Source organism: Mobula hypostoma, chromosome 8, assembly GCF_963921235.1.
Source record: "Mobula hypostoma chromosome 8, sMobHyp1.1, whole genome shotgun sequence".
Classification (NCBI taxonomy): domain Eukaryota; kingdom Metazoa; phylum Chordata; class Chondrichthyes; order Myliobatiformes; family Myliobatidae; genus Mobula; species Mobula hypostoma.
The window spans coordinates 144968275-145112453 of record NC_086104.1 but is presented as its reverse complement, the minus strand read 5'-3'; the positions used below and the strand labels follow the sequence as shown (position 1 = coordinate 145112453).

The 144179-nt window shown below is 43.8% G+C and overlaps 1 protein-coding gene and 1 pseudogene across 3 annotated transcripts; one reads left to right on the top strand and one right to left on the bottom strand.

The window, feature by feature from the left end:
• Positions 1 to 46972: 46972 nt before the first annotated feature.
• Positions 46973 to 113391, top strand: LOC134350282 (receptor expression-enhancing protein 1-like). Of its 3 annotated transcripts, none has more exons than XM_063055317.1 (9): positions 46973 to 47095; positions 71722 to 71794; positions 85631 to 85707; positions 86685 to 86805; positions 91070 to 91183; positions 92567 to 92720; positions 100699 to 100874; positions 101222 to 101267; positions 111300 to 113391. In XM_063055317.1, the coding sequence occupies exons 3-9, from the start codon at positions 85640 to 85642 to the stop codon at positions 111356 to 111358; spliced, it is 738 nt and encodes a 245-aa protein (XP_062911387.1). In that variant the 5' UTR covers positions 46973 to 47095; positions 71722 to 71794; positions 85631 to 85639; the 3' UTR covers positions 111359 to 113391. The 3 variants fall into 3 exon arrangements, with proteins under 3 accessions (XP_062911387.1, XP_062911385.1, XP_062911386.1); XM_063055315.1 differs by having other exon boundaries at positions 46975 to 47748; XM_063055316.1 differs by lacking the exon at positions 101222 to 101267 and having other exon boundaries at positions 46975 to 47748.
• On the bottom strand, positions 77416 to 77547 carry LOC134351234 (U2 spliceosomal RNA; annotated as a pseudogene).
• Positions 113392 to 144179: the final 30788 nt, after the last annotated feature.

The window sequence follows — 144179 nt, the reverse complement described above, 5'->3', positions numbered from 1 at the left end:
AATCAGAGTATCCACCTCCCACCAAAGCTCTATAACCTGGCTCCCAACCTCATCCCCAATACCTGGAGCCCATGAGCCCAGTAGCAGGGAGAAAAGGATGACAAAATGTGACCCTGTCTGTCTCTAGAGGCTCAGATCAGGATAAATGTCCTTTGATACTTCCAACAACCCCAACAATGCCGGGAAAAATCCATTGCATACAAAAGATGTGAAAGAACCTTGGGCATTCTTTTAACACTTGCTTTGATTTATTTTCTCAGAGGTGTGGGGTTTGCATCAAAGAGGCAAACTTATGGTGGGGAACTTTGGGAGGAGCCTAAAATAGATTATTTACTCTGGAAATTTTGCACGTTGTAGCCTTGTCCTCTCGGCTCGGATTCTGCCATCACTAGGTTTGTCCTGGAAACCCCTTCTTCGCTGTAGCTATTTAATTGTCCACTACTGATCAGAACAGTAGAGCCTAGATCTCCATTGGATGTGGGAATATTCCATGGGGCTTTCTACTGTCCAGCATGTGCTGTATTTTCTAATCCTACTTGTATAAGTGAAGCCTCATAAGCAGGCCTCACTAATTTATCAGAATTATAGAATAATGCATCATGGAAGCAGTCCCTGCAAACCTATCTTATCCATGTATCTGTTCAACTATGCTAGAGAATTGCAGGAGTCTTTGGTGACAAACCAAATCTCCTCAAACTCCTAATGAAGTATAGCCTCCAATGTAAACACAATAGATTCTGCAGATGCTGGAAATCCAGAAACCAATGGGAGGACTACAGACTCTCCGACAGATGAGGCAGAAAGAGATTGGCTCAGCTGATAAGCCATCTGTGAGGCAGTGCCATCTTCCTCAGAATCAGAACCAGGTTTGAGTTGAATTGAGGGCCTCTGTCTGTCAGAGTTGACTATGGATATTGTGTCCTAGCTGTCCAGGTACACAAACCTGGGCAGTATGATATGGAGAGCAAGCTGTTGCTCATGTAGCAAGCTCCCCCTCTCCACGCATCTGATGAACCCAAAGGAACGGCAGAGACCGATACAGTTTGGTACCAGCAGCATCCACAGGAGTTGCCAGTCAATATTGAACTCAGTGTAGAACTCTTAGGGACTCCAGCTCCAGATTTTTCCCTCAGGGTTCACTCCCAAAGCTTTCCTTATGAGTGGGTATAGCCGCAAGGCAGCGGAAGTTAGAGATCAGAGTTTTCTTCTCCTAGGTGAGCTGACGACCACAATTTAATATCATTGACGTATACCGTGAAATTTGTTGTTTTGCAGCAGCAGTGCAGGGCAACACACAAAACATTAAATTATAATAAATATATAAAAAGTTCAAATTTATTGGGTAGTGCAAAGAAAGCAAAATTAGTGAGAGACAGTAACGTTCATGGGTTGTTTGACTGTCCACTCAGAAATCTAATGGGGGAAGAAGGTGCCCTAAAACATTAAGAACGTGTCTTCAGGCTCCCGTGCCTCCTCTTTTACATTAGTAATAAGAGCATGTCCTGGGTAACGGGAGTCCTCAATGATAGATACTACGTTTTTGAGCCATTGCCTTTTGAAGAAGTCCTCAATGCTGTGGAGGCTGGTACCCATGATGAAGCAGGCTCAGTCTGAAACTTTCGGCAGCTTTTTCCAATCCTGTGCAATGGCCCCTCCATACTAGATAGTGTTCCACATCTATCTAGTGTTCTACTAGATAGATAGATAATTCTACATCTATAGAAATTTATTGGAATCTTTGGTGACATATCCAATCTCCTCAAGCTCTGAATGAAATATAGCCAGTGCCATGCTTTCTTCATAATTGCATCAATATGTTGTGTCCAGCATATATCTTCAGAGTTGTTGGTGTCTTGGAACTTGAAGCTGCTCAACCTTTCTGCTGCTAACCCCTCATAAAGACTGTGTGGGTTCCCTTGACTTACTCTTCCTGAAGTCCATAATCAATTGTTTGGTCTTACTGGCGTTGAGTGCAAGGTTGTTGTGTCAACACTCAACCAGTTGATCTATCTCACTCCTGAGGAGAGTTCCTGTGTGAATGTAGATTTGGTGTGTGGTTTACACTGAATCAAAATCAGGTTTCATTGTCACTAACTTATTGTATGTCATGAAATTTGTTGCTTTTTGGCAGCAGTGCCATGTAATATATTTTAAAAAACCATAGTGAGCTAGTGTTCATTGACTCTTGAGAAGTCTGATGGTGAAGGGGAAGAAGCTGTTCCTAAAATGTTGAGTGTGTTTCTTCAGGCTTGTGTACCTCCTTTCTGATGGTAGTAATGAGAAGAGGGTATGACCTGGATTGTGAGTGTCCTTAATAATGGTGCTTCCTTCTTGAGGTATTGTTTGGATGATGTTCTCCAGTGGAAAGGCTGGTGCTCATGATGACATTGCCCAAGATTGCAACTCTATGGCTTTTTCCAATCCTGTGCTTTGGCATCTCCACACCAGTCAGTGATGGAGCCAGTCAGAATGCTCTACACAATAGGGTCTTTTGTAACGTACGTACCAAATCTCCTCAAACTCCCGATGAAATATAGCTAATGGCATGCTTTCTTCGTAATTGCATCAATATGTTGTGCTCAGGATAGACCCTCAGGGATGGTGATATCCAGGAACTTGAAGCTGCTTTGATTTCCCGCTGCTGACCCCTCAATAAGGACTGTCATGTGTTCTCCTGACTTACCCTTCCTGAAGGTAACAATCAATTCCTTGGTCTTACTGACAATGAATGAAAGGTGATGTACCAAATCTTCCCAAACAGCTAATGAAGTATAGCCGCAGGCATGCTTTCTTCATTACTGCCTCAATAACTTGGCCCAGGATAGTTCCTCTGAGATGTTGATACCCAAAAACTTGAAGTTGCTCACCCTTTCCACTGCTGGCCCCTCAGTGAGGGCTGGTGTGTGTTTTCCCCACTTCCCCTTCCTGAAGTCCACAATCAATTCTTTGGTCTTGCCAACAACAGTGGTCTTATCATAACCAAATCAACTGTTTCCTCTGCCACATATGCACCACCTTTTCATGAAGGAGTTATTCATCAGGTAACAACATATTACACTGATTCAGTTATAATAACACCACTGTTGTTGGCAGAATCTCAGCTGGTGACAAGGAGGCATAAAGAGATGATATAGATTGGCTGGTTGAGTCATATTGATACAACAATATTGCCCTCAACATCAGCAAGAATGTATTGGTAACTGCTACCACTGTGCCATTTCAACTCATCCTATCACAGTCATTCCCTTGGTTCTACACATGCCATTCTTCCCAGCCCTGCACACAACTCCTCTACTGATATATTGCTCATTCTGATGAAGGACTGTAGATTCAGTATGATTTCTGTCACTATTTTCACTGACCTGCTGAGGTTTTTATCAGTTTTTATTTCAAGTTTCCAACATCTGCGGGTTTTTGTTCATTTACTATGCATGTAGCTTCACTAGGTCAGAACGTCTTTTGAATAATGCTTGGTGCTGCTCCTGACATGAATTTCCGAGACTCCTCACCTTTTACCCAAATTCATGTGTCTTTCTCGATCACATACAGCTGCTGACACACTATTTAGTGCCCACTTGAGCAAGAGGTAATAAAAGCCAGAAATTAATTTACAAAACTTTGGAAGAGTATTTAAATATTAAAATGACTCCAGTGTTTCAATGTATTACTTTGTGTAAATCATGGCTGAGCTATCAAATATTTAAAAGCAAAGCATAAAATATTCTGCTTGTTATTATACTTAAAGGCAAACCAATTTCATGGATGTTTGTCAAGTCCTTTTCAATTCTGTCCAATTTTTTGAAGATGACATTGCAAAGCGTATGCTATGTTGGAATGTATCACAGTATCAAGCTGTTACAGCAAGTTGAAAAAAGATTCCTAATTGTACATCAGATGCAGCTATGGAGAAGTTGGTGTTTAAGAGGCTTTTAGGTAGGCACATGAATGGAGGGACATGGATCATGTGGATGCTGAGGAGATTTTGCCACAGTGTGCACTGGTAAAGATGGCGAGCATTTGATCGCTCTGGGCCTGCATTCACTGGAATTCAGAAGAATAAGGGGTGACCTAATTAAAACCTATCGAATGGCGAAAGGACTTGATAGAGTGGATGTGGACAGGATGTTACCTGTGGTGGGAGAGTCTAGGAGCAGAGGATACAGCCTCAGAATAGAGGGGTGTCCTTTTAGAACGGAGATGAGGAGGAATTTCTTTAGCCAGAGACGGATGAGTCTGTGGAAGTCAGTGCCACAGGCAGCTGTGGAGGGCAAATCTTTATCTATATTTAAGGCAGGGGCTCATAGAGTCTTTTTTGGTCATGGCACGAAGGAGTATGGGGTGAAGGCAGGAGACTGGGGCTGAGAGATAAAATGGATCAGCCATGATGCAATGGCAGAGCAGAGTTGATGGGCCAAATGGCCTAATTCTGCTCTTCTATCTTATGGTCTTATGGAACCCAAGTGTGGAGGAAGGACAGATTCCCATGTAGGGATGACAAACAGAGTTTACATATCGGATTTCCAACAGAACGTTAGAGGCATGACAAGCGACACTGCAGGACGAAACATTCTCAAAACGAGGACCCCCGATAGTGCTAATACAGCATACACTAAAATAGTGCAAGCAACATGGTAACTCCAAGCCTATCGAAATAAACTTAACAAGGAAATATAAAAATGATTGAATTTCGTTAAACAACGAATAACCATTTCAGGTACTCTAAAAACATCGGAGCCCAATGCTGTCAGGCTCCCCGCACAGGCCAGAAGAGCTCATTACAGAATTAGCATCGTGTTCAGCACAGACATGATGTGATGAAGGGCCTGTTCTTGTGCTGTACTGTTCTATGTTTTATTTTCTATATTTTATGTTCAATATTCCATATCCTAATTGCAAATTTGACCAATATCCAGTAGTTGGCTTACACAGAGGTAAGACCGCAAGATTTCAGAGGGGACCTCACCCGACTTTGCAGGTTCCTCAACACTTCGTGGCTCAGCAAACAGCAAAAGATTTCTGCCCTTATTAGCATTAACTGCATGCCATCCGGACAGCAGTGAAAGGAATGTGGCTGCCACAGAGGGTGCAGAAGAGAGGGAACACTCCTGAGAGGTGCTAATCCTGGTTAATTGAGATACATACCAGTGGGAAGCAGCAGGGCATCTACCTCAAGCATCATCTTAAGGCCACAGTTTAAGAATAAGGGGTAGGCCATTTAGAACAAAGTTGAGGAAAAACTTTTTCACCCAGAGGGTTGTGGATCTGTGGAATGTTCTGCTTCAGAAGGCAGTGGAGGCCATTTCCCTGGATGCTTTCAAGAAAGCTTTAGATAGAGGTCTTAAAGCTGGCAGAGTCAAGGGATATGGGGAGAAGGCAGGAACGGGGTACTGATTGTGGATGATCAGCCATGATCACAGTGAATGGCGGTGCTGGCTCGAAGGGCCAAATGGCCTACTGCTGCACCTATTGTCTATTGTCTATTTGAAGAATCTGGCAGGAGACAACAGTTACCTCCAGGTTACGGGTAATCTCCACAAATGGAGTAATGCTGGAAGACGTTTCATGTCCGAATGACATGAGTCATCATGATCTGAGCACTGCAGATTACAGTTGCTGTGGGGAGGTCCTCTGAGGAAGTCACTCGTGAAGAAATATAGAGATGGTGTAACCAAGCTATTAAAATAGTGTAACCAGAGGTTCATTCATTCATTCATATTACATCTGGTGCAGGTAGATGTTCACGGCACGAATGTGTGAGCTTTTATGTCAACTAACCTCTCCCAGCTGATTACTGGTGTTAACAACTATCATGTGGAGGTCAACACGGAGGAATGTTATCTTTTTAAATCTCATCATGTGCTGTGTTCACAATGCCTGCTCCTCCACTGGAACAGGAGACTGTGGCTACTGACCCCTTCATCGGCAGTCCATGAACCCATGAAATCTTCATTTGCCCGTTACACACCTGGCATTTAGGGCAGCAATGAAGGTCCTCCATGTCTGGCAGTGTTCGCAGCTTCTGTCATCGTGTCAGTCATGCAAGTCCCAGGTGGAGACTCAGGAACACCGTCACACACAGATGTAGAAGGATCCTTTACTGCTGTTTCTGCAACAATTTTGTTTTACCAGTCAGGGCTGTTAGCCTGAACTGAACCCCCAAACCTGGAGGACCGTGGACCGTTCTTAGTCTGGCCTCGACCCTTTGACCTGTTTGGCATGGGTGATCCTACCAAGAACCAAAGCATGAAGCCCTGACTCCAGCCAACATAGCTGTCCAGTTACTGAGGCACACAAGCCTCCAAACCCTACAACAAGGCTGTGGTCCTCTTGGAGGGAACCCATGAACACTTCCTCAATATTTGCCATTTGCACAATTTATTTCTGTTTGTAACTTATATTTTTTTATGTCTTGCACTATTCTGCTGCACAAAACGATAGATTTCACAGCACATGTCAAAGTCAAATTTATTATCGAAGTATATATATGTTACCATATACAGTATGAACTGAGGAGGGTGTATCTGGGATGCCAGGTAGCACCGTTGAGTCCTCTGGAGACGTCGTGGGCTTATCAACGAAACGTCAAAGAGGGAGGGTGCCCACCTGATGACCCCGATGATGTACCTACCCTCCCTCCTCGTCACCACTCCAAACCCACTGCCAACATCGAGAGTGCCGACTTACCATAGGGACTGAAACATCAAGTCCTAGTAGCTCTACTACCTTGAGATTTATTTTCTTGCAGGCATTTACAGGAAAATCAAGAAGCACAAAGAATTTGCCAAAAAAAACTATACATAAAGTCTGACAAACAATGATTGTGCAAAAGAAGACAATTTAAAAACATACTGAGAGCATGAATAGTAAGCAGTTCTTGAGAATGAGTCCGTGTGTTTTAGAAACAGTTCAGAGTGAAGTTATCCATGCCAGTTCACGAGCTTGTTGTTTGTAGGATAATAACTGTTCCTGATCCTGGCAGTGCAGGAGCTGAGGCTTCTGTACCTCCTTCCCGATGGTGGTAGCAGTGTTAATAAATCTGCTCCCCTTCCTGCTGTCACTCTCCACCCTCTGTTCCATGGCCCTCAGGCACAGGGACTTCGTCCCTCTTCCTCTGGTACTAGCTGCCATTTTCACTTTGCAAAGCTAGGCGGGTGATGACAGTCTCCATTGAGTCATAGGGAAACGCGGCACAGAAACAGGCCTTTTGGCCCAACTCATCCGCGCCAACCATCTTCGCTATTTCATCCCCATTTCGTCCAAAGGCGAGAATGCCTACCGACGCTGGAAATCCAAGCAACACGTGCAAAATGCAGGAGGAACTCAGCGTACCAGCATAAACGGTCATCGTTTCAGGCCGAGACCCTTCATCAGGACAGTTTACTCTTTTCTGTGGATGTTGCCTGGCCTGCTGAGTTCCTCCAGCATTCCATGTGTGTTGCTGCATTTGGCCCCTGTCCCTCTAAGCTTTTCCTATCAATGAACCTGTCCAAATGTGTTTTCATATATCCATATAACCATATAACAATTACAGCACGGAAACAGGCCATCTCGGCCCTTCTAGTCCGTGCCGAACTCTTACTCTCACCTAGTCCCACCGACCTGCACTCAGCCCATAACCCTCCATTCCTTTCCTGTCCATATAGCTGTCCAGTTTAACTTTAAACGACAACGTCGAACCTCATAGGATAGAAATATTATTATTGCACCTGCTTCAACCACTTCCTCTGGCAGCTCGTTCCATTCCTGGGTTTCCTCTGGGAGCTACGATTTCCTTCCCCCATTCTAAAGGTGTAGGGGTTAGGGTCAGTAATTTGCAGGCATGCTATGCTGGAGCCAGAAGCATGGCGTCACTCGTGGAGTGCCCAGCACAATCCTCGCTGATTTGATCTGATACCAGTCATGTACTTCACTGTACACTTTGATGTACATGACAAATAAAGCTAGACTTTATCTTTATAATTTTCTTTATTCTCACCCTCTATGTGTGGAAGCTACCACTCAATATCTTTTAAATCTTTCCCCTCTCACCTTAAACCTAAACTCTCCACTTTTTAATGCCCTGGGAAAAGGAGAGTGTGCATTCACCCTTTTGATATCATACACCTCTCCAATGCTTCAAGGAATAAAGTCGTAGCCCAGCATCTCTCTATAATTCAGTCCATAAATCTTTTTTGCACACCTTCCAGCATAATGGTGGCTTTCCTACAGTAAAATGACCAAAACTGTGCACAATATTTAAGGACGCAAACACAAGGAATTCTGCAGATGCTGGAAATTCAGTCCTGACGAAGGGTCTCAACCCGAAACGTCGACTGTACCTCTTCCTAGAGATGCTGCCTGGCCTGCTGCGTTCACCAGCAACTTTTATGTGTGTTGCTACAATATTTAAGGTCTCACCAACATCTTGTAAAGCTGAAAAATAACATCCCGACTCCCAAACTTAGTGCCCTAGCTGATGAAGGCCAGTGAGCCAAATGCCTCCTTTTCTGCTCATCTACTTGTGACGCCACTTTCCCAAAACTAGGTGCTTGGACACCCAGGTCCCCAGGGAGTTTGAATTTCCTACCTTGCTTTGACTTCCAGTCTGTCTCTGCAGTGTCTTTGATGTGTACAGCAGGTGAGACAAACAAATAAAAGCAAAGAAGACAAAGTTCAAAGTTCAAAGTAAATTTATTATCAAAGTGCATATGTGTCACCATATACAACTCTGAGATTCACTTTCTTGCAACCACACTCAATAAATCTATAACAGAATTATAACCATAATGGAATCAATGAAATATGGCACCAACTTGCACATTCAACCAGTGTACAAAATACAAAAAGAAAGAAATAATAATAGTAAATAAAAAAGCAATAAATATCGAGAATATGAGATGAAGAGTCCTTGCAAGTGACTCTGTGGATTGTGGAAATATTTCAGTGATGGGGCAAGTGAAGTTGAGTGAAGTTATCTGCTTTGATTCAAGAGCCTGATGGCTGAGGGGTGATAACTGTTCCTGAACCTGGTGCTGTGAATTCTGAGACTCCTGTACCTTCTTCCTGATGGCAGCTGCAAGAAGAGGGTATAGTTTAGGTGGTAGGAGTCCCTAATGATGAAGAAGACAATTACCACTGCAATTCTGATACACAGCTGGATCTCCTGCAACTGCACTCAGCTGCTGTGGTTGGAGGATGAACTGATGAGAGAAGCCACAAAACCTGAAGGTAACCCTAGTATCCCATGATGCATCCTTCCGAGCAACATTGGTTGACAAGTGTCCAGCAGTGTAAACTGAGCTCATCCAAGTTATGCAATCAAGAAGTGAATTTCAGAGAACTGATTTATATTATTATTGAGTCATAGAACACCCCAGCACAGAAGCAGGCCTTTTGGCCCATCTAGTCCATACCTAACTGTTATTCTGACTAGACCCATCAACCAGCACCTGGACTATAGCCCCCCCCCCCATTCTTGTACCTACAACAAACTTCTCTGAAATGTTGAAATCAAACCCGCACTTATGCTAGCAGCTCATTCCACACTTGTTCCATCCTCTGAGTGAAGACGTTTCCCCTCAGGTTCCTCTTAAGTATTTCACCTTTCACCCTTAATCTATGACCTCCAGTTCTAGTCTCTCCCAACCTCAGTGGGAAAAAAAAAATCCTGCTTGCATTTTACCCTATCTATACCTCTCTAATTCTGTATACCTCTGTCAATCTGTCCTCATTGTCCTGTCCTCTAGGGAATAAAATCCTAGCCTAGGCAACCTTTCCCCGTTACTCAGGTCCACGAGTCCCAGCAACATCTTGATAAATTTTCACTGTACTTGTTCAGTTTATTGGCTTTAAAATGTAAAAAGCCACTACATCCCTTTTCTTCTCCACACTGCTACTGTAGCATCCTCAATCATCCCTGAGATGCTGTGAAAGGGAGATCCAAGTGTGACTATAAACCAAGGAGCTGAAAGCCCCCCCTTCCCCTGCTATATTTATATTTGCAGTCAGTTTGCCTCATTATGGGTGATCCATTAACCAACAGAGGCACTGGGGATGCCCTTCTGAGTGCTTTACAGAGAATTATGAAGATTTATTACACTGTATTTGAAAGGCTATTAAGCTGAAACACATCTCATTGTGCTTCTCAGCGGAGTATTCATTTCAAGCAAATAGTTATTGGATAGCATTGTGTTTAATATTTCAGTAATATTTGAGTAATATTGTAAATATATTGTTTAATTAAGCACTCTTTGTTTAAATAATTTATTACAGGTTACATGTCGAAGTACATGAATGGCATATTTCATTACACCACCATATCAAAAGGGTGCACCTCGCTACAGTAAAAATGAAACTAAACATACACAAGTTATCTCCCGGCTCCATGTTTTTCTTTCAATTAGTTTTTATGTTTTGAAGTTATAAAACACACAGAGGTGATGAGGATGTTTTAAATGAATCCAAGACAATTACCTACTATACCTGTTGATGTGCAGTGAGAAATGGTCGAGTTAAAAAACAGAGCAGTGGGTGCTTCTTCAGGAAGCGGGGGGGGGGTGTGGAGAGAGAGAGAGAGAGAGCGAGAGTGCGCGAGAAAGCTGGTCGGCTTTAAAAAAAGGCAAAAAATGAATGAATTTATATGTTTATAAACAGTGAGTATGAGATGATAATAATCACAAATTTTTAAAAAAGCAATATTGGCTGGCTACATCAGAAAGATAGACATATTCGATTTCACAAGGGATAACTGGATATTGTATATTGAGTGAATTGAATAGTATTTTGAAACAAATGAAATAGCTAATGCAAAATGAGTGCCAGTGTTACTGAGTATAGTAGGTGGGAAAGCATACAGTTTCCTTAGAGGTTTGACTGTTGCAACCAAACCAGCCAAAATGAGCTTTGATGATATTGTGAAACAAATGCAGGAACATTTAGAACCAAAACCATTGTTGATTGCAGAATGCTTTAGGTTTCATAAGTGGAAACAAAATGAAGGGGAGTCCATTTCAGCATATATGGCTGAATAGAAGAGATTGTTGGAGCATTGGTAATTCAGTGATAGGCTTAATGATGCAGAGAGATTGTTTAGTTTGTGGAATTTCACAAGGAAGTATTCAAAAATAGCTTCTAACTGAAGCACACACACATTTAAAAGAACAGTTGAAATTGCTGTATCAATGGAAGCAGTAGACAGAGATGCAATTGAGTTGCAGTCAGGAATGAAAGAGAGCGTGAACAAAATTGCAGCATTTTGATGGAGGCCTGTCTGGCAAAACAAATTATGTTACATTTGTGGTAACGACAATACAGATTTAAAGGTGAAATTTGCAGAAAACGCCACAAAGTAGGACGCATATGAAGAGCTTGTAAGGCAGGCAAAAATAACGGCTCACAGTGATAAGTAAAAGATAAAAAGTCAAGCTGCAGTTTCAAAAAGAGCACTAATTTACATGCTGTTGATGCAAAATATGATAATGATGAGAATGAGACAGAACTGAGTAGCCTTGAATTCAAAATGTGAACACCAACAATAGACAAGCAACATGGCATACACTCAAAGTAAACAGCAAATTAATTGAAATGGAATTGGTCACTGGCTCAACTGTTTCAGTCAACCCACAAAATGAGTTTGAATGGCATTTCAAAGATACTGAACTAAAGCCTGCAGATATGCAACCAAGAATTAATACTGGAGAAATATAACTCCTGTAGGAATAACATTTGTAACAGTGAAATACAACACCAACAAGCTACACAGGGCTTATGTGTGGTAAGAACAAGAGGTCCATCATTGTCGGGTCATGATTGAATGAAACAACTACAACTTGATTGGAGATACATCCACCATCTGCATGCAATGTCCCATGCAATAGAGTCAACTGAAAGTGAACTAAGAAAGGTACTGGATGATGCCATAGCAGTGTTCAGGGATGGTTTTGGAAAACTTAAACATATCAAGAGTAAAATAGTGTTAAACGAAAATGCCACACCTAAGTTTTACAAAGCCCATTTGATTCCCTATACCATTGTTGATAAAGTAGCCAGCGAGCTAGATTGCATGAAGGCTGAAGGAATTATTTACAAGGTCAAATGGAGCACATGGGCAATGTCACTGGTCCCAGTAGCCACGAAGAATGGGTCTGTCAAGAATCTGTGGTGACTTTAAGATCACCACCAACCCAGTACTGGAAGAAGATCAATGCTCTCTGCTGCCACATGCTGGAAGTGAACACCCTGCAGACTTTGCATCACCTTTCTTTAACGCTGCAAAGAAGAATTATGCACAGATTGACAGAGAGGCCTTGAGTCTAGTTTGGGGTATAAAATGGTTTACCCTGAATTTGTGTGGGAGAGCGTTTACCCTCGTTACTGATCATCAACCACTGGTGTCCATTTTCAATCCACAGAAGGGTGTTCCACTAACAGCAGCAGCATGAATACAGAGATGGGCTCTGCTTCTTGAAGGACACAATTACAAGATTGAATTCAAGAGGATGACTAATCATGGAAGTACTGATGGACTGTCCTATTTACCCTTCGAAAAGGAAATACCTGAAAAATTTACAAAAGAGGGTACTGTCTCAGGTTTGCATGGGCACACAAAATGGCTGGAATGTACATCAGGAACTCAAGTTCCCCATTTTTACCAGCACTAGGATGAACTTGCCTTGACAAGGGTTGCCTTATGTGGGTATTGAGAGTTGTTGTACCATCCATGCTGAGAGCTAAAGTATTGGAGGAGGTATATGCTGGTTATCTGGACGTGGTCAAAATTAAATTGTTGGCTCAAAGCTTTGTCTGGTGGCCTGGGATAGATCAGCAGATCAAACAGCTTGCTGTGCACTGTTCCGGATGCCAACGTGCCCAGAAGAAAGGTATCCAGAGATGTCAGAACCACACCCTGCTATCCCACAGTCAACTCCAATATCCACCACAGAAAAGGCCCCCAAACCTGAGATTATTTCACAGCCACAATTTTCACCTGCCAAGCAGAGTGACTTCCCTTGTCAGAAAAGGCATTATCCCACATGAGTAAGAAATCGACCACAGGAATTAAATTTTTAGGCCTGATTGGGACAATTAAAAATTTAGTATGCCATGGATGTCTATAAGGTAGTTATAGTATATTGATATTTTATATATTGAGATGTATTCTACATTGTGTTGGAGTCTATAACTAACTATAACTAAATGTTATGTATTTAACATTTCAGTAATACTCGAGTTATATTGTAAATATATTGCATTTTGTTTGTTTAAGTAATTCATTACAGGTAATATGTAAAAGTTCGTGAATGGCATACGTCGTTACGCCACATCATACTAAAGTGTCTCACTAAAGCAAAACCAAAACTAAATGTACACCAATTTACATGTTTTTCTTTCAGTAAGCTTCATATTTTGGAGTTACAAAATGTAACGGGTAGAAAAGAAATATAAATACTATGGTCGACTTGGAGTTCAGTGCTTAATGCGCCTACCCCTCCTGGGCCTATTTATGACTTGCTGTGGGGACTCTCCAGTTTGCAAAGATTATTATTACAGCACTCTACAGATCAGACGCACTTCCCTTGAGAGTCAATGTTTGCCGAAAGCTAGCATCCAATTTCATCTGCAAATCTGTTGCTGTATCCTCGGTTGCACTGGATCTTAATCACTTGTTACCTCAGCGCTAGCTGACCCACCCTGGCCCTTGGATAACTAACAAGACCATCTTAAAATAGGTTTCAAAGGTAAGATTTAATGTCAGAGAAATGTATACAATATACATCCTGAAATACTCACTTTTTTTCATAAACGTCCAAACTCATTTCTAGTCTCTACTGACCCCAAAACCAGAGTCATCAGCACATTTCTTTACCATCTCTGAACGTAACTAATTGGCAGCTGTTACTTTGAAGCCTTCATTTCTGGAATTCCTTCCACAGCTTTCACGACTTTGCTCTCCTCCTCCAAGGCACTCATAAGGTAAGATTGGCTTTATTTGTCCTACACCAAAAGATACAGTGGAATGTGTCGTTGGCATCAAATCAAATCAGTGAGGATTGTGCATGGCAAGTGGTGCCATGCCTCCGGCACTAACACAGCATGCCCACAACTCTCGAACTCTAATCCTAATGATACATCTTTGGAATGTGGGAGGAAACTAGAGCACCCGGAGGAAAGCCATATTGTCACGGGGAGAACATACAAATTCCTTAGAGGCAGTAATGGGACTTGAGTGAACCTCCTCTCCCATCAGATTGTTTCTTCTTCGGCCCTTTACATTTCTCACCTAGCATCTCCCAACTTCTCACTTCATCCCCCCCCTTTCCCCCTCAGCTTCTAACTTGCACTCTTTCCTCTCCTTTCCCACCTTCTTATTTTAGCTTTTTCCAACTTCCTTTCCAGTCCTGATAAAGGGCCTCAGACTGAAACGTTAATTCTTTATTCCTTTCCACAGATGCTGCCCGACCTGCTGAGTTCCTTCAGCATTTTGCGTGTGTTACACTGTAAATTGCCCATAGGTGGAGTTCCATCTGTAGGGATGGGGAGTTGGGTGTTTGTAAGAGATGGATTATTGGTGTGCCTAGAAGCTTGAAGATTGAGAAATCACTGGACTGAAGAGCTTATTGCCTTGCTCTAGGACAGCATAGTTGTATATTAGGTGCTACTTAATGACTGTTTACTGAGATATAGAGTGTGGAAGAGGCCCTTCTAGCCCAGTGAACTGCACCACCTTGCAAATCCATCAATTTAACCCCTGCCTATTCACAGGATGATTTACAATGACCAATTAACATACTAAACGGTTAGTCTTCACGATGTAAGAGGAAACTGGAGCAACTGGAGAAAACCCGCATACTCACAGGAAAAACGTGCAGACTTTCTTATAGGGGATGCGGAATTGAACCCCCGAACTCCAACACTTGGAAGGAAAGCACACAAAATGCTGGAGCAACTCAGCAGGTCAGACTGGATCTATGGAAGTGAATAAATAGTTGACATTTCAGGCCAAGACCCTTCTTCAGAACTGAAAAGGAAGGGGGAAGACATTCTGATCTGCATAGCATCATGCTAGCTGCTACACTTCTGAGGCACCTATTGTCGCTGCCTCAGTCCTGATCTTTCATGCTCTCTTTGTGGAGTTTGCAAGTTCTCCCCATGATTTGTCAAGTCCTCTAAGAATTATATACTTTTAGAAAGGTTACCTTTTATTCTTCAAAATTCTAGAAAATACAGGCTTCAGTCTCTCTTTCTGCAATCCCAAAAATCAGTCTGGTGAATCTACACTGCATTCCCTCCCTGGATAAATATTCTTTTATAGGTAAAGAGAACAAAATTATGACGAGTATTCCAGGAGCACTCTCATGGAGAACCTATATAATTGCCATCATTATGAAGTCTTTTTATGTTGATATACTGTATAATGAGTTCAGGCGTTCCAAACGCACCACTGGAACTAAAATATATATTGTGAAGTAATAAGAAAAAGTGCCTTTCCTTTTAATAATTCACTTGAACCTCTTGCTCACTTCGCGTGCCTGTAAAATAATTTAATGCGGCTCGAGAAGTTCTTATAGTTGGTGATTAGTAGAGAGGGGATGATGGTGTTGAATGCTCAGCTGTAACTAATAAACAGCAGCCTGATGTATGTATGGCTGTCGTCTAGATGCTCCAAAGCCAAGTGGAGAGCCAGTAAGATTGCAACCACTGTAGATCTGTTGTGGCGGTAGGCAAACTGTTATGGACCCAGATCCTTTCTCAGGCAGAGGTTAGCTCTAGCCATGAGCAATCTCTCGAAGCATTTCATCACAGTAGATGTGAGTGCTACCAGGTGACAGTAATGGGGACAGGTCACCCTGCTCTTCTTGGGCACTTGGATGATTGAGGTCTATTTGAGGCAGATGGGAACCTGAGACTGCAGCAGTGCAAGGTTGAGGGTATCCTTTGACAGTCCAGCCAGTTGGTCAGCACAGGTTTTCAGTATCCTGCCGGGTACACCATTGGGGCCTGACATCTTGCAAGGGTTCACCCTGTTGAAGGATATCCTGACGAAGGGTTCCAGCCTGAAACGTTGACTCATCATTTCCATGGATGCTGCCCGACCTGCTGAGTTCCTCCAGAGTGTTGTGAGTGTTGTTCTGATGTCAGCATCTGAGGCAGGATCACAGGATCACAGACTATATAAGACCATAAGACAAAGGAGCAGAAGTCAGCCATTCGGCCCATCGAGTCTGCTCCGCCATTTTATCATGAGCTGATCCATTCTCCCATTTAGTCCCACTCCCCTGCCTTCTCACCATAACCTTTGATGCCCTGGCTGCTCAGATACCTATCAATCCTCTGCCTTAAATACACCCAATGACTTGGCCTCCACTGCTGCCCATCGCAACAAATTCCATAGATTCACCACCCTCTGACTAAAAAAATTTCTTTGCATTTCTGTTCTGAATGGGCGCCCTTCAATTCCTTAAGTCATGCCCTCTCGTACTAGACTCCCCCATCATGGGAAACAACTTTGCCACATCCACTCTGACCACGCCTTTCAACATTCAAAATGTTTCTATGAGGTCTCCCCTCATATCAACGAAGAGCAGTCATGAAAAAATACTATAAGGAATTAGAGTGAAACTGCTTCATCAAGAGAGTGAGTAAAATTTAGAACTTACTATCTTTTGGACCAAGCAAGCCAACTTGCATACATTTATTTGAGAGCAGTAGGGGAAGTACAGCAGGGAGAAAGGATGAGGAGGATGTTCTGGTGGGTTAGATGAGAAAGGGTGGAAGTTTCTGTTGAGCTTAAAACTCACCATGTCTCCATCAGGCCTAATGGCCATTTTCCATCATTATAAATCTGCAATGGTTTTCAAATTATAATACATCTCCACAGTACAATCCCCAGTCATGACACTGGCCCCATATCATGTTGAGAAAATGAATCTGTTTATCAAACCTGCCTTTAGGGCTCATTACAAGAGGTCCATGGGTCTTATTTCTGATAAATATCTTCAGATGCTCCATGGTAGTGTTGTGGTTAGCGCGACACTATTACAGCCTGGGGCATCGGAGTTTGGAGCTCAATCCCGGCAAGACTCCTCTGTAAGGAGTCTCTGTACTCTGTATGTCCTCCCCGCGGAATGCATGGCTTTTCCCCCGGTGCTCCGGTTTCATCCCATGGTGCAAAGACGTAGTGGGCGGGTCAACTGGACATTGCAAACTGTCCCGTGATTAGGTTAGGGTTAAGTCGGAGTTGTCGGGGGTGGCTCGAAGGGCCCGAAGGGCCTATTCCGTGTTGTATCTGTAAGTAAAACTCTGGCAGCAAAAGAGACTCCAGGATGGTGTGTTGCCTCCCGGGTGCTAGGGTCCATGATGTGTCGGAGTGCCTCCTCTCAAGGGGGAGGGGGAACAGCCAGAGGTCGTGGTGCATATTGGCACCAGTCATATGGGCAGAAAAGGGGAAGAGGTCCTACGCAGTGAGTATACGGAGTTAGGGAAGAGGGTGAACAGAAGGACCTGCAAGGTGGTGATCTCCCGATTACTCCCTGTGTCACAGGCTAGTGCAGAACGGGGTGACAGCACAGATGAACAACTCAGAGGGCCATGGATGCCTGGAATGCACTGCCTGGCATGGTGCTGGAAGCAAATACATTGGAAGTTTTTAAGAAAAGTTTGGATAGGCACATGGACATAAAGAAGGTGGAGGGATATGGACATTGTTTAGGTAGCAGGGATTAGTGTTTGGGTGTTTTGGATTTGCTTTTTAGTTGGTTCAGCACAACATTGTTGGCTGAATGGCCTGTTCTGTGCTGCACTGTTCCTTGTTCTACGTTCTAAATAAATGTTCAGAGTGGGAGAGGTACTCAGTGTAGATGGATAAGGTTAAGCTCAAGTTTAAGTCTAGCTTTAATTTTCCGCCGTCAACAACCTGCTGGAAGAACTCAATGGGACAAGTAGCATCTGTGGGAGGAGAAGATCGATGAATGGCTCGGATTGAAACCCTGCATCAGGACGGTGTGGCTTCCTGACAGCTGTGGTTGGTGGAGCCAACCCTCACATCTCCTCTGTTTCTCATCCCTTCTCACTCCATAAAAAACAGGGTTTCAAACTGAGATGTCAGCAATTCCTTCCCTCCCACAGGTGCTGGACAACACCCTGAGGCCCTCCAAGCAGATTGTTTGTTGCTCCAGATTCCAGTCTCTTAAGACTCCTCCATTCTTGCCAGCCCTGGGCTTCTGCTGTTTCAAATAAAATGGAACCCAGACAAACAGATTCAGATCATCTGTGCTAACCAAATGGCTGGAGTGTTCAAGGACATCTTTGGCCTCTCATTGCTACGGTCTGAGGTTCCCATCTGCTTCAAAGGGACAGCAATCATTCCGGTGCCCAAGAAGAGCAGTTGAACAAGGACAGCAGAACAGGCTTGAAGGGCTGAATGTCCTTTTCCATTTTTCTCTTTCCTGTTTCCTCACCCCCTCATTCCCAGTTTATAAGCTTCTGTTGAATCTTCCTGATGCTCTGTCTGACTGCTACACTTTTGTTCAAGTCCTTAACATCCTTTTGAACAACTGGGCAAACACGGCTGTCTGTCATATTTGCAGTCAGGGAAATATGGAGGGAGGTAGAGAGAGAGAGTAAGAAAGAAATAAAGGATAGAGGAAAGAGAGGGGGGTGAGAGAGAGAGGGGGGGCAAGAGAGAGAGAGAGAGAGAGGCAGGCAAGAGTGGGGTAAGAGAGAGGGGGCAAAAGAGAGAAAGAGAGAAAGGGGACATGTGAGAGAAAGAGGGACATGTGAGAGAAAAAGGGGGGCGAGAGAGAGGGAGGGAGGGAGAGAGGGAGGGAGAGAGGGGGGAGAGGGAGGGGGAGAGGGAGGGAGAGATGGAGGGAGAGAGGGGGAGAGAGAGGGAGAGAGAGAGAGGGAGGGGGAAAGAGAGGGAGAGAGGGAGGTAGAGAGAGGGAGAGAGAGAGGGAGAGAGAGGGAGAGAGAGGGAGGGAGAGAGAGGGGAAGAGAGAGAAAGAGAGAGAAGGAGAGAGAGAGTGGGGGTGAGAGAGGGGGGTGAGGGGTGAAAAAGAGAGCGAGACAGAGAGAGGGAGAGAGAGGGAGGGAGAGAGGGAGGGGTGAGAGACAGAGGTGGGCAAGGACGAGAGAGAGGGAGCGGGTCAAGAGAGAGGGGAGAGCAAGAGAGAGGAGGGAGAGAGGGAGGGAGGGAGAGGGGAGTGAGAAAGAGAGAGAGAGAGGTGGGCAAGGACGAGAGAGAGAAAGAGCGAGAGTGTAAGATGAGAGAGGGGGGTAGGGTGCGAGAGAGGGAGGGGGAGCAAGAGGGGAGAGGGGGAGGAGGATGGGGAGGGTGAATCACATTTGCTGAAAAAGTATCATTCAGAATGATCAGTTCTATTTCCCTGAGCAACCACAAACCTGCCCAGCGTTTCCAACATTTTCTGATTCCCAGTAGAACTAGAAGATTTGGAGAACAAATCTGCAGATGCTGTATCCCTAAACTTAGACACGGAATGCTAGGAAAAGAAAAACTGCGGCTCAGGAAGCATCTACGGAGAGAGAAACAGAATGAATGGCCTTTTATCAGAACTGTTTTGATGACTTCTCTTTTCTCTGAGCTTTGATGGTTACTTTCTCCTGAGTTAGTGAAACATCTATCTATGACCCATTGAAGAATTGACTCCATTGCAATGGGGAAGCTACAAGGCAGCCTCTACTTTCTTTGTCATTTGGGACAGAAAGAGTGAAGTCCATGTTGGAAGGAGTAACTAACACCCCGTCTACATTCTGTGGTTTCTTACCCATACTATTACAAAGTCCATGTAGATATCTGGCGTGCGAAACTGTTTGACAATGGGAGCAGGACAAATGTATTGCTTGCCCAGAACCTCACACTTAAAGTGTCAACATAACATCTATAAAGTGATGTCTGCAATAAAGCATCTGGACTACAACAATTAGAAAGTAATATTTATTTATTTGATATATTTAATGAGACAGTGCAGAGTTGGCCCTTTTGGCCCTTCAAGCCACGCCCACACCCCCCCCCCCCAGCAAACCCTGATAACTCTGATTAACCCTAACCTGATCATGGGACAATTTACAATCACCAGTTGACCTACCTAGTACGCCTTTGGACTGTGGGAGGAAATCGGGATACCCAGGGGAAACTCACACATTCCACAGCGACTCCCTACAAAGGACACCGGAACTGAACTCTGAACTGCAGCACCCCGAGCCGTAATAGCATCGTGCTAACGGCTACACTACCCTGGTGCCCAATACCGGATCTTCATCAACTGGAATCCCGGTCTAGCTCAGTTCCTTTTGAACTGAGTGGCTTCTCATATCACTTCAAACAGGTTTAAGTGCCATCCACATTGGTGAGTCTGGACTCTCATATAGGAACTGGTGAGTGGAGCACATTCTTGAATCACATCAGTGAAGCTCATAGGTTTTATAACAATTCCAGTAGTCTATTGCAAATAATATACACTCAGTGACCATTTCATTAGGAGAGGTACGTAATAAAGTGACCACTGAGTGTACGTTCATGGTCTTCTGCTGCTGTAGCCCATCCACTTCAAGGTTCGATGTGCTTCACATTCAGAGATCCTCTTCTGCCCACCACTGTTGTAATGTGTGGTTGTTTGAGTTACTGTTGCCTTCCTGTCAGCTTGAACCAGTCTGGCCATTCTCCTCTGACATCTTTCATTAACAAGAGGCTTTCGCCCACAGAACTGACAAGAAGATGGAGGAGGAGAAGATGGCGGCGCGACGACAGCGCATGCAGCCACTTCGGTGGTGATGTCTGTTATCTGTCAAGTAGGGGACCGTGCACAATCCTGATTTGATGGAGACGGACGTGAGAGTATGGAGGAAGATCTGGAAAACTTCTGAAATGCCCGCTTCGCTGCCACTGCTACTGTGTGGTAACCGGAATCTCCGGAGCAGAAGACCCTGAAATCCTCGGCTTTGCGTGTTTCAGCGGCCGGGGCGAGGTCGAAGGCGCTCGGCAGAGGATGGCGCTCGGGAGGCTGTATCGGAGAGGCTGGTCGGAGGCTCGAGGTTTTCGGATGGGCGGAGTCAGTGTCGGCTGTGGTCGGCTGCTTCCAAGGCATCGGCAAGTTGACGGCGCCTGGAGGTTTATGGCAGGGAGTTTCTCCCTTTTGCCGTCTGCTATCGGGGACTCGGGAGTCGATCGACTCAGGGACTTTTGAGACTTTGTTTACCGTGCCCATGGTTTGTTCTTCGTCAAGTTATGGTATTGCTTTGCACTGCTGTAACTATATGTTATAATTATGTGGTTCTGTCAGTGTTAGTCTTTGGTTTGTCCTGTTTTCTGTGATATCACTCCGGAGAAACATTGTATCATTTCTTAATGCATGTATGCATTTCTAAACGACAATAAAAGAGGACTGAGTGTTCTCATAATCTAATCTAACTACCACTCACTGGAATGCTTTCAGCACCATTCCCTGTATACTCTAGAGACTGTTATGCATGAAAATTCCTGGAGATCAGCAGTTGCTGAGATACTCAAACCACCACGTCTACCTCCAACAATCATTCCACTGTCAATGTCACTTAGATCACATTGGTTCCCCATTCTGACCTTTGGGCTGAACAACAACTGAACCTCTTGACCACGCCTGCATGCTTTTATGCATTGAGTTACTGCCACATGATTGGCTGATTAGATATTTCATTACGTCACCAGGACTGAGTCCTTCAGCCCACCATGGCTGTACCAAGCATGATAAAAAGCAAAACTAAATCTCTTCTGCCTGTAATTACATCTCCGGTTAATCCAATAATTTAACTTCTGTATATTTACTGCAACCAGTGGTATATACAGGTTGACCCTTGGAGTATGGGGCCTGGAGAAAGATATCTGCACTGCCATCTTTCTGGAAATTAACATGAAATGTGATGGTTAGAGAGCTGCGTCTGGAGATTGTCTGGAGAGTGGTGTCTGGAGATGTATATCTAGGAGGCTGACTTCTGGGGATTGAAATCTGGAGATGGACATCTGGATAGTAGATTCTGGAGAATGACTTCTGGAGAGTGGACTGGAGACTGGACAGTATGTCTGGAGATTGATGTTTGGAGATGGACATCAGGAGAACAGAGCTTGGAGAATGACTTCTGGAGAGTGGATCTGGAGATGGATGTCCAGAGATTGAAGTCTGGAGATGGACGTCTGGAGAGTGGTGCCTGGAGAGTGATGTATGGATAATAGTGTCTGGAAAGTGAAGTATGGACAACGGTATCTGGATAATGCTTCTAGGGGGTGGTGTCTGGATAATGGAACAGGAGAGTGGTGTCAGGAGACTGGTGCCTGGAAGTAATATCTGGAGGTGAACATCCGTCAGTTGGCCTCTGAAGCATAGAGCCTGGACCTAGCATCTGGAGAATGACAGGTGGAAGATGAAATCTGAGACTGATCCCTGCAGCATAGATCTGGAACGTGAGAGCTGGAGTGCATTGCCTAAAGTGTGACATTAAGTGTGATGGAAACATTAGCTGTAAGACATTTAAACAGATGGATGGATATATATTGTGCTGTCAATAGCTAACTAATGTGTGTCTCACAGAAGTGGTTCTGAAGCGATGAGTGTAGTACTTAAAGAGCGACTATCTGAGTGTGAGGCAAACCAACCAAAACAACTTACTTGTGTTTTCCAGGCCAATTAAAAAAAAATTACTCGCAGTCTTTCTTGTTCTCTTTCAGCCAACAGTGAGGCATCGCTGCACTCCTTGTGTCCCTTTCACTGGCTCTTGGTAAAATTTCCTTACTCCTTTAAGTCACAGACCACTCCCTTCAAGTTTATAAAAGTATGAATTATAAAATTATAAAAAGGGTAGATGGAAAATACTTCCCACCCCGCCCCCATGGAAACATCACATTTTAGAAGGCATAGTTTTAAGGTGAAAGGGAAAAGTTTAAAAGAGAAATGCAGGGCAATTTTTTTTTTTACGGAGAGCGGTAGGCAGCTGGAATAGGCCTCCAGGGTCGGAATCAGAATAAGGTTTAATATCACCGGCATATGTCGTGAAACTTGTAATGTGGCAGCAGTAAAATGCAATATATAATAATAAAAGCAACACACATCAAAGTTGCTGGTGAACGCAGCAGGCCAGGCATAATAATAAAAACTGAATTACAGTAAGTATATTAAATATACATAAAAGTTAAATTAAATAAGTAGTGCAAAAACAGGGGCAGAAAAGTAGTGAGGGTCAATCTCCATTCAGAAATCTGAATGTGGAATGCAAACACCACGGCAAAGTTTAAGAAGTATTTAGACTGCCACATGAACAGATATGGACCAAATGCGGTCAGCTAAGAAGTTTAAATTGGGTCAGCGCAGAGACGAGGGGTTGAAGGGCCTGTTCCTGTGCTGCGTTATTTCATTTTATTTAGAGATACAGAAAGGTTCCAGGCCCTTCCGGCCCAACGAGCCTTGGCTGTCCATTTACCCCACCAGACCAATTAACCTACCAGCCCGTGCGTCTTTAAGGTGTGGGAGGAAACCGGAGCACTGCCATGCAATCATAGGGAGAACATACACACTCCTTACAGGCAAGACAGGACAGCAAAGCCGGGTCGCTGGTAATGGATAGCATTAAGCAAACCATTATGCTACGTACATGGTGAGGCTATCTGATGATTCTGGCTAGCAGCCTTTCTAAAGAGACAACCAACGTCACCCAAGTATTTTTGTTTATTTTTAACTTGCATTTTAACTTACTATCTAAATTACCTCAATATTAAGAAAACCATTCAGAGTCCCCTAGAGTTTGCAGTGCCCTTTCCTCAGATTCATGCACTCTGGACCGGCAAACACTGATGCAGAGCATAAGCAACGTCACTTGGTTCAGGGCTGTTGTCTGCAGTCAGGCCAGTGGAACATTCCCTGTGCTACCAGCAGGCGGGACTCGGGAATCACTGCAATATTCAATAAAATCTGCGTTTGACTGCAGCCAGGTGGATGCTTTGCACTGCAGCGCCATCTGCAGGTCGTGCGCTGTGCTGCACGTTTGGATGAGGAGGAGTGAAGAAAGAATGCTTGAAACCGGGGGCTCTGTGCGCTCACAGACTCAAAACTCCCACTGTAGTTTATTGTCTGGTTTACTGGCCTGGATGACACACCAGCATGAAGGCATGCCAGTGGTTCTACTTCATTAGGAGTCTGAGGAAATTTGAAATATCGCCAAAGACTCCTGCAAACTTCTATAGATGTACAGTGGAGAGCATTTAGTCATAGTCGTACTTTATTGATCCCGGGGGAAATTGGTTTTTGTTACAGTTGCACCATAAATAATTAAATAGTAATAAAACTATAAATAGTTAAATAGTAATATGTAAATTATGCCAGGAAATAAGTCCATGACCAGTCTATTGGCTCAGGGTGTCTGACCCTCCAAGGGAGGAGTTGTAAAGTTTGATGGCCACAGACAGGAATGACTTCCTATGACGCTCTGTGCTGCATCTCGGTGGAATGAGTCTCTGGCTGAATGTACTCCTGTGTCCACCCAGTACATTATGTAGTGGATGGAAGACATTGTCCAAGATGGCATGCAACTTGGACAGCATCCTCTTTTCAGACACCACCGTCAGAGAGTCCAGTTCCATCCCCACAACATCACTGGCCTTACGAATGAGTTTGTTGATTCTGTTGGTGTCTGCCACCCTCAGCCTGCTGCCCCAGCACACAACAGCAAACATGATAGCACTGGCCACCACAGACTCGTAGAACATCCTGAGCATCGTCCGGCAGATGTTAAAGGACCTCAGTCTCCTCAGGAAATAGAGACAGCTCTGACCCTTCTTGTAGACAGCCTCAGTGTTCTTTGACCAGTCCAGTTTATTGTCAATTCGTATCCCCAGGTATTTGTAATCGTCCACCATGTCCACACTGACCCCCTGGATGGAAACAGGGGTCGCCGGTACCTTAGCTCTCGTCAGGTCTACCACCAGCTCCTTAGTCTTTTTCACATTAAGCTGCAGATAATTCTGCTCACACCATGTGACAAAGTTTCCTACTGTAGCCCTGTACTCAGCCTCATCTCCCTTGCTGATGCATCCAACTATGGCAGAATCATCCGAAAACTTCTGAAGATGACAAGACTCTGTGCAGTAGTTAAAGTCCGAGGTGTAAATGGTGAAGAGAAAGGGAGACAAGACAGTCCCCTGTGGAGCCCCAGTGCTGCTGATCACTCTGTCGGACACAGTGTTGCAAGCACAGCCTAGTATGGAGGCTCCACTGCATAGGGTCACAAGAGGCTGTGCAGGGGTGTAAAATCAGCCAGGAACAACCGTCTTCATCGTCAAGAACATCTTCAAAAAGCGGTGTTCTCAAGAACACCCATTGTCACCATCCAGGAAATGCCCTTCTCTCATTATTTCTATCAGAGAGGAGGTACAGAAGTTTGAAGACTCACACTCATCAAGTCAAGAAGGGCTTCTTCCCCTCTGTAATCAGATTTCTCAATTGTTCATGCACCAATGAACCCCACCTAGTAATTGTTTTCTGTTTTGCGCTGTTTATTTTGTCATTTATAGAACAGTAATTTATGCTTTTGCCCTGTCCTTTTGCTGAAGATTTGCACTTGTGCAAGACATAAAATTACTATGTTACAAAATTTAAATATATAGTGAAAAAGAGGACTGGTGAATTCATGGGTTCATGGATTGTTAAGGAATCTGATGGTGGAGAGGAAGAAGCTGTTTCCAAAACATTGAGTGTGGGTCTTCAGTGTCCCGTACCTTCTCCCTGATGGTAGTAATGAGAAGGGGGCATGTTCTGGATGATCTGTTCATTAGTAATGGATGGTGCCTTAACTACCCTGTCCAACCTTTCCACGGAATGCAATTTGCCCCTTCCAGATCCCAGTCCCTGAATCGCTTAAATAAGGAAACCAATACTGAATACAATATTCTGGATATGATCTCATCAATACCCTCTATGAACTGAGGTTTTGGCGAGCTTTCTTGGCTGTGACATCAACGTGATTGTACATCTAGGAATGCGATGCTCTCACACTCAACACTGTTGATGTAGACAGGACCATGTGTACTCTGCCCCCACCCTTCTGACATCAAAGACCAGCTCTTTTGCCTTGTTGACATTGACGGAAAGGTTGTTACCATGACACCATGTCACTAAACACCCTACCTGTACTCCATCTCATTGTTGTATGAGATGCAGCCCACGAATGTGGTTATCATCTGCAGACCTGGAGATGGATTAGATAGTATTTATAGTTTATAATTATTGTTACATATTAAGAAGGATGGAGACAGATCATTAAGCCTAACTAATCGACTGTGACATTTAAACTCCCCACAATTTCCTGCCTTTCACATCTAACCCAATTTGTACATCCACATCTTCCTTTCTCTCTGATGTACTTACCTAGCTGCCCTGAAATAAATAGAGCATCACAGCACTTTCATGTCACAAGTCCTAGTTATGCGACCACTGACGCCAGGCAGACAACCTCTGAAGAGATTTGACAATGGCTAGGGTCACCCGTCTTGTGAAGACACTGCCCAGAAAAAGGCAAAGGAAAACCACTTCTGTAGAAATATTTCCTAAGAACAATCACGGTCATGGAAAGACGAAGATCACCCTCATCATACAACACGGCACATAACGATCAAATGAACAGCACAGAAACAGGCCCATCGGCCCATCTAGTAATGGATACACATTGGCTCATATATAGCACTAGGTAGTAAATTCCAAATTTTAATCAGTCTCTGAATGAAGTACAGGTCGGCCTTCACTAATTCAGCATCATTGGGACCTGAGGAGTGCCAGAGTAGTGAAAATGCCAAATTACAGAATTAAGCATAATAAGTGCCAGATTATCGAAGGAACCGGACTACAGGTAGTCGGATTAGTGAAGGTCGACTGTAGCATCACTCTAATTCAGTATTAGATTTTAATGACGATTCTATATAGATGTCATATCTCATAAGTATGGAGACACTGAAGACTCAGCACATGTGAAATCTGAAGCAACAAACAATCTGAGGAGCCAATCCTGATGCAGAGTTTCGACCTGAGATGGTAGCAATTCCTTCCCCCGCCCACACAGATGCTGCTTGAATGGCTGAGCACCTCCCACAAATTCTCTGTTGTTCCACTTGATTGGACCTGACTGCAACGAAACATCTTCTCATCTGTCCTGTCAAATACCTCATAGTACTATAGGCCTCTGCCTACCCAATCTTCCCTTTATTTTGCAAAATACATTCCCACCATTGTAACTACAACCTGCCACTCCAAGTATAAGCAATTCCTGAGTGACATTGAATTATTTTATAGGCGCACAGAGCCAGCAAGAGGCTCAAGGAAATTATTATAAGGAAAAACAATCTGGACAAAAATAAAAGCCTTGAACATTCCAGGGCGTTCTTCCAAGACAACAATCCACCCCAATCATATTCAGACTCAATACCTCCCAAGTACATTCCTGATTCCTTTCCCAACATTGCAATGCAGTCTCTTGACCACAGTACCACCCAGACACAAAAATATGATCCTTTCTCTGGTGGGTTGGAGGGCTCAGCAAACCTCAGCAGCTGTAAAGGGAAAGACGTCAAGATGATCTGTGGAAAAATAAATTCTTGACGCATTTTTGATGTCGCACCCAGCCATCTGGAAGCTGATGGTGATCTCATCGGTTGGTGTGTAAATACCAGGTGGTGTAGAGGGAGTGTTACAGACGATATGCATTTACAACCTCTATATAAATCGCACAATGAACTTTATCTGCAATTTATTGGAAATAGAGGCAGGAGATCCTGGGCTCCAATTTACATCCCTGTAGTAATAATATTACACTAGCCAGCTAGGTACTTTATTTTTTAATCATTTGTCTTTGGGAACTAAATGTTATTGATGAAGCAGTCCAAACCTAGTTGATCTGAGGGCAAACAGAATTAAAGCAATCATGTGGTGTTGGCAGATTCTCTAAGGGTCTTTCAAAGAACCTTGGGATGTTTCCGTTGCTACACAAATGCAGGTTGTTGCCGTTAGCAAGTTGGCTGGGTCTTCACGCCATGTAGCAACACGCAAAACTCAGTGTGTCAGGAGGCACTTAAGGAGGGACGTAGACAGTCAACGTTTTGGGTCAAGAGCCTTCATCCGGACTGACAGATAGAAGGGATTTGGCCAATACAAAGAGGAGGGAAGGGTTGGAGCAAGATTCGGCAGGTGATAGGTGGATCCAAGCAGGAAGGTGAAAGGCAGATGATGGGAGGGTAGAGTTGGTATGGTATCAGAAGCTGGGAGGTGATGGGCAGAAATAACAAAGGGCTGAAGATTATGGAATCTGACAAGAAAGAATAATGGAGAGAGGGAGCTGGGGAGAGCAAAAGGGAGTAGTGGGCACTTGCATTTGGGAATAGGAGAGCAAGGGTAGACATCCAGTTATCCTAGTTCATCTGCCGCTGAAAGCTTCATTTTAAAGTTGCAGTGGGAGAATTAACATTGTTCTCTGTGCGTCAGATTTGTGAAACTATGTTCTGATAGGGTAGAAAGGACAGACTGAGACCAAGCAGAGTGGAGATTAAATGTGGAGTTCAAAACTATGAAGTGGCTTCGTAGAGTAAAAACAAACATGGAGTAATTTGCCTTTGGTCAGAAGTCCTGATACTGAAGTCAATAAAGCTGACTGTGCAGATATAGTGAGGAGTGGCAGCCAATACTTATGGATCTATTTAATACTGGAAACAAGAACTGAATTTCTTCTCAATGGATGAAAAGCTAAAATTCTTCCCAAAGGATGAAAGTAAATGGAAACCATCAATATAAAAGTGAGAATGGAAATAAAATAGCTTCAAAAAAAGAGGCATAGACACTGTTTCAGATTGATGACCGTGCCCCAAACTCAGAGCCTGTTTACTACACAGGAGGAGGTCTACAGAGAGAATGGAAGATGTCTATTCAACCTCTGCCATTCATTAAGATCATAACCAATCCAATTTTGGCTTCGGTGACACTTTCTCACTCATTCCCTGCAATATTTTGGCTTAGTCTTGATACAAGGTTTTCATCCAAAACATTGACAATTCCTTTATCCCCTACAGAGACTGCTCAACCCATTGACTTCCTCCAGTAAATTGTTCGCTGATTCAGATTCCAGACCCTTGCGTCTGCATTTAACTCTTGTAGTTTATATGTCTGTCAGTCTCAACCTTGAAGTTCATAGTTTAAAGTAAATTTATTATCAAAGTACGTGTATGTCACCATATACAACCAAGATTTGCTTTCTTGTGGGCATACTCAATATATCCAGTAACCATAACTACTGATGGCAGTAGTGAGACGAGAACATGACCTGTGTGGTGGGGGTCCCTGAAGACGGATGCTGCTTTCCTGCAACAACGCTCCATATAGATGTGCTCAATGGTGGCGAGGGCTTTATTTGTGATGGACCAGGCCATATACTCTACCTTTTGTAGGATTTTCCATTCAAAGGTATTGGTGTTTCCATATCAGGCTGTGATGCAGCCAGTCAAAATACTCTCCACAGACATCTATAGAAATTTGTCAAAATTTTAGATGACATGCCAAATCTTTGCAAACTTCTAAGGAAGTAGAGGCACTACCGTGCTTTCTTCGTAATTGCACTTACTGCTGGGCCTAGGACAGGTCCTCTGAAATGATAACACTGAGGTACTTAGAGTTCCTGATCCTCTCTACTTCTGACCCCTTAATGAGGATTGACTCATGGACCTCTGGCGTCCTCCTCCTGAAGTCAATAATCAGCTCCATGTTCTTGCTGACATTGAGTGAGATGTTGTTGTGGCACCACGTAGCCAAATTTTCAATTTCCTTCCTACACACCGATTCATCACCACAACTGATTCAGCCTACAACAATGGTGTTGTCAGGAAACTTGCAGTAAGTATGGCAATAGAGCTATGCATAGCCACGCAGTCATGAGTGTAAAGCAAGTAGAGCAGGGGGCCAAGCACACAGCCTTGCAGTGCACCTCTGCTGATGGAGATCGTGGCCGAGATATTGCTGCCAGTCCAAACTGAGAGGAAGTGAGGATATCCAGGATCCAATTGCGCAAGGAGACATTGAGGCCAAGGACTTGAAGCTTTGATTAACTTTGGGGGGATTATAGTTTAAAATGCCAAGCTGCCATCAACAAAGAGCATCCTGACGCATGCATCTTTGCTGTCCAGATGTTTCAGGGTTGAGTAAAGAGCCATGAAATGATACCTGTTGTGCCAGTAGGCAAACTGGAATGGATCCAAGTCACTTCGCAGGCAAGAGATGATATGTTTCACCACCACCCTCCCAGAACACTTAATCACTGTGGATGCAAGTGCTACTGGATGACAGCCATTGAGGCTGGTTACGCATTCTTCCTGGGCACCAGTATAATTGAACCCTGCTTGAAGCAGGTGCATACCTCAGACGCCTAAACAAGAGGATAAACATCTCAGTGAACACTCCAGCCAGTTGATCAGGTCTTTAATGCTCGGCCAGGTACACCAGAACGGAACACAATATTCCAAGAGTGGTCTAACCAGAGTTTATAGAGCTGCAACATCATCTTAATGCTCTTGAACTCAATTCCCTAACAAATGAAGGCCAACATACCACACACCCTCTTAACTTGTGTTGCAACTTTGATAAATCTATGGACATGAACCTCAAGATTCTTTGGTTCTTCAACACTGTTAAGAATCCTGCCATTAACTAAGTGTTCTGCCTTGCATTGAATCTTTTTATACTGCAAGTGTTTAGGAACTGGTGGGAGGGAGATTATGGGGCTAATGGATGGAAATTCAGTTGTTTTGGTCTAAAGATAAGTGTATAAGACCCTGAAAGAATTTTTTAAAAAGTGCTGGATTATGAAGGGGCAATAGAGCAGGATTTGCTGTTTTTCTAAGAAAAAAGGAAACTTCTGTGGAAGGCTGAGACCAGATCAAATGGGTTAAGAGAACATTTTCCCATTTGACCGGGTATTATCTTATCATCGATAATCCCTTTGTTTTATCAATCCCTCCTGCCACCTTCTTTACAATTTAAAATTACGATTTTTCATTCTCGCTGCCTAAGCAAAGCAGCCAGCCACCCTGGACACCTCAGCCACCTCTTCTTCCATCAAGCAGAAGATACAAGAGCCTGCTAAAACCCATCACCCCAGGCTCAAGGACACCTGCCATCCCACTGCTATCAAACTCTTGAACAGGCCTATTGTACAATAAATTGGACTCTTGTCCTCACAATTTTCCTCGTTACGATCATGCACCTTAATTGTTTACCTGCACTGTACTTTCTCTGTAGCTGCATAAACATGAGATTCTAGAAATCCAGGGCAAAACACACACAAAATACTGGAGGATCTCATCAAGCCAGGCAGCATCTACGGAGATGAATAAACCATCGACGATTCAGGCAGAGACCTTTCATCAGGACTGGAAAAAAAGATGAGGGCCACAGAAATCACAGAGGGGGAGCAGTGAGAGAGGGTTTCACTGAACTCCTGCCAAAGAGAAGATTTAAACTTCTTTCGGGTAGGCATCCCTTGAAGTGACTTCGTAGTGTAGTGCGAGAATCACGAACATGAGAAAATCTGCCAGAGCTGAAAATCCGGGCAACACAAACAAAAACTGAAGGAACTCTGCAGATCAGGTAGCATCAGTGGAAAGGTATAAACAATTGACATTTTGGGCCAAGACCTTTCAGCAGGACTGGAAAAAAAGACAAGTCGTCAGAAGTCATCTCTTTTTTTCCAGTCCTGATGAAGGGACTCAGCCTGAAGCATTGATTGTTTACTCTCTTCTATAGATGCTGCCTGACCTGCTGAGTATTTCCAACATTTTATTTTTATTTCTCATTGCCAGCATCCTTAAGCATTTTTAACATATAATCATTAGTTACAGTGCCTATAAAAAGTATTCACCCCCCCCCCACCCCTTGGAAGTTTTCATGTTTTATTGTTTTACAACATTGAATCATATTGGATTTGATTTGGCTTTTTTTTGACACTGATCAACAGAAAAACACTCTTTCATGTCAAAGTAAAAACCAATTTCTACGAATTGCTCTAAATTAATTACAATTATTAAATACAAAATAATTGATTGCATAATTACTCACCCTCCTTCAAGTCAGTATTTAGTAGATGCACTTCTTGCAGCAATTGAAGCCTGTATGGAAAGATTTCTACCAGCTTTCCACATCTGGACACTGCAGTTTTTCCCCATTCTTCTTTACAAACTCAGACACTCCAGGACATTAACTTTGTTGTTTTTAATCCATTCAAGTGTAGCTTTGGCCTTATGCTTGGGGTCATTGTCTTGCTGGAAAACAGATCTTCTCCAAGTCACGGTTTCTTGCAGACCGCATCAGGATTTCCCTGTATTTTCCTGCAATCATTTTACCCTCTACCATCACAAGCCTTCCAGGGCCTGCTGCAGTGAAGCAGCCCCACAGCATGATGCAGCCACCATCTTGCTTCACGGTAGGAATGGTGTGTTTTTGATAACGTGCAGTGTTTGGCTTATGCCAAACATAGCGTTTAGTCTGACGGCCAAAAAGCTCAATTGTGGTTTCATCAGACAATAGAACATTCTTCCAACTGACCTCAGACTCTCCCACATGCCTTATGGCAAACTCTAACTGAGATTTCATGTGCATTTTTTTTTCAACAGTGGCTTTCTCCTTGCCACTTTCCCATAAAGCTGTGACTGGTGAAGCACCCGGGCAACGGTTGTTCTATGCGCAGAGTTGTCATACTGAGATGGCCTCCCGCCCTTCTTGCATGGTCATTCAATTTTTGAGGATGGCCTGCTCTAGGCAGATTTACAGCTGTGCCATATTCTTTCCATTTCTTGATGATTGACTTAACTGTACTCCAAGGGATATTGTGTCTTGGAATTTTTCTTATATCCATCTCCTGACTTGTGCCTTTCAATAACCTTTTTTCAGAATTGCTTGGTCTGTTCTTTTGCATTTATGGTGTAGTTTTTCCCAGGATACTGACTCACCAGCAGTTGGACTTTCCAGATACAGTTGTATTTTTACTACAATCAATTGAAACACCTTGACTGCACACAGTGATCTCTATTTAACTAATGTTACGTACCCCGTAACTGGGTTGCCAAACCAGCAGAAATGGATCACTCAGTTGGAGTCTGGATTACTAGAACTAAGAAAGTTTTATTAAAGAAACAAGCAACACAGTACTCTAATCAAAAGGATAATGAATGCAACAGTTCAGCAATGATAAACATACATGTACACAGAATTCAGATAACAGGATCAATCAAGCTCTTTCGTTGTCTAGGGGTAAATGACCAGTTTCAAAGTGACACAAAGTTCAGTTCAATTTAGTTCAGTTCAGTTCACAGTAATCGCTGCCGTGGGAGATGGACAGTGTAGGGGAAGGAGAGAGAGAGCAAAACGAATGAATATTCAAAAACGGCTTCCACACAGACCTTCGCAGTCAGCTTTCGGGCGAGTCCTTTGTGATGTCATCTGAGGTCACTGACCGTGACCCCTCCGTTTCCAAATACGATCGTTTCTCTGCGGTGAACCCATCACCCAGGCAAGGGTGGACACACACCAGGTTCCCGCCGATCGTGCCTTTCCACCCTGTGCGTCTATGGCCCGGTACTTCCCACCGACTTGTGAGAGACGCACCGCTTCCAGGGTCTTGTTACCTCGGGTGTAGTGTGTGTCCTGCCTTAGCGAGCCTGTCCCTTTTTATCCCCCTGCTGGGGTATCACCTGTCCATCACTTCAAACAGTTCAGGGTTCAAAGGGGGAGCCGATCTTGACAGCTCTCCTTCCTTCATTAACATCTCCAAATGCTGCTCCATTGTTTTCCTTATCTCTCTCCCTCCTGAAGACAGGTGGCAGACCAACTGCTGATTCCACTGGTGCCAGCACAGGACAGCTACATCGTAATCTATGTGTATTCTCGTCACACTTCCCCCCTTTAAGGATTTTTACCAGGGGGTAAAAATTACAAACATGAATACATTATTTGATACACACACAAATATACATCTTTATCAGCTATTTGGCTAATACAGCGAGTTTGAAGTTGTCAACACCTGACAGACAGTCAGCCATCACATTTTCTGTTCCTTTTATATGTGTTATTAATAATCCCTTAGACCCAGCTCCAACTTAGCAAACTTCATAGTGGCCAAAAACACTGATGAATTGCGATCAATGTAACCTCTCATTGGGTTTCGTCCCGGACCACAATAACAAGGGTCGTCCCGTTCCGACTTAGTTTTCTCTCGCAAGGGCTTAGTAGGAGGGGGAGGGATAGTAACCGCAGAGTTATTGCAAAACTTCCTACAGTACCCCACCATCTCCAAGAGCCTTCTGAGGGTCTTCGTGTCTGTCAGGGTTGGGATGTCAGAGATAGCCCGCATTTTAGCTTGCATCGCTGCCAGCTGCCCCTGTGTCACCACAATTCCCAGGTAAGTGACCTTCGTGTGGCCGAACTCATTTTTTTCAAGGTTCACTATCAAGCTGGCTTCAGTCAGCCGTATTACATCGCCAATACACACCTCTGTGTTCGTCAGCCCTTTAGTCACTGAATTACTCATTCTATATGCTGCTCGCTAGGCTGACCTAGTGTAACAAGCACCACCCAACATCCCAGTTCTTTGCATCGCCTTGGGACAATCAAACACACGTGTGCCGAGTCGTTTAATTGCTTCTCCTAAAGAGTCTTTTTGTTCGGGGATTAAGGGAGAGACCTTATCAGCAGAGCTGACCAAAACAATAGCCTTCTCCCATCTGGTTGATACCATACTAATCTTTTCAAAATGGTTCTTTTCTCTTATCAGGGGGACCCTACCTTCATTGATTTCTGCGCTAACACCGACTAGGTTTGTTAGCATATCAAAAGCCTGTGACCGTCTCAGTTCGCGTCGGCCATAATCAATAACATCCTGTCTCCTGGGCAGCCAGTAAACCTCTTTCATGATTCCACCAACTGTTTCCTCCAGCACCGCAAAATGTCCACCGGGGGGTACCTTGTGGGCCAGGTTAAAAATCTCATCCCCATAACTCTTTTGCACCACCCCCCATTCCTCATCTGCGGGTACTGTACTTGATTTCCCTTTCTTCCTTAGCACTTCCTCCTCCACACAATAGCCTACTAGTTCCCTTGTTAATTCTGTGTCAGACAGAGACGTCTCTGCCGAAACCATCAGCCCCTCGTCTCGCTCCTACGCCTGCACAAATTCTTTCCTGGCTAATGCTACGTCTGTCCCAGCTCCCTCACTACCTCTTGTTTCACTACACTCCTTCTTTTCACTTTCTACCCCCTTCTCGTACAAGGCTGGCAGAAACGTCTCAGCTAAATTTACTACCGCAGTCCCGTGATGAACCTGTGAGTCCATGGGCGGGGCCTCAATGCTGGCAGGCTGACCTGTCAATCACACTGCTTCGAACATGATTCCCCCGGCGACGTCATTACCGAGCAAGACTTCCACGCCTTTCATCAGTAATTCAGACCTCACCCCGATCGTGACTAGTCCAGAGACCAGGTTGCTTTGTAAGTGTATCTGGTGCAAAGGCCTCTGTCCCTTCCCCAATACCTTTGACCTTGACCTCCCCAGTCTGGGTCTCTGAGCTAAAACTCTAATACACTCTTCAGTATTAGTGACTGACACGCTCCCGTGTCTCTCCAGATCCGCACTGGAACTGGTTTTAACCCCTCCTTCACTGACACCAATCCGGCCGAGATAAACCTCTCGCGCCCTTCCTGAACTTTGGCAGACCTGTCCTCTCCTAGCGGTTCGTTTACCAGCTCGATACAGCCAGTCAAAATCGCCGTTTTTCCTTTTCCCGTCTCCTTCTTTGGGGCAAAGCACCTGGACGCAAAGTGTCCGACTTTCCCGCAATTATAACAGACGACCCCAGGAGACTTCTTACCAGACTGCTCCCGGTCTACCTTATCCTTCTCACTAGTCCCCGGCTTACTTTCTGACTTTTCTGGCAGACCCTCCCCGCCGTCCTGACTACCCTTCTGGTAGCCTTTACTCGGGGCAAACTTCATTTTATGCATCAACGCATACTCATCCGCTAACTTAGCAGTTGCGGCTAACGTGGCTGCCTCTTTCTCATCTAGGTAGGGTCTCATACCCTCAGGGACACAATCTTTAAACTGCTCAATCAGGATCAGCTGTAGCAGTCTGTCATAATCCCCCTCTACCCCCTTTGAGGTGCACCAACGCTCACAATATGTCTGCATCTCACAGGCAAACTCTAAATACGTGCGGTCCCACTGCTTCCTCGCATTCTGGAACCTCTGCCGGTATGCCTCCGGGACCAACTCATAAATCCTGAGGATGGCCTCTTTCACCACCTCATACCTCTGGGCATCTTCCGCGGACAAAGCTGAGTAAGCTTCTTGGGCTTTCCCTTTCAGTACACTCTGAAGCAAAACAACCCACTTATCCCTCGGCCAGTCCTGACTTGTAGCAACTTTTTTGAAATGGAGAAAGTACCGATCCACGTCGGTATCGTCAAATGGGGGAACCAGCCTAACCTCCTGGGTCGCCCGGAACCCTCCACCTTGGTTCGGCACGGGCCCCTGCTCTGCCCTTATCTTTAACTTCTCCAGCTCGAATTCCCTTTCCCTCTGTTTCTCCTCTCGCTCCAGCTGTCTCTCTCTCTCTCTCCTGCCTTTCTAACTCTCTCTCCCGCCTTTCTAACTCTCTCTCTTTCTCCTGCCTTTCTAACTCTCTCTCTTTCTCCCGCCTTTCTAACTGCTTCTCTTCATGTTCTAACTGCCGTACCCGGAACTCGTGCTCGAGTCTCAGTTTTTCAAGCTGCACCTATACCGCGTCTCCGGCAGGTTTTTCAATAGACACCACCTCCAGCTCGCCTTGGGGAAACACACCTTTAGATACATAGTGCTCTACGATAGCTCTGTGTAATCTCCTCTCTCCTCATTGTCGACTTCCCCTTAGCAAGATTCAACCATTTGGCCACAGCTACCAATTCCGATTTCCTGGCATCCTCTAATGCCTCCAAGGTCAGCGCCTTTATAATTTCCTCAGCCTCCATTTCTGCTGTTTGTCTTTTCTTTCTTTCAGGAATTTTGACCCAATCAATTTACTCCGTCCCAAACTTAGCGTTCAAAATCGCGGACGAGAGCCCCACTTATATTATGTACCCCGTAACTGGGTTGCCAAACCAGCAGAAATGGATCACTCAGTTGGAGTCTGGATTACTAGAACTAAGAAAGTTTTATTAAAGAAACAAGCAACACAGTACTCTAATCAAAAGGATAATGAATGCAACAGTTCAGCAATGATAAACATACATGTACACAGAATTCAGATAACAGGATCAATCAAGCTCTATCGTTGTCTAGGGGTAAATGACCAGTTTCAAAGTGACACAAAGTTCAGTTCAGTTCGCAGTAATCGCTGCCGTGGGAGATGGACAGTGAGGGGGAAGGAGAGAGAGAGCAAAACGAATGAATATTCAAGGCTTCCACATAGACCTATGCAGTCAGCTTTCGGGTGAGTCCTTTGTGATGTCATCTGAGGTCACCGACCGTGACCCCTCCATTTCCAAATACGATCGTTTCTCTGCGGTGAACCCAGCACCCAGGCAAGGGTGGACACACACCAGGTTCCCGCCGATCGTGCCTTTCCACCCTGTGCGTCTATGGCCCGGTACTTACCACCGACTTGTGAGAGACGCACCGCTTCCAGGGTCTTGTTACCTCGGGTGTCGTGTGTGTCCTGCCTTAGTGAACCTGTGCCTTTTTATCCCCCTACTGGGGTATCGCCTGTCCATCACTTCAAACAGTTCAGGGTTCAAAGGGGGAGCCGATCTTGACAGCCCTCCTTCCTTCATTAACATCTCCAAATGCTATGCCTTTCAATAACCTTTTTTCAGAATTGCTTGGTCTGTTCTTTTGCATTTATGGTGTAGTTTTTCCCAGGATACTGACTCACCAGCAGTTGGACTTTCCAGATACAGTTGTATTTTTACTACAATCAATTGAAACACCTTGACTGCACACAGTGATCTCTATTTAACTAATTATGTGACTTCTAAAACCAATTGGCTACAGCAGTGATTATTTGGTGTGTCATATTAAAGGGGGCGATTATTTTCAATCAATTATTTTGTGTTTTACCTTTCAAATAATTTAGATAACTTTATAGAGATGTTTTCAGATTGACATGGAAGAGTCATTTTCTGTTGATCAGTGTCAAAAAAATGCCAAATTAAATCCACTGATATTCAATGTAGTAAAACAATAAAACATGAAAACTTGAAATAAAACAAGGGAGGAGAAGATGGTGGCACGACGCAGCGCACGTGGCCTTTCCAAATGATATCGATATGTGTTAACTAGGGGCCGTGCACGATCCTGATTTGATGGAGACAGCCATGAGAAGCACAGAGGAACACCTGGAGAAACTTCTGAAATGCCCGCTTCGCTGCCGCTGCTACTGTGCGATCGAGAATCTCCGGAGGGGATTCTCAATCCTCAGCTTTGCCTGTTGCCAGGGCCGGGGTCGAAGCACTCAGCAGAGATGGTGCTCGGTGCTCGCTGTCGGAGAGCTGGTCGGAGGCTCGGAGCTTTCCGACGGACTCGGAGTCGGACTGTGGTCGGATGCTTCCAGGATGCTGCATCAGCAAGTTTGCAGTGCTGGAGGTTCACCGTCTGCGTGAGATGATGGGACTTTCGAGAGACTTTGAGACTTTTACCACGCCCATGATCTGTTCTTATCAAATTACGGTATCGCTTTGCACTGTTGTAACTATATATTATAATTATGTGGTTTTTGTCAGTTTGTCATGTGTTTCTGTGATATCATTCTGGAAAAACATTGTATCATTTCTTAATGCATGCATTACTAAATGACAATAAAAGAGGATTGCGTGTCCTCATAATCTAATCGAATCTAATCTAAAACATGAATACTTTTATCCACACTGTATATTTTTCATGCAAAGACACAGTGTAGACGAAAGGCTTATTGGCCCACTTCTAAGCGGTACTTTTTCTGTGAGTTATGACTGTTGGCCTTGAACCATAAACTGATGGGGGGAGAAAATGTCGCTATTTATTCCGGTTGAGACTGCATGATAACATACACTTCTATCTAATTTTCATGGGGGAAAGAAAGAGAAAAACAGGAATAAAAACAAAACATTGGAAACATTCCACAGGTGAGGCAGCACCTGTGGATAAAGAAAGTTAGTATTTCAGGTTTAAGAGCTAGAAAATAGAGAAATTAAAAAAAAAACAAGTTTCAGGGAATGTTGGGGAGGGGTGGATAGAACAAAGGGAGTGCCTTTGCTAGGGCGAGGTCAGGGTTGTTAGGTTTACAGAAACATCCGGTTAATACATTAACAAGAGCAGCTATGGAGAGAAAAAAACAACCTGAGGGACAACTGAAGCTGCGATAGTCTGGCCCAACCAACTGCTGAAACCTAAGCCAAAAAGAGACTGCTGTAAATACCTAACAATCAGTTTCTTTGACATGAGGCAAACTCAGGTTTTTTTTTAATAGAAAATATTTTGTAGCCACAACTGGCTAGTTTCAGTACAAACAAGAAAATCTGCTAAACTGAAGTGATTGAGTCCTGTATAGAGTCCAGACAGTTACCATATACTGAGCGACACACACAAAATAAAACGGAGGAACTCAGCAGGTCGGGCAGCATCAATAAATTGTTGACATCAGGATCTGATGAGGGTCTTGGCCTGAAACATCGACTCTTTATTCCTCTCCATAGATGCTGCCTGACAGGCTGTGTTCCTCCAGTGTTTTGTCTGTGTTACTCTGGATTTCCAGCATCTGCTGAATCTCCCGTGGTTGCAATATGCTGAGATAGAGATCAAGTGCTGTTCCTCAAATTTACATTGAACTTCGGTGGAACAGTGCAGAGGGCAACAGATAGATAGGTCAGCATAGGTGTTAAGACAGAGAATTAAAGTGATGGCTGGAGGTATCTCGTGGTTACCCCTGAAGACTGAATAAAAATATGAGGACAAATGAGACTCTGCAGATGCTGGGAATCTTGAGCAAAACACACAATAGTGGAAAAGTCCAGCAGATCAGGCAGCATCGATGGAGAGGAATAAGCAGTCAGCATTTTGGGCTGAGACCCTTCGTCGGGACTGGAAAGGAAAGGGACAGAAGCCAGAGTAAGAAGGTGAAGTGAGGGGGAGGAGTACAAAATGGCAGGTGATAGGTGAGACCAACTGAGGTGGAAGGTGGGTGGGTAGGGGAGAGGGTTAATCCCTTTAAAAAATCAAAGTATTATAGATTTGTAGTGTCAAACAGCACAGAAGTAGGCACTTCAACCCAGCATGCCTCAAGACCTACTAACAGTGAACAAAGTGGGAGAGAAACTCAGCACATCAGGCAACATCTATGGAGGGAAACAGACCACCATTTTTTCTTAATAGCTCTCTTCCCTCTAACTTCCTGTCCAGTTGAAGGGTCTGGACCCTAAACATCGATGGAGGGAAATGGACCGTTGATGTTTCATGCCAAAACCCTGCATCTGGGCAGAAAGCTAAAGGGAAGATAGCAGGCATAAAACAATGAAGGTCCATTTGCCTCCATAGGAACCCACTGAGTTCCTCCAGCCATCTGGGTTTTGCTCCGTATTCCAGCGCCTACAGTTTTTTCTAACACCCATTGACATTGATTGACTCTAATCCCACTTTCCCGGAATCAGCCTGTAGCCTTGGCGATCCAAGTGCTCATATAGCTACTTAAATACAGTGTGCATCTCTGCAGGCACATTCCAGAGTCCAACCATCCTCTGGGTGAAAACATTCTCCCTCAGAACCCCTCGGAATCTTTGTTCTGGCTCTAGAGGCATTGTTTGTGTTGTATGCCGTTCATCTTGTACAAACATTACTTCCTGTATGTAAGCTTTTTTTTCACATCATTTCCTGCACGGATTAACTTGTATTCCAACTTGGAGCAATCACGGTAGAAAGACATCCATCTCTATCCACGCTTGCAACAGCAATATCTTTGAGTCTTAAGTTTTCTTAAAATTGGTAAACATTTAGTACTTGTGTTTTGAAGGAAGTATTATGTTTATCGTTTATCACTATTAAGCTATCGTCATGCCACAAGTTCACTCCAGTCCACGGCATGGCTATAGAATGTTGCATGTGTGCATTAATTTGTTTAACGCTGATCCGTGTCTAATTGTCATTCAACCAAGCATGAATACCCATGAATACAGTCAAAACAGTGTTACTTTTGAATTCCTGCCCCCTCATATTATTCAGCTGTGTGACAATTCTGTATTGAATCTAATACATGTTTTATTTAACTTCCTGCAGTTTCACTAAGTTTTCTCATTAAAAATCCTGAAGAAAGCTTCTGGCTCAGGTGATTTTTAAGAAAGTGTTTAACTCTCTGCCTAGCTTTGTACACGACCTGTGAGGGCAGTAGAAATTCCTATCCCTTCCCTAAGCTTTTGCCCTTTTATTCTATCCACATCTGCTACAGGGAAAAGTAGCTTACTATTCAACCATTTAGATAGATAGATAGACAGATATTCTTTATTGATCCCAATGGAAATTGAGTTTCGTTACAGTTGCAGCAACCAAGAATTTCATGCCCTTTATAATTTTGAACACCTCAGTCAGTCCCTTCTCAGCTACCTTCATTCCAAGGAAAATAAACCTATCCTATGCAGTCTCTCCTCCTGATTCCTGCCAGGCAACGTCTTGGTAAACCTCCACCACATTCCCTCCAGTGCAAACATAGCCTTCCTATAGTGTGGCTGCCAGAACTTGTATACATTATCCCACTTTGGCCCAACCAATGTTTTACAACATCCTTGCTCTATGGCCCCAGCAAACGAAGGCAAGTATAATTTACTTACCAGTCCAAAAACTGCTCCTGCCACCTTCAAGATCCTTGGATCCAGGGGTGTTAGGGTAGTGGTTAGCACAATCTCCAGTCGGGGTTCAATTCCCACCGCTGTCTATAGGGAGTTTGTACATTCTCCCTATGACCATGTGGGCTTCCTCTCACATTCCAAAACTGTACGGGTTAGATGTGGGCATGAAACGTTGGCACAGAAGAATGGCAACACTTGTGGACAGCCCCTAGCACAATCCTCGCTGGGTTGATTTGATTCAAGTGATGCATTTCACTGCATGTTTCGATATACTTGTGACAAATAAAGCTAATCTTTACGTTGTACACCAAGGTCTCCTGTTCCTTGATAATTTTTGGGTTCGACCAATCATGGTGTATGTTTTAACATTACTAGCCCTTCCAAAGTGCTTCCTCACAGTTTTCAGGATTACTTTCAATCTGTAATCAATGTCATCCTTTAGCCCAGGGGTTCCTAACCCATACGGGCAGCACGGTAGCATAGTCGTTAGCTCAATGCTTTAGAGTACCAGTGACCCAGGTTCAATTCCTGCAGCTGACTGTAAAGATGTACATTCTCCGCAAGACCACCAGGTGCTCCGGTTTCCTCCTGCAGTCCAAAGATGTAGCAGTTACTAGGTTAATTGGTCATTGTAAATTGACCTGTGATGAGGCTAGGGTTAAATCAAGGAATTGCTAGCCAGCACTTCTCCAAGGGCCAGAAGAGCCTATTCCATGCTGCGTCTCAATAAATAAATAAATATTTTTAATGCCATGGACCCCAGGTTTGGAACCCCTGCTCTAGCCTAAGACTGCCATACTGACTGGCAATCACATCATCAAAATGAAACATCATCTGCAGATTTACCAATCATGCCTCCTTTATTGAAGGTTTAAAGGGATACGGGCCAAACACAGGCAAATGGAACTAGCTTAAGCAGACCATTTGGTCAGTATGTTTAAGTCAGACTGAAGGGCCAGTTACTAGACTATATAACTCTATGACTGACTCTATTTAATCAATTAGACCATAAGATATAGGAGCAGAATTAGGCCATTTGGCCCATCGAGTCTGCTCTGCCATTTCATCATGGCTGATCCATTTTCACTCTCAGCCCCAATCTCCTGCCTTTTCCCCAAGTCCTGACCAATCAAGAATCTATCAACATCTATCTTAAATGCATGTAAAGACTTGGCCTCTACAGCTGCCTGTGGAGATTCTTCACTCCCTGGCTAAAGAAGCTTCTCCTCATCTCCATTCTAAATGGTCACCCCTCTATTCTGAGGCTGTGCCCTCTGATCTTAGACTCTCCCACCATAGGAAACATCCTCTCCACATCCCTTCTATCAAGACCTTTCAATATTCGACAGGTTTCAATCAGGCCACGCCTCATTCTTCTGAATTCCAGTGAATACAGGCCCAGGGAATTCAAGCACTCTTCATATGACAATCCCGGAATCATTTTTGTGGACCTCCTTTGAACCTCTCCAGTGTCAACACATCCTTTCTAAGATAAGGGGCCCGAAACTGCTCACAATACTCCAAGTGAGGTCTCATCCGTGACTTATAAAGCCTTAGCATTACATCCTTTCTTTTATATTCTAGTCCTCTTGAAATGAAAGCTAACATCACATTTGTCTTCCTCACCACTGACTCAACCTGCAAATTAACTTTTAGGGAATCTTAAAAGGTGTCTCAAGTCCCTTTTCACCTGATTTTTTATTTTTATCTCCATTTAGAAAATAGTCTACCCTTTTATTTCTTCTACAAAAGTGCCTGACCATACACTTCTTGATACTGTATTCCATCTGCCACTTCTTTGCCCATTCACTTCATCTAAGTTCTTATGTAGCCTCTCTACATCCTTAAAACTACCTGCCCCTAAAACTTTGCAACAAAGCCATTAAATTCCTCAATGTGTTTAACAAAGAGCAGGAATGCGCCAATCCCAACCTGTCTTGAGTACTATGAGCTCTACCATTTCCAGAACGACCTTCAAAACTAGAGTCAGAGTTACTGTCTCCAAAATGCCTACCTGCTGATACTCAGTTACTTGACCAGCCACATTCTGTGTGACTCCCTTTCCCTTGTACCGCAAAGTGCTCACATTTGGTTTCTCTGGCATAGCAGAGACCATACTGTGAGCACCAAATGATTTTTTTTTTCTTGAGATAGTGGTAAGAGAAGAAGAGGGTTTTTTTTAAGAGATAGTGGAGGCATTAGTAATGATCTTTTAAGAATCGCTAGTTTCTGGAATGGTTCCAGAAGTCTGGAAAATTGCAAATGTCACTCCACTCTTCAAGAAGGGAGAGATGCAGAAGAAAGGAAACTATAAGCCATTTAGTCTGACCTCAGTGGCTGGGAAGATGTTGGAGTCAATTGTTAAGGATGCGGTTCGGGGTACTTGGAAGCACATGATAAAATCAGCTGTAGTCAGCATGGTTTCCTCAAGGGAAAATCTTGTATGACAAATCACTTGGAATTCTTTCAAGAAATAACAAGCAGGATAGACAAAGGAGAATCAGTTGATGTTGTGTACTTGGATTTTGAGAAGGCCTTTGACAAGGTGCCACACAGGAAAATGCTTAACAAGGTAAGAGCCCATGGTATTATAAGAAAGACACATGGGCAAAACAGTGGCTGATGAGAAGGAGGGAACAAAGGGAGTCTTTTCAGGTTAGCTGCGATGTTCCACAGGTGTCTGTGTTGGGACCACTTCTTTTTACGTTACGTAACAATGACTTGGGATGATGGAATTAATGGCTTTGTGACCAAGTTTGTGAATGATACAAAGATAGGTGGAGGAGCAGGTAGTTTTAAGGAAGTAGAGAGGTTACAGAAGGACTTAGACCAATTAGAATGGGCAAAGAAGTGGCAGGTGGAATACAGTGCTGGGAAGTGTATGGTCATGCACTTTGGTATAAGAAATAAAAGGGTAGACTATTTTCTAAATGGGGAGAAAATTCAAAAATCTGATGTGCAAAGGGACTTGGGAGTCCTTGTGTAGGATTCCCTAAAGGTTAATTGCAGGTTGAGTCTGTGGTGAGGAAGGCAAATGCAATGTTATCATTAATTTCAAGAGGAGGAGGACTAGAATAGAAAAGCAAGGGCATAATGTGAGGCTTTATAAAGCATTGGTGAGGCCTCACTTGGAGTATTATGAGCAGTTTTGGGCCCCTTATCTTCGAAAGGATGTGCTGCAATTGGAGAGGGTTCGAAGTAGGTTCACAAAGATGATCCTGGGATTGAAAGGCTTGTCATATGGAGAGCATTTGATGACTCTGGGCCTGTGCACCCCAGAATTCAGAAGAATGAGGGGTGGACTGATTGAAACCTATCGCCTGTTGTAAGACTTCAATAGAGTGGATGTGGAGAGGATATATCCTGAGGTGGGGGAGTCTAAGACCAGATGACACAGCCTCAGAATAGAGGGGTGTCAATTTAGAAAGATGAGGAGTAGTGAATCTGAGGAATTCGTTCCACAGGCAGCTGAAGAGGTTAAGTTATTGGGTATATTTAAGGCAGAGGTTGATAGGTTCCTGATTAGTCAGGGCATGAAGGAACATGGGGATAAGGTAGGAGATTGGGGCCGAGAAGAAAAATGGATCAGCCGTGATGAAGTGGTGGAGCACACTCAATGGGCCAAATGCCAAATTCAGCGCCTCTATCTTATGATCTTATGGACCAGAGGAACCTGTCCTTGCACTAGCTAAGAGTCAAAACACAGGAAATAGATGATAGTCAAGGATATTCTGTTGACTATGGTCAGCTGGAAGGTACACTTAAGGAGCGTGGCCAGTGGCCAAACATTTTTATCCCGATTCCCTTTCCCAATCTGACCTGTGGCAAAATGAGGCCACCCTCAGAACAGAGGAGCAACATTTTATATTCCACCTTGCTAGCCTCCAACCTGATCACATGAATATTGATTTCTCTTTCCGGTAAAATATCCCACCCCACCCCCTTCTTTTATTCCCCACTCTGGCCTTTTATCTCTTCTCACTTTTCTCTCACCTCCCCCTGGTGCCCTCCTCCTTCCTTTTCTCCTATGGTCCACTCTTCTCTACTATCAGATTCCTTCTTCCACAGTTCTTGACCCTTCCCACCCACCTGGCTTCACCTATCACCTTCCACCCAGCCTCCTTCCCCTCCCCCAACCTTTTTTTATTCCGGCATTTCCCTCCTTCCTTCTCAGTCCTGAAGGAGAATCTCAGGCAGAACCGTTGACTGTTTATTTTCATAGATGCTGCCCGACCTGCCAAGTTCCTCCAGCATTTTGTCCATGATGCTTAAGGAAAGCACACCTTATCAGCAGAGTTCATGTAACACTGACGGAGGAACTGGGAGAAAAGTACAAACACAGAAAGCAGAGAGCAAGGTATGGTTGAAACAGCTGTGGACGGCTATGGGCTTGTCATTAATATTAATCACTGGCACCCCCACGGAAGGAGACACAAGAGCCTGCAGATACTGGGATCCAGAACAACAAACAATCTGCTGGAGGTCGAGGAGGCTCTGCGGGAGGAAAAGAATTACAGTATCGATGTTTCGGGCCGAAACTCTGCAGCAGGATTGGTGCAAAACCGAATCACCTCGAGTTCTTTACCCCCGCAGATACAGATCGACTTGCTTAATTCCTCCAGCAGGCTGTTTTTCTTGGGACTGAGAACATCATAAAGCACAGAATCAAAAACGGAACTTGCGAGATTGACCGCAAAAACTGCGTGTGTGCGCAGAATGCAACCCAGTGAAACAAAAGGTTGAGGGTGGAGGCCGGAGAAAACCAGAAAGTGTGACAGACAGGAGAAACAATCTAAAGATCCAAACCGAATACAAGTCGAACCAATAAGAGGTAATTTAAGAGACACCTTCAAGCTCCAATCATTTGGTCGTTGAAGATATTTTTCACTGGGGGAAAAACCATATAAAAGTAAACTTTAACAACACTTCATATTCACATGTCAGACTGCGCAAACAACGGCTCGGGCTACGTTGAAGCGCATGCGCCCTCTACATGTTTTAAACAGTCAACGGCTAGGCGGACCTGGGTGAAGCAGCTGCCGCGAAACAGAGGGCGCATGCGTACTCCTTTAGCTCCGCCCCTAGCCGTCGAAGCGGACAGGCAGGAGCAAGGAGGACTGCTAGTCCTCCAAGAGTTATACAGTTGTGTAATCCAGTAAGAAAGGAAAGCAGGTGTTTTTGAACTGGTGGCTGATCTCGTTCTGCTAACAAGCGGAGGTAAAAGATTCTGCCACTTTTTTTTTAAAAAAAAGCAATTAACGTATAGAGGAAGCTCTTCTCAATTCGGACTGGGCAGAATCAATATTTTCACCAGGATAACCCACAGAGAGCCAGCGCCTGATTCAGTAAGCGAACTGGTTGGAAGCTGCTCCTGACCCGGCAAGGCGGACCAAGTTGAGAGTCAAGCCGCTCAAAGCAAGTTCCTTGCGGGGAGAAGGCGGGACCAGTTCGAGGCGGCATTTCCTTTACCAAAACTGACTCTGAAGGGGAAACCAGTACCTCCACCACGTGTATATACACGCACACACACACTGCACGTGGTTCCTCGAGGGGCACAGTCGCCCCACGAATCCAGAAGGACCCCCCCCCCATTGGAGGATCTTCCCGAGTCTTGGTGAAGGGAAGTGTTCTAGCACCAACTGACTGACATCCACCAAGCACTATAAAAAGGGGGCTACACAGAGTGAGCTCGCCAAGTGTGGGTGGGGAAGATTAGCGGACCCAATAGAGGCAGCTCGCTCGGCCCCGCCCCCACGACAACGGCGGACCGGACCGGAGTAGCGAGAAGCCGCAGGGTTCCGCGCGCCGCCGGTTTGAATCCCAACGGTCGCTGCAGCGATGGTGTCCTGGCTCCTCTCCAGGCTGGTGGTGTGAGTATGCAAGCCCTCCTCGGTCTCCTCACACGACCTTCACTCTGCGATCCCCTCCTCCTGCCCCTGCACTCGGTGCAAGCTCTTCCCGTTCCATTCCGTTTCCAAAACAAGAAAAATAGTAACCCCAAATAAAACGCGGACCCGTTTGTTTCAGCAGAAGAAGCCGCGGGAGTTAGTTTTCAGAGACGCCGACCTCTTTATTAAACGTTAAACTGTGGTAAATGGCCCTTGTGCGGTGCAAACAGTTTGCAGTGGTCATTGGTTGTGTAATAGGGGAGGAGTGTACTCTGTGGGTCAGAGCAGTGTGGATGGGCTGAATGGCTGTTTTGGAAACGTAGGTATGAGCTGTGAAGTCAGTAAGAGCAATGTTGTGGATCACGAAAGGGAAGAAATGTTTGAATAATCTGCTAAAAGTTGTTTCTCAGTAGGTTTCCAACAAACTGGCTTAAAGGGAACAAAGAATAGTACAGCACAGTACAAGCCCTTTGGTCCACAATGTTGTGCCGACCCTCAAACCCTGCCTCCCGTATAACCCTCCCCACCTTAAATTCCTCCATATACCTGTCCAGTAGTCTCTTAAACTTCAGTAGTGTATCTGCCTCCACCACTGACTCAGGCAGTGCATTCCACTCACCAACCACTCTCTGAGTTAAAAACCTTCCTCTAATATCCCCCTTGAACTTCTCACCCCTTACCTTAAAGCCATGTCCTCTTGTATTGAGCAGTGGTGCCCTGGGGAAGAGGCACTGGCTGTCCACTCTATCTATTCCTCTTAATATCTTGTATAACCCTATCATGTCTCCTCTCATCCTTCTCTCCAAAGAGTAAAGCCGATATAACCATTTAACAATTACAGCATGGAAACAGGCCATCTCAGCCCTTCTTGCTCCCTTAATGCATACTCTCTAAACCAGGCAGCATCCTGGTAAATCTCCTCTGTACCCTTTTGAAGGAGTGGATATTGCTTATTTTGATTTTTAGTTGTATTGATAAGATCCCAGGGACTGTTGGTTAATGAGATTGGGGCACAGGGAACTGGGGTGATATACTGGCAATGGAGTTAGACATGAGAGTGTAGATACTGGAACTTAGAGCAACAAAATAGAACAAATAAAAATCTGAACAAAATCTTTTTTTTAAAAAAACAAAATCTCTATCTGTACATAGTGGGGAAGGAATTGACATTTTGTATTGAGCCCTGCATCTGAGCTAAAATGGGTTGAGAGCTGGTTCAGTGACAGCTTGAAGTCAGACTAGAAACAACTGAACTGAACTGCTAGAAAGTTTTTGCAAGTCGGGCAGCATCTATGGCGAAGGAAACTGTCTTTCCTGTCAATGCGTCTTCATTAGAGCTGGAAAAGTGAGAAAGCAAGCACATTAAATGTTTCAGGGAGGGGTGGTAAGGATGCAAAGGTAGATTGAAACTGGCTGTTCATAATTTAAATTCTATTAGAGACCAGTAAGAAAGAGTATAAATTGAAACTGAGAAATCCAGCAATATCTTTGGGGGTTGGTGTGGGAGTATTACTTGACAGTATAGCTCCTTTAGATGCCATAATAAATCCTAACAGTGCCAATGTGTTCTGATCAAAGGGAAGTTGCTGCTTGTTAAGCTTGTGTAAGGCAATGCAGAGCAAATGATGGAAATGAGAGTGGGGGTCAGATCAGTGAAGGAAGAACTACTGGAAGCTCTGGGTTATTCCTGGCAGACTGAACAGTGTACAGCAAAGCTGTCAGCATGTCTGGGTGAAGCTTTGGAATTGTACCAGAGGTCTGTGAAGACTTGGCCCCAGTTTTCAGCAAACTGAATGGCTTAACGAGTTTTAAGGTATTAGCAGTACCGCAAAGTACGAAAATGGGAAATCAACCGGATCTTGTTGCAAGGTGGAGCAGGGGCAAGGGGCCCAATTTCTCATACTAATTTTGTTTGTTATTCACCCAGATGAATGCAAAAAGTTGAATCAAATTTGAAACCTTTATGAAGCTTCTGTTAACTCTGCATTTATGGGTTTCATACCAGCTTGGTAACCAATTGCAGTGTTGCAGAAGTTGCAGTGCCTCAGGAAGGTATTACCTTCTCAGTGGCAATTGTGGATAGGTATTTAAATATTCAATCAGCCACATCACCTGAACAAATAATTAGAAAGGGACATTAAAGAGCAACACAAGCCACAGAAAATAATTTTGGGTTTCGAGATCAAAATTGTAGATGCTAGCAATCTGAAATAAAAACACTGCTGAGAGCACGGGGGGGGGGGTGGGGAGGGGGGGGTAGAAACAGGTGAAGAATCTTGGACCAGAGATGTTAACAATTCTTTCTACATTTGCTGTTTCCTGCAACTTCTGTTTTTTAAAACTTAAAGTTGGATTGTCACTGCAAAGGAATTCTGTTCAGATTTAATTATTGTGTAATTGCCCCTTTTTGCGTTCAGTATTCAGGATTTTCATCCATGTTATTTTGTCCGAAATGTATATATGACATTTGCAAGCAGATTTTATTTTGTAATGGTGATCGACTGTTATTTTGCAGCCATTTTTTTTGGTAGCATCAGAACTTAAGCCCTGCCAGCCAACCAGAGCTTAGTCACCTGCTGTATGATGACAGGTAATTAAGGATGAGTTTGAAGAAGGTGATTAGCTTTATTTGTCACATGTACATCAGAACATCATAACTTGCAGTTTATGTCAAATCAAATTCTGGACAGCCTACTACTGTCCCCACCCTTCTGGTGCCAACATAGCATGGCCACAATTTACCAACCCCAACTGTACCTATTTGGAATCTGGGAAGCACCTGGAGAAAACCTGTGCAATCAAGGGAGAATGTACAAACTTTTCATAGGCAGCGGCAGGAGATGAACCCTGATCAGTGATCCCTGGTGCTGTAATGCTGGTATGCTAACTACTACACTTCTGAGTTTCCCAAATTTGTGGGTAATAGACTCCATTTGCCTTGATGTGCATCATTTAAAATGTTCTAAAAATGACGATACGTAGCTACAGTACACGACTTCAGTACTTTGAATAAAGTAAAAATTACAGAATGTGGATCTGAAAGCAAAGTGCTGGAAGATGAAAGCTGCAAAGGCTATGAATCTTAAATTCCATCCTGCAGAGTACCAAAGGCACGCACGAGTGTATGTAAGATTAATCCAGTAGAGTTTTGGACACTTAGAGAATCAAGGAGTGTATCAGTGGGGCAAGAAAGCAGACATGAGATTGATAATTGCCTTTACAAAAAGTGTGATGCAAGATCTGTCTGATCCACTGAGAAATAACAGCAATTTGCTTTTATTCCACTTTTTGACCTGCAAAAAAACTGATTAACATTGATTATCTTATGTTTGGTACTTGGTCAAATATTATTTAAGAGTGCTTTCTTTATAATAGAATGTAAGAAACAAAACACTTGGTCCCTTGAACCTGCTTTAACAGTAAATGATGGTCTGTGCCTCCACTTTTCCACTTCCTCTTCTGAACTCTCTAACCATGACATACACCATCTCTCTGCTTTTTTAAAAAAATTAAATGCAACCTTTTTTTTTCTCTACAAAGCTGATATCAGATCAACTTTGCTGCTGTTATGTGTTCAAAAATGGGCCAGTTGATCTAGCAAGCCAGCCAGACCTCATTAAAATAAGGGCAGTTACCAGCTTCAAAGCTTTGTTTTTTGTACTGTGTGCATATTCTTTGATTTTCTGTGCGTTCAAGAATTTAATGATTCTACTCATATATGAACTCAGTTGTGTCTGGCTCTGCAGTAGAAAAAGATACAGTTCCAGCCACAGGCAAGGTCTTCGAGGACTGGCAAGTAGCTAATATTGCTTCATTATTGAAGAAGGGAGATAATCTTGTAAACAATAAACTGGTGAGCTTTGTGCCAGTGGTAGATATATTACTGGAGAGGATTCTTAGGGATAAGATTTATGAATAGTTGAAGCCATGGCTTAATTAGAAAGAGTCAACATGGCTTTAATGGGGCAAATCATGACTTGCTAACTTGACTGAGTTTATCAAGAAGGTGATGAAGGTGTTTGGAGGTAACCTATGGATTTTTACAATGTTTGACAAGATCCTCATGAGACATGAACTAGGAATTAAGATTATGGGATCCATAATGAATTGACTGTTTGGATTCAGAATGAAGACCGTAAGACATGGGAGCAGAACTCAGAATGAGTCTGCTCCACCATTCTATCATGGTTGATTTATAAGCCCTCTCAATCCCATACTCCTGCCTTCTCCCACAACCTTTGATGCCCTGATTAATCAAGAAACTATCAGCCTCCATCTTAAATATACCCAATAACATGGCTTGCAGAGCCAACTGTGGCATTGAATTCCACAGATTCACTACCCTCTATCTAAAGAAATGGATGTCTGCATTCTGAGGCTGTGCCCTCTTGTCATAGATCACACCCATAATAGGAAACATCCTCTCCACATCCACTCTATCGAGACCTTTCAATACTTGATAGTTTTCAATGAGGTGCCCACACATTCTTCTCCATAAACTCCAGCAAATACAGGACCAGAGCCATCAAACGTTTCTTATGTTAAGCTCATTCTTGGGATCAGTCTCATGAACTTCTCTAATGCCAGCATGTCTTTCCTTAGATAAGGGGCCCCAAACTTCACAATACTCCAGGTATGGTCTGATCAAAGCCTCAGCATTATATCCTTGCTTTATTTTGTAGTCCTCTTGAAATTAATGCCAAAATTGCATTTGTCTTCCTTAACACTGACTCAACCTACAAGTTAACCTTTAGAAAATTCTGCGTGAGGACTCCCAAGTCCATTTGTGCCTTTGAATTTTCTCCTCATTTAGAAAACAGTCCATACCTTTATTCCTTCTATTAAAGTGCACACCTACACTGTTTTCCATCTGTCACTTTTCTGTTCATTCTGCTAATCTAAGGCCATCTGTAGACAGCCATCAATTCCTTCATCCTGATAATTGGCATATGACGTGAAAAGAAGCAGTCCCAACACTGACCCCTGCAAAATAATTCTAGTCACTGGCAGCTGACCAGAAAAGGTCCCCTTTATTACGACTGTTTGTCTCTTGCCAGTCAGCCAGTGCTCTGTCCATGCTAGTGTGTTTACTGTAATGCCATGGACTCTTGTCTTGTTCAGCAGCCTCATGTGTGGTACCTTGTCAAAGGTCTTCTGAAAATCCAAATAAATAACATCCACTGACTCCTTTGTCTATCCTGCCTGTTATTTCCTCAAAGAATTCCAACAGATTATTCAGGCAAGATTTTGACTGTCTGAGGCCTTTGTTAGTGCTACTGGGGAGGCTTTAAACTAGATTTGCAGGGGGATGGGAACCAGAGTGCCAGAGCTGACAGTGTGGCTGGGGTGAAAATAAATGATGTTGAAGGTTTAAGCAAATCCGCTGATAGAAAGGTTGTGAGTGGTGGTAAAAATCTTCTGAGGTGTATATATTTCAATGCTAGGAGTATTGCGGGGAAGGCGGATGAGTTGAGGGCGTGGATTGACACGTGGAATTATGATGTTGTAGCAATTAGTGAAACTTGACTACAGGAGGGGCAGGACTGGCAGCGATGTTCCAGGGTTCCGATGTTTCAGATGTGATCGAGGCAGAGGAATGAAAGGTGGGGGAGTAGCATTGCTTGTTAGGGAAAATATTACAGCAGTGCTCAGGCAGGACAGATTAGAGGGCTTGTCTACTGAGTCCTTATGGGTGGAGCTGAGAAACAGGAAAGGTATGGCCACATTAGTGGGATTGTATTACAGACCACCCAATAGTCAACAAGACTTGGAAGAGCAAATCTGCAGAGAGATAGCAGGCAACTGCAGGAAACATAAAGTTGTGGTGGTAGGGGATTTTAATTTTCCATACATTGATTGGGACTCCCATACTGTTAGGGGTCTAGATAGTTTAGAGTTTGTAAAATGTGTTCAGGAAAGTTTTCTAAATCAATATATAGAGGGACCAACTAGAGGGGATGCAATATTGGATCTCCTGTTAGGTAACGAATTAGGGCAAGTGATGGAAGTCTGTGTAGGGGAGCACTTTGGTTCCAGTGATCATAACACCATTAGTTTCAATTTGATCATGGACAAGGATAGATCTGGTCCTAGGGTTGAGGTTCTGAACTGGAAGAAGGCCAAATTTGAAGAAATGAGAAAGGATCTAAAAAGCGTGGATTGGGACAGGTTGTTCTCTGGCAAAGATGTGATTGGTAGGTGGGAAGCCTTCAAAGGGGAAATTTTGAGAGTGCAGAGTTTGTATGTTCCTGTCAGGATTAAAGGCAAATTGAATAGGAATAAGGAACCTTGGTTTTCAAGGGATATTGCAACTCTGATAAAGAAGAAGAGGGAGTTGTATGAAATGTATAGGAAACAGGGTAAATCAGGTGCTTGAGGAGTATAAGAAGTGCAAGAAAATACTTAAGAAAGAAATCAGGAGGGCAAAAAGAAGACATGAGGTTGCCATGGCAGTCAAAGTGAAGGATAATCCAAAGAGCTTTTACAAGTATATTAAGAGCAAAAGGATTGTAAGGGATAAAATTGGTCCTCTTCAAGATCAGAGTGGTCGGCTTTGTGCGGAACCGAAGGAAATGGGGGAGATCTTAAATAGGTTTTTTGCGTCTGTATTTACTAAGGAAACTGGCATGAAATCTATGGAATTGAGGGAATCAAGTAGTGAGACCATGGAAACTGTACGGATTGAAAAGGAGGAGGTGCTTGCTGTCTTGAGGAAAATTAAAGTGGATAAATCCCCGGGACCTGACAGAGTGTTCCCTCGGACCTTGAAGGAGACTAGTGTTGAAATTGCGGGGGCCCTGGCGGAAATATTTTAAATGTCGCTGTCTACGGGTGAAGGGGTGAAGTGCCGGAGGATTGGAGAGTGGCTCATGTTGTTCCGTTGTTTAAAAAAGGATCGAAAAGTAATCCGGGAAATTATAGGCCGGTGAGTTTAACGTCAGTAGTAGGTAAGTTATTGGAGGGAGTACTAATAGACAGAATCTACAAGCATTTGGATAGACGGGCTTATTGGGGAGAGTTAACATGGCTTTGAGCGTGGTAGGTCATGTTTGACCAATCTGTTGGAGTTTTTCAAGGAGGTTACCAGGAAAGTGGATGAAGGGAAGGCAGTGGATATTATCGACATGGAGTTCAGTAAGGCCTTTGACAAGGTCCCGCATGGGGGGTTAGTTAGGAAAATTCAGTCGCTAGGTATACATGGAGAGCTGGTAAATTGGATTAGACATTGGCTCGATGGAAGAAGCCAGAGAGTGGTGGTAGAGAATTGCTTCTCTGAGTGGAGGCCTGTGACTAGTGGTGTGCCACAGGGATCAGTGATGGGTCCATTGTTATTTGTCATCTATATCAATGATCTGAATGATAATGTGGTAAATTGGATCAGCAAGTTTGCTGATGATACAAAGATTGGAGGTGTAGTAGACAGTGAGGAAGGTTTTCAGAGCCTGCAGGGGGACTTGGACCAGCTGGAAAAATGGGCTGAAAAATGGTAGATGGAGTTTAATACTGACAAGTGTGAGGTATTGCACGTTGGAAGGACAAACCAACATAGAACATACAAGGTTAATGGTGAGGCACTGAGGAGTGCAGTGGAACAGAGGGATCTGGGAATACAGATACAAAATTCCCTAAAAGTGTCGCCACAGGTAGATAGGGTCGTAAAGAGAGCTTTTGGTACATTGGCCTTTATTAATCGAAGTATTGAGTATAAGAGCTGGAATGTTATGATGAGGTTGTATAAGGCATTGGTGAGGCCGAATCTGGAGTATTGCGTTCAGTTTTGGTCACCAAATTACAGGAAGGATATAAATAAGGTTGAAAGAGTGCAGAGAAGGTTTACAAGGATGTTGCCAGGACTTGAGAAACTCAGTTACAGAGAAAGGTTGAATAGGTTAGGACTTTATTCCCTGGAGCATAGAAGAATGAGGGGAGATTTGATAGAGGTATATAAAATTATGATGGGTATAGATAGAGTGAACGCAAGCAGGCTTTTTCCACTGAGGCAAGGGGAGAAAAAAACCAGAGGACATGGGTTAAGGGTGAGGGGGGGAATGTTTAAAGGGAACATTAGGGGGGGCTTCTTCACACAGAGTGTGGTGGGAGTATGGAATGAGCTGCCAGATGAGGTGGTAAATGCGGGTTCTTTTGTAACATTTAAGAATAAATTGGACAGATACATGGATGGGAGGTGTATGGAGGGATATGGTCCGTGTGCAGGTCAGTGGGACTAGGCAGAAAATGGTTCGGCACAGCCAAGAAGGGCCAAAAGGCCTGTTTCTGTGCTGTAGTTTCTATTGTTCAGGGTTGACTGTGGATATTGCATCCTGTCTGTCTGGATGTGCAAGCCTTGGCTGTACAATATGGAGAGCAAGCTGTTGCTCATGTAGCAAGCTCCCCCTCTCCACGCATCTGATGAACCCAAAGGAATGGCAGAGACCGATACAGTTTGGTACCAGCAGTATCGCAGGGGTTGCCAGTCAGCATTGAACTGGATGTAGAACTGCCTTAAGGATTCCAGCTCTGGGTTTACTCCCAATACCTTCCTCATGAGTGGGTATAGCTGGAAGTTTGAGATCAGAGTTTTTCTTCTCCTAGGTGTGCTGATAACAATGGCTGACGAGCCCCATCTTTACTTTATACTTTATTGTTGCCAAACAGTTGATACTAGAACATACAATCATCACAGCGATATTTGATTCTGCACTTCCCGCTCCCTGGAGTACAAATCGATAGTAAATATTAAAAATTTAAATTATAAATCATAAATAGAGAATGGAAAGTAAGGTAGTACAAAAAAAACCAAGAGGCAGCTCCGGACATTTGGGGGGTACCACCCTGATCCGGGTCAGGATCCGTTCAGCAGTCTTATTACAGTTGGAAAGAAGCTGTTCCCAAATCCGGCCATATGAGTCTTCAAGCTCCTGAGCCTTCTCCCGGAGGGAAGAGGGACAAAAGGTGTGTTGGCTGGGTGGGTTGTGTCCTTGATTATCCTGGCAGCGCTGCTCCAACAGTGTGTGATGTAAAGTGAGTCCAAGGACGGAAGATTGGTTTGTGCCATGTGCTGCGCTGTGTTCACGATCTTCTGTAGATTCTTCTGGTGTTGGACAGGACAACTTCCATACCAGGTTGTGATGCACCCTAGGAGAATGCTTTCTATGGTGCATCTATGAAAATTAGTGAGGGTTTTAGGGGACAGGCCAAATTTCTTCAGCTTTCTCAGGAAGTAAAGGAGCTGGTGGGCCTTCTTGACAGTGGACTCTGCTTGGTTGGACCAAGTCAGGTCATTTGTGATATTGACCCCGAGGAACTTGAAGATTTTGACCTGTCCACTTCCGCACCACCGATGAAATTGGGTCGTGCAGTCCGCTACTCCTCCTGAAGTCAACAACCAATTCCTTCGTCTTGCTGACGTTGAGGGATAGGTTATTGTCTTTGCACCATGCCACCAGATTGACTGGTTTTTAAGATGCCAGTAACCCGCCTCTGCCCCTTTTGTCAGTTGAAACAGTTCTGCTGAGCTTAGTAGCTAACCCACATATAAAGGCCAGGAACTGGACTTGGTTGTCAGAGGCTATTTGAGGCACACGCCATTGGGATCATTTAATAGGTAGTCATTTAGTACCACCACCACCCACCCCCCCCCCCCCCCCCGGCTATAACAACCTCAGGCAAGATTACCCGTAAGGAAACCATGCTGACTTTGGCCTGTTTTGTCATGTGCCTCTCAAACCTCATCCTTAATAATAGATTCCAACATCTTTCCAACCACAAGTCAGGCTGAGTGGTCTATAATTTCCTTTCTTCTACGTCTGTCTCTTCTTAAGAAGTGAAGTGACATTTACAAACTTTCCAGGCCTCTGGAATCTAGTGAATCTTGGAAAGATCATTACTAATGCCTCCACAATTTCTTCAGGTATCTCTTTTAGAACTCTGGGGTATAATCCATCTGGTCTAGTAACTTACCTTCGTTCAGACTTTCCAACTTCCCAAGCACCTGCTCCATAGTAATAGATGTGAACAGCCAGATGGCAAATGGAGTATAACCTGGCCAATTGTGAAGTGTTAACCTGTTGGGAGATCAAATGTAAACAGACAGTGCACAGTTAATGGCTAGACTGTTACTGGTGTCGATGAGCAGAGGGATCTTGAGGTACAAGTTCATAACTCCCTGGAAGTGGCCATACAAGTTGATGGGGTGTTAAAGAAGGTATTTGGCATGTTTGTTAATTGAGCAGCTGAGGTCAAGAATGGGAAAATTATGTTGCATCTTTAAAACTCTGGTTGGTCTGTATTTGGAGTATTGCATTCGGATCTGGTTACCCCAGGTGTTGTCTTTGAAGAAGGTACTGAAGAGGTTTACCGGGATGCTGGCTGGATGAGAGAGCCTGTGCTATAAGAAGAGATTAGACAAACTTTGGTTGTTTTCTCTAGAGCAGTGCAGACTGAGGAAATATCCGATATAAGACTGAGAGGCATAGATAGACAGACAGTATCTTTTTTTCCAGTGGTTGAAATGTCCAATACCAGAGGGCATGCATTTGAGATCAGAGGGGAGAGGTTAGGTTCATAGGAGATATCAGGGCAAGTCATTTTTTACAGTGGTAGGTGTCTGGAGTGCACTGCCTGAAGTGGTGCTGGAGATACAGTAAATACAAATGGGTCATTTAAGGGGCCCATAGATAGATGAATGTGTTGGAAATGGAAGGACATGGACATTGTGTTGGCAGAAGTGATTAGTTTATTTGAAATTAGGTATTTAATTAGTTTGACACAACATTGAGGGCTGAAAGGCCTGGTCCTGTGCTGTACTCTACTATGTTCTTGGAGTGAAGAAATTTCTTTTCATTCTGAAGTTGAGTGCCTGTCCTATTCTAGACTCCAGTCGAAGGAACCAGTCTTTGTCCATTTTCCCTGTCAGAGTTCATTATACTTTATGCTGAGCAAGCCTGGAGTTAGCAAGGCCTGACGTTTAAATCTTTGCATAAGAATTGATTTTAATTAACTTTTCCACAGTCTTTTATCAGCCAGTGTGAAATTTGAATAAATTAATTTTAAAAACTGAAGTTTGTTAACAGTATACGCCCTGTTAGCCAACTAGGTTTTGTCTCCTATTTGTTAATTGTTAGCAACTGACCTATTAATGCCTGACACGTCGCTGTTGACTGTATTAAAATAAAGAGCTTACACTGCGTTTTGGGCCACTGCATAGTTCGGCCCTTTATTTACGATGACTTGTGACTTTTTTTGTGTGTATTCTGACATGTCTAACACCAGGTGATCTCTAGGATTATTGTACAATGCTTTCATTTCTGTGACACCCTCTCATGTGTAAATGAATACTTATTCTTCTCCATAGCAAGCTGTGTGTATCCACAATCTTGATCTGAGCTATCCCACAGCACCACTTCTGGTGTTTGTACCTCCTTATCAATGTTTGTTCGTTTTGTGCCGTGTCGTATGACGTGTGCAGTTGTGCTCTTTCCATGACCGTGATTGTTGTCAAATTTTTCTACAGAAGTGGTTTGCCATTTGCTGCCTTCTGAGCAGTGGTTTTCCAAGACAGGTGACCCAGGCCATTATCAATACTCCTCAGATTATCTGCCTGGTGTCGGTAGTTGTATAACTAGGACTTGTGATATGCACCAGCTGTTGATACAACTATTCACCACCTGATTTGACCCTGATTGGAGGAGGGGGTGCGGCTAAGCATCTTGACCAAAGGCTTGTGGAGAGAAGGAACGTCTTACACCTCCTTTGATAGAGACATAGCTTCACCCCACTGCCCACTGCCAACTATATCAGTGACGTGCCTTTAAAACCCTCACTGGACTCTATTATTACATTCTTGCTGCTTCCCACTTTAAACTCTATAAGTGTGAGCTTGTTCAAGAGTGTTTACATACTGATTAGAACTAAATTGTGTCTTGCTGCTTGTGTCTATTGACCAAATTTCCTCTTGGTCAAGCAAAGCTTTTAAAGATGATAACACACACAAAAGGCTGGAGGTACTCAGCAGACTAGGCAGCATCTATGGAAAAGAGTAAAGCTTTTAAATATACTTGGTTTTCAGTCTTTAAAAGTTCTTTATCTCTCTGCCTTGTACAGTCCTCTGCAATCTTTGAATTTTTAAGCTGCATGGTGTTTTATTTCTGTTTTCATCCTCACTAGTAGTAGCTTCACTTTCAACTGACTAGTTCTCTAAGTTATGCAATTCCCTCTGACCCCTTCCCACTTCAAAAAAAATAAACTTATCTTCATTGTGAAGTTGTGTCAAATTTTGATACTTTACAAACTCTCCATAAGTAGATCGGCATGTTTCTTTTCCCCTTCTTTTGATTTTGCATTATCCCAAAGTACTTTAACAAATGATAAGCTTTAGAGATGTAGTCACTCTTATAGGGGAATCCTTCCATTATACACTGGTGTATGTACCAGAAGAATATTGTTTCAATATTGTTTTTTTTTGAGGGCCAGTTATTGGCCAGATCTGACGATAGTATTGTCCAGAAAATTTTCAGATGTCAGGAATGAGGCAGAAACCTTTTGGCTGCAGCCATTGCAGAGTACTGGTCAAATCAGACAGGTTGAACCTGCATCAACGAGCAAGGAGGTAAAGATTAACAGTAGCAGAAGGAACCTGAGCACATACTTTCCCTTCATACCACAAACTGGTCTGGACTGTTTTAGGTAAGAAACCTGTTTCGCGGGTACTAACAGAATCACAAGCTGATAAATAATCTAGAAGGATATGGAACCAAATGCACGGCAAGTTACTAAAAGATTGCAAACGGGTAAGCAAATGTAAAGAAAGTCTAAGTTACAAAGAAAAACAATCTGGATTCTAATCCAACAACACCAAGGATAAACAAAGCGATTCTACAGGTATTGGAAATTGAAAGTAATAAATACAAATGTTGAAGAAGCTCAACAGGTCAGGCATTATCTATGGAAAGGAATAAAGAGTCAACATTTTGTACCCAGACCCTTCATTGCAATTGGAAAGGACAATAAAAGAAGCCAGAATAACAGTGGGGGAGGGGAAGTACAAGCTAGAAGGTGATGGGTGAAGTTGGGTCGTGGTGGAAGATGAATAGAATGGGGAATGAAAGAAGAGAGAATGGGAGGGGGAAATATTTTTGGAAGTTAGAGAAATCGATGTTCATGCCATAACGTTAGAGGCTGCCCATATGGAATATGAGGTTGTTCCTCCAACCCAAGAGTGGCCTCATCGTGAGAGTAAAGGAGGCCATGGACTAACTTGTCAGAATGGGAACTGGAATTAAAATGGATGGCTACTGGAAAATCCTGCTTGTTGGGGACAGAATTTATTGAATGAGATACAGCGTAGAATAGGCCCATCTGGCTGTTTGAGCTATGCTGCGCAGCAACCACCAATCAACCGTAGCCTAACCATGGGACAATTTGCAATGGCCAATTAACCTGCTAACTGATATGTCTTTGGACTGTTGGGGTAAACCAGAACACCTGGAGAAAACATACATTCCACAGGGAAGATGTACAACCACTGATGTATAGATGACTTCAGAATTAAACTCCTAACTCCCACAACCCTAGCTGTAATAGCATTGTGCTAACTGCTATGCTACCATGGCACCCAAGATGGGCCTATTTCTGGTAATTTTTCCCCTCCCCCTTCCCTCTTCTTCCATTCCTTACTCTGGCTCCTCTGCCTCTCTCTTCATCTGCCTATCACCTCCACCTGGTGCCCCTCTTGCTTCCCTTTCTCTCATGGTCCACTGTCCTCTCCTAGCAGATTCCTCCTCCTTCAACCCTTTACCTTTTCCACCTATCACCACCCAGTTCCTCACTGCCTGACCTACTGAGTTCCTCCCGCATTTTGTGTGTTAGTCTGGATTTCCAGCATCTATGTTATCTCTTGTGTGTATAATGTAGTTCAATTTCTGATGTGGGAAATTAGAAATTTAAATAGAACATAGAAGAGTACAGCACATTACAGGCCCTTCGCCCCACACTGTTGTGCCAACCCTCAAACCCTGCCTCCCATATACCCCCCCACTTTAAATTCCTCCATATACCTGTCTAGTAGTCTCTTAAACTTCACTAGTATATCTGCCTCCACCACTGACTCAGGCAGTGCATTCCATGCACCAACCACTCTCTGAGTAAAAAAACCTTCCTCTAATATCCCCCTCGAACTTCCCACCCCTTACCTTAAAGCCATGTCCTCTTGTATTGAGCAGTGGTGCCCTGGGGAAGAGGTGCTGGCTATCCACTCTATCTATTCCTCTTTATACAAACATTTGTATCTTGTACACCTCTATCATGTCTCCTCTCATCCTCCTCCTCTCCAAAGAGAAAAGCCCAGCTCCCTTAATCTCTGATCATAATGCATACTCTCTAAACCAGGCAGCATCCTGGTAAATCTCCTCTGTACCCTTTCCAATGCTTCCACATCCTTCCTATAGTGAGGCGACCAGAACTGGACACAGTACTCCAAGTGTGGCCTAACCAGAGTTTTATAGAGCTGCATCATTACATTGCAACCCTTAAACTCTATCCCTCGACTTATGAAAGCTAACACCCCATAAGCTTTCTTAACTACCCTGTCTACCTGTTAGGCAACTTTCTGGGATCTGCGGACATATACCCCCAGATCCTTCTGCTCCTCCACACTACCAAGTATCCTGCCATTTACTTTGTACTCTGCCTTGGAGTTTGTCTTTCCAAGGTGTACCGCTTCGCACTTCTCCAGGTTGAACTCCATCTGCCACTTCTCAGCCCACTTCTGCATCCTATCAATGTCTCTCTGCAATCTTCGACAATCCTCTACACTATCTACAACACCACCAACCTTTGTGTCGTCTGCAAACTTGCCAACCCACCCTTCTACCCCTACATCCAGGTCATTAATAAAAATCGCGAAAAGTAGAGGTCCCAGAACAGATCCTTGTGGGACACCACTAGTCACAACCCTCCAATCTGAATGTACTCCCTCCACCATGACCCTCTGCCTTCTGCAGGTAAGCCAATTCTGAATCCACCTGGCCAAACTTCCCTGGATCCCATGCCTTCTGACTTTCTGTATAAGCCTATGTATCCCGTGACGGGAATAAAGAACCAGCAGAGATGGAGAACACTTTGGTGTCCAGTGTTGCTAGAAACTACTAATATTTATTTGTAACTATGCAATGCAGTAACATAAATGTAGATAAATCAAATAGGTTAGCAGTGATTTTATTTTTATATGTGTGTGTGTGTATATATGTGTGTGTGTATATGTGTATGTGTGTGTGTGTGTGTGTATGTGTATATATATGTGTGTGTATGTATGTAAAACCAAGCTTTAAGTCTAGGGGTAAAAAGATACAGTCTTATGATGATGAGTAAAGTTCAGTTCAGTTCGTGGTATTTAGTTGAGTAGTGATGGAGAGAGAGGGAGAGATTTGAGTCTTCAGGTGAGCTGACACTGTTGATCTTCTCGTTGTCCTTCGAAATCCTTTAAAAGTCACTGACTGTGACTTTAGCAAAGGGGACCAGTTTTCTGTGGTGGAGCTATCCCCCAGGCAAGGGTGGACACATGAACAGCTCCCTACCAGTCAACCCCTTTCTCTTTTCACTACAAGAGCGATGGATCATCTGCCTGATCGATCCTCCAAAACCCACTTTTCCTGCGGGCACAACAGTGCTCATTCAGTGTCCAGAGCGTGTGCCTGAGGTCTATCATCTGACCTCCTATTTTATCTTATCGTGCTGAGCATCAACTGTCATTCAAATAACTCCTCCTTCCTCTCTGAAGAAATGCAAGCAGGCAAACGTCCTTGAAGTGTCAACAACCTGCTGAAGATCATAACATCAAGTGTCCATTAAATAACGCCACTTTCGGTCACCATAGCAACTTACAAGCTGCTCGGTGCCATCTCCAACTCCAACTCAGCAGAAATCCAAAAATTACTTCCAGTGCCTTAGAGTGACAGTCCAACAGTTAGTCTTCGTCTCTCTCTCTCTCTCTCTCTCTCTCTTTTTCAAAACAACATGGCGGTGTTAAATAACTCTCTCTTTTCAAAAGCACAGTTCATAGGGGTAAACGAGCACAGTTCATAGGGGTAATTCAGGACCCCGTCACACTACTGTGTGGAACCTTGTCAAATGCCTTACTAAAATCCATGTAGATCACATCCACTGCACTACCCTCATCTGTATGCCTGGTCACCACCTCAAAGAACTCTATCAGGCTTGTTAGACACGATCTGCCCTTCACAAAGCCATGCCGACTGTCCCTGATCAGACCATGATTCTCTAAATGCCCAGAATCTTTTCCAACATCTTTCCCACCACAGACGTAAGGCTCACTGGTCTATAGTTACCCGGACTATCCCTACTACCTTTTTTGAACAAGGGGACAACATTTGCCTCCCTCCAATCCTCCGGTACCATTCCTGTGGACAACAAGGACATAAAGATCCTAGCCAGAGGCTCATCAATCTCTTCCCTCGCCTCGTGGAGCAGCCTGGGGAATATTCCGTCAGGCCCTGGGGACTTATCCATCCTAACGTATTTTAACAACTCCAACACCACCTCTCCCTTGATATCAACATGCTCCAGAACATCATCCTCACTCATATTGTCTTCGCCATCATCAAGTTCCCTCTCATTGGTGAATACCGAAGAGAAGTATTCATTGAGGACCTCGCTCACTTCCACAGCCTCCAGGCACATCTTCCCACCTTTATCTCTAATCGGTCCTACCTTCAATCCTGTCATCCTTTTGTTCTTCACATAATTGAAGAATGCCTTGGGATTTCCTTTACCCTACTCGCCGAGGCCTTCTCATGCCCCCTTCTTGCTCTTCTCAGCCCCTTAAGCTCCTTTCTTGCTTCCCTATATTCCTCAATAAACCCATCTGATCCTTGCTTCCTAAACCTCATGTATGCTGCCTTCTTCCACCTGACTAGATTTTCCACCTCACTTGTCACCCATGGTTCCTTCACCCTACCATTTTTTATCTTCCTCACCGGGACAAATTTATCCCTAACATCCTACAAGAGATCTCTAAACATCAGCCACATGTCCATAGTACATTTCCCTGCAAAAACATCATCCCAATTCACACCCGCAAGTTCTAGCCTTATAGCCTCATAATTTCCCCTTCCCCAGTTAAAAATTTTCCTGTCCTGTCTGATTCTGTCCTTTTCCATGATAATGCTAAAGGCCAGGGAGCAGTGCTCACTGTCCCCCAGTTGCTCACCCACTGAGAGATCTGTGACCTGACCCGGTTCGTTACCTAGTACTAGATCTAGTATGGTATTCTCCCTAGTTGGCCTGTCAACATACTGTGATAGGAATCCGTCCTGGACACACTTAACAAACTCTGCCCCATCCAAACCCTTGGAACTAATCAGGTGCCAATCAATATTAGGGAAGTTAAAGTCACCCATGATAACAACCCTGTTATTTTTGCACCTTTCCAAAATCTGCCTCCCAATCTGCTCCTCTGTAGCTCTGCTGCTACCAGAGGGCCTATAGAATACTCCCAATAGAGTAACTGCTCCCTTCCTGTTCTTGACTTCCACCCATACTGACTCAAAAGAGGATTCTGCTACGTTACTCACCCTTTCTGTAGCTGTAATAGTATCCCTGACCAGTAATGCCACCCCTCCTCCCCTATCTCCCCCCTCTGGTTGGACCTTTACCAGAAAGAGCTCCCTTTATCTGTGTAGCATACTAGTTATTAGTACTGAGTCAGTGGGATATTGAGGACACCTCATTGAGGATGTAATGGGCATATTAAATTTATTCGGGTAATCCATTTCTTTAATTGGCCTCATTCTGAGCAAATCTTTGGTATTTCTCCATTTTAATTAAAGCTTCTAATTCTCACATTAGGTGGTAGCAATCAGCTCTGAAGTCCTGGATTGAAAATGTCTAGAATAACCCATAATTTCTTATCTTACTGCAACCAGCTAACTACAGACCTGTAACTTGCAGTTTATTGGGCCTCAATGAGACTTTACTAGTAAAGCAAGCTAACTTCCCAATATATTGATTCATTATGTACTGCGTTATATGATGTGACGATCATGCTCTTTCTTTGAACTTGATTGTTCTTGGCATCCCAATGTATTACTGCTGTTATATAAAGCTGGGTGAATGTTACTTCGAGGTGTTGTCATTTGAAGGACTGGTTCTGTCTTATAAATGTAATTATTTATTTATGACCAATGGCTTTTCAAAACAATTTCTGATTTGTAATCCTATGACAAATCACTTCTTGCGTTTCACTGCTTTAACTAGTCATTATTGATCTCTTTATTTTCTAAACATTCTTGAAAAACTTAACCCAGTGATTACCACAGTAGAAAGAAAAGCAAGGTATTAAAGTGTGTTGTTATTTGTTTGTATTTGAGTGGATGTAGGTGTTCATATACAGAAAACAAATTTGTCATGTAACTAATGACTGCATTCAGTTTTGGTGATTTTATGTAACAAAAATGCACTTATCTTGAAGGCAGTGCAGTGCATTACTACATTCCTTCTACAGATGAAGGGGCTGCCTTTTGAGGAAAAAGTTGAGTTTGGAAGAAATGGGGTGATATTATTGAAGCACTGTACTAAGGGAGGTTTGATAGGGTAGATGGGAGGCTGTTTCTCCTAATTGGGGAGCAGCTTAGAGCTAGGAAGAACACTTTAGAGTAAGATATTAACTTTAAGACTGAGGTAAAGTTGTATTTTATTTGCATAATGAAACTTAATTAAATTTGCATCTTGCATCATTATAAGTAACCAAAGATCTCTTTACAATATTCAGTAAGGAGACAAAGACCATGTGCCGTGCTAAAATGTCTGACACTCCTGCATAGATACAAGACTTCCTTGATCTTGTTCATTCCTCTTACACTAAAAGCCCAAGTTTCTTTTACCTTTTATATGCATGATAACTTTATGTATGGTAAATGGACGTAAAGATCTTTCTGAACACTAAAATATAGTCTCTTTGTAAATATATTCTGCTTTTCTCTTCTGCCTACTTGTTTCCATATGACCTGTTTGTGACAATGGTATTAGGGTTAGGGTTTGTCACCTATTTGCACTGAACTCCAGTAGCTTGTTTCAGGCAAACAACAGGAATTCTGCAGATGCTGGAAATTCAAGCAACATACATCAAAGTTGCTGGTGAACGCAGCAGGCCAAGCAGCATCTATAGGAAGAGGCGCGGTCGACGTTTCAGGCCGAGACCCTTCGTCAGGACTAACTGAAGGAAGAATGACTCACACTTCCTTCAGTTAGTCCTGACGAAGGGTCTCGGCCTGAAACATCGACCGCGCCTCTTCCTGTAGATGCTGCTTGGCCTGCTGCATTCACCAGCAACTTTGATGTATGTAGCTTGTTTCAGGGCTGTGTGTGTGTGCTGTGATTCTGCTATTCAAGTTATTATTCCAGTTGCTTGTATGCAGATAGATTTTAAAAAGTGCAGCAGCTGCAAGTTAGCATTAATTTGGTATCCGGACAGTCTTTTTCCTTGAGGGGTAGGAGAGGCACATTAAACTCATTCGGGTAGTTTTTTTTTAATTGGCCTCACCCATTTTTATTTAGTTCAATTTGTTGAAGGTTTTATTGGGGATGGGAATCTTAAAGTCTGTGTTGTCAACAATTAGGTTCTGTCAATAGTTGAAACTAGTCTGATTAAAGTTCTAGCCTCTACTTGATACAGCATTCAAAACTCTGTATGATACTGGAGAACAATCAGCTCACTGTGGCTTTTTGTAAATTAATTTAAAACACAAGATCTGGAGTGATAAATGATTTACGATTTCAACCATTAACTCTGGGTCTCTTTCCACAAATGCTTCCAGACTTACTCAGTATCTCCAGCATTTTATGCATAGGAGCTGGAATAAGTATCTCAAATAATTTTGGTTCAACACAATGAAGCCTCACTCAATTTCTAGAAAACGTCTTTTGTAGTAGTAATTGCCCATGCTGACTGAAATAGAGTGTTAGCATGCTGCAATAATTTGCTTTCTGATTTGAATATCCATTGAGAATGAAACCAAATTTGGCTGTGATGACTTGTACAGTCAGGCATGCTGTACACAATTCACTTGATTGAGATATTGGTGAACAGTTGTAGTTCAATGGTTCAGTTTAATATCAGAATGTATACATGTGTACAATCTGAAATCTTCACTTTTTGCAGACCTCCACGAAGATGAGAAACCCAAAAAATGAATGACAGAGAAATATTAGAACCCCAAAGCACCCCTCCCCTTCCCAGAAGCAAGCAGCAGCAAAGCATCAACCCTCTGCTCCCCCCCAACTTATTTCAGCAGCGAATGTCTGCACCCACCAAGCAAGCAAAAGCAAAAACCCCAAAGAGAAACCATGATTTGAAGTCCAGCAAAAGTCCAGTAAATTCAACAGGCCATGCTCTCACTAACAAGGGACAGAAAGGTGTCTCCATTTCACAGCAAGAGTGGAGACCAACAAAACAAACCAGTTCACTGATTACAGTGTTACAGTCTGCAGTATCATTTTTATTCCAAGTTTCTACAAGTCGAAAATTGGCAGCAAACTCATCCCACCATTGAGAGTAAGAGTGCAATCGCCTGAGTACACAGGCCTCCAACAGCCTCATCCACTGTTGCAATGATGTTCCGTTCTCCCACAACGCCGCAGTTGGCAACAGCGATATCGAATCGATTTGGCCCCAGGGCCTCACCCTGAAAGCTTGTGTCTTCCAGACCGCATCCTAGGGATATCAAAAGCAGCTGGTCAACGAGCTGTGGAAGCGGGAACCATCGGTGTAAAGAACCACCGCTTGAGTGCAGTTGTAGGTCACAGACTCCGACAACCCATCCAGCTTAAAGAAAGAGACATTAAAGAAGAGAAATTAAGCCGTTTCACTGATGAGCTCGAAGAAGCCGCCCTCTAGTGACATCTTAACTCTGCTTTACCATAACTGTAATAGTTATGCAGCTATTCTTTAAATTTTGAGCTCTTTCAGAAGAGAAGTTGGATTACTTCACACATTTTGGGATATTAGAGTGGGGAGAAATAATTGATGCAATGTTATTTTCTTTTGTGCATTACTGCTGTGGTGTTCTTAAACATCTTGCTAGTTTATGTTAAGCTTATCATACGCTAAGTGTATCATAATCACTTACTGTTATATTCCTTAACAGACTTAATTCAAGGCAGTCCCCTCCATAGCAAAGTTGTTTCTTTTTTGCTTCAAGCAAAAGCTAAATGCATGACATAAGAATCCACTTTTGATATTCTTTTACCAATTACAGTGATGGCTTTGATTATGTTAGCAAACAATATCCAAGTTATTTGTATGTTAAACAATTACCTGTTGTATATCTGCACAATCCCATTTCTGTGCCCACAGATAGTAATTTAAAAATCTTTTTGCATGCAGAAAACCTTAATTTGTGGATAGCATTCAGTCTGTACCCTGATGTTTGTAGGCCGTGAGCTGTTTTGTGAGCAGGTCAGGTAGCACCCTGATTTTTTTTTTAATGGGTTTGCAATATTTTTGCAAATTACTGCAAGTTTGAGTTTGATTACTGAAGGAATAGTTTGTTGAGCTGTGATCAACATTGCCACATTTCTAGATTGGTTTTGATGGAAATAGTGAACAAAACCAAAAAAGGTATAAACTGAAGCTTGTAGACCTGATGTTATGCCCCTTTAACTGAATCTTGAGCTCTCCTATCAGTAGTTTAGTTAATTTTCCTGGTTTCCTTCAGGTGGCTGTCAAAGTGAAGTGGACATGCCTATTTCAAGGCTTTGGCACATCTTGTTGGCTGTTCCATGCTTGTGGGTTTTACTATTTAAAGAAACCCGAGAGCTTCTCAGCATGAGGAATTGCAACTGTTGTTATTTTCAACAGTTGGAATTGAGCTGTTGTCATTTTTGAGTTGGTATGAAGTGGGTTTTTTTTAAGGGGCAAGTTGGATCTAACAGGATTTTCTAGGCCTTAGAGTTCCTTGCACAAGTTTTAAAGGGGGGGGGGTGGTGTCTAGCCATATGAGGAAATTATTGTCCCAAAATAGGGAATGGGAGCTCTCTGACAGCAAACCACAAGAAAGCAAACTGGTTTACATAAGCCAAGCTAAGCAGTTGTTTGACCTAGTTTGTTTTCCTAATGCTGTCAGTTTTGAGCATACTAGCATTTTTGCATCCATGCAGCACAGTGATGAACTACTTGTCACTGGGTTTGACATTTTGTTAGGAGTGCAGAATTCTGAGACTACAAATGCGCCCTTTAAGTAAACATTCACTCAAACCTGTTCAATACCAGAAACTTTAATATACCTTACACCAGACCTGTTCTTCTACAACCACTTGTTGACAAAGAGCCTTTTGAGCAGTTGATCTTCCAATATAAGAAGTTGGTTAAGGGTTAATCTGATGATATGCTTTATTATGACAAGATTCAGGTGATCTTATTTTTTTAAGTCCTGATTTACAATTGTATCTAAACTACACATTTGTGGCAGAGTTCAGTTTGTTTATACTTACTTTTCAGATAAGGGTGATTATGTTTCCATCTGATAATAGACAATCAGTGTTTTAAGCATTTGGTAGGGACTTTTCATTATGATGCTGTGTTCTTAATTTGAGGATTGGTGTCTGTTTTGCTATTCATCAAAATCATGACTGATGTTTTTTAACCTCAGTGCCATTTCCAGTACTGTCACCATATTCATTGATTACCATTATTGCTCAAAAATCTATTAATCTGTTTCAAATGAATACACTTTTTTTTTCCACAGCAGTCAAGGATGGAAAAAATCCCAAAGATTCCTCTGTCTCTCCCCACATTTAATTCTCAAATTGTGCCCCATCTTGAAAAAATCCTGTTTGTCAAGCCCCTAGAAATTTCAATTTTGAAGACATCCCTTGACTCTTAAGAATGCAGGCCCAGTGTCCTCTGCCTCTCATTTGGCAAACCTGCCATCTCTGAAATCAGCTTAGTGAATCTTCGCAGCGCTTGTTATGGCAACTGAGTTTCTTTTCTAAGGTGACTGAAATAGTGCTTTGAGTGTGATTTCACCAAGGCCCCAGTAAATATAATGTTTCCTTCTATAATCAGGTACCCTCCTGATAAACAATTCTCTATTATTTACCCTCCTAATCGCTTGCTGTATCTGCAGGTTGACCTTCGGTGACTTCTGTATGAGTACGTTTGTCTCTTGGAAATTATCCAATCTCTCACCATTTAACAAATAATCTGCTTTCCTGTCATGTGAGGTTACCCATTAATGCACATTTTCCTCCATTATTTTCCATTTATCATGTTCTCACCTACTCAATTAACATGTCCATATTGCCCACTTGTATCCTTTATACTCGTCTAATTTAATTTTGTTACCAAACTTACAACTATGTCATTTGATCTCCTTGGCCCAGTTACTATAGATGAGTGGTTCCCAACCTTTTTTTTTATATATGTGTATATATATGATCTGTGTGTGTGTCTGTGTATACACACACAACCCCCACTCCCTTACCATGGACCCCAGGTTGGGAACTCCTGCTCTATAGATCATGAATGACTGGGGCCCAAGACCAATCACTCTGTGCCCCACAAATCCATACCGCCAAACTGAGTAGAGTCCATTCATTCCTCTTTTTGCAATGCATGTCAATACATTCCCCCACTCCCCTAATTCCATGAGCTGTATATATTAACTAACCTCCTGTGGAGGGCCTAATCAAAATTATATAGAACTTCAAAAAGCATTTATATTCACTAGTTTCCACTTTATCTATTAAACAAGTTACATTCCTAGAGAACCCCAGTTAGACATTAATTTCCATTTGTAAATTCATATTGCTTCTGGAACATTAGATTCCAACCATTTCCCTACATTTCTTAGTGTAAGAGGTTGGTAATTTCCTGCTTTGTTATATTGTTCCTTACTACTTAAATAGCACTACTTAAATTTTCCTTTTTTATATTGGAAACAGGCTTGCGTTTGGTACTTTGTATCCTGCATATGCATCTTATAAAGCCATCAAGACCAAAAATGTGAAGGAATATGTAAGTAAGCTCTATTTGTCATTGCTCTCTAACCTTGCTGCTTAAACCCCTTGTGGTTACAGATGGCCAGAAGTCAGCCATAGAGACTTTGGCCCAATCTGTCCTTCCCCAGTGAGCTAATCCCATCTGCCAGCATTTGGCCCATTGCCCTCTAAACCTTTCCTATTTAGACGGTAACGTTGCTGATGTACATCAATTTTTGTGTGAAGAAGCTGCTGCTGATGTTCCTTTTGAATCTCTCACCTCTGGTCTTAAAACCTATGCCATCTTGTTTTTAGCACCTCTTCCCTGGGTCTGACTGTGCTCCCAATTTATGAGCCTTATGATCTGTATGCTTCTAACAGGTCAACCATCAATCTTTTATTTCCCAGGGAATGAAATCTTAGTCTGGGCAATCTGTACTAGTAATTTAGGCGTCAAAATTCAGTCAACAGCTTGGTAAATAGTACAATAGTGTCATCTATGAAACGTCACCTGACCATTTAAGCTCCTGCTCAATGTCCCATAAATAAAATCCTGCAACAATCTTAGCTGAATTAACATGTGTTAGTTTTTTTTATTTCAAAATATACTTTATTCAAAAATAAATATATACAATAAACCACTCAATAACTTTTCATCCTTTACATACGTTTTCATTATAGTCAGTCCCTATCCGTATTTATAGCCAACCATGTGGCACTCCAGTAGTTCAGCTTACCATATCATTGTTGAGGGGTATACTCCCCGCCCCCTGACCCCTCCCACTCCCACGGGTGGAGAAACCTATACTGTGGTCCTTCCCCACCGGGCCCTTGCGGTGGCTGCACCGAGTTTCAGTGCGTCCCTCAGCACGTACTCCTGCAGTCGAGAATGTGCCAGTCGGCAGCATTATCCCACGGACATCTCCATGTGCTGGTAGATCATCAAGTTTCGGGCCGACCAAAGAGCGTCTTTCACCAAGTTGATGATCTGCCAGCAGCACCGGATGTTGGTCTCCGTGTGCATCCCCAGGAACAGCCCGTAGATCAGAGAGTCCTCTGTTATGCAGCTGCTGGGGATAAAACGTGACACTAGCCCGTCCATCCTCCTCCACACCCTCTTTGCGAACTGGCAGTGTGCAAAGAGGTGGGTCACAGACTCCTCCTCACTGCAGTCCTCCCGTGGGCAATGGGGTGCGGAGACGACGTTCCGGGCGTACAGGAGGGCTCTGACTGGGAGGGCCCCTCTCACCGCCAGCCAGGCGAGGTCTTGGTGTCTGTTGGTGAGATCTGGCAATGAGGCATTTTGCCAGATGAACTGGACAGTCTGCTCAGGGAACCACCCCACTGTGTCCATCACGTCCTTCTCCTGCAGTGCCTGCAGGACACTACGTGCCGACCACTGCCTGGTGGCCCTGTGGTCAAAGGCGTTCTCCTGGAAGAACTTTGCTACGTAGGACAGGTATGCCGGCAACGACCAGCTGACTGGGGTGTTGCGCGGGAGTGGGGCCAGACCCATCCTTCGTAGCCAGGGCGACAGGTAGAACCTGGGCACATAGTGGTACTTGGTGCCCACATACCTGGGTTCTACACACAACCTGATGCAGCCACATATGAAGCTGGCCATCAGGGTGAGGGCGACATTGGGGACGTTCTTGCCCCTGTTGTCCAGGGACTTGTGCATGACGGTCCGTCTCACCCGCTCCATCTTGGATCCCCAGACGAATCTGAAGACAGCCCGGGTGATTTCCGAGCTGTAGGAGCGGGGGACGGGCCAGACCTGCGCCAAGTACAGCAGCCCTGAGAGCACCTCACACCTGATGACCAGGTTCTTGCCCGTTATCAACAGGGAGCGCCCTCCCCACAGTCCCAGTTTCTGTTTCACCTTAGCAGTCCGCTCCTGCCAGTTCTTGTTGCACACCTCAGCCCCTCCGAACCAGATCCCCAACACCTTCACGTGGTCAGACCTGATGGTGAAGGGGACGCTGGATTGGTCGGGCCAGTTGCCAAAGAGCATGGCTTCGCTCTTCGTGCAGTTGACCCTGGCCCCCGACGCTAGCTCGAACTGTTCGCAGGTGCCAATCAACCTGCGAACTGACCTCAGATCAGAGCAGAAGACGGTGACGTCGTCCATGTACAGGGAGGTTTTCACTTGGGTCCCTCCACTGCCTGGCAGCGTCACCCCTCTTATGCCCTCATCCCTCCTGATGGCTTCCACAAAGGGTTCTATGCAGCAGACAAACAAGACGGGAGAAGGGACAGCCCTGCCTGACTCCAGACCTGATGGGGAAGCTGTCTGTTTCCCACCCGTTGACCTGCACTGCACTACGGATGTCTGTGTAGAGCAGTCTAATCCAATTCCGGATTCCCTCCCCAAATCCCATTTTGGAGAGCACGTCCGCCATGTACGTGTGCGATATCCTGTCGAAGGCTTTCTCCTGGTCCAAGCTGACCAGGCAGGCGTCCACCCTCCTGTCCTGCACGTACACGATGGTGTCCCTCAGCAGCGCAGGGCTGTCTGAGATCTTCCTGCCCGGTACAGCACAGGTTTGGTCTGGGTGGATCACCTGTCCCAGAGCAGACTTGACCCTGTTGGCGATAGCCTTGGACAGGACCTTGTAATCCACATTCAGGAGAGAGATGGGTCTCCAATTTCTAATGTCCTCCCTTTCCCCCTTCTACTTGTAGATGAGGGTGATGATGCCCTTCCTCATGGACTCAGACATACTGCCGGCCAGAAGCATAGCGTTGTACACTTCCAGCAGGTCTGGGCCCATCCAGTTCTACCGAGCCGAGTACAACTCAGCCAGTAAGCCATCGCTTCCGGGAGTCTTACCCGACCCAAAGGAATGGATGGAGCCTGTCAGCTCGTCCAGGGTCAGTGGCTGATCCAGACTCTCCCGCTTGCCGTCGTCTAAGACCTGCGTGATAGACGACAGGAAGTTGCGGGAGGCTGGATTCTGTGGCCTTTTCGTCGTACAGACCAGCATAGAAGGACTTGCAGATCCTCAGTATGTCGGTCTGCGAGGACGCGACTGAGCCATCCTCTTCCTTAAGGTTGTGGATCACAGAGCTCCCCCTGTGCACCTTTTGGAAGAAGAAGCCTGAGCACGTCTAGTCCTGCTCCACGGTTTGGACCCTTGATCAGGAGATGATCTTGGAGGATTCGGCGGCGAGGTTATGGGCTTGCCGGCCCTTCACCTCTCGCAATTCCTCCCTGACATCCACCCCCTTCGACTGCAGAAGGAGAAGTTGCTGCAACTCTGTCTGGAGTTTACGCAGTTCCCTCTGCTCCTGCCTTGCCTTCTGGATACCCTTGTGGATGAAGAACCTCTTAATGTTCTCCTTGGTGGCTTCCCACCAGTGAACCGGGGAATCAAAGAAGGCTTTCAAGGTTCTCCAACCTGTGTACTCCCTCTCTAGTTCCTCGATGTTCTCTGGGGTCAGCAGTTTTACATTCAGCTTCCAAGTCCCCCTGCCTGCCTTCTGGTCCTCCCGTAAGCGACAGGTGGCTCTCAGAAGGCAGTGGTCGGAGAAGAACACTGGCGTGACGTCGGTGGACCTGACCATGAGGGACTCAGACAGGAAGAGGAAGTTGATCCGGGAGCGGGCTGAGCCGTCTGATCGTGTCCAGGTGGCTTGCGGCTGTGCTCCACCTGTGGGGGTGCCAAAGGTGTCGCGCAGCTTGGCTGTCTTCACCGTTTCCCTCAGGAGTCTGGAGGTACTGTCCAGCCTGCCGGGTCCTCCAGCCGCATCAATGGTGCAGTTGAAGTCTCCGGCCAGAACGACCGGCTGGGACGTCACCAGCAGCTGTGGGAGCTGCTCGAAGACGGCCAGCCGCTCGCTCCGCACGGGGAAGGCATACACGTTGATCAGCCGGAGCGGAGTGCCCCGGTATTTGACGTCTGCTACCAGGAGGCGCCCCGCAACCACCTCTTTAACTTGGGTGATTGAGAAGTTGCCTCCCCGCAGCAGAATCCCCAGGCCGGAAGTGCGACAATCGTTGCCCCCCGACCACACAGACAAACCTTTTTTCCACCACCATGACCACCTCCGATAGTTACGGAGATGTGGTAGTCCGCACTCCTGGAGGAAGGTCACGTCGGTCTTTACAGTGTCCAGGTACTGGAACGTGCTGACGCATCGCCCAGTACTCTTCAAACTTCGCACATTCAAGCACGCCAATTTAAGGTCTGCCATCATTGTAAGTCTTTTATTTTGGCTGCTCTCTGTCCTCACCCTTGCCATCCTGAGCCTTCATTCCCACCGCCTTTGTAAAGTTTTCCACCTTCTGTGGGCTCAGGTACTGCTGGTAGTACTCCGTGTGTGGCCGTTCTGGGCCCGGGGGGTTGTTGACTTCCTGGGCTGCTTCCCCTTCAGGCTGCTGGGTGCCAGCCGTGGCTCTGCTCCCAGATTCCCGGAGCTCTGTGTGTCTGCTGCTCTCCGCCTCCTGTACTTGGGGGGTGGCCAGCAGACTTTCTACCTCCTCTCTCCTCCTCTCCCCATGTTCTGCCAGCCGCTTCTTCTGCCGGGGCTGCTGGCCTCCCCCAACTCCTTCCTCCTCTGAAGAGGACAGGGTACCAGAGGCTGTGTGGTTCCCTGCCCTTTTCTTGCGTTGCTCCGCCTTCTGTCGCTTGGCCGCCACCTTTTGGGTCTTTTTGCGTTTCACGACCTTCCATTCGGTTTCCACCTCAGCTCTCCCCTCCTCCATGGACTCCTGCTCGTCGTTTGCCTGGTCCTGGAGGGTCTGCTGGGGGGTGGCAGGTCTTGGGGTGCCTGCACCTTCCTCCCTGGTTTCGTCACCCGTCCTGTCGGGTGCCTCGTCTGGAGCGCTGGCGGGTACGTCGGGAACTGCCTGGGCCCTTTCAGGGCCAGCCCCTCCCCTGGTCGCCTGTGCGTAGGTGCCCCCACGCCTCGGGCAGGCTCTGTACAGGTGGCCAGCCTGTCCACAAAGGTTGCAGGACTTGGCCTGCGTGCAGTCTTTGGTCAGGTGGCCTTCGGTTTTACAGTTCTTGCACATCACCACCCTGCACTGGGCTGCGATGTGCCCTGCCTTGCCGCAGTTTCGGTACACCCTGGGTTGCCCCGCGTACACCGTGTACCTTCGGTTCCCTCCGATGGCGAAGACGGAGGGCGGGGTGGATGACGTCGCCGTTGGAATCCAACCTCAGCTTCACCTTGACCTGCCGTTTGCTGGTCCAGATTCCCAATCCGTCCTTCACGTCCGCTGGTGTTCCTACGCTCTCCACATACCGAGCGAGGAATGTAAGGACATCCACCACTGGCACGTGCGGGTTGAACATATGTACCGTGATTGTCCGTTCCTGTTGGGTAGCCGTTGCAAAGAGGGCCTGTGCTTTCAGCAGCGACAGTGGCGTCTCTGTCCCCTTCAGCTGAAGCCGCTGGTACAGCTTCTGCCACCCTGCAGCCTGCCAGAAAGTGACATCGAAGAAACCTGCGAAGTCCTGGACACAGTAGATGTCGTCGGGCGTAAATCCGCAGCATTCCATCAAGACCTTCGGGATGAAGGTCTCTTGGGTGAAGCCGGTGCCCCCGTTCCGGTCTCGCACTGTCAGCCTGACAGTGTTCTTGATACCCAGGCCTCGAGCCGATGCACTGCTCGCTGCTGCCATCTTCTTCCTCACTGCTGTCGTCGCTGGTATGGGGTGTTAGATTGGAGGCCAATCAGCATTAGGATCCACCCCTGCGTCAGTGCGAACTCTTCTCTTCCGCCTTCTGGTCTGATGAGAACAGAAACTACACTTGATCTTAGCCAAAAGGCCGAGAAGCGACATGTGTTAGTTAAAGCATTTTAATGTCAGTGAGTTGAATGTAACCAGATTCCAGGTGGCTGTTCATATTCCATGGATCCCATGATGATTTAGCTTTTAAGTCATTACAATTAGTTATATAACAACTCAAGTATACGATGTTGTTACCAGTCTGGTTGAAATATATTACTTGAAATGGCTCAAAGCAGCCATTTTAAGCCATGGTATGGGATTACTGTTGGAGCATACTCTAAACTAATGAGTTTAGTTTTGGATAGCCTTTTGGAAAATATGTAAAAGAGGCCTTATGTTTTCAGCCTAATTAATCCTTCATTCTATCAACCACCCCCAGCCTGCCATTTTTAACCGTAATTCCAAGATCCTCCGTTCTTCTTGTGATTCCATTTACATGCTAATCTTGACTAAAGGCTGAAGCTATTCCCCGAGGTAAAAATGCATCCCTTTCCTAAAATACATCAAATGGCCATCTGATCCATTCCTTTCCCTTTCTCCTTCCTCTTCCCCTCCCCTACCTATTCACCTTATCGAATCCAAAGTGAACCAATGTAACTCTTTAATCTTGTAACTTTAGTTATGCTTAAAATAAATAAATGTGATTATTATCACTAAATTCACATGAAGAAACAGTGAAAAAAATTTCTGGCATGCTCAGTGCTTCCAGCATCTGCTCAAACTGCTGTCAATTTAATAGGCACTATTTATTTGTATTCAGAAGTTATACCGTTGAAGACCACTGCATGTGAAAGATCCATGTCTGCAGGTTTGAGCACATAATTACCCCTTAGTTGAAATACAGTGGACACCAAAAGATGGTGAATTATAATTCAACTTAAAATGGGTGTGTGTGCTGCAAACTTATTGCTCTGTCATCCAGGTTTTTTTTACTGTGTACTTCACCTGACATTTGTTGAAGTCTCATTGTCTACAGCGATAGTACAGTGAAGATAATAATTGCCAGTGACGGTTCAGTGTGCTGTTTGCCTAGTTTACAACTAGGCTTACCATAAAGTGCAGAAAGAATCCTTTGCTCCATTGTCAATAGCTGAGGAATCGTCAGCTATTATCTGAATCGCCAATCCCATTGCTAAAGCAGCTTGAAGGATATTCTGTTAAGTTACGGTCTGTGTCTTAATAATGTACTAAAGTAGTTGCAGAAATTATAAGATAAAATGAGTGGAGATTTTATAACATTCAGCATCCCCTCTCAAGAGACTTGAAAAGAATTCAAATCCACAGGAAGTTCTGGTGATTTTTGTTTGGTTGTTGGGAGTTTTTTTTTACTCTGGGTTGATCCACCAGCATCTGACTATGGGGAAACTGGTTAATGGTATATTACTCAGCCAAACAAAGTAGTTTGAATAAAAGCATTTCCTATCCAGAAAATGTATGTTGCATTCCAACTTCCAACATCATGCATTTTTTAATTACTGAATCCCTCCATCTAAGGGTTACAACTACAGTAACTTCCTAATCTAAGCATTGTTTCTCCCCCCCCCACCCCCAAGAAATAAGGTGAGTGGATAAGTTAAACACAAGCTATGTGCACTGCTTCAAAGTTCAAAAGTAAATTTATTATCAAAGTACATGCTGCCTGTGTCACCATATATTACACTGAAATTCATTTCCTTGCAGTCATTCACAAAGAAATACAATAGAATAAACAAAAACCAATGCACAAAGACCGACAAATAACCAATGTGAAAAAGCAGACAAACTATGCAAATACAAATTATAAGTAATAATAAATGATACTGAAGACATGAGTTGTGGAGTCCTTGTCAGTGAATCGGTAGGTTATGGAATCAGCTCAGTGTTGAGGTGAGTGAAGTTATCTACACTGGTTCAGGAGCCAGTTCAGTGAAGAGCCTGGTGGTGTGGGACCTAAGGCTCCTGTACCTCCTTCCTGATGACAGCAGCAAGAAGTGAGCGTGCCCTGGATGGTGGGGTCCTTGATGATGATGCTGTTGTGGAAGTGCGTTTTGTAGATGTGCTCAGTGTTGTGGGGGTGGGGGGAGGAGGGTTTTCCTGTGACGGACTGGGCTGTATCCACTACTTTTTTAAGTTTTGGTTATTGTCACATAGCAGTGAGGTCATGTGGCTTATTGCCAATGGCATTATTCAGTCATGCTCCCATGTGGACTCTGTGCTCAGCCTTGTACATTTCTTCTACACCTCTTCCATCTTGAGTGCACCAGATAACCTTTTTTGTTAACATTTATCATAATGGAGATTTCATTCAGCCAGAAGTAGCTGTGGGCAGCGTGACCTTGAACACACCCAAGTTAACTGAATTGGATATGCAAGGGAGTCATTGCATTGCTATTCTGTCTGCTTGGAAAACCTTACTAAATGGACAAAAACAAAAAGTTTGGAAAATATAATCAGGCTTGTTTTTCAGTTTGTAAGCTTAAGATTCCTTTGTGTCTCAGTCATCAGTAAACTTTCACAACCAACTTTCATTTTAAAGTCTCTGGATTTTAGTGGCTACAACATAGTGCAATTTAATTTGGATGACGAAGTTGCTTCCATTCATACTTTCCTGGCACCAAAAGTTGGAGTAGGTTTTTGGTGATTACAATTTTTGGCTTGCTGAACAGCTAAGGAGGTGTGACCAGCTCTATGCACAGGGTGAAAAAGCAAAGTAATTTACCTTGTTATACAAAATATGGGTTGCTGACCTGTAGACATTCACTTGTGTTGCCTTGGGAACTTGTGCATTAACTGCATGAATAATACTCAATAAGTTTAAGGAAGGTGCTTACCATGCTCCCTGATTAGAGTTGGTGTCAGCGGCTTCATTCAAAGCCATCTCAGGGAAAGAAAAGCCATGATAGTTAGAAGTTGCCCTGCAGTTGGCACTGAATAGCCATGTTTTCCTTTTACAGCCACCTCTAACTAAATGTTTAAGATGTTTATTAAAGTTCTGAGTCTGATAGCTCAGAAACAAGCACTTCAACCCACTGTGTTCTTGCTTGCTGTCATGTACTTGTCAATACGATCACTTTTTCTAGCACATAACACTTTTATGCCTTGGGTATTCAAGCGCCTGTCTATATATTTAAATGTTGTGAGAATCTCAGCCCCCATCATTCCTTGGGCACTTAGGCAGAGCACTGCAGATTCCAACCATCCTCATAGCAGGGGTTCCCAACCTTTTTTATGCCAATGAGCCTTATCATTATCTGAGGGGTCCATGGACCCCTGCTTTATAGGAAAAATCTCCTGCATTCTACTGGTCTGTTTCTCTCTTGTCTCAGTGAGGTTCTCCCCCTCCCCTTTATTGCCTCCTTTACTCCAAAGTAAACAAACTCATTCTCGCCTTATAACTGAAAGATTCCATTGTAGGCAACATCCTGATGAACATCCTTTGCATCTGCTACATTGCTTTCTGAAGTCTGATGAATAGAGCTATACGTAGTATTCCACTTATGGTCTAACTAGTGTTGCATAAAGTTATAGCATAACCTGGCTGCTCTTGTTTTCATTAGAATGCAGGTATATGGCTTCTTAACCAAATTATCCTGCTTTGCTGCTGCCTTTTTGGATATTTACTGTTCATCAAAGTTTCTCTTTTTCCTTATGCTCCCTAGGGCACTATTATTCATTGCATTGTATCAAATGCATCACCTCTCTGGATCCTTTCAGAAATTAGAATTGGTCAGTTAAAGGTGGTGCTGGTGAATCATGGTGACGGATTGCAGACTACTTGCAAAACTTCTAAGTATACTTCTGAATCACTCTCACTGCATTCTGCCACCTGTAATTTCCCTTTAAGCAACGTACTATTGAATTTTCATTATGAACTAGTAATTTCACGGTCTTCTGAAGGAGTTGGTGGACTTGCTTCTCAAGTGCGCAGGTACAGCACCTTTAAGCGGATGATGGTACATCACCATGGCTGAAAAAGAGAGAGGAGGGGAGGACTCAAAGCCAGGCTGAGACACTAATGATTGAACTTCCTCTACCCAGCATCTTGTTAGCAAATGTACACTGGAAAATGAGATTGAGGACCTATGGACGAGATTATTTTATTGTCAGGAAATGAGGATTTGCAATGTTCTGTGTTTCACAGAAATGTAGCTCACTCAGGATATGCTGGTAAGACTTGAAGGTTTCTCAATACACAGGATAGACTGGACTGCTGATTTGGAGAAAGCAAAAGGTGCAGGTCTGTGTTTCATGATAAACTCTTTGTGGTACTCGAATTCAGCAGTCTTACCACACTGTTGTTCCCTGACCTAGAACATCTGATGATTAAGTGATGACTATTCTACTTGACAAGAGAGTTCTTTTCCCTGGTCTTGACCACAGTTTACATACTGCTAAAAGCAGATGTTAAAGAAGCACTCAGTGTTCAGAATGCCGTGGTTAGCAAACATAAAACAGCCTACCTTGACACTTTTCAAATCATAGTCAGGGACTTCAATCAGGCTTGCTTGAAGAAATCTCTGCCCAATTATCATCAACATATCACCTGTCAGGGCAGACATCCCAACATACTTGACCACTGTTATACTATAATTTAGAATGCCTACCATCCCATGTCTCGACCACATTTCAGGAAATATCACTTTGGTGTCCTCCTCCTACCCAATACAGAGGCTAAAGACCAAGGCTGCAGAGATAAGGACAACAAAGAGGTGGGTTGCAGGAGGCTAAGAGGCTACAGGATTGTTTCGAGTCAGTAGATTGGGCCATTTAGGAACTCATCAGAGCATCTAAATGAATACACACCAGTTGTTACAGACTTCATAAAAACAGTCATTGACAAGTTTTTTCAGTCTTACCTAACCAGAAGCCCTAGATGAACCAATAAGCTTCAAATCCTAGGCCTCAATGCCTCATGTAACTGCATCCTTGATTTCCTCACTTGCAGACCTTAGTTAGTTCAGATTGGCAGCAACATCTCCACAATCTCCAACAGCACAGGAGCACTATAAGGCTGTGTGTTTAGCCCCTTCTCTACTGAGTTTATACTTATGACTGTGAGGCTAGGCAGACCCTCAAAGCCATATTTAAGTTTGCTAACAACCCCACTGTGGTTGGACAAATTAAGGGTGGTGATGAATCAACATGTAGGAGGGAGATTGAAAATCTGGCTGAGTAGTGCCACAACAACAACCTCTTACTCAATGTCAGCAAGACCAAGGAGCTTCAGGAGGAGGAAACTGAAGATCCATAAACCAGTCTTCACTGGAGGATCAGAGGTGGAGAGGGTCAGCAACTTTAAAATTCCTCGGTGTTTTATCATTTTAGAGGATCTGTCCAGAATCCAGCACGCAAGTGTCATTACAAAGAAAGCACAGTAGCGCCTCTACTTTCTTAGAGATTTGCAAAGATTTGGCATGATGTAAAAATGACGAACTTCTATGGATGTGAGTCGAAGAGTATATTGAATAGTTGCATTGTGTACTGATACGGAAACACCAGTGCCAATGGAGAATCCTGCCCAGTTCACTGGTAAAGCCCTCCTCACCATTGAGCCCATCTAGTCAGAGTGCTGTTGCAGAAAAGCAGCATTAATCATCAAGGACTCCCACCCACCATTCAGGCCATGTTCTCTTCTCATTGTTGCCATCAGAAAGAAGATATAGGAGATTCAGGAAACACACCACCAGGTTCAGGAACAGTTATCACCACTCAACCCATGATGCTCTTGAACCAGAGGGGATAACCTTACTCAACTTCACTTAGCCCATCACTGAACTGTTCCCACTGAACAGGACTCACTTTCATGGTGTGTTCCTCTCATGTTCTTGATATTTGTTGTTTATTTATTATTATTTTCTTTTGGTATTTGCACAGTGTTTTTATTTTGCACATTGGCTGCCTGTCCTGTTGGTGTAGTCTTTCATTGATTCTATTATGTTTCTTGTATTTACTGTAATTGCCTGCAAGAAATTGTATCTCAGGGTTGTATGTGGTGACACAGTGGCATGCAAAAGTTTGGGCACCCCGGTCAAAATTTCTGTTACTGTGAATAGCTTAGCGAGTAAAAGATGACCTGATTTCCAAAAGGCATAAAGTTAAAGAGGACACATTTCTTTTAATATTTTAAGCAAGATTACTTTTTTTATTTCCATCTTTTATAGTTTCAAAATATCAAAAAAGGAAAAGGGCAAAAGTTTGGGCACCCTGCATGATCAGTACTTAGTAACACCCTCTCTGGCAAGTATCACAGCTGGTAAACTCTTTCTGTAGCCAGCTAAGAGTCTTTCAATTCTTGTTTGGGAGATTTTCACCCATTCTTCCTTGCAGAAGGCTTCTAGTTCTGTGAGATTCTTGGGCCATCTTGCATGCACTTCTCTTTTGAGGTCTGTCCACGGATTTTCGATGATATTTAGGTCAGGGGACTGTGAGGACCATGGCAAAACCTTCAGCTTGCGCCTCTTGAGGTAGTCCATTGTAGATTTTGAGGTGTGTTTAGGATCATTATCCTGATGTAGAAGCCATCCTCTTTTCATCTTCAGCTTTTTTACAGACGGTGTGATGTTTGCTTCCAGAATTTGCTGGTACTTAATTGAATTCATTCTTCTCTCTACCAGTGAAATGTTCCCCGTGCCACTGGCTGCAACACAAGCCTAAAGCATGATCGATCCACCCCCGTGTTTAACAGTTGGAGAAGTGTTCTTTTCATGAAATTCTGCACCCTTTTTTCTCCAAACATACCTTTGCTCATTGTGGCCAAAAAGTTCTATTTTAACTTCATCAGTTCACAGGACTTGTTTCCAAAATGCACCAGGCTTGTTTAGATGTTCGTTTGCAACTGACACTGAATTTTGTAGCGAGGATGCAGGAAAGGTTTTCTTCTGATGACTCTTCCATAAAGGTCATATTTGTGCAGGTGTCGCTGCATAGTAGAACAGTGCACCACCACTCCAGAGTCTACTAAATCTTCCTGAAGGTCTTTTGCAGTCAGACGGGGGTTTTGATTTGCCTTTCTGGCAATCCTACGAGCAGTTCTCTCGGAAAGTTTTCTTGGTCTTCCAGACCTCAAGTTGACCTCCACCATTCCTGTTAATTGCCGTTTCTTAATTACATTACAAACTGAGAAAACGGCTACCTGAAAACGCTTTGCTATCTTCTTACAGCCTTCTCCTGCTTTGTGGGCATCAAATATTTTAATTTCCAGAGTGCTAGGCAGCTGCTTTGAGGAGCCCATGGCTGCTAATTGTTGGGACAAGGTTTGAGGAGTCAGGGTATTTATAAAGCTGTGAAATTTGCATAACCTGGCCTGTCCTAACAATGATTGTGAACAAGCCCTAGCCCTAACAAGCTAATTAAGGTCTGAGACCTTGGTAAAAGTTATCTGAGAGCTCAAATCTCTTGGGGTGCTCAAACTTTTGCATGGTGCTCCTTTCCTTTTTTTTTCACTCTAAAATTGTACAAAAGAAATATAATACACTAATCTTGCTTAAAATGTTGAAAAGAATGTTTCATCTTTAACTTTAGGACTTTTGGAGATCAGTTCATCTTCTACTCACTTAACTACTCACAGTAACAGAAATTTTGACCGGGGTGCCCAAACTTTTGCATACCACTGTATATGTACTTGGATAATTTTACTTTGAAGTTGTTTTCAGGTTTGGCACAAATCACTAACTTTCTGCTGTACCATAATATGTGCTGCTTGAAGCATAGAGAGATATTTCAAGAAAAGAAGAAAATGAAATGATTGACAGCTTTTCAAGCTCATCTCGTAAACTACTTCATCACCAATTCTACACTACCCTGTCCCAGTTACCAAAACCTGCAAGCACGATAGTTTGATGCTGTCTTAATAATTCCTCTGTAATATTTGGCCCAAACCCATTTTATTTTCTAGTATTGGCTCTTGGAGAAAAATTTCACCTGCATTTAGGTTTGGTACAATTGACTTACCCACAGCAAATTAGAATTTGTACTTCACCAGGAGTTGGACTAATATTTCCCTTCCTTTCTTCCCCCTCCACCTCAGTTGTTTTTTTTTTAATTTTCTTTTGCTTCAGGAAAGTAGCCTGTTTCAGTAAATTGGATATAGAATGTATGTTTTTCTTTCATTCTGAGTTTATAATAAATCAATAACAATTTGATTTCCCCTCTAGGTCCGTTGGATGATGTACTGGATTGTGTTTGCAATCTTCACAACAGTAGAAACTTTCGCAGACATATTTATTTCTTGGTAAGTTGTAAAGCATCTCCAACATATTGAAGGAAGTGATTTAAGAGATGCGTGTAGGTTTTGTATTGTGATTTTACTGAGGAACGAATGCTTGGAGATCACAGACAGTTATGTCTAGCAAGAAGATGACAGAGAACAGTGAGGGAAGGTAATTTGTTGTGATAATAGAGAAACTGTCCAAACCCTGCAGTTTGGAGAGGGAAAAGAAGTCCCTCCTTGGTTATATTATTTTGCACTTGAAAACGATTAAACTTCTTGTGTCTATGACAAGTCGAGGAGTTGTACTCATTCTTTCATAGATTCAAATGAACAGGTAACATGCAAATTAACTTTGCTCCATGTGAGGTTGATTACTGCCTTTTAGTGGCATGTTCTGTTGTTTCTAAAATTATCAGTGTCAGTTCTATTTCTGAAGGATGCCTTGTGCATTTCTTTGATAAACTGACATGCAGACTTTCATATATTTCTTCCCTTCTGATATGTTGGCATTTGCACATCCTAAAAACCTGTTATGGTACAATTCTTCTATTATCTGCACCCTCGGGCCTTTGGATTTCTTTCCAGACTGCTGGCTATAACTTCAGCAAACTTGAATTTACTGCTTTAAGATGGTGTGCTACACTATAACTTTTCCAATGAACTAGTTGAGGGAATGTGGGAAAAGGATCTTTGCTATGTTTAAAGGAAGCATGGGAACAGGACCTCTTGAGTTAAAAGGGAGCATTGGACAGTGGGCTGTGACTTGCCTCATCCTCTTATGTCCAAAAATCAGATAACAGATTAATGCAAGGCTGTTTTGCCGTGTGATTATCAGTAAATGGGATGAATTTGGATTTAACATTATATGTGTTAACCCAAAATTAGTTATTAGAACTTCTGGGTGAATCCTGATCAATCTTTCATTCATGCCTTTTGCGAGAAATATATTATGTACTCAGTGTTTTTGTTTGCTCACTAATATTCCTTTTTGTCTGAAGGTTTCCATTCTACTATGAAATAAAAGTTGCATTTGTGGTCTGGCTTTTATCCCCATACACAAAGGGTGCCAGTATGATTTACAGGAAGTTTGTACATCCTACCCTTTCTTCAAAAGAGACGGTAAAGAAACAGTTATTTCTTGATTTATACTTGGTGGAGGTATTCAATAAGCTGCAGTAATTCCTTAAACATTCTGAAAGCTCTTAAGGTTTAGTTTGTACAATTTATTTACTGCCCATTACACTGCTGCCATTTAGGGTAGCAATCAAGGCTCTCCATCTCTGGCAGTGGTCAGGACTTCCTTCATCATGTCAGTAACTTTCTCTTGGTTTTCACTACTGTCAGTCATGTAAGTCAGGGATACTGTGCAGTCAGATGTAGAAGGATTCTTCATTGTTGTTTTCATAAGTTTTGTTTTGCCAGTCAGGATTGTTGGCCTTTAAGCTGAACCTTCAAACCTCAGTCTAATGGACCACTCTTAGTCTGGCCTCTACCCTTTGACCTGTTTGCTATGGATAACCCTACCAAGAGCCAAAGCATAAGACCCTAACTCCAGCCAACATAGCTCTCTGCGTCACTAAGGCACGTAAGCCTCCAAACCGTGACAAGGTTGTGGTCCTCTTAGAGGAGTTTGTGCAACAATGTAGTTTAAATGCCTACTAGTTCAATTAAAACTGGACAAAACTATAAATGAGCTTTTTTTTTTAAAAAAGGTTTGTACATTTGTTTGACTCAAAGTAGGATATTTCCTTTGTGTTTTATCTGGAACTGCTTGAAGTGTGCTCTACCTTAAATGTTCTGTGGTTTCGTTCAACATAATCACATTTATATTGGGCACAACTGTAAAGTCAATTTGCGATTTCCATATTAGATTTAGTATTCTAATATTTTTAGTCCCTATTCACTTGTTATCTCTTTACCTGTCACCTGACTGCTCCCTACAGAACTGTATTCCGAACAATGACCATATGCTGGATACAATCTTGACTCCTTTCTGTTCTAATAAAGGCAGAAAATACTGGAAACACTCAACTGGTCGGGTAGCATCTCTAGAAGGTGCGGGAATAGTATTTGAGGTCAGAGACTCTTCATTAGAACTGATATGTTAACTCTTTCAGCAGATTGCTGCCTGAACTGCTGAGTGTTAGCAGCATTTTGTGTTTATTTCTGATTTCTATTTTTTTAAACTTTCACTCATTTCTAGTCATTTTGCATTTAAATAATTTATTCCCTAGATGCAATATTTGATTATTCTAAAATTCATTCAATAAAAAATTTTGAAATGGTATACTTCTAGAATTGTGCGAAAGCTTTTGCCTTTTAAAGCAATCAGTGTCTAAACCCTAATGTTTGAAACCTCATGGCAATATTGCCCTTTATGTTTAGATGCTCAAAACTACAGCAATTTGATCAGCACAATCATGTGGTTTTGATGCACAACCACCCTAAATAAATAAAACTCCCATTTTACTTTTTAATGCTCTTGAATTTGAGGAAAAATTTAATGAATTTTTTTTAAATATTGTGGTATATTTTGGCGTTGAGCTTGTCTAGCTGTGAATCTATTCTTTGCCTTGTTAAGAAAGCCAGATTATGACCAGGTGAGTACTGCTATCTGTTTACTGTAAGTAAAATATTTAAAGCTACTTGTGTGACTCCTTTATGGTCCCCCAAAACAAAGCTGGCCAATTTTGAGATTGGCCTGTTGCATTAGATGGAAACTATAACTAACAAGATGTACGGAAATACTTCCCTTTTTTTAAAAAAAAAATGTTTTTCCTCATGAAATCCAACTCATGATTAAAATGTTCAGCACACAAAATGCTGTAGGAACTCAGCAGGCCAGGCAGCATCAATGGAGAAAAGTACAGTCGACATTTCAGGCAGAGACGCCAACTGTACTTTATTCCACAGATGCTGCCTTGCCTGCTAAGTTCCTCCAGCATTTTGTGTGTGTTGCTCAGATTTCCAGCATCTGCAGATTTTCTCGTTTGTGATTAAAATGTTCCGTTTAGTTGGACATTAAGCTTGGACAATTGTTCCCCTTCTTGGTTGGACTTCATATTCTTTGTTCCTTTGGAATATTTTTCTTCATACATCTGCTCCATTTGGTTACAATCCCATCAGGGTGTCCCAAGCTCTTCAACTACAGGTTCTGCACCTAAGCACAACCTTGACTTTGCCTGCTGTTCATGCAATATGTTTACCAGCAGGTACCGAAGCACATCAACTCAGTATGATTAAAGAAAGACAGAGAGTGGAAATCAATAATACTATAATGTTCAAGTGCAAATTCTGGTGTAGATGATTTCCCCCTAAGCATCGTCTCTATAGCTGATTCTGTGATCTGGCCTTTGTGCTTTCCATTTTCAAGGTTCAGAGTAAATGTATTAAAGCACACATAAGTCGCTGTGTATAACCTTAAGATTCACTTTCTTGTAAGCATTTACAGTAAAAGACAAGAAACGTAATAGATTCAATGAAAGACTGACAACAGGATGTACAAACAACCAATGTGCAAAAGGCAACTAACTGCAGATACACAAAAGAAAAAAGCAAAAAGTAATGATTGTAATAACAAATAAGAATAAACATCGAACATGCGACGAAGAATCCTGAAAGTGAGTGTATAGGTTGTGAGAACAGTTCAGTAATGAGGCAAGGGAAGTTATACCCACTGGGCTCTTCAACCAGAGGGGGAGGGGTAATAACTGTTCCTGAACTTGGTGGTGTGGATTCTGAGGGCGTACCCTATCTCAGGGTGATGGCAGCAACAAGAAGAGAGCATGGCCCGAATGGTGGGGCCATTGATGATGGATACTGCTTTCCTGCCACAGTGCTCTGTGTAGGTATGCTCAATGGTGGGGAGTGCTTTACCTATGATGAACTGAGCTATATCCGCTACATTTCATGGGCATTTCCATTCAAGGGCTTTGCTATTTCCTTATCAGGCAATGCCGCAACCAGTCAACATACTCTCCGCCACCCGTCTATAGAGGCTTGTCAAAGTCTTAGTTGACATTTGAATCTTTGCAAACTTCTAGGAAAGTAGAGGTCGTGCCATGCTTTCTTTGCAATGGCACTTGAGTGTTAGACACAGGACACATCCTCTGAAATGATAACAACGAGGAATTTAAGGTTGCTGTCCCTCTCCACTTCTAACGCCCCAATGAGGATTGATTATAGACCTCCAGTTTCCTCCTCCTAAAGTCAATAATCATCTTGTTCTCCTGCAAATATACATATGCCAACAAGAGGCTAAATTGGGAAGTTTCATACTCCAATGTTTTAGCCTGTCTTGGAGTCCTCCCTCTCTTTCTGCAGTGGTGATGTACCCTCATCTGTTTAAAGGTGCCTGCATCCTTGAGAGTTAAGTCCACCAAGTCATTCAGAAGATTGTGAAATCACTAGTTCATTAAAACAGTTCAGAAGTATGTTACTTAAAGGGAAATTACAGGCTGCAGATTACAGTGAGAGTAGTTCAGAATGACATGGAATAAAGTAATGGGCTGCATATTATTCGCATGAAATCTCAAGGCAGTAGTTGTTATCTAGGCAACAAAACAGCAAATTGCTGCACAACAAATGCCACTATAGCAAATGAATAAACAATTTTGATACTTGATAGGGGAAGAATAGGGTATCAGAAGTGCTGCTTATTCTTTGGATGGGTTTATGTTACCCTGTGCTTACCTGAAAAAGATGGTGGGCTCTTTCACCAAAACCTGGTTTGAACTGTATCAGTAGCTTCAGCTGTCCTCCCGGATTATCATCCTGGATGGATTGGTGTTTCAAATCACTATAGGATCTTTAGTCCAATCAGTTGATAGCGTTACACATCCTGAACCTGGAAATTGCTTTGGTTGAACTGATTTGTTTGTACAGGATAAGTGTCTGAGACAACTGGGAGAACATGCTTTTAAGGAAAGCAAGGTGGCCAGTTTTCATTTGGAATGTTCATGGCATTTACAAGTTATTTGAAAACTATTTTTCTGAAGGGTGATGAAGCCTGTTCTTTTGTATTGCTGTCATCTTTTCCAAAGCATCAGACCAAGTGTCATTGCTGACGGTGACTGGTGCCCTTTTTAATTTACCAACTCATACAGTCATCTCCTGTTACAATGAACAAATTAATTTATCATCCTTTTAAGTTTTGACCTTCAGTTTTTCTGACACTGAGTAACTTAAATAGTTTCATTGCATGCAACCTTTCTAATCGTGGTGCAGGAAGAGTGTTTTATGTTAAGTGTTGTGCTGTAAATCCACAATGCTGAGATGTGCAATCTCTCTCTGCATGACAGCAGACCTATTATGTAGTTTTCAGTTGAAGGTGCATTCCCAAAAGTACATCTGTTGCTTCTCACTTTAATTTCCCTCCCTTTAGGAAATAGATTGCTACATCATACAAGCCAAAGAGCGTAGCTATGAAACCATGGTAAATTTTGGCAGAAAAGGACTGAATATGGCTGCAACTGCTGCTGTCAGTGCTGCTGCAAAGGTATGTATCAAAACAGTTCTACTATTTTAAGTTGTGTTGGGTTTGGTAGTTCATTTTGGGAAGAGAGCAAGTCAAGTTTAGTCCTGACGAAGGGGCTCGGCCTGAAACGTCGACTGCACCTCTTCCTACAGATGCTGCTTGGCCTGCTGCGTTCACCAGCAACTTTGATGTGTGTTGCTTGAATTTCCAGCATCTGCAGAATTCCTGTTGTTTGAAGTCAAGTTTAGAAATGGTTCCCTTAAATCCATTTTCTTGACACTCTGCTCTTTTTAGTTAGATTCCTCACTTTACAACTTTCCTCAGTTATCTGTTCTGTTGTTCACTATCGGATGCCACCTTCTTTATCATTCAAAGGTTCATTTATTATTAAAGTATACAACTCTGAAATTCTTCTCCTCCAGGTAGCCATGAAACCAAGAAAGAAAAGAACAGCAACATAGCCATCAACCCCCAAATCCTCCCAGCCCCTCTCAATAAAACGAACAAAAACAGAACAGGAATATTGTCCCCCAAATCGCCCTCCCCCACACAAAAAAACGAGAACGATCAGGCAAAAATCACAGAATATAAAAATCTTAAGACTGGAGGGGGGAAAAAAAGGTCCATAATCCATGTTCGTATCTATATCTAAAATGCAGAAAGCCTCCATAACATTCTCCGTACACAGTGGCTGATCAGACATGCTCCCCTCTCTGGCAGCAGTGATCCCACCAGCGACCAAAAGGCAGGTAGCCAGCGCTCACCTTCTGCATTTGCCTGGACGTTGCTTTAATCGGCAAACAATGGAACCTTCAATTGGCAAAATGAAGTCGAACATCGGTTCGCGCCCCCCCCCCCACCACAACAGCCTTCTCCATAGGCTCTATATCCTATCATTGCTCTCTGAAGAATTTTCCCATGTTTTCTATTTTTATTTCAGATAACTATCACCTGCTGTATTTTGCATTTGGATATTAATTTACCAAGGAATCATCTTTTTCCCATTTAATAGGATTTACATTTGAAAGTTAAACGACCTACAAAAACGTATGCTAAAAATTTATCTGCTGCACTATAATTAGGTCCATGTGATATTATGGCTTGGCAGCTTGAGAGCTGCTTTATGCCTAAGTTTCAAACTGCATTGCTAAACAAGGTAAGGGGGAAAAGGATGAACAGGACCATACATGCATAACAAGCCTGACAACACGTCATGCTGCTAATTTAGCATCTTACAATTTGCAGTTGCTGTTGAGTCACTTATAAGATGTGTGTTTTTGAAATGTTGCCCAAGTGTTCATTTTCATTAGCATCTGTTTTAATGTTTCTGTAATGTAAGACTCCATTTTGTCTGCATTTCACTGTAGTCTATAACGTGCCCTTCTTGCTTCCCCTGTATTTTAGAGTCAGGGAGCTCTTGCTGGACGCCTAAAGAGTTTCAGTATTCAGGATTTAACAACCATCCCAGTCGACGAGCCAACACATTACAGAGATCCTCTTTATCCTGAGCATGAGCGACTGGCAAGAGATCCCATCTTGGTAGCAAGAGGAGAGTATTGTGAGTCATTTACTTTGTGGAATTATCATTGAGTAAATAAACAATACAGCAAGATTAGTTTGAAGACGAAGTTAGTTTTATTCCCAGTCCAAAGGTTAAGCAGAAATTGAAGCTCGTGATGAAATATGCAAGAGACTATAAATGCAATGAGTGATTCTGCAGTTTGGAAAGCTGATTTTTATGTAAAGTGAAGTGTGATCCGTGCATTCTGCATGTAACATCTGGACTACAAGGTAACCATATCAATGTCCTGAGCAACACACACAAAATGCTGAAGGAACTCAGCAGGTCAGCAACATCTATGGAAAGGAGTAAAGAGTCAACGTTTTAGGCTGAGATCCTTCATCAAGGCAGGAATGAAAGGGGGAAGATGCCAGAGAAGAAGGTGGGGAGGGGAAGGAGAACAAGCTAGAAGGTGATAGGTGAACAACAGGAATTCTGCAGATGCTGGAAATTCAAGCAACATACATCAAAGTTGCTGGTGAACGCAGCAGGCCAGGCAGCATCTATAGGAAGAGGCGCAGTCGACGTTTCAGGCCGAGACCCTTCGTCAGGACTAACTGAAGGAAGAGTGAGTAAGGGATTTGAAAGTTGGAGGGGGAGGGGGAGATGCAAAATGATAGGAGAAGACAGGAGGGGGAGGGATGGAGCCGAGAGCTGGACAGGTGATTGGCAAAAGGGATACGAGAGGATCATGGGACAGGAGGTCCGGGAAGAAAGACGGGGGGGGGGTGACCCAGAGGATGGGCAAGGGGTATATTCAGAGGGACAGAGGGAGAAAAAGGAGAGTGAGAGAAAGAATGTGTGCATAAAAAAGAGTAACAGATGGGGTACGAGGGGGAGGTGGGGCCTAGCGGAAGTTAGAGAAGTCAATGTTCATGCCATCAGGTTGGAGGCTACCCATATGGAATATAAGGTGTGAAGCCAGGTGGGGAGGGGAAAGAGGGGTGAAGTTCAAAGTAAGTTTATTATTAAAGTACATGTATGTCATCATCATATACAACCCTGAGATTCATTTTCTTGTGGACATACTCAACAAATATATAAAATAGTAACTATAACAGGATCAATGAAAGACCACCCAACTGGGGTGTTCAACCAGAAAGCAGAAGACAAAAAAACTGCAATTACAAATATAAATAAATAGCAATAAATACAACAACAGAGATGAAGAGTCCTTGAAAGTGAGTCCATTGCTTGTGGGAACACTCAAATGATAGAGTTAAGTTGAGTGAAGTTATCCCCTTTTGTTCAAGAGCTTGATGGTAGAGTGTAGTAACTGATCTTCAACCTGGTGAAGTGAGTCCTGAGGCTCTTGTACCTTCTACCTGATGGCAGCAGTGAGAAAAGAACATGATCTGAGTGGTAGGTATCCCTGATGATAGATGCTGCCCTCCTAGGACAGTGCTTCACGTCGAGTGGTTGGGAGGGCTTTACCCATGATGTACTGAGCCGAATCTACTACTATTCATAGGATTTTCTGTTCAAGGATATTGGAGTTTCCATACCCTGCTGCGATGCAGCCAGTCAATATACTCTCCACTACATAAGTTTGTCAAAGTTTTGGATGTCGTGCCAAATCTCCGCAAACTCCTAAGGAAGTAGAGGCGCTGCCATGCTTTCTTTACAATTGCGCTTGTGTGCTGGGCCCAGGGCAGGTCCCCTGAAGAAGTAACACCGAGGAATTTAATGTTGCTTACCCTTTCCACCTCTGATCCTCCAATGAGGTCTGACTCCATGGACCTTTAGTTTCCTGCTCCTGAAGTCTATAATTAGTTCCTTGGTCTTGCTGACATTGAGTGAGAGGTGGTTGTTGTTATGACACCACTCAAGCAGATTTTCAATTTTCTTCCTACTGTATATGCTTCGTCACCAGCTTTGATTTGGCCTCTGACAGTGCTGTCATCAGCATACTTAATATGGCACTTGAGCTGTGCTTAGCCACACAGTCGTAAGAGTAAAGCAAGTAGAGCAGGAGGCTAAGCACAGAACCCGTGATGGAAATCATGGAGGGGATGTTGTTGCCAATCAAAACTGACTGGTGCCTTTCAGTGAGGAAATCCAGGATCTAATTGCACATGGAGGTACTGAGGCCAAGGTCTTGGAGCTTATTGATTAATTTTGAGGGGATGATGGTAATGAAAGCAAGAAGCTGGGAGGTGATGAGTGGGAAAAGGTAAAGGGCTGCAGAAGTAATTTGATAGGAGAGGAGAGTGGACTGTGGGAAAATGGGAAGTAGGAGGGGAGGGGCAGGTGAGGAGAAGAGGTAAGAGGGTGGCCAGAGTGGGGAGTTTCAATATGAGGGAAGGGGTAGTGGGGGGAAAAATACCAGAAGTTGGAGAAATCAATGTTCATGCCATCTGGTTGGAAGCTACCTGATAGAAAACAAGGTGTTGTTCCTCCAACCTGCGAGCATCCTCATCATGACAGGAGAGGGTGCCATGGACTGGCATGTCAGAATGTGGATTGGAATTAAAATGGTTTGCCACCGGGAAATCTTTTTGTGGATGGAGCGTAGGTGCTCGGAAGCAATCCCCAATCTACGTTGGGCCTCACCAGTGTAGAGGAGGCCATATTGTAGATGACCCCAACAGAATCGCAAGTGAGGATTTGCCTCAGCTGGAAGGACTGTTTGGGACCTTGAACGGAGGTGAGGGAGGAGGTGAATGGGCAGGAGTAGCACTTCACTTCTGTTTGCAGGGTTAAGTGCCAGGAGGGAGATCAGTGTATAGGGACAAATGGACAAGGAATCTCAATCCCTGCGGAAAGTAGGTGGGAGACAAAGATGTGTTTGGTGGTAGGGTCCCATTGAAGGTGGTAGAAGTTGCAGAGAGTCTTGCATTGGATGCGGAGGCTCATGGGATGGTAGGTGAGGATGAGAGGAACTCTATCCATGTTAAGGTGGTGAGAAGATGGGGTGAGCACAGATGTCCTGTAAATGGAGATGTAGATGAAGGTAGCATCAATGATAGAGGAAGGGCAACCCTATTCTTTGAAGGAGAGTGGATATCTCTGATGTCCTGGAATGGAAAGCCTCATCCTGGGAACAGGTGTGGCAGAAACAGTGGAACTGAGAAATGGGAATGCCATTTTTACAGGAAACGGGATGGGAAGAAGTATAGTCAAGATAGCCATAGGTTTATGAAAGTTATCGGTGGACAGTTTCTCTGCAGAGATGGAGACAGAGAAATTGTGAAAAGGAAGACAGGTGTAATAAATGGACCAAGTAAATTTAAGGACAGGATGGACGTTGGAAGCAAAGTTAGTGAAATTGGAAAGCTCAGCATTGGTGCTTGAAGTAGTACTAATGCAGTTGTCGCTGTAGAGCAGAAAGCTTTGGGAAGCATTACCAGAAGAGGCTTGGACCATGACTGTTCCACATAGCCAACGAAAAGGCAGACATAGCTGGGTAATGCACACAAAATGCTGGAGGAACTCAGCAGGCCAGGTAACATATATTGTAAAAGGTAGTTGACATTTCGGGCTGAGACACTTCATCAGGACTGGAAATAAGAGATGAGAGGTCAGAGTAAGAAAGTCAGGAGAGGGGAGGAATAAGGTCAAGGTAGTAGGTGTTAGGTAACTCTGGGGCCGGGGGCGGCTAAAGTAAAGAGCTGGGAGATCAATTGGTTAAAGAGATAAAGGGCTGAAGAAGAGGAAATCTGATAGGAGGGACAGAAGGACATGGAAGAAAGAGAAGAGGAGGGTGATAGGCAGGTAAGGAGATGAGGTGAGAGAGGGAAACGAGAATGGTGCGGGGGTGCAGGGGGGCACAATTACTGGAAGTTTGAGAAAGCAATGTTCATGCTATCAGGTTGCAGGCTACCCAGATGGAATACAATGTGTTGTTCCTCCAACCTGAATGTGGCCTAATCACTGTAGTAGTGGAGACCATGTACTGGCATGTCGGAATGAGAACGACAAGTAGAAATGAAATAGGTGGCCATCGGGAGATCCAGCTTTTTCTGATGGGCGGAGCATATAGGTCTCCCAATCTAAGTTAGGTCTCGCTGATGTGTAGGAGCACTGGATACAGTAGATGACCCCCACACTCACAAGTGAAGTGTCACTTCACCTAGAAAGACTGCTCTGAATGGTAGTGAGGGATGAGGTGTAGGCCCAGGTGTGGCACTTCTCCACTTGCAAGGGTAAGTACCAGGAGGCAGATCAGTGGGGAGAGACGAATGGACAAGGGAGTCACATAGGGAGCAATCCCTGCAGGAAGTGGGGCGGCAGGGTGGGGGAGATGTGATTGGTGGTGGGATCCTATTGGAGATGGCGAAAGTTACCGAGAATTAAGTGCTGGATTAGGAAGATACTTGAGTGGTACATGGGGACAAGAGGTACCCTATCCCTAGTGAGGTAGCAAGTAGATGGGGTGAGAGCAAACGTGTGAAATGGAAGAGATGGGGTAAGGGCAGCGTTGATGGTGGCGGGAGGAAAACACCTTTCTTTCTAGAAAGAAGACATCTCATTAGTTCTCGAATGAAAGGCCTCTTCCTGAGAGCAGGTGCAGCAGAGATTGAGGAATTGAGAGAATGGGATGGTGTGGTTTTTACAAGTGACGGTGTGGGAAGAGGTATAGTCCAGTTAGCTGTGTGAATCAGTAGGTTTATAAAAAATGTCAATAGAGAACAGAGATCGAGAAGAGGGAGGTGTCGGCAATGGACCAGGTAAATTTGAGGGCAGAGTGGAAGTTGGACGCAAAGTTGATGAAGCTGACAAGCTCAGCCTGGGTGGAGGAAGCAGCACTAATGCAGTCATTAATGTAGCGTAGACAAAGTTGGGGAGTGATATCACTGTAGGCTTGGAACATGGGCTGTTCCATGTAGCCAACAAAAGTCCAGCATAGCTGGGACCCATGTGAATGCCCATGGCTACACCTTTGGTTTGAAGGAAATGAGAAGAGCCAAAGGAGAAATTATTGAGAGTGAGAGCCAATTCTGCCAGACGGAGGAGAGTGGTGGTAGAGGGGAACCGGTTGGGTCTGGTGTCCAGAAAGAAGCAGAGAGCTTAAGGGCCTTCCTGAGACCTAGCTGGAGCCCATGGCTACATCTTGAGTTTAGAGAAAGTGGGAAATGTCAAAGAAGAAGTTGTTGAGGGTGAGGACCAGTTCTGTCAGAAAGAGGAGGGTGGTGGTGGAGGGAATCTGGTTGTGACTGTTATCAAGAAAGAAATGGAGAACTTAAGGCCTTCTCAGACTATAACAGCAACCCCTTTGTATGCAGCTTTGATGGTGATGTTGGGATCAGTGCAGAGGGATTAAGGTTCAAAGTGGAGAGGAGTGCTGAAGTGGAGTTGGTTGATGTCTCATCAGCAATTAGAAATGAAAAGGTCCAGAGAGAGAATAAGCCACATTGGGGTGTCCAAGAAGATGAAGAGGGTTGGAGACAGGAAAAGAGTCATTGGTGTGGAGTGGGGAGTCCTTACCAAATTTGTGGGCTTGAAGACAGAGGCAGTGGAAGAAGAGGTCGGCGTCATGGTAGGCGAAGAACTCACTGAAGTGCAGGCAAATGAGGGCAAAGGTAAGGCCCTTGCTGAGGGCAGAATGTTTCATCTCAGAGGGGAAGGTGTGAAGACACGGCAAGGATTAAAGCTAGAATCAGGATGATCAAGGACACCTCAATGTCCTTGTGTATTCTATGTAGTCATGCTGCCTTCTGGGCAATGAAAGTAAGGAAGGCTGAATTTGTTTTAGTAAAGACTGTTATGAGTCATGGTGACGATGAATGTATGGACTTTGACTATTTTGGGGTTTGATCTATCTCTGGATCCTTTCTTTGGCCAGGGGCTGGTGGATCTTTGGGGTCTTCTGCGGTGGATGACTCTGGAAGCCAAATCCATTGGGTGTGTTTAGCGTAGAGATTGGGGACATTGAGATTTTGTGCAGAGGGGTTGGAAGGGAGGATGAAGTGGCCATGGTTGCAGGTTCGATGGGCTGTGTGGCTTAGTGCTATATCTGTGTCTTATGATCTTGTTTGGTGTTGGGGGAAGGTTCGGAGGAGATGGGTGGGCACCATGGTGGGGGGGGGGAGGATCGTGGACAGAGCGAAGTTGTTCGACAAAGCGTTTTCCCCCAGAAGTGGAGGGGGATAGGATCTGCTGGTTTCAGTTCAATTTTCCATTCCCATTCTGGCATGTCTGTCCATGGCCTCCTCTGCTACCACAGTGGGGCCTGACTGTGGTTGGAGGAACAGCATCTCGTATCCTATCTGGGTAGCCTCCAGCCTGATGCCATGGGCATTGATTTCTACAACTCATGGTAATGTCTCAACTTTCCCTCTCTTTTTCTGTTCCCCAATCTGGTTCCTCTCTTTTCCCTTCTCTTCTCCTCACCAGCCCATCACACCCCCTGGCAATCTCTTTGTTCCGTGTCCTGCTGCCCTCCGACTGGGCACATGTGCAGTGCTGGGGAAACTTAATTGGTCTGGTGGCATATGTGGAGGAAGTGAACAGTTGATACTTTGGGCAGGGGCACTTCATCAGGGCTGGAAGGGAGGAGGCAGAAGACAATGCGATGAAGAGTACAATTTGGTGGCTGGGACAAAGTGAAGAGCGAGTTGAGTGGGGGCATGATATGGAGAGGTGGAGGGCTGAGGAGGGGATTTTGTCCTCCTGCTGCCATGGCGGATTTCCCCTTTTTCTTTACCTACCGCCCTATGTGCCTCCATCTCAGCACATCATTCTCTATAACTTCTGCCATCTTCATTGGGGTCCTACCACTAGGCACATCTTTCCTTGCCCCCACCCTACACCACCTCTCTCACCAACTTTCAGGGTCATAGGCATCCATTCCAGGTCAGGCGACACTTAACCTACGAGTTTGTCGGGCTCATCTACTGTGTTTAGTACTCCTGGTGTAGGCTCTGCTGCATTGGTTGCATCTGATGTGGATTGGGGATCGCTTCGTCAAGTACCTTTCAACTGAATACCGAGGCTTTAGACCTACTTCGGGCTGCTCCAGGAATTTGGATCCAAGGACTCAGTTTGGTTCAGAATGCTGTTGATGCTGGCTTATGTTGTTTACATTATTTTTGTGGGGGGTTTTCTCTTTCTCTGTGGAACTGGGGGTTGGTCTTTTTTTTAATATTTGATTTCTTTCTGGTTCCTTGCTTTGCGACTGCCTGTAAGTAAACAAATCAAGGTTGTATAACTTATGCACTCTTTGATAGTAATTGCACTTTGAAACTTTGCTTTGTCCGCCACAGGGAGCGGGATTTCCTGGTGGCCATTCATTTTAATTCTACATCCCATTCCCGTTCTAACATTTTCATAAGTGATATCTGAAGAAGGTGGCATCCATCACTAAGGTCCTTCACTACTCCAGGACATGCTCTCTGCTCAATACGTTAGGGACATTTAAGCGACTCTTAGATAAGCACATGCAGGAAAGAAAAATAGAGGGCTCTGTGGGAGCGAAGGGATACATTGATGATGGAGTAGGTTAAAAGGGTCAGCACAATATTGTGGGCCAAAGGGCCTGTACTGTGCTGTACTGTTAATCTTGTATATTGATATGTATTGTGGGTTGTTTTTATTATTATTTTAATTATCTTTTGTGGCAGTTTTTATGCTACATCAGATCTAGAATAACAATTATTTTGTTCTCTTTACACCTATGTACATGAAATGACATTAAGCAATCTTGAATATTGAAAAATCTGCATTTTTTTATTGCAAAATTATGAAAGTTACACATGCTGTATGTATTTGGAACGTTTGATACAATCTTCTGTCAATTTGCTGAACAAGGCAATGCAGTCTTTAATATTATTAGTTCATGGCGTTCACATGAAAGTTCATGTTCGTATTGAGTAGCCTAGGAGTTTGCCAAGTTGCACTACTGCTCACAGAATGGCCAGTGAGATGCTAAAATGCAGTCAGCGCATGTACCCCAGTAATGACTACTGGTACATGAGAGGACCAAAGGACTTCTGTCAGCGTTTACATTTAAAATAATGATGCTTTTTCTCTGCAGCTGAAAGATCTCTAGGCACTGCACTAAAACACCAATATGCAGAGAGTGACTCACAAGATGAATACCAATCTGATGGGGAGGCAGAAAGACAAAGGAGTTCAATACGCCGTGAACAGTTGACTTCTAAATCGCTAAGACGAGGGCAAATGACGAGAAAGAAAGGACCAGGCAAAGTGGTAAGAGACTGAGCTTAAGCATTCAAGCAACAGGGCGTTTAAGAACTTAACTTTCTGAATGGATGTGTTCTTGTGGGTCAGATGAACCTCACCACCAATGAAACGGTTAATGAATCACATCAGTTATAGAAAGAACATTTGGGGAGCATCATAGCCTATCTGCACTGCACCCTGGTGAAGAAGATGAGGCAAGATACTGTACTCTGTGCTGTTATAATATAGAATCGCTTGGTATTGAATATTTGGCTTGTAGAGGTAACTGGTTATAATTGTGTACTTGCATGGTATCTTTTTATTGTGATCTTTACTTGACATCTTTTCCCTTTTGCTTTCTGTTCCTTTGCCAGGGATATAAAGAAGTTATTTGCTCCATTATGCCTGCACTACCATTCAGTAAAATTCTAGTTCATCTTTTACCCCTTTTGATAGTAGCAGGCTTTGCCACAGGTTGAGGAAGTCAAAAGCTAGGGGCAAGGCTTAAGATGAGAGGAGAAAGATTCAAAAGGGACCTGAGGGGTAACTTTTTCACGAGAGGGTAGCAAGTATATAGAGGAAGTTGCTGAGACAGGTACAATAGTATCATTTCAGAAGCATTTGAATGGGGACATGAAGGGATGGGGCTTGATGGGTTTTGGAGAGTTATGGGCCAAAGAGGGAAATTAGAATTTACTTGTAGAGATGGATTTCTTGGTCTGAAGGGCCCTATCCATGCTGTGTTGCTCTCTGACCACTTTCCTGCACTAATACCATATCCCTTGTTCTTTTAATGTCTAAAAATCAATTGTCTTGCATCTATTCAGCAAATGAACACTGTGAAAACCCTTGGATAGGGTATTCTGAAGTTTTATTAGGTGCTAAGCGACAGAATTCCATGTCTGCCCTGAACAGCAAGTCCTTCAGTTTGAACCTTTGATCCTATGGTACCATCATAATGAATCTAAAGCCCTATAAGAATTTTGTATATCGCAATGATATCACCTCACTTATTTACTGTATTTTCCTTTTCTATTTAGAGATGGGCTCATTCTTCTAAACTCTAGAGAACAAGGCAGCAGCAGTCTTACATTTCAGTATTATTTGGTTAACAAGACAGGCAAAGATGCACAAATCTGAAGTCTGTCTACTTAATATTCTTTCCAGCAATCTGTCTGGTGAATCTCCCTTTATAGGAATTATAAGGAGAGTACAATCCTTGCATCATAAAACCAGACCTGTGAACACTGTTCCAGGAGCAATTTCATCGAGGACCCATGACCTTAAAAGTCCATAAGACGTAGGAGTAGTTAGGCCATTTAGCCCATCAATTCTGCTCTGCCATTCCATAATGGCTGATATGTTGTCCCTCTCAACTCCACTCTCCTGCCACCTTTCCAAAACCTTTGCCCTTACTAATCAAGACCCTATCAACCTCCACTTTAAATTACCCAATGATCTGTTGTAAATCTAGTCAAGAAGAAAAGAAGAGCTTACGAAATGTTCAGAAAGCTGGGTAATGATGGAGAGCTAGAAGATTATAAGGCTAGCAGGAATGAGCTTAAGAAAGAAATTAGGAGAGCTGGAAGGGGCCGTGAGAAGGCCTTGGCAGACAGGATTAAGGAAAGCCCCAAAGCATTCTACAAGTATGTTAAGAGCAAGAGGATAAGACATGAGAGAATAGGACCGATCAAGTGTGACAGTGGAAAAGTGTGTATGGAACCAGAGGAGATAGCAAAGGTACTTAATGAGTATTTTGCTTCAGTATTCACTATGGAGAAGGATCTTGGTGATTGTAGGGATGACTTGCAGAAGACTGAAAAGCTTGAGCATGTAGATATTAAGAAAGAGGATGTGCAGGAGCTTTTGGAAAGCATCAAGTTGGGACCAGACGAGATGTATCCCAGGCTACTGTGAGAGGTGAGGAAGGAGATTGCTGAGCCTCTGGCGATGATCTTTGCATCATCAATGAGGATGGGAGAGGTTCTGGAGGATTGGACAGTTGCGGATGTTGTTCCCTTATTCAAGAAAGGGAGTAGAGATAGCCCAGGAAATTATAGGCCAGTGAGTCTAACTTCAGTGGTTGGTAAGTTGATGGAGAAGATCCTGAGAGGCAGGACTTATGAACATTTGGAGAGGCATAATATGATTAGGAATAGTCAGCATGGGTTTGTCAAAGGCAGGTCGTGCCTTACAAGCCTGATTGAATGTTTTGAGGATGTGACTAAACACATTGATGAAGGTAGAGCAGTAGATGTAGTGTATATAGATTTCAGCAAGGCATTTGGCAAGGTACCCCTTGCAAGGCTTATTGAGAAAGTAAGGAGACATGGGATCCAAGGGGAAATTGCTTTGTGGATCCAGAACTGGCTTCCCCACAGAAGGCAAAGTGTGGTTGTAGTGGGGTCATATTCTGCATGGAGGTGCGTCACCTGTGTGTGCCTCAGGGATCTGTTCTGGGACTCGTTCTCTTAGTGATTTTTATAAATGACCTGGATGAAGAAGTGGAGGGATGGGTTAGTTAATTTGCTGATGACACAAAGGTTGGAGGTGTTGTGGATAATGTGGAGGGCTGTCAGGTTACAGCAGGAACATTGATAGGATGCAAAACTGTGCTGAGAACTGGCAGACGGAGCTCAACCCAGATGAGCGTGAGGTGGTTCATTTCGGTAGGTCAAGTATGACAATGTAGTGGTAAGACTCGTGGCAGTGTGGAGGATCAGAGGGATCTTGGGGTCCAAGTCCATGGGACATTCAAAGCTGCTGCACAGGTTGACTCTGTGGTTAAGAAAGCATATGGTGCATTGGCCTTCATCAATCGTGGTATTGAGTTTAGAAGCCGAGAGGTAATGTTGCAGCTATATAGGAACCTGGTCAGACCCCACTGTGTTCAGTTCTGGTCGCCTCACTATAGGAAGGATGTGGAAACCATAGAAAGGGTGCAGAGGAGATTTACAAGGATGTTGCCTGGATTGGGGAGCATGCCTTATGAGAATAGGTTGAGTGAACTTGGCCTTTTTTCCTTGGAACGACAGAGGATGAGAGATGACCTGATAGAGGTGTACAAGATGATGAAAGGCATTGATTGTGTTGATAGTCAGAGGCTTTTTCCAAGGGCTGAAATGGCTAGCATGAGAGGGCACAGTTTTAAGGTGCTTGGAAGTAGATACAGAGGAGATATCAAGGTTAAGTTTTTTACACAGAGTAGTGTGTGCATGGAATGGGCTGACAGCGACGTTGGTGGAGGTGGATACGATAGAGTCTTTTAAGGCAGGGGCCCAATAGTATGTGCTTTGTGGACCGATAGCGGTCCACGGTCTGCAGCCCGGTGGTTGGGGATCACTGTTCTAATGGACTCCTGGACAAGTATATGAAGCTCAGAAAAAACAGAGGGCTATGGGTAACCCTAGGTAATTTCTCAGGTAAGAATATGTTCGGCACGGTTTTGTAGGCTGAAGGGTCTGTATTGAGCTGTAGATTTTCTATGTTTCTATGATTTGGCCTCCATAGCTGTTATTGGCAATGAATTCCACAGATTCACCATTCTCTGGCTCAAAAAATTCCTCCTCATCTCTTTCAACATTTCTGCTCACCCCGCCCCCCCCCCCCACCATTCTTCTAAACTTCAATGGGTACAGACACAGAGCTCCTCATGCATTAACTCTTTCATTTACTCTTTCATTTCTAGGAATATTCTCATGAACCTCCTCTGGAGTCTTCACTATTTTAATCAGAACTACATGCAGTGAAGGACAAAATGTCATTTGTTTCTGTATATGCATGTTTACTTAGTACAGGGACACCTAGGTTCCCAAGAACATCAGCTATCACAGTTGGAATGGGTGAGGGAGCTTGTCTAATTATTTTTCTACCGAAGTACCTGACTGTAATTTTCCACATTCAATTCCTTTTGTAATGTCCTCCTCCATTGGTCTTTTACAGTGGTCCCCCAACCTGCAGGCCACGGACTGGTACCAGGCCGCGAAATGTGCAGTGGTAGCCGGGACGCACCCAGCACATCTTAAGAAAAAAGCCGAAATAAACCAGCTAATGAATTAGGTGCCACCTGGCACGTAAATGTCGGCCCAGATCAGAGGCGATTGCCGATTTTTCACTTGCTCTACGCAATCACCTCTGATCTGGGCCGACATTTACATGCCTGCTGACACACCTAATTAATTAGCTGGTTTATTTCCGCTTTTTTCTTAAGATGTGCTGGGTGCGTCCCGGCTACCTCTGGACCCCTGCATGCTTCACAGCCCAGAGGTTGGGGACCACTGGTCTATTATATACCTCATAGTCCACAGTGTCTCCTAGTTTCCTCTAGCTTTGCATCATCAGCAAACAAGGATATAATGTACTTGGTGACTTGGTAGATTGTAAAGAGCTGGAGCATCAGCTCCTTATGACCACCTAGTCATCACCTCCCAACCTAAAAACATGCATTTTTTTTCCTAACTTTACACATCTTCTCTAACACATGTTGTTCTCAAATGCCATCTGCTCCAATTTTGTTTAATAGCTTGTTATGTTATTCTTTAATGAAGACTTAATGCAAATTCAAATGCACCACTTCCACTGCACTCTCCCCCTTGTTACAAGATCAAATTGAACAGATTTGATTTGCATAATTTCCTTTTGAGGAGTTGATATTTCCTCTGCTCAATCCTTTCATTATTTCCACAATATACCAATTATCACTAGATTCCAGCATTTTCTCCACCACTGATGTCAGCCCTGTTTTGTTCCCCTTCCTTTAAATAGGAGGATGACATCAGCTACTTTATTATTCCCCGTATGAACCACAGCTGGATCTTCCCCCTCCAAGTTCTTATCCAGCCCAGAGGAGACGATTTGAAAGGCAGTCTTTGGGATGCTTGTACTATATCTGAGATGGCATATATTGCCTTTGCTAGACAGTCCCTATTACTACATCACTTTGACTCTTCACAACTTGATTGGCCTACTGTATTGCAATGGTCTGGTCAGTTTTCACATCCTCACTGCTTTCCCTTCTCTTAAATACACAGTTTGGACCATTCCTTACTTTACAGAATTTGAAATCTGTGAACTCCATACTCATTTGTCACTGTAGCCAAGCCTTGTATTACCAGGCATCACTAGCTCTGATTCAGTTATGTTCTCATCCAAAAACATTTCTTTTTCCTTAATAGTTTTCAAATATCAAGCTGCTGTATCCTGCTGCTTAACTTCATTGAAGTGTTAGCTTCCAAACATCCAGGAAGTTTAGACCTAATGAAATTTCAATGCTGCAGTTCCAGCAGGTTGCTTTATGATGCTTTGAGGACCTCTAGTGAGTAAAAATGGGCCTGCACGCTATTTTGATTTTTGAATTACAGTGAATCCCAATTAATTGGGACTATTACATTTTGGCCTAATTAAGCAGCTGCCCCAATTAGCTGAAACTGCATGGAGATAGTTAAAAGGTATTAAAAAAAAAGAAACTACTGTTTAATAGAGTATCAAATTATGTATTTAAATATAATACAGATCAAATTAGAACACTGCCAATGCTAGTACAGTACTATAAAACCATAGTAGTTCTTAATAGTTATCGGCAGAGGAATTCACCTGCTGTACGCTGCCATGTATGGGGTGTCCAGGGAGAAGTAGTGCCACTGGTAAAGGAGCTTATGTTCATTCTGGGACAGCTCTGGGACCTTTGGTCCTCACTGAACACAGCTCTCACCTATGGCTTCAAGTAGTTGTTTGCATGCAACAGCGAGCATACCCTAGTACGCTGCTTCAAAAGATGTGCTAAACTTGGTGAGGGTACCCGAGCAAAGGGCATGATACTGCAACCAAGGAAGACTCCAGTTTGTGACAACTACTTGTACCACTGAACCTGGATTTCCAAGGTTGAGAGTGGCTTTTTGCACACGTTTCTCTTGCACAATGTTTCACTGTCATTACCGATGCAACGGACAACCAAAAAGCTGCCATCTTTTTTTGTCTGGCCAAATGAACTGAATTAGTGCAGATAATAGACTGCCTTCATACTATTCTTTTGATTATTGCATCCTCTAAATCTTCATTTTCATTGTAACATATAAGATTGTTGATACCTTCAAATTCTTAGAAGTTTCTAACTTGAAGTGGTGAAATCGTGTCATTTTCACTCTTTGCATTTCTGGCATCTTAAAAACGCAGTTGAGCATAAAAAATTCTAAATTGTCTTGCTGCTTATTTCTCACAAACTATTAGTGGCAAACATCACTGCTTTTAGAACACGCGAATGTTGCTATTTTAAAAACTGTTCACTCTAAGCACAGTGTAGTGGCTAACGGCCACAAAGTTCCCTCAACTGACGTTAGTTGGAAACTGTTTGGCAACTGTCTCTGTTCCAGTTAACTGGCACAGTGTCCCAAATAAATGAAGTGAATCCCGGCTATTTTCTCGAATGTTTTATTCTTTAAGAATCGTCCCAAATAAGTATCTGCCCTGACCTAATTAACCGGAATCCACCGTATTGTAAAAAGGATGGAATTACTGTGAGAGGGGCAGAAGGGCATAGATTGTGAGGTTCTTGTGGGACATTCGAGAACCAAAATGCACTATTTAAAAATCATAATATTCCATCTTCTCAAGACATTCAAGATATTATTTCAAACAGTATATTGTAACTTTTTTTTTAACTCCAGCAAATGCAAACCTAACCCCTATCCAATCTTTCTTGACAAGGCAACCTGCCCATTTCTGGTATTTGTCTAGTAAACCTCTCAACTGCTTCAATGCTTTCCTTATACAAACAGACAATTTGTCCAGTTCTGCACTCGGCAGTGCCCTACATAACTAAAGCTTGTATTATTTCTGTATTCAGTCCTCCCTGTAATGGTAACATGGGTAACTTACTTACTTGCAGCACCTAAATGTTAACATTTTTTAACGTGCATTAGATGCCCAAATTCAATGCTTCTTAGTGCTGTATAATTTCACCATTTAGATGACACTCTTAATTTTTTTTATTGCCAAAATAGATTATTTCTTTTTTTTTTTCTTTTTTTTTTACACACGTTATGCATAGGTTGCCAGCATTTTGCCCATCATTTATCCAGTCTATGTCCATTTGTATTATGCACTGTTCAGGTTTGGTTTCTTATTCATATTTCATCAGCAAGTATTATCCAATTATTTTGTGTAAATTAAGTCTACGTTGTGACCTTGCACCTTACTGTCTATTTGCACTGTACTTTCCCTGTGCTGTAACTCTTAATTTTGCACTCTATTAATCGTTTTACCTTGTATTACCTCAGTACACCATTGTAATGAACTGGTCCGTATGTAACACAAGTTTTTCATTGTTCTTCAGTATATTTAGCAATAATAAAACAATTATTAAACATTATTTAAATTATAAAATTTTGAGATATTAGTGAAGATCCCTGTAGCACAACACTCATTCCACCTTTACAGCCAGAGCACTCCATTTATGAGACTTCCTATTGGTCAGCCAGTTTATCTATATCAATGTGCTAATTTCCTGAGGAGCTTTCATCTTTCACAGTAATATAGAAATATAGAAACATAGAAAATAGGTGCAGGAGTAGGCCATTCGGCCCTTCGAGCCTGCACCGCCATTCAGTATGATCATGGCTGATCATCCAACTCAGAACCCTGCACCAGCCTTCCCTCCATACCCCCTGACCCCCGTAGCCACAAGGGCCATATCTAACTCCCTCTTAAATATAGCCAATGAACTGGCCTCAACTGTTTCCTGTGGCAGAGAATTCCACACATTCACCACTCTCTGTGTGAAGAAGTTTTTCCTAATCTTGGTCCTAAGAGGCTTCCCCTTTATCCTCAAACTGTGACCCCTCGTTCTGGACTTCCCCAATAGCAGGAACAATCTTCCTGCATCTAGCCTGTCCAATCCCTTTAGGATTTTATACGTTTCAATCAGATCCCCCCTCAATCTTCTAAATTCCAATGAGTATAAGCCTAGTTCATCCAGTCTTTCATCATATGAAAGTCCTACCATCCCAGGAATCAATCTGGTAAACCTTCTTTGTACTCCCTCTATGGCAAGGATGTCTTTCCTCAGAGTAGGGGACCAAAACTGCACACAATACTCCAGGTGTGGTCTCACCAAGGCCTTGTACAATTGCAGTAGTACCTCCCTGCTCCTGTACTCGAATCCTCTTGCTATAAATGCCAGCATACCATTCGCCTTTTTCACCGCCTGCTGTACCTGCATGCCCACTTTCAATGACTGGTGTATAATGACACCCAGGTCTCGTTGCACCTCCCCTTTTCCTAATCGGCCACCATTCAGATAATAATCTGTTTTCCTATTTTCCATAAGTGGATAACTTCACATTTATCCACATTAAATTGCATCTGCCATGAATTTGCCCACTCACCTAACCTATCCAAGTCACCCTGCATCCTCTTGGCATCCTCCTCACAGCTAACACTGCCGCCCAGCTTCGTGTCATCCGCAAACTTGGAGATGCTGCATTTAATTCCCTCATCCAAGTCATTAATATATATTGTAAACATCTGGAGTCCCAGCACTGAGCCTTGCGGTACCCCACTAGGCACTGCCTGCCATTCTGAAAAGGTCCCTTTTATTCCCACTCTTTGCTTCCTGTCTGCCAACCAATTCTCTATCCACATCAATACCTTACCCCCAATACCACGTGCTTTAAGTTTGCACACTAATCTCCTGTGTGGGACCTTGTCAAAAGCTTTTTTGAAAATCCAAATATACCACATCCATTGGTTCTCCCCTATCCACTCTACTAGTTACATCCTCAAAAAATTCTGAGATTCGACAGACATGATTTTCCTTTCACAAATCCATGCTGCCTTTGTCTGATGATTTCACCGCTTTCCAAATGTGCTGTTATCACATCTTTGATAACTGACTCTAGCAGTTTCCCCACCACCAATGTTAGGCTAACCAGTCTATAATTCCCTAGTTTCTCTCTCCCTCCTTTTTTAAAAAGCGGGGTTACATTCGCCACCCTCCAATCCTCAGGAAGTAGTCCAGAATCTAAAGAGTTTTGAAAAATTATCACTAATGCATCCACTATTTCTTGGGCTATTTCCTTGAGCACTCTGGGATGCAGACCATCTGGCCCTGGGGGTTTATCTGCCTTTAATCCCTTCAATTTACCCAACACCACTTCCCTAATAACATGTATTGCCCTCAATTCCTCCATCTCACTGGACCCTCGTCCCCTACTATTTCCGGAAGATTATTTATGTCTTCCTTAGTGAAGACAGAACCAAAGTAATTATTCAATTGGTCTGCCATGTCCTTGCTCCCCATAATCAATTCACCTGTTTCTGTCTGTAGGGGACCTACATTTGTCTTGACCAATCTTTTTCTTTTCACATATCTATAAAAGCTTTTACAGTCAGTTTTTATGTTCCCTGCCAGTTTTCTCTCATAATCATTTTTCCCCTTCCTAATTAAGCCCTTTGTCCTCCTCTGCTGAACTCTGAATTTCTCCCAGTCCTCAGGTGAGCCACTTTTTCTGGCTAATTTGTATGCTTCTTCTTTGGAATTGATACTATCCCTAATTTCCCTTGTCAGCCATGGGTGCACTACCTTCCTTATTTATTCTTTTGCCAAACTGGGATAAGCAATTGTTGTAGTTCATCCATGCAATCTTTAAATGCTTGCCATTGCATATCCACCGTCAACCTTTAAGTGTCATTTGCCAGTCTATCTTAGCTAATTCACGTCTCATACCTTCAAAGTTACCCTTCTTTAAGTTCAGAACCTTTGTTTCTGAATTAACTATGTCACTCTCCATCTTAATGGAGAATTCCACCATATTATGGTCACTCTTACCCAAGGGGCCTCTCACGACAAGATTGCTAATTAACCCTTCCTCATTGCTCAATACCCAGTCTAGAATAGCCTGCTCTCTAGTTGGTTCCTCGACATGTTGGTTCAAAAAACCATCCCGCATACATTCCAAGAAATCCTCTTCCTCAGTACCCTTACCGATTTGGTAATCATTAGTATGGTATCATATCAAATACAAGTTTCCCTTTGTCTGTCCTGACGAAGGGTTCCGGCCCGAAACGTTGACCGATCTTTTGCACGGATGCTGCCCGACCTGCTGAGTTCCTCCAGCGTGTTGTGAGTGTTGCTTTTCCCTTTATCTACAGCACATGTTAAGAAAAGCCAAACTGCACTTCTCTTTAACAAACTATGCTAATCTTGAGTGACTATCCAAAGACTTTAAGCTGCTCTATTGCTTCTAACATTTTCCCTCAGACCAAAGTTAAGCCATCTAAGAACTTTATTCTGAAAGCCTACCTACTTGTTTAGATGCTTTCCTCAATGCACTGAGTAGGAAGGCTTCTGCTTGCAAGCTTCCTAATTCCCAGCAGCTCAAAGCAAGATGCTGGGATTGTTTTAGTATAGAATTCCAGTTTTTGTAACATCTAAAATGCCAATTTCTCTTGTTTTAGGGAATGATAAAAACAGTAAAGTCGGGGTCAAAGAAGAGGATGGTGAAGTCTGGTGTTGACTCTTTATAAACATCAAAAAAAGTAATGTGACATTCAGGACAAGCACTAAACTGCTCAAACCATGGGTAAAAACCACCACTGATGTTTTTAAATTACTGGCAACTTTGAAATAGCCAGGTCTTATTGTGTGATTTGTTTATTGTCAAAGTTAGCCCTTTCAAGTGTTAACTGCTTTAAAGACAGTGGCACAGACTAGACCACAATTAAAGATGCAAAACTGTCATCAAACTGGAAGTGTTGCAGAACTAGTTTGTAACTAAATTTAAAACAGTGAATAAATGGGCACTGCATGTGTGTGAAGAAATTCCTATATTTCCATCTTTTGGTGGATGAAACTTTGTTACCTTCATGACATAAATCTACTATGTATGTGGCTTGTTCCTAGATAGGCAGGACAGCAAGTCACTAAAATGAGCTTGTGTTGATTGCAATCAACAATGTTGAACACTGAATTTTACAGTACTCGCATTTTTAATTTAACTGCAGTTGAGTACCCCTCAATTGGTATTAACACAACTAACTGTTCAGTTTTCTCAGGTACAATCTTGATGGCTCTCAGTGCCTATGGGATAAACTCTCTACTTAAATTGAAACTTTTTTGGCACATATGTATTGGAAATGTAAACACTGCAGTATCAAAATGAAAGGTCTGCTTTTCAGTTTCCATGTTTGTACAAGAGGATGTAATGCGTTGTTGAGTTCAGAAATAATGATGTCAGCAGAGCGGAGTCTGGAGTGTGGTACTACAGGAAAAACTAAAGTCTTAAGAAAATGAAAGCTGGCCGTTTATTGCCGCAATGAGCTGTGAAATGGGCTGAACATCGTGTCTTTTATGCGAGGAGGTCATACAGTTCATCAGTGCCCTGAGACCATTTTCTGCTTCAAACTCCTGCCAAAGGAAATCCTTGTGACCCATTGCAGCTCATTTTCAGTAATTGTTGATGTCTATTTGAACGTCGATACTTTGAGTCATTCAGTTTGTCGGCAACTTCCATTTGTACTCATGCAATTTGTAATCAAAGAAGAACCCATGAAACAGGATAGAAATGGTACATCAGTAGCTTGAGCAGATAATCGAGCTCCAATCTAAATACTGTTAAAAGTAGTACCTGTTTTTTTTTTGTCAGATATTTGAATCTTTCCTCATAACTCTTAACATATTGATATTGTTAGGCATCTAGGATTAAATCTCAATAGAAATTCTTTAAATCCAATCTGTGTCAAAACAGTAATCACGACCAATATTTTAAATTGTTTCCAAGCCAGGTAACTTGTATCTAAATTTAAAATGTCTATGCATATTTCTAAATGTCTATATATTAAAATGTATATTTTCACTTTCCAACCGTTGTACTACTGAAAAATAAATATGACTACCCTAACCTATAAATCCCCTTTCCACTAAGTCTAATGTTATTGGTGCTACATATACAGTACACTGTTTCCCTACATTTCAATGTAGTTTGTACGATAACAAGTGTTAATGCTGAAGTGATGGACAAAAACCTTGTGATAAATCATTGTCCTTTTTGGATAGGTAAATAGTGCCACTGGAGTGCTGCCATGAAGACTGGGAATAACGCAGCAGGCTGCCTCTTTAATATTTCATGTGCTTTTGTTACAAATTGGTGTGGTTCAATAATGTATTAATGTACAGAAGAGGAGTAAAGCACAATGGATTTCCCAGCACAACATCTGGAATGAAATGTGTTGGACAGTCATTTTTTGACACTCTCAATTGAGTTGAATTGCTATTGAAACTTTGAAGATTAATGGAGAGAAGCAGGATTCATTTAAACTATATGTTTTTATGAAATGTAGCAGAATAGATAGCAAATGTGAAGCTCCCCTTGATCAAATTGTGTACTTGACATCACAAGGGAGTTAGTGTGTCACTTGGAATCCTGCTGTGTATTCATTCTTGATAACCCTGTCTCTTCTATTTTGTTGTTATACGATATCCATTGTTTCTTAATCCTTTACTGAGTGGTCTTTTAAATTTTGTTTTCAGAATAAAAGTTGTTGGCTATTAGTATTTTATACCTTGCCTTTTTTTAAACATGTCCTGATTTTATGCAATTGTGTCCAGTAAAAGCTAACTTGGTTAAGACAAAATAACCTTGAATTGGTATGTTTCCTGTGTGGTCACAATTTGATGGTCCAGAAATAACTTGACCATGCTCATCTCAGCTAGCTATGCTTTTGTCTTGCTAGACCACCAGATGGCACCACCATGGTTGAAAATTGAAGAAGGGACAGGAAGCAGTGTCATCTGGGGTGTTAATTATTTGCTCATTTGCCTAACAATTGAAATGTGCAAAATACCATTTGCAACAGTGCAATGTCTCTTCAATCTTTAAGATTTGTTTCATTGTTTCCAATGAGAAAGAGGTCCTATAGGCTTCCTTTGAAAGAAAGTTTTGCATATTAGGAATTGCATGTTTTGTTGAGTACAAGATCTAAAAATTGCAAGGGAATCCTGTGGAAGGCAGAGTTTCACGGTTGCTTGCGATTCTTCCAACGTGTTTTTGCTGTAAGTTTTCTTACTGAGTTTTGCTTTCTTCATCTGCAATGCAGCTAAGTACAAAGCAGCAACAACAAAAGTGATAAAGATTTGAACTACTAATCTTTGTTCCAGAATATTTGGACCTGGGAAGCCATATGAATATTCCCAGGAATGCCTAGAGTGAGCCATTGAAACAACCCAATGCTCTCCCTCCAAGGCATTTTTGAAAGCTAAAAACAAATCTTAATAATTGTGGTAGCATTGTCATTCAGTACTGTATCTTGGAAATTACTTTTATGCAATCACTTTGTACATGAAGTTTGGCTTGTAACTTTAATTTCCTCCCTTAGGATAATGAGATGCTTACCTTTTTGTTTGTTTTGTTCTGTGCCTTTGCAAGCCTTGGCACACAACTACAATGGAGCCTCCAGACTGGAGCCTGTCTCAGACATTTGCTCCTGATAGGTATTTGGATTGGGAGAGGCTGCTAATACTTGGTCTCTATAATGAGCAATTTCAGAATAAAAGCCAGTCAGAGACCACTAGAAGAAAACTCTCTAAATTTTTCTTATAGTACAAGAGGAACTCAAGTTTTGGTAAGTTTGGAATTTAATTTGGGTGTTGAATGACAGTTGACTTCTTCAGAGGAACCTTGTGCCATGTGCACCATATGAAAGTGACCTTCATATTCAATGACTTTGTCAGTCAGTTCTTTTGCTGTTAACCCATTCCATTCCATCGTCTACCTTTCCTGAAAAGACGTGTTCAATTTGCTGTCTTTGCAGTTGCCCTTGGGCATCGCATACAAGTTGCCATTTGATTTGCCTGGGTTGTTAGGCTCTCAATGCAAATGTGTAGCCGGATATGTGTAGTTCGTTACTCATTCAATATCTAGTAAGTCAGTTCAAATCTTCAACCAGCTTTTTCTACCTGACCAGTTGGTAGAACTATTAAACTATTTTATTTCTAGATATTGAACTTCAAAAATGTACTTGGTGCAGCTTAAAATTCTTGTATGTGAGAGAAGTGATACATTGAAGTCCCTGCATGAATACACAAAACATCACACAACGCTATTTTAGTAATGGAGAACCTTCCCCAATGCCTCCTAAATATTTTTCACTGAATGTTGGCAAAACATACTCAATTGATTATCAGATTTTAAAACAAGTACAGGAGCAACAAACCAAGGTGTATGGGTCACACATTACAGTGCAGGGACAGCTCAAGAAAGTATGAGTCTTAAAGTAATACAGCATAGAAACCAGACCTTCAGCCCTGACATCTGAGCTAACCATCATGTACCCATCTATACTAATCCCATTTGCTCAGTAGCTATTTGTGCTTTAGCTATTTAAATTCCTGTCCTGATCTTGTCAAATGTTATAAGGGTACCTATTGCTGTCACCAACTCCTTGCCATCTGATCCAGATTGAATCCACCCTTTGGATGAAAAACCTATTTCCTCAGTATCTCTCAACCTTGTTACATCACTCATCTAAAATAATGCCTTGCAAAAACTTCCTAAACACCTGTCTATTAATAGCCCTCGTAATCTTTTAAACTTTTCAGGTTTTTCCCCTCTCAACAGCATCTGCTCAAGGGAATACAAACCCATCCTTTCTGGTCTTGTTTCATAACCTGAAGCATTCCGTCCCAGGCAACAGCCTGATGAATTAACTCTGCACATTCTCCAGTACAATCATGCTCTTCTGACCAGAATTGGACAGGACTGTGACCCAAGCAAAATTAAATGAAGTTATACCATGACATCAGTACTCTCGTATTCCATATACACCAGTTGATGAAGGTAAGCATCAGCATGCCCTTTTTTCTTAATTGGGGTTTGAAGAAAAACAATAAGGAATCAGGAGTTGGAAGCAGAGTACAAAAGCAAAGGGGTTAAGTCTATGTCTAGTCCAGGGGCTCTCAACCCTTTTTATGCTATGGACCAAAACCATTAGGTAAGGGGTCAGTGGACTCCCAGGATGGGAACCCCTGCTCTAGAAATTGGAATATAGTATTTGCAATGAAACCATCAAATTCTAGTTGTGTTTTAGGGAAAATGCAAAGTCCTTGGAGACATTCTAGGAAAAATCCTACTAGATAATCCTGAGAAAGAGATTTTGCCAGTCCTGACGAAGGGTCTTGGCCTGAAACGTCAACTGTACCTCTTCCTAGAGATGCTGCGTTCACCAGCAACTTGACAACTGGGTTCAGATCTAGAAGATAATAAGTTTAGGGTAATTGGAGGAAAAAATACTTGAGATTGTGCAAGAAGAGCCATTTTCATTCTGAAGTGAATGTAGACACAGAACAGCACAGGAACAGGCCGTGCCTGACTGTATTTTACATACCACCAAAAGCTGCCATTAATCAGACCCTCGTAATATTGAATGATGCCATCTTTAAACAAGAAGCAGCCTACCTTGTTGACTTTCAATCAGGCTTGTTCAAAGAAATCTCTACCCAATTATCATCAATATATAATGTGTGCCACCAGGGGTCCATGCCTAGACTGCATTTCAGGAAATCTGATCACTTGGCTGAACTTCTACCTGTGTACAGGCAGAGGCTAAAGAACAAGACTCCAGAGATAAATAATGAGGTAGTTGCAGAAGGCAGAGGAGTGGCTGCAAGATCGCTTTGAGTTGTGTTCAAGGACTCTTCGGATGATTTGAATGAAAAACAGTCATAGACAGGTGTGTCCTCACAAAATCATTGTCTTCCCAAACAGACACCCTGGATGAACCATGAGATTGGCAATACACTGAGGGCTAGATCAGTTGCATTCTGGTCTGATGACCACGTACAGTACAAGAGGTGCAGGTATGATCTCTGGAGAGCCATCTCACGTGTGAAATGGCAATTCAGGACCAAAGTTGAATCACTGAAGAATGCTTCACAGCTGTGGCGGGTCTTGAAAGCTATTACCTCCTACAAAGTAAAACCAAGCAACATAGGTAACAACAAGGCTTTACTCCCAGATCAGTTCAATGCCTTTTATGCTTGCTTTCACCATGAAAACATGGAGGAACCTTCACAAATTCTCACAGCCACAATGACCTTGTGATTCTGAGACTCAGGCCTATGTGAATGCATCCTTCAGGAGGGTGAACCCACAGAAAGCATCTGACCCAGATGAGACACCTGGCCAAGTACTAAAGAGGTTTGCTGATCAACTGATGGGACTGTTCACCAATATCTTTAATCTCTTGCTTCAGCAGTCTGAGGTACCCTCCCGTTTCAAGCAGGTTTCAATTATACCGGTGCCTAAGAAGAATGTGGTATCCTGCCTCAGTGACTATCACCCAGTTGTATTCACATCCACTATGATGAGTTGCTTTTTAGTGGTTGATGATGAAACGTATCAAGTCCTACCTGAGAGGCATCTTGAATCTATTCCAATATGTCTGCCATCACAGTAGGTCCACAGTGGATGCCATTTCATTCGCTCTTCGCTCAACCCTGGAATGCCTGAACAGTGAAGATACATACAACAGGATACCCTTTATCAGCTGCAGCTTGGCACTGAAAACTATCATCCTCTCAAAACTAATCAAAAGGCTTCAGTACTTGGCCTTGATACCTCTTTAGAGACATAGAAAACCTACAGAACAATACAGGCCCTTTGACCCACAAAGCTGTGCCTTACCCTAGAACTACCTAGGCTTACCCATAGCCCTCTATTTTTCTAAACTCCATATGCCTATCCAGAAGTCTCTTAAAAGACCCTATCGTTTCCACCTCCACCACTGCCGCTGGCAGCCCATTCCATGCACTCACCACTCTCTGCATCAAAAAAAACTTACCCCTGACATCTCCTCTGTACCTGCTTCCAAGCACCTTTAAAACTATGCCCTCTCGTGCTAGCTGTTTCAGCCCTGGGAAAAAGCCTCTGACTATGCACACGATCAACCCCTCTCATTATCTTGTACATCTTTATCAGGTCACCTCTCATCCTCCATCGCTCCAAGGAAAAAAGGCCGAGTTCACTCAACCTATTCTCATAAGGCATGCTCCCCAATCCAGGCAGCGTCCTTGTAAATCTCCTTAGCTCCCTTTCTATGGTTTCCACGTCCTTCCTGCAGTGAGGTGACCAGAATTGAGCACAGTACTCCAAGTGGGGTCTGATCAGGGTCCCATATAGCTGCAACATTACCTCTCAGCTTTTAAACTCAATCCCATGGTTTATGAAGGCCGAAGCACCATATGCCTTCTTAACCACAGAATCAACTTGCGTAGCAGCTTTGAGTGTCTTATGGACTCAGATCCCAAGATCCCTCTGATCCTCCACACTGCCAAAAGTCTTACCATTAATACTATATTCTGCCATCATATTTGACCTACCAAAATGAACCACCTCACACTTATCTGGGTTGAACTCTCTCTGCCACTTCTCAGCCCAGTTTTGCATCCTATCAATGTCCCACTGTAACCTCTGACAGCCCTCCACGCTATCCACAATACCCCCAACCCTTGTCATCAGCAAATTTACTAACCCATCCCTCCACTTCCTCATCCAGGTCATTTATAAAAATCACTAAGAGTAGGGGTCTCAGGACTTCCGGGGTTGAGTATGGAGTGTGGCTCCCGATTTTTATTGAAAATCTACCCGTTTATCTTTGCTGTATGCTCAAGATAACTGAATATTTACCATTGTGAACAATGCGGGACATAGCTGGACATTGAAATGGCAAGTAGGATGTACCTTCGATGTAAAACTGGGGAAAAAGATAGCAGAGCCTCGAGCAAGAAGGCTGATGTTACAGTAATGGTGCCATTGCACGCTGCTGGACCTGGACCCAGACCTGCGCTACCCAATGACTTGGAGAGGCTTCGTTTAGTACTTATTTCTGACATGACGCAAGTGGTGCATTCTGCCCTAAAAAGAGAACTTTATCACCAGTGAATGCTACCATGGAACAAATTATGTGTTCTTACGAGTCACACGACGAACGCATTCGTGGGGTTGAAGACGGCCTGAATGATTACAGTGACCGACTGGTGAGTACTGAAGCCGCCATTGCAGCGTTGCAGAGCGAAAACGCATTTCTGAAGGGAAGGCTAGATGACCTCGAAAATCGGTCGCGGAGATCCAATTTGAGAGTGGTCGGTATTCCTGAGGTTCGGACCCTGTTAAATGTATGGCCGAGTTTTTTGACGAAGTGCTGGGGCCAAATTTTTTCCCAAGGCCTCTCGTACTTTTGCCTGCTCACTGAGTCAGACGTAAACCATCCGGTGTCTCTGGAGCCAAGCAAACGAGACCAAGAATGTTCCTGGTTCTCTTTCACTCTTTTCAAGATAAGCAACGCATCATCAATAGACGGAAGCAAGAGCCGTATTTCCGCGGACGCCACGTGTTTTTTAATGAAGATTTTAGTGCGGAGCTGGGTAACAAGTGAGCAGCTTTCAAGGAGGTGAAATCCCTGCTTTACGGGAAAGGGATCAGGTTTGGCCTCTTGTATCCTGCCCAGCTCCGGGTCGTGCATGAAGGTAAAAAGCATTATTTCCATACACCAGAGGCGGCCAAAAAGTTTTACCATTCGCGCTGGGGAGAAGAAGAACGAGAAGAGCAATGACTTTTTTTTTAGGTTATTCGTGCAGCATGGAAGGGGCCTCATGCCGAGGCAAACTGTTAATTTTCACAATCCACTTCTTTGTTCATTTTTTCCAGTTTAATTTATGGAACGCGATCGGGTCGAACTGCTATGCTGCCGAAACTGATTAACAAAAACTTTCAACCAGCAAAATGTAAATATTTGGGATTTGTATCTCGGGCGTTTAAGTTGACTAGTGTTTTTTTTTGTTTTTAATGCGTAGCTTGACCTGTGTCATCTTTAGCCTATATGTTATATTAAAGGTAGTATAAGTGATAGGATAAATTTTAAGGAGGGGAGCCACCCTAGATTAGATTGAAAGTTGGGCTGTATGGGGAATGCCTTGGAAGTTTTTTGTTGGGTACTGCCTGTGATCATCCTCAATTGGGGAGGTAGATCTAGGTTTCGGGGGTTAATTGGTTTTTTTTGTTTGTGTAAAGGGGTGGGGGGAGTGTTTTGGGGGATTACCATGGCAGTTTATTCTTATACCCTTGCACTGTTTTGGATTGTAGGCCCTGTGTGCCTTTTGATATGGTTAACGTGAGCGCTGCTGATGGAGGCCACCCTGTGAGGTTTATTTCTTGGAATGTAAAGGGGCTCAATGGTCCGGTTAAAAGAGCTAAAGTTTTCTCTCATCTGAAACAATTAAAAGCAGATATACTATTTCTACAAGAGACACATTTAAGAGTGGAGGACCATAATAGACTTCGTAAAGCATGGATTAGTCAGGTTTTTCATTCCAGATTTAATAGTAGGTCCGGGGGGTGGCAATATTAATCACCAAAAGAACGCAGTTCACACCGTCTGATGTAATCAGTGACCCTGATGGTCGCTTTATTATATTCTCTGGCTCTCTCTTTCAGATACCTGTTATTTTGGTGAATGTTTATGCTCCTAATTGGGACGATGTCCAATTTGCAAATAAAGTTTTGTCATTAATACCTAACCTGAATACACATAAGCTAATCTTTTCTGGAGATTTGAACTATGCTATTGACCCACTGCTTGATAGGTCTTGCCCTAGGGGAACATTTTCTGGTATGACAAAGGCCTTCTCGATGTTTATGCAACAAAATGGTTATATGGATCCTTGGAGATTTTTGAGTCCATCAGTTAGGCAATTCTCTTTCTTTTCTCATGTTCACTACTCCTATTCCAGGCTAGGCTATTTCTTTATAGATAACTCCTTAATACCAATGATTAGACAAATTGAATACACTGCTATAGTTATATCTGATCACTCCCCCTTGAAACTGGACCTATGTTTTCCTTTAAATGTTAGAGAACGGCCTCTGTGGAGACTTAACCCCCTTTTGTTTTCTAATGAGAAATTTTGTAGTTATATATCGGCTAACATTGACACATTCTTCGAGACTAACAAAACTGAGTCGGTATCGTACTCTTTATTTTAGGAAACTTTAAAAGCTTACTTGAGGGGTCAAATAATATCTTATACTTCACATGCCAATAAAGAGCGTAGGAAGGAAATGCAAGTGTTATTGCAATCTATTTTGGACCTGGATAGAAAATACTGAGGCACCCACTGCAGAATTATATAAAGGCCGGGTTGATTTGCAAGCGAAGTTTAATCTTCTATCTACAAACCTATCAGAACAATTAATTCTTAAGACATGTGGCCTCTATTATGAATATGGTGACAAGGCGAACCGGCTTATGGCTCATCAGTTGAAACGTCAAGCTGCATCACGACTTATTCCCCAGATAAGAGACACGCACCAGAACTTGACAAGCAATCCAAAAGAGATTAATAACATCTTTGCAACTTTTTATTCCTCTCTGTATGTCTCAGAGTTCCCCTCAGATAAAACAAATATGGAATGTTTTTTAGATAATTTGGAAGTACCAACTGTTGAACCAGAGGAGGTGGAGAACCTAGATCGGGCTCTTGGGCAGGAAGAGATTAATAATACCATTATGGCTATGCAGAGCGGTAAGTCCCCAGGTCCTGATGGTTATCCAATAGAATTTTATAAGAAATTTAAGGATAGGCTCATACTGGTCCTTCTAGAATTCAGGAAGCTTTGGAGAACGGCTCCTTACCCCCTGTTCTTTCACAGGCAGCTATTTCACTACTTCTTAAAAAGGACAAGGACCCGACTCAATGTGGATCATATTGCCCCATCTCACTTTTGAATGTAGATGTGAAAATTTTGGCTAAAGTGCTTGCATGCTGTTTAGAACGTCCCCTTCCCAAGATAATTTCAGACGATCAAACAGGTTTTATTAAAAATCGCTATTCTTTTTTTAATATCTGTCGGCTGGCTGATGTCCAGTGATTCTCCAAGTCCAGAGGTTGTTATCTCCTTGGACATGGAGAAGGCGCTTGATAGAGTGGAGTGGGTATACTTGTTTAGTATTTTGAAGAAATTTGGATTTGGCAGAATATTTATAGCTTGGATTAAGCTATTATACCACTCACCTTTAGCATGTATACAGACAAATTATTTTCGATCTGACTATTTCCCATTAACACATGGCACTCGCCAAGGCTGCCCATTGTCCCCTCTTCTTTTTGCAATTGCAATTGAGCCTCTTTCTATTGCACTTAATTCAACTACATTATTTCAAGGTGTTAGAAAAAGGGACATGGAACACCGTGTTTCCCTATATGCTGATGACCTCTTACTTTATGTTAGCGACACTGTAGGTAGTAGTCCTGCTATTGTGTCATTATTAGGTCAATTTGGAGCCTTCTCTGGCTATAAACTGAACTTTCAAAAAAGCAAATGCTTTCCTATTAATAACTTGGCCTTACAGATCCGACAGGAATCTTTGCCTTTTCCTTTATCTCGAGATGGTTTTGTATACCTAGGAATACATATTACTCAACACACATAAAAGTTGCTGGTGAACGCAGCAGGCCAGGCAGCATCTCTAGGAAGAGGTGCAGTCTAGAGATGCTGCCTGACCTGCTGCGTTCACCAGCAACTTTTATGTGTGTTGCTTGAATTTCCAGCATCTGCAGAATTCCTGTTGAATGCATATTACTCGCTCTTTTACATCTCTGTTTGAAGCTAACTACAGGCCTCAGGTTAGCCAAATGAAGGCTGATTTCGAGAGATGGCGCAGTTTACCCCTTACTATAGCTGGGAGAATTCAGTCAGTGAAAATGACTATACTTCCTAGATTTCTTTATTTGTTTCAGTGTTTGCCAGTTTTCTTATCTAAGTTATTTTTTAAATCAGTCGACCAAGCTATAACCTCCTTTATTTGGGAAAATAAGGTCCCAAGGGTTAATAAGCACACTCTCCAAAGAGGTCGTGACGTAGGTGGAATGGGTCTTCCCAGCTTTATTCATTATTACTGGGCATCGAACATTCAAAAAGTATTATTTTGGCTTCACCGGCCAAATATAATCTGGTGCCTGCTTGAGTCACGGTCTTGCCACTCCTCGTCTCTCCCAGCTTTGGTGTATTCTTCCTTACCATTGAAATCCTGTCAGTTCACATCTAACCCGGTCGTGCTCTCTACCCTCAAAATTTTTAATCAATTTCGCTGCCACTATAAGTTCATATCAGCTTCAGTTTTGGGCCCCATTCATAAAAAACAATTTATTTCCTCCCTCCACATTCAATTCAGCTTTCAGACAATGGGGTTTGAACGGTCTTATGGGCATTAAGGATTTGTATACTGATAACATATTTGATAGCGCGCAGGTTATCAAAACTAAATATGGCCTTCTGCATAATCATTTTTTTAAATACCTGCCACTTTGTCAAGGAAAAATTTCCCACTTTTCCTGATCGACCACCTGCTATGTTTGGGAAAAACTCACTCTTGACTTTAACAATAAAGGGCTGATCTCTGAACTATACTCTCAGCTGATGTCTTTGGGAGTTCAAGATCTAAACAAAACTAAGAGTAGGTGGGAGGATGACCTTGGTATGGATCTGGCTGAGGAATATTGGGCAAAGGAATTGAATAGGGTTCATTTCTCATCATCATGTGCTAGACTGGGGCTCATACAATTTAAAGTTTTACACAGGGTACATTTAAGTAAAGCCAGACTTGCAGACATATACCCTGGGACAGACGCTGGCTGTGACAGGTGTTCCTTCTCTCCGGCTGGTTTAGTACATGCATTTTGGTCATGCCCTCAGCTTGATGACTATTGGGCACTGGTTTTTAAAATTATCAGTGAGGTTTTGGGGGTGACACTGAGACCTTGCCCGTTATAGCTGTATTTGGTGTGGCAGATGATGATTTGGGTTTAAATGCAAGCCAGTCGGATATCATTGCATTTACATTGCTATAGGCCCGTAGGAGAATTTTGCTGGTTTGGAAATCTGCCACTCCCCCAACTGCTGCTGCTTGGTTAGAAGATGTAAAGTTTTTTTCTGAAATTAGAAAAGATTAAATTCACTTTGAGGGGGTCTGTGAAAAAGTTCTATTCGAAATGGGGACCTTTCTTATCATATTTTGGGAGTCTTAAGGAATTACCTACTAGTTGAGAGCATTTGATTGTACTTGGGAAGTTGCCTCCCATTTAACACGCTTATAATTTACCTCACAGGGTGGTTGATGAATTGTAAATATGAGTGTATTTTGGATCATCTGACATGTTGCAGATGTGTGTGAGCTGTCGTCTTGGAGTAGTGTGGGGGTATGGTTGTGAAATGTCCATACTTGTATTTGTGAATTGTTGTGCTGTAAATATATTAGCTGCCATGATATGTTCAGGGAGGTTTGTTTTGGGGGTACGATATCAAAGCAAAATGGAGGGAAATGTAATCCATTATATATTCTGTATTGTGTCATTCCTTCAATAAAAATAAAAAATTAACAAAAAAAGAGTCGGAGTTTTAGAACAGATCCCTGAGGCACACCACTGGTCACCGACCTACATGCAGAATATGACCCACCTACAACCACTTCTGTGGGCAAGCCAGTTCCACAAAGCAGTGTCCCCTTGGATCCCATGCCTCCTTACTTTCTCAATAAGCCTTGCAAGGGGTATCTTATCAAATGCCTTGCTGAAATCTATATATACTACATCTACGGCTCTTCCTTCATCAATGTGTTTAGTCACATCCTCAAAAAATTCAATCAGGCTCGTAAGGCACAACTTGCCTTTGACAAACCCATGCTGACTATTCCTGATCATATTATGCCTCTCCAAATGTTCATAAATCCTGCCTTTTAGGATCTTCTCCATCAATTTCCCAACCACTGAAGTTAGACTAACTGGCCTATAATTTCCTGGGCTATCTCTACTCCCTTTCTTGAGTAAGAAAACAACATCCACAATCCTCCAGAACCTTTCCCGTCCTCATTGATAATGCAAAGATCATCGCCAGAGGCTCAGCAATCCCCTCCCTCACTTCCCACAATAGCCTGGGGTACATCCTGTCGGGTCCCAGTGACTTATCCAACTTGATGCTTTCCAAAAGCTCCAGCATATCCTCTTCCTTAATATCTACATGCTCAAGCTTTTCAGTCTTCTGCAAGTCATCCCTACAATTGCCAAGATCCTTTTCTGTAGTGAATACTGAAGCAAAGTATTCATTAAGTACCTCTGCTATCTCCTCTGGTTCCATACACACTTTTCTACTGTCACATTAGTCGTATTGTCTCGCATCTTAACCTCTTGTTCTTCACATACTTGTAGAATGCCTTAGGGTTTTCCTTAATCCTGTCTGCCAAGGCCTTCTCATGGCCCCTTCTGGCTCTCCTAATTTCATTCTTAAACTCCTTCCTTATAATCTCCTAGATCTCTATCGTTACCTGTTTTTTTTAAACCTTCCTTGTGTAATTTGATCCCTGATTTCCACACTTGCAGACATCAGTCAGTTTGGATTGACAGACCCATCTTGTCCACAATCTCCATCAGCAAAGGCACACCACAAGACTGTGTACTTAGCCCCCTGCTCTATTCACTTTATACTTATTGCTGTGAGGATAAACACAACTCCGATCCTATATTTAAGTGTGCTGATGACGCCAGTGTTGTTGGCCAAAGGTGGTGACAAATCAGCATCTAGGAGAGAGATTGAAAGTCTGCGTGAGTGGTGCCACAGCAACAACATCTCACTCAAAGTCAGCAAGTCCAACAAGCTGAGTAGTGACTTCAGGAGAGGGAACAGGAGGTCTGTGAGTCCTCAGGGTGGAGAGGACCTCAGTGTTATCATTTCCGAGGATCTGTCCTGGACCCGGTGTGCAAATGCCATTACAAAGAAAGCATGGCAGTGCCTATACTTAGAGGTTTGTCAAGATTTGGCATGACATCTTAAACTTTGAAAAACTTCATAGCTGTGTGGTGGAATGTACTTTGACTGGTTGCGTCATGGCCTGATATATAAACACCAATGCCCTTGAATGGGAACTCCTACAAAAAGTGATGGATACTGCTCAGTTCATCACAGGAGAGCCCTCCCCACCATTAAGCACAACTGCACAGAGTGTTGTCACTAGAAAGCCGTGTCCATCACCAAGGACCCCACCACTGTGGCCATGCTCTCTTCTCGTGGCTGCCATCAAGAAGATGTGAGCTTCGAAACCCCTGCCACCAAGTTCAGGAATAGTTATTACTCCTCAACCATCAAACTCCTGAACCAAAGAGTTCAAATGGCTTCACTGAGCTTTACTTGTCCCATCATTGAAATGTTCCCACAACCAATGGACTCACTTTCAAGGTTTCTCTATCTCATGTTCTTTATATTTATTACTTGTGTCTATTATTATTTTCTTTTGTACTTGTACAGTTTGTTGTGCGCAGGTTATTTGTCCATCCGGTTGGGTGCGGTCTTTCCTTAATTCTATTGTGCTTCTTGGACTTAATGTGTATGCCTGCAAGAAATCAAATTTCAGAGTTGTATACTGTACAGTATATCTGTCACACACACACACACACACACACACACACTTTACTTTGAACTTTGGACTGAACAAATTAAATTAATAATCACATGTCCAACTAAGCTGATCCCTTCTGCCCACACAATGTCTACATGCTTTTATTTCCTTCTCATTCATGTGTACCTAAGAGCCTCTTAAATGCCTCAGTTGTATTTGCGTCTGCCACCGTGCTAGGCAGTACATCCTAGGCACCACTATACACAATATTTTAAAAATAAAAATCCCGTCTTCCACATCTCCTTTGAATTTAATCCCTCACCTTAAATGGTATTTGACCTTCCAACCCTGGAAAAAGATGTTTGCTGCCTACATGATGGCAAGAACATTGACTTGTATAACTTCCATTAATGCCCCTCCTCTCCTTTGTAGCCCATCACTTATTTATTTATTTATCCCCTTTTTTTTCTCTCTCTCTTTTTACTCCCTCTGTCCCTCTCACAATAACTCCTTGCCTGCTCTCCAGCCTCTGGGCTCCCCTCCCCCTTTCTTTCTCCCTAGGCCTCCCGTCCCACGATCCTCTCCCTTCTCCAGCCTTGTATCCCTTTTGCCAATCACCTGTCCAGCTCTTGGCTCCATCCCTCCCCCTCCTATCTTCTCCTATCATTTCGGATCTCCCCCTCTCCCTCCCACTTTCAAATCTCTTACTAGCTCTTCTTTCAGTTAGTCCTGACGAAGGGTCTCGGCCCGAAACGTCAACTGTACCTCTTCCTAGAGATGCTGCCTGGCCTGCTGTGTTCTCCAGCACTTGTTGTGTGTGTTGCTGGAATTTCCAGCGTCTGCAGATTTCCTCATGTTTGCTGCCTACATCTATGTCTCTCACAAAATCCCTATCACATCTTCTCAGCCTCTTCTGCTCAGAAGTAAACAACCTCTCCTTATAGCTCATAGCAAACCTCTTCTGCACCTCTCCAAGGCCTTTACATCAGGGATTCTCAACCTTTTTTAGGCCATGGACCAATGCCATGAACCAATACCATTAATCAAGGGGTCCCTGGGCCCCAGGTTGGGAACCCCTCCTCTACATCTGTCCTGTAATGGAGTGAACAGAACTGAATACAAAACTCCAGATGTAGCCTAGCTAAAATTTCTGAAGCTGCAACAAAGCTTCCTTACTCTAGAACTCAATTCAACTAATAAAGTTGATAATAATGCCATATGCCCACTCTCTACATCTAAATTCACTGCCAAAATGGGTGATGGTAGCAAATTCATGTACTGTACTTCCAAACAGGTGTTTGGAGGGGAAAAAATTGCATGAATAAGTCGGTGGTGGATAAGGGACAGATTATAGAGAGCCAGTACAAGCTCCTTGGAACCATTACATGATCTTTTTCTGTCCTGCGTGCACAATACAGGTATCTGTCAAAACTGAAACCTTTGTTATCTGAGCGGCTTTAATTTTGAGTTATGTGAAAGGCACACCCAACTCTCATCAGGTTGCTGCTGAATATTTTTGATAGCTGATTATAACAAGCAAAAGCTAAAAAGACAAAGACACAGATCTGTTCAGATATTTACTTAATTGGTTGTACTTTGTATTATTTAAATACATTTGGCCAGGCGACTGGAAGTATTTATATGCCAGCCTTTCCCAATGGCAGCATTCTTGCCTCCGCTTTGAATTCGAGTCACGCTTCCAAGACATGAGCACAAATATCTGAGCTGACACTCCAGCACAGCACTGAGGCAGTGCTGCAGTCTTACCAGTGCTGATGAGACTCTAAACCAATGCCCTGTCTGTTCTCAGGAGATCATCAAAGATCCAATGCCACTCAGTCCTTAATGCCTTGACCTAGCTTCTGGATATTGTTCACCATAATGCATGCGACTTGGCGTTCGTTTTTGGTTTAACCTGAACTATTACACATCGTAGCTGCCTCTTTGATCTCAAATCATGCTCGTATTTGTTTAGGGTTAAGGGAGGAGTCCGAATCCAGTCTAATATCGTGCTTCCGAAGATGAAGTATTAGTCATTGGTGGGACTAGATAAAGGCATGGGTGATCAGCAAAGTATGAGCCAGCAAGAAGTCTTCTGGTTCGACCTTGACTCGGGTGACTGAGATACCTGCGTAAGTGAATAACAGTCTGGGAGTCATTGGGAGTACTTACTTTTGGATAATTTTTATTTTGTAAAATATGGCAGAAGTATTATTGAAGCTGAAGTACTAGGCTTCCAATAACTGTCGAATTACCTGTTGATTTTATAAGCTTCTGGGGCCATCAACCATTTTTAAATTTGCACGCAGGAGTTCCAAACAATCCAAAACTTAGTTTGAGATGGAAAGTGCCCAGCGGTGGGTCTTTGAGAGGAATGTGAAGCAGCACTGTTAATGTGCCAGTTCAGGTTTCACGGACATCTGAGCCAGAAGACAACTCTTGGCTGGTGATCCTGCCTCCTTGCATGTTGCAGTTTTTATTAAAAACCCTGAAAGTGCTTGATTTGGCATAAATGAAAGCACTTGGAATGTTTTAGTGGAACCTTGGTCAGCATGATTCAGCCCAAGTACTGGCACAGACAATTCGTTGCTATTGCTTCTGCGCGTCTGCCTTTGGCCTGATGCACCTTCGAGCATTTGCTATGGAAAACTCTCCTTTGTAACTTCTAATAGTTGGCTGGATGGCTGAAGGATTTTGATGGGCCCTTGTTGGAGCTTAAGTGCACGTGTCCCAGAGATGCAGCTTCAAAAGGGCATCGACATACATCAGTACAGCTCTGGAGCAGGCCTTTCAGCCCACAGTGTCTGTGCTGACCGTAACGCCAAAAGAAACCAACCCTTTCTGCTTGCACGTGATCCATATTCACCCATTCCCTTTGTGCTCGTGTGCTTGCCTAAGTGCATCTGAAAGACCACTACCACGATTGCTTGCACCCTTGGCAGTTCATTCCAAACACCTACCACTCTGTGTACGCAATATGTTGCCCCACAAATCTCCCTTAAACTTTTCTCCTCGCACCTTAAAGCTCTTTTCTCTAGTATTTGACATTGCCAACCTGGGGGATAAAAAAAACTGACAATCTACCTGAGCTATGCCGTGGATAATTTTATAAACTTTAATCAATTAAGCCTTTCAGTGTCTGCTTCAGAGAAAACAATCTAATTCTATCCAACCTTCCTTGTAGCTAATGTTCTCAGTAACTGTAAAATTAATCAGCTCCATCTTGGGCACTAGCCTCTGTAGTAAGACATCTTCAAGGAGCAATGCCTCAGAAAGGTGGCGTCCATTATCAAGGACCCCCATCACCCAGGCCGCACCCTCTTCTCATTGTTACTGCCAGGGAGGAGGTGCAGAAGCCTGAAGGCACACGCTCAGCGTTTAAGGAACAGCTTCTCCCCCTCTGCATCCGATTCCTAAATGGACATTAGACCCATGAACACCACCTCACTTTTTTTTATATTTCTTTCTGTTTTTGCACTATTTTTAATTTAACTAATATACATATATACTTATTGTATTTAAAAATGTAAACACGAGGAGTTCTGCAGATGCTGGAAATTCAAGCAACACACATCAAAGTTGCTGGTGAACGGAGCAGGCCAGGCAGCATCTCTAGGAAGAGGTAGAGTCGACGTTTCGGGCCGAGACCCTTCAAAAGGTCCTGACGAAGGGTCTCGGCCTGAAACGTCGACGGTACCTCTTCCTAGAGATGCTGCCTGGCCTGCTGCGTTCACCAGCAACTTTGATGTGTGTATACTTACTGTATATATATTTTTTGTTCTATATTATCATGTATTGTGTTGTACTGATGCCCTAAGTTTGCAAATTTCACGACATATGCCGGTGATAACCTGATTCTGATTGTCTTTAATCCTGGCAACATCTGGGTGAACCTCCTTTGTTCCCTCTTTAAAGCCTTCACATCCTCCTTGGATAACATGCTTTGAAGAGGATAAAGTGTTCTATGTCATGAATTAACCAATATTTGTGACATTCTGCAGTTGTTAAAATGATTTTATTTTATTTGTAGGAGCTTGCTGTCTGCAAATTGTTTGCCACATCTGCATTGCTATGGAGGCTGCTTCATCAACAATTTCAAAATAAAACTTTTTCGGATGTAGTAACATCATGAATAACCAAAGGATTTCTAATGGTAATGGGTGTAGGGGGCACGAAATACCAACATCACGACTGTATGCATCCTTGGTGGCTTACTCCAAGCACCTACCACTTTGTATACACAAAAAGTTGTCCCACGCACTTATACATACACACACACACACACACACTCTCTCTCTCACACTCTCTCACTCTCTCTCTCACACTCTCTTACTCTCTCACACACTCACACACACACAAACTCTCTCACACTCTCACTCTCTCTCTCACACTCTCTCACTCTCTCACACACACTCTCACTCTCTCTCACACACGCACACACTCTCTCACACTCTCACACTCTCTTACTCTCTCTCACTCTCTCTCTCTCACACACTCTCTCACTCTCTCACGCACTCTCTTACTCTCACACTCACACACACGCACACACTCTCTCACACACTCTCTCTCACACACTCTCACTCTCACACTCTCTTACTCTCTTACTCTCTCTCACTCTCTCATACTCTCTCACTCTCTCTCACTCTCTCACACTCTCTGACTCTCACACACACGCACACACTCTCTCACACTCTCACTCTCTCTCACACTCTCACACTCTCTCACTCTCTCACACACACTCTCTCGCTCTCTCTCACACACGCACACACTCTCTCACACTCTCACACTCTCTTACTCTCTCTCACTCTCTCATACTCACTCTCTCACACTCTCTCACTCTCTCACACTCTCACACTCTCTTACTCTCTCTCACTCTCTCATACTCACTCTCTCACACTCTCTCACTCTCTCACACTCTCTCACACTCTTACTCTCTCTCACTCTCTCATACTCTCTCACTCTCTCTCTCACACTCTCTCACACACTCTCACTCTCATACACTCTCACTCTCTCTCACACACACTCTCTCTCACTCTCTCACACTCTCTCACACTCTCTCACATACTCTCACTCTCTCACACTCCCACTCTCTCACACTCTCTCTCATTCTCTCTCACACTCTCACACTCTCTCTCACATTCTCTCACACACTCTCTCTCACACACTCTCACTCTCTCTCACACTCTCACTCTCTCACACACACTCTCACTCTCTCACACTCACTGTCTCACACTCTCTCTCACTCTCTCACTCTCTCTCACACTTTCTCACTCTGTCACACTCTCTCACTCTCTCACACACTCTCTCACTCACTCTCTCACTCTCTCACACTCTCTCACACACTCTCTCACTCTCTCACACTCACACACTTTCACACACTCTCTCTCTCACACACTCTCTCACTCTCTCTCACACACACTCACTCTCTCACACTCACTCTCTCACACTCTCTCTCACTCTCTCACTCTCACTCTCTCTCACACTCACACACTCACTCTCTCTCAGACACTCTCTGACTCTCTCACACTCTCTCACACTCTCTCTCACACTCTCACTCACTCTCACACACTCTCTCACTCTCTCTCACACTCTCACACACTCTCTCACTCTCTCTCACACTCTCTCACACTCACACAGTCTCTCACTCTCACACTCACACACACGCACACACTCTCTCACACTCTTACTCTCTCTCTCACTCTCTCTCTCTCACTCTCTCTCACACTCTCTCACTCTCTCTCGCTCTCTCATACTCTCTCTTTCACACACTCTCACTCTTTCTCTCTCACACCCTCTTACTCTCTCTCACACTCTCTCACTCTCTCACACACACTCTCTCACTCTCTCTCTCACACTCTCTCACTCTCACACTCACACACACACACACTCTCACACACTCTCTCTCACACTCTCACACTCTCTTACTCTCTTACTCTCTCTCACTCTCTCACACTCTCTCACTCTCTCACACTCTTACTCTCTCTCTCACTCTCTCACACTCTCTCACTCTCTCACACTCTTACTCTCTCTCTCACTCTCTCACACTCTCTCACTCTCACACACTCTCTCACTCTCTCACACACTCTCACACATTCTGACACTCTCACTCTCTCACACTCTCACTCACTCTCTCTCACACACTCTCTCACTCTCTTACACACTCTCTCACTCTCTCTCTCACTCTCTCACACTCTCACTCTCTCTCACACTCTCACACACTCTCTCACTCTCTCTCACACACTCTCTCACTCTCTCACACTCTCCCACTCTCTCTCACACTCTCACTCTCTCTCACACACTCTCTCTCACACAATCTCTCATACTCTCTCTCACACTCTCTCTCACACACTCTCTCACTCTCTAACACTCTCACTCTCTCACTCTCACTCTCTCTCACACTCTCACTCTCTCTCACACACTCTCTCACTCTCACACACTCTCTCACACTCTCACACTGTCTCACTCCCTCTCTCACACTCTTACTCTCTCTCACTCTCTCATACTCTCTCACACACACTCTCACTCTCTCTCTCACACTCTCTCACTCTCACACTCACACACATGCACACACTCTCTCACACTCTCACACACTCTCTGACTTTCTCTGACACACTCTCTGACTCTCTCACACTCTTTCACACTCTCTCACTCTCTCACACTCTCACTCTCTCACACTCTCACTCTCTCACACTCTCTCACACTCTCTCACTCTCTCACACACTCTCACACTCTCTCACTCTCTCACACACTCTCTCACTCTCTCTCACACTCTCACACACGCACAAATTCTCTCACACACTCTCTCACACACTCTCACACTCTCTCACACACTCTCACACTCTTACTCTCTCACTCTCTCTAACACTCACACACACACACACACACACACTCTCTCACATTCTCACACTCTTTCTCTCACTCACTCTCTCATACTCTCACACTCTCTCACACTCTCTCACACACTCTCACTCTCACACACTCTCTCTCTCTCACACACACTCTCTCACACACTCTGTCACTCTGACACACGCTCTCACTCTCTCTCACACACACTCTCACTCATACTCTCTCTCACACTCTCTCACACTCTCTCACACTCTCTCACACACTCTCACTCTCACACACTCTCTCTCTCACACACACTCTCTCACTCTCTCACACACACACTCTCACTCATACTCTCTCTCACACTCTCTCACACTCTCACTCTCTCTCATGTCTCACACTCTCTCACTCTCTCATACTCTCTCACTCTCTCATTCTCACACTCTCTCTCACACTCTCTCACTCTCTTACTCTCTCATACTCTCTCACACACTCTCTCACTCTCACACTCACACACACACACCCTCTCACACACTCTCTCACACTCTCACTCTCTCTCACACACTCTCTCACTCTCACACTCACACACACACACTCTCTCACACACTCTCTCTCACACTCTCACACTCTCACACTCTCTTACTCTCTTACTCTCTTACTCTCTCTCACTCTCTCATACTCTCTCACACACTCTCTTACTCTCTCACACTCTCTCACTCTCTCTCTCTCACACACTCTCTCACTCTCACACTCACACACACGCAGACACTCTCTCACAATCTGACACACTCTCTCACTCTCTCACACACTCTCTCACTCACTCTCTCACTCTCTCACACTCTCTCTCACTCTCTCTCACACTCTCACACACTCACTCTCTCACACTCACACTCACTCTCTCCCACACTCTGACTCTCTCTCACACTCTTTCACTCTCTCACACACTCTCTCTCTCACACACACTCTCACTCTCTCACACTCACACTCTCACACACTCTCTCACACACTCTCTTACTCTCTCTCTCACTCTCGCGCTCTCACTCTCTCACACTCTCTCTCACTCTCTCTCACACTCTCTCACTCTGACACACTCACACTCTCGCTCACACTCACACACACGCAGACACTCTCTCACACTCTGACACACTCTCTCACTCTCTCACACTCTCTCTCACTCTCTCTCACACTCTCACACACTCACTCTCTCACACACTCTCACTCTCTCACACACTCTCACTCTCTCTCACACACTCTCTCACTCTCTCACACTCACACTCACTCTCTCCCACACTCTGACTCTCTCTCACACTCTTTCACTCTCTGACACACTCTCTCTCTCACACACACTCTCACTCTCTCACACTCACACTCTCACACACTCTCTCACTCTCTCACACACTCTCTTACTCTCTCTCTCACTCTCACGCTCTCACTCTCTCACACTCTCTCTCACTCTCTCTCACACTCACACACTCACTCTCTCACACACTCTCTCACTCTCTCTCACTCTCTCACACTCTCACTCTCTCTCACACACTCTCCCACTCTCTCTCACACACTCTATCACTCACACTCTCCCACTCTCTCTCACACTCTCACTCTCTCTCACACACTCTCTCTCACACACTCTCTCATACTCTCTCTCACACTCTCTCTCACACACTCTCTCACTCTCTAACACTCTCACTCTCTCACACTCTCTCACACTCTCTCACTCTCACTCTCTCTCACACTCTCACTCTCTCTCACACACTCTCTCACTCTCACACACTCTCTCACACTCTGACACTGTCTCACTCCCTCTCTCACACTCTTACTCTCTCTCACTCTCTCATACTCTCTCACACACACTCTCTCTCACTCTCTCTCTCTCACACTCTCTCACTCTCACACTCACACACACGCACACACACTCTCACACACTCTCTCTCACACGCTCTCACACTCTCACACTCTCTTACTCTCTTACTCTCTCTCACTCTCTCACTCTCACTCTCTCTCACACTCTCACACACTCTCTGACTTTCTCTGACACACTCTCTGACTCTCTCACACTCTTTCACACTCTCTCACTCTCTCTCAAACACTCTCTCACTCTCTCACACTCTGACTCTCTCACACTCTCACTCTCTCACACTCTCTCACACTCTCTCACTCTCTCTCAAACACTCTCTCACTCTCTCACACTCTGACTCTCTCACACTCTCACTCTCTCACACTCTCTCTCTCTCTCACACTCTCTCACTCTCTCACACACTCTCTCACTCTCTCACACTCTCACACAGTCTCTCACTCTCACACTCACACACACGCACACATTCTCTCACACACTCTCTCACACACTCTCACACTCTCTCACACACTCTCACACTCTTACTCTCTCACTCTCTCTCACACTCACACACACGCACACACACACTCTCTCACATTCTCACACTCTTTCTCTCACTCACTCTCTCATACTCTCACACTCTCTCACACTCTCTCACACACTCTCACTCTCATACACTCTCTCTCTCACACACACTCTCTCACACACTCTGTCACTCTGACACACTCTCTCACTCTCTCTCTCACACACTCTCACTCATACTCTCTCTCACACTCTCTCACACTCTCACTCTCTCTCACTGTCTCACACTCTCTCACTCTCTCATACTCTCTCACTCTCTCACACTCTCACTCTCTCTCACACTCTCACACACTCTCCCACTCTCTTTCACACACTCTATCACTCTCTCACACTCTCCCACTCTCTCTCACACTCTCACTCTCTCTCACACACTCTCTCTCACTCTCTCTCTCACACTCTCTCACTCTCTTACTCTCTCTCACTCTCTCATACTCTCTCACACACTCTCTCACACTCTCTCACTCTCTCTCTCTCACACTCTCTCACTCTCACACTCACACACGCAGACACTCTCTCACACTCTGACACACTCTCTCACTCTCTCACACACTCTCTCACTCACTCTCTCACTCTCTCACACTCTCTCACTCTCACACTCTCACACACTCACTCTCTCACACACTCTCACTCACTCACACACTCTCACTCTCTCACACACACTCACTCTCTCACACTCACACTCACTCTCTCTCACACTCTCACTGTCTCTCACACTCTTTCACTCTCTCACACACTCTCTCTCTCTCACACACTCTCTCACTCTCTCACACTCACACTCTCACACTCTCACACTCTCTTACTCTCTTACTCTCTCTCACTCTCTCATACTCTCTCACACACTCTCTTACTCTCTCACACTCTCTCACTCTCTCTCTCTCACACACTCTCTCACTCTCACACTCACACACACGCAGACACTCTCTCACAATCTGACACACTCTCTCACTCTCTCACACACTCTCTCACTCACTCTCTCACTCTCTCACACTCTCTCTCACTCTCTCTCACACTCTCACACACTCACTCTCTCACACTCACACTCACTCTCTCCCACACTCTGACTCTCTCTCACACTCTTTCACTCTCTCACACACTCTCTCTCTCACACACACTCTCACTCTCTCACACTCACACTCTCACACACTCTCTCACACACTCTCTTACTCTCTCTCTCACTCTCGCGCTCTCACTCTCTCACACTCTCTCTCACTCTCTCTCACACTCACACACTCACTCTCTCACACACTCTCTCACTCTCTCTCTCTCACTCTCTCACACTCTCACTCTCTCTCACACTCTCACACACTCTCCCACTCTCTCTCACACACTCTATCACTCTCTCACACTCTCCCACTCTCTCTCACACTCTCACTCTCTCTCACACACTCTCTCATACTCTCACTCACACTCTCTCTCACACACTCTCTCACTCTCTAACACTCTCACTCTCTCACACTCTCTCACTCTCTCTCTCTCTCACACTCTCTCACTCTCACACTCACACACACGCACACACACTCTCACACACTCTCTCTCACACGCTCTCACACTCTCACACTCTCTTACTCTCTTACTCTCTCTCACTCTCTCACTCTCACTCTCTCTCACACTCTCACACACTCTCTGACTTTCTCTGACACACTCTCTGACTCTCTCACACTCTTTCACACTCTCTCACTCTCTCTCAAACACTCTCTCACTCTCTCACACTCTGACTCTCTCACACTCTCACTCTCTCACACTCTCTCACACTCTCTCACTCTCTCTCAAACACTCTCTCACTCTCTCACACTCTGACTCTCTCACACTCTCACTCTCTCACACTCTCTCACTCTCTCACACTCTCTCACTCTCTCACACACTCTCTCACTCTCTCACACTCTCACACAGTCTCTCACTCTCACACTCACACACACGCACACATTCTCTCACACACTCTCTCACACACTCTCACACTCTCTCACACACTCTCACACTCTTACTCTCTCACTCTCTCTCACACTCACACACACGCACACACACACTCTCTCACATTCTCACACTCTTTCTCTCACTCACTCTCTCATACTCTCACACTCTCTCACACTCTCTCACACACTCTCACTCTCATACACTCTCTCTCTCACACACACTCTCTCACACACTCTGTCACTCTGACACACTCTCTCACTCTCTCTCTCACACACTCTCACTCATACTCTCTCTCACACTCTCTCACACTCTCACTCTCTCTCACTGTCTCACACTCTCTCACTCTCTCATACTCTCTCACTCTCTCACACTCTCACTCTCTCTCACACTCTCACACACTCTCCCACTCTCTTTCACACACTCTATCACTCTCTCACACTCTCCCACTCTCTCTCACACTCTCACTCTCTCTCACACACTCTCTCTCACTCTCTCTCTCACACTCTCTCACTCTCTTACTCTCTCTCACTCTCTCATACTCTCTCACACACTCTCTCACACTCTCTCACTCTCTCTCTCTCACACTCTCTCACTCTCACACTCACACACGCAGACACTCTCTCACACTCTGACACACTCTCTCACTCTCTCACACACTCTCTCACTCACTCTCTCACTCTCTCACACTCTCTCACTCTCACACTCTCACACACTCACTCTCTCACACACTCTCACTCACTCACACACTCTCACTCTCTCACACACACTCTCTCACTCTCTCACACTCACACTCACTCTCTCTCACACTCTCACTGTCTCTCACACTCTTTCACTCTCTCACACACTCTCTCTCTCTCACACACTCTCTCACTCTCTCACACTCACACTCTCACACTCTCACACTCTCTTATTCTCTTACTCTCTCTCACTCTCTCATACTCTCTCACACACTCTCTTACTCTCTCACACTCTCTCACTCTCTCTCTCTCACACACTCTCTCACTCTCACACTCACACACACGCAGACACTCTCTCACAATCTGACACACTCTCTCACTCTCTCACACACTCTCTCACTCACTCTCTCACTCTCTCACACTCTCTCTCACTCTCTCTCACACTCTCACACACTCACTCTCTCACACTCACACTCACTCTCTCCCACACTCTGACTCTCTCTCACACTCTTTCACTCTCTCACACACTCTCTCTCTCACACACACTCTCACTCTCTCACACTCACACTCTCACACACTCTCTCACACACTCTCTTACTCTCTCTCTCACTCTCGCGCTCTCACTCTCTCACACTCTCTCTCACTCTCTCTCACACTCACACACTCACTCTCTCACACACTCTCTCACTCTCTCTCTCTCACTCTCTCACACTCTCACTCTCTCTCACACTCTCACACACTCTCCCACTCTCTCTCACACACTCTATCACTCTCTCACACTCTCCCACTCTCTCTCACACTCTCACTCTCTCTCACACACTCTCTCATACTCTCACTCACACTCTCTCTCACACACTCTCTCACTCTCTAACACTCTCACTCTCTCACACTCTCTCACTCTCACTCTCTCTCACACTCTCACTCTCTCACACACACTCTCTCACTCTCACACACTCTCTCACACTCTCACACTGTCTCACTCCCTCTCTCACACTCTTACTCTCTCTCACTCTCTCACACTCTCTCACACACACTCTCTCTCACTCTCTCTCTCACACTCTCTCACTCTCACACTCACACACACGCACACACTCTCTCACACTCTCTCTCACACACTCTCACACTCTCACACTCTCTTACTCTCTCTCACTCTCTCACTCTCTCACACACTCTCTCACTCTCTCACACTCTCTCACTCTCTCTCTCTCACACTCTCTCACTGTCACACTCACACACACGCAGACACTCTCTCACACTCTGACACACTCTCTCACTCTCTCACACACTCTCTCACTCACTCTCTCACTCTCTCACACACTCTCACTCTCTCTCACACACTCTCTCACTCTCTCACACTCACACTTACTCTCTCTCACACTCTCACTCTCTCTCACACTCTTTCACTCTCTCACACACTCTCACTCTCTCACACTCACACTCTCACACACTCTCTCACTCTCTCACACACTCTCTTACGCTCACACTCACACACACGCACACACTCTCTCACACACTCTCACACTCTCTTACTCTCTTACTCTCTCTCACTCTCTCATACTCTCTCACACACTCTCTCACTCTCTCACACTCTCTCACTCTCTCTCTCTCTCACTCTCTCATACTCTCTCTCACACTCTCTCACTCTCTCACACTATCTCACAATCTCTCACACTATCTCTCACTCTCACACACTCTCTCACACTCTCACACTATCTCACTCTCTCTCTCACACTCTTACTCTCTCACTCTCTCATACTCTCTCTCTCACACTCTCTCTCACACAATCTCTCACTCTCTAACACTCTCACTCTCTCACACTCTCTCACACTCTCTCACTCTCACTCTCTCACACTCTCACTCTCTCTCACACACTCTCTCACTCTCACACACTCTCTCACACTCTCACACTGTCTCACTCTCTCTCTCACACTCTTACTCTCTCTCACTCTCTTATACTCTCTCACACACACTCTCTCTCTCTCACTCTCTCACCCTCACACTCACACACACGCACACACTCTCTCACACACTCTCTCTCGCACACTCTCACACTCTCACACTCTCTTACTCTCTTACTCTCTTTCACTCTCTCATACTCTCTCACACATTCTCTCCCTCTCTCACACTCTCTCACTCTCTCTCTCTCTCACACTCTCTCACTCTCACACTCTCACACACTCACTCTCTCACACACTCTAACTCTCTCTCACACACTCTCTCACTCTCTCACACTCACACTCTCACACAATCTCTCACTCTCTCACACACTCTCTTACTCTCTCTCTCACTCTCACGCTCTCACTCTCTCACACTCTCTCTCACTCTCTCTCACACTCACACACTCACTCTCTCACACACTCTCTCACTCTCTCTCTCTCACTCTCTCACACTCTCACTCTCTCTCACACTCTCACACACTCTCCCACTCTCTCTCACACACTCTATCACTCTCTCACACTCTCCCACTCTCTCTCACACTCTCACTCTCTCTCACACACTCTCTCATACTCTCACTCACACTCTCTCTCACACACTCTCTCACTCTCTAACACTCTCACTCTCTCACACTCTCTCACTCTCACTCTCTCTCACACTCTCACTCTCTCACACACACTCTCTCACTCTCACACACTCTCTCACACTCTCACACTGTCTCACTCCCTCTCTCACACTCTTACTCTCTCTCACTCTCTCACACTCTCTCACACACACTCTCTCTCACTCTCTCTCTCACACTCTCTCACTCTCACACTCACACACACGCACACACTCTCTCACACTCTCTCTCACACACTCTCACACTCTCACACTCTCTTACTCTCTCTCACTCTCTCACTCTCTCACACACTCTCTCACTCTCTCACACTCTCTCACTCTCTCTCTCTCACACTCTCTCACTGTCACACTCACACACACGCAGACACTCTCTCACACTCTGACACACTCTCTCACTCTCTCACACACTCTCTCACTCACTCTCTCACTCTCTCACACACTCTCACTCTCTCTCACACACTCTCTCACTCTCTCACACTCACACTTACTCTCTCTCACACTCTCACTCTCTCTCACACTCTTTCACTCTCTCACACACTCTCACTCTCTCACACTCACACTCTCACACACTCTCTCACTCTCTCACACACTCTCTTACGCTCACACTCACACACACGCACACACTCTCTCACACACTCTCACACTCTCTTACTCTCTTACTCTCTCTCACTCTCTCATACTCTCTCACACACTCTCTCACTCTCTCACACTCTCTCACTCTCTCTCTCTCTCACTCTCTCATACTCTCTCTCACACTCTCTCACTCTCTCACACTATCTCACAATCTCTCACACTATCTCTCACTCTCACACACTCTCTCACACTCTCACACTATCTCACTCTCTCTCTCACACTCTTACTCTCTCACTCTCTCATACTCTCTCTCTCACACTCTCTCTCACACAATCTCTCACTCTCTAACACTCTCACTCTCTCACACTCTCTCACACTCTCTCACTCTCACTCTCTCACACTCTCACTCTCTCTCACACACTCTCTCACTCTCACACACTCTCTCACACTCTCACACTGTCTCACTCTCTCTCTCACACTCTTACTCTCTCTCACTCTCTTATACTCTCTCACACACACTCTCTCTCTCTCACTCTCTCACCCTCACACTCACACACACGCACACACTCTCTCACACACTCTCTCTCGCACACTCTCACACTCTCACACTCTCTTACTCTCTTACTCTCTTTCACTCTCTCATACTCTCTCACACATTCTCTCCCTCTCTCACACTCTCTCACTCTCTCTCTCTCTCACACTCTCTCACTCTCACACTCTCACACACTCACTCTCTCACACACTCTAACTCTCTCTCACACACTCTCTCACTCTCTCACACTCACACTCTCACACAATCTCTCACTCTCTCACACACTCTCTTACTCTCTCTCTCACTCTCACGCTCTCACTCTCTCACACTCTCTCTCACTCTCTCTCACACTCACACACTCACTCTCTCACACACTCTCTCACTCTCTCTCTCTCACTCTCTCACTCTCTCACACTCTCCCACTCTCTCTCACACACTCTCTCACACACACTCTCTCACACTCTCTCACACTCTCCAACTCTGACACACTCTCTCTCACACACACTCTCACTCATACTCTCTCTCACACTCTCTCACACTCTCACTCTCTCTCACTGTTTTACACTCTCTCACTCTCTCATACTCTCTCACTCTCTCTCTCACACTCTCTCACTCTCTCATTTTCTCACTCTCTCTCACACTCTCTCACTCTCTTACTCTCTCTGACTAGTCATACTCTCTCTCTCACACTCTCTCACTCTCTCACACACTCTCTCTCTCACACACTCTCACTCTCTCACACACTCTCACACTCTAACTCTCTCACTCTCTCTCACACTCACACACACGCACACACACACTCTCTCACATTCTCACACTCTTTCTCTCACTCACTCTCTCATACTCTCTCTAACACTCTCTCACTCTCTCACACTATCTCACAATCTCTCACACTATCTTTCACTCTCCCACACTCTCTCACACTCTCACACTGTCTCACTCTCTCTCACACACTCTTACTCTCTCTCACTCTCTCATACTCTCTCTCTCTCACTCTCTCTCACACATTCTCTCACTCTCTCACACACTCTCTCACTCTCTCACACTCTCACACACTCTCTCACTCTCTCTCACACACTCTCTCACTCTCACACTCACACACACGCACACACTCTCTCACACACAATCTCACACACTCTCACTCTCTCACACTCTCTCACTCTCTCACACTCTCTCACACTCTTTCTCTCTCACTCTCTCATACTCTCTCACTCTCTCTCTCGCTCTCTCATACTCTCTCTTTCACACACTCTCACACTCTTTCTCTCTCACACCCTCTTACTCTCTCTCACACTCTCTCACTCTCTCACACACACTCTCTCTCACTCTCTCTCTCACACTCTCTCACTCTCACACTCACACACACGCACACACTCTCTCACACACTCTCTCACACACTCTTACACTCTCACACTCTCTTACTCTCTTACTCTCTCTCACTCTATCATACTCTCTCACACACTCTCTCACTCTCTTACACTCTCTCACTCTCTCTCTCTCTCACTCTCTCATACTCTCTCACACACACTCTCTCTCACTCTCTCTGTCACACTCTCTCACTCTCACTCACACACACGCACACACTCTCTCACACACTCTCTCACACACTCTTACACTCTCACACTCTCTTACTCTCTTACTCTCTCTCACTCTATCATACTCTCTCACACACTCTCTCACTCTCTCACTCTCTCACTCTCTCTCTCTCTCACACTCTCTCACTCTCACACTCACACACACGCAGACACTCTATCACACTCTGACACACTCTCTCACTCTCTCACACTCTCTCTCACTCTCTCTCACACTGTCACACACTCACTCTCTCACACACTCTCACTCTCTCACACACTCTCACTCTCTCTCACACATTCTCTCACTCTCTCACACTCACACTCACTCTCTCTCACACTCTCACTCTCTCTCACACTCTTTCACTCTCTCACACACTCTCTCTCTCACACACTCTCTCACTCTCTCACACTCACACTCTCACACACTCTCTCACTCTCTCACACACTCTCTTACTCTCTCTCACTCTCACGCTCTCACTCTCTCACACTCTCTCTCACTCTCTCACACTCACACACTCACTCTCTCACACACTCTCTCACACTCACACTCTCTCACTCTCTCACACACTCTCTCACACTCTTACTCTCTCTCACTCTCACTCTCATACTCTCTCTCTCTTACTCTCTCTGACTCTCTCATACTCTCTCACATTCTCTCACTCTCTCACACACTCTCACACTCTTACTCTCTCACTCTCACACTCACACACACGCACACACACACTCTCACATTCTCACACTCTTTCACTCACTCTCTCATACTCTCACACTCTCTCACACTCTCTCACACTCTCTCACACACTCTCACTCTCACACACTCTCTCTCTCACACACTCTCTC

Bases quoted from the DNA above. Each gene is read 5' to 3' on its own strand.
- LOC134350282 (XM_063055315.1), top strand. From the start codon at position 47,717: ATGGTGTCCTGGCTCCTCTCCAGGCTGGTGGT. The intron at 86,806-91,069 runs GTAAAGAAACAG...CCCTCCCTTTAG, and splicing joins CCCTTTCTTCAAAAGAGACG to GAAATAGATTGCTACATCAT. The intron at 100,875-101,221 runs GTAAGAGACTGA...TTCCTTTGCCAG, and splicing joins AGAAAGGACCAGGCAAAGTG to GGATATAAAGAAGTTATTTG.